Source organism: Equus asinus, chromosome 10 (assembly GCF_041296235.1).
Source record: "Equus asinus isolate D_3611 breed Donkey chromosome 10, EquAss-T2T_v2, whole genome shotgun sequence".
NCBI lineage: Eukaryota > Metazoa > Chordata > Mammalia > Perissodactyla > Equidae > Equus > Equus asinus.
The window spans coordinates 11,673,960-11,809,907 of NC_091799.1; the positions used below are offsets into that span (position 1 = coordinate 11,673,960).

General features: G+C 59.0%; 5 protein-coding genes, 2 long non-coding RNA genes and 2 other non-coding genes across 60 annotated transcripts; 2 read left to right on the top strand and 7 right to left on the bottom strand.

Moving 5' to 3' along the window:
- Positions 1-5,968: 5,968 nt before the first annotated feature.
- LOC139046316 (uncharacterized) lies at positions 5,969-7,171 on the bottom strand. The gene is made up of 2 exons (XR_011506172.1): positions 6,826-7,171; positions 5,969-6,569 (listed from the first exon to the last, which is right to left on the bottom strand). It is a non-coding gene; the product is annotated as an uncharacterized lncRNA (long non-coding RNA).
- A 5,769-nt stretch (positions 7,172-12,940) lies between these two features.
- On the top strand, positions 12,941-26,924 carry EGFL7 (EGF like domain multiple 7). 50 transcript variants are annotated; one of them, XM_070518365.1, is made up of 12 exons: positions 16,417-16,595; positions 17,289-17,431; positions 18,283-18,373; positions 18,464-18,810; positions 22,236-22,357; positions 22,589-22,705; positions 23,973-24,088; positions 24,318-24,413; positions 24,543-24,710; positions 25,466-25,530; positions 26,190-26,352; positions 26,555-26,924. In XM_070518365.1, the coding sequence occupies exons 4-12, from the start codon at positions 18,673-18,675 to the stop codon at positions 26,575-26,577; spliced, it is 1,008 nt and encodes a 335-aa protein (XP_070374466.1). In that variant the 5' UTR covers positions 16,417-16,595; positions 17,289-17,431; positions 18,283-18,373; positions 18,464-18,672; the 3' UTR covers positions 26,578-26,924. The 50 variants fall into 50 exon arrangements, 47 of the variants coding, with proteins under 47 accessions (XP_070374483.1, XP_070374479.1, XP_070374489.1 ...); XM_070518366.1 differs by having other exon boundaries at positions 16,418-16,595; positions 18,561-18,810; XM_070518367.1 differs by having other exon boundaries at positions 16,418-16,595; positions 18,660-18,810.
- Positions 26,925-27,480: 556 nt separating this feature from the next.
- On the bottom strand, positions 27,481-54,414 carry AGPAT2 (1-acylglycerol-3-phosphate O-acyltransferase 2). 2 transcript variants are annotated; one of them, XM_070518400.1, is made up of 6 exons: positions 54,152-54,414; positions 31,919-32,052; positions 31,299-31,474; positions 30,961-31,056; positions 29,083-29,155; positions 27,481-28,262 (listed from the first exon to the last, which is right to left on the bottom strand). In XM_070518400.1, exons 1-6 carry the CDS (start codon positions 54,397-54,399, stop codon positions 28,087-28,089), a joined length of 903 nt encoding a protein of 300 aa, XP_070374501.1. In that variant the 5' UTR covers positions 54,400-54,414; the 3' UTR covers positions 27,481-28,086. The 2 variants fall into 2 exon arrangements, with proteins under 2 accessions (XP_070374501.1, XP_044634359.1); XM_044778424.2 differs by lacking the exon at positions 54,152-54,414 and adding an exon at positions 48,935-49,354.
- A 19,000-nt stretch (positions 54,415-73,414) lies between these two features.
- Positions 73,415-82,520, top strand: DIPK1B (divergent protein kinase domain 1B). 2 transcript variants are annotated; one of them, XM_044778425.2, is made up of 5 exons: positions 73,415-73,612; positions 77,167-77,301; positions 79,694-79,801; positions 79,884-80,081; positions 80,662-82,520. In XM_044778425.2, exons 1-5 carry the CDS (start codon positions 73,550-73,552, stop codon positions 81,472-81,474), a joined length of 1,317 nt encoding a protein of 438 aa, XP_044634360.2. In that variant the 5' UTR covers positions 73,415-73,549; the 3' UTR covers positions 81,475-82,520. The 2 variants fall into 2 exon arrangements, with proteins under 2 accessions (XP_044634360.2, XP_044634361.2); XM_044778426.2 differs by having other exon boundaries at positions 73,417-73,612; positions 79,905-80,081.
- LOC123289241 (uncharacterized) lies at positions 82,214-88,587 on the bottom strand. Its single transcript, XR_011506173.1, has 6 exons — positions 88,447-88,587; positions 87,695-87,774; positions 86,288-86,368; positions 84,981-85,086; positions 83,403-83,565; positions 82,214-82,946 (listed from the first exon to the last, which is right to left on the bottom strand). It is a non-coding gene; the product is annotated as an uncharacterized lncRNA (long non-coding RNA).
- On the bottom strand, positions 86,073-86,206 carry LOC123289642 (small nucleolar RNA SNORA43). Its single transcript, XR_006533706.1, has one exon. It is a non-coding gene; the product is annotated as a small nucleolar RNA SNORA43 (small nucleolar RNA).
- LOC123289651 (small nucleolar RNA SNORA17) lies at positions 87,460-87,590 on the bottom strand. Its single transcript, XR_006533715.1, has one exon. It is a non-coding gene; the product is annotated as a small nucleolar RNA SNORA17 (small nucleolar RNA).
- Positions 88,588-99,364: 10,777 nt separating the features above from the next.
- On the bottom strand, positions 99,365-102,544 carry LOC106845519 (epididymal-specific lipocalin-10-like). The gene is made up of 6 exons (XM_014863749.3): positions 102,458-102,544; positions 101,724-101,863; positions 101,305-101,375; positions 100,855-100,962; positions 99,831-99,929; positions 99,365-99,393 (listed from the first exon to the last, which is right to left on the bottom strand). The coding sequence occupies exons 1-6, from the start codon at positions 102,542-102,544 to the stop codon at positions 99,365-99,367; spliced, it is 534 nt and encodes a 177-aa protein (XP_014719235.3).
- A 4,435-nt stretch (positions 102,545-106,979) lies between these two features.
- Positions 106,980-113,308, bottom strand: LCN1 (lipocalin 1). Its single transcript, XM_070519937.1, has 6 exons — positions 112,882-113,308; positions 112,386-112,516; positions 111,792-111,862; positions 111,148-111,258; positions 110,261-110,362; positions 106,980-107,128 (listed from the first exon to the last, which is right to left on the bottom strand). Exons 1-6 carry the CDS (start codon positions 112,969-112,971, stop codon positions 106,980-106,982), a joined length of 654 nt encoding a protein of 217 aa, XP_070376038.1. The 5' UTR covers positions 112,972-113,308.
- Between the last annotated feature and the right edge of the window lie 22,640 nt (positions 113,309-135,948).

The following is a 135,948-nucleotide window of genomic DNA, read 5'->3' on the forward strand; positions in this document are numbered from 1 at the left end:
GCACTTGAAAATGGTTAAGATAGTGAATTTTATGTTGTGCATATTTTACGGCAGACACTGAACTGAACCCTCGGCTCTGTGGGGACAGAGAGAGATCACACCACATCACAGCCACGGTCCAGGGATCCAGAAGTCACTGCCACAATGGCCACACTGCCCGCTGACATGTCAGCCTGGCCGCAGAGACAGCAAGGGCCTCTGTGACCTTGCCACCAGCAGCGACAGCCTCCAGATGGCCCCGCCTCCTGAATCTCGAGCAAGATTTGCTGACCCGCAGACGACAGAGCTGCAAGACCTCTCGCAAGACGCTCACAAACATCCGGTCACTGTGGATTCCACTTTTTTCTCCAACGCCTGCCTCCCGGCGCCCTTTGTCCCTGTCCCCTCTGCACTGGTCATTCTTTAGCTCAGCCATGACACTGATCCTTCTTTTGCCATCATCGTGGGAATGCCCCTGTGGGTTTTCCACCTATGAGTCCCCAAGTTTCGGGAGCCAGTGCCCCTGGGACCTCCTCTTCAGTGGCAACGCCAGGAAGGCGGGAAGCACACCACACCCTGAAGCGTCCAGCGCACACCCGCTCCCCCCGTCATCACCCGGTCAGCTCGGGGGGCCTGAGGAAACACATCACCCAGGTGCCCGGTCCAGCTTCCTGCCCCTCCTGTTCCCACTGTGTCCCCTAGGGCCAGGCCAGGCCACAGCAAGAGTCACATGTAACATGCAGCAGACGCCGAGTGCTGTCACAGAGCAAGGGGCAGCTAGCCCAGCTGGCCACTTGCAGGCGGTGCCACCTCGGGCAGAGACCCCCAGCACGGGCAGGCGTCCGGCACAAGTTTGGAGTGAAGCCTCTCAGGCGAGCTCCCTGGGAGGGCGTCCATGTGGGAAGTGCAGGTTCTCACGGATGGAAGGAGCCGCGTCATAACTGAGCCTGGTCTTGACCGCCACGTATTTTCAGCACTTCTGGGAAGAAACAACGTGCAGGGCCGCCCAGTACAGTTGCACAGGTTGTCAGAGGAGTGCACTAGGTCACATGTGTCCCACACTCACGGGCCCCAGGCCCGCCCAAAGCCCCATTCATGGTTGGGGTCAGGCTGGCTGCCCCCACCAGCCCTTGGCCATTTCAGAGGACTGGTATGAAACACTGCCGCCCGGTGAGCAGTGGGTAAACTGCAGGGGTACGGCCCCACCGGCTCATCTCCAGCTGGGCTACTGTGGGGAGGGGCATCGGGGCTGGGGGTAGCTACAGGCTGAGGCTCACCGGCCTGGGTGCCCAGGAAGGAGGTCCTCGTGTCCCCAGATCAGCAGTCCTCAGAGGCTGCACCCAGGGCCTTTCCTGCCCCATGCCCTTCCTCCGGGCTGGAGGGGACAGGCGTGGGTGGCCGATGTGCTGACCTCTCGGCAGGTGGACCTTGGTGCCTCCGTGCCTGGGCTGTGGGGCACAGAGTGACCGTGTACTGAGATCCCTGCTCCCAGGGAGCCCCCCTCGTGGAGGCGGGAGCCCTGTGTCATAGAAGCCGCTAACCCTCCCCCAGGGCCTGGGCACGTTTAGGAGGGTGAGGCACTGGGGCCAGGCCAGAGCGGTCACAGACGGCAGGGGGCCCCCCAGGTCACCCCAGCACTCCCTGAGCAGCACAGATGGGTGGGGTCAGAGGGAAAGGCGAGAGGCCCCCAGGGACTTCTCGGTCCTCCCCGGTCAGAGGCGGCAGGGCTTCCTGCCAGGCCAGGCCAGACTGGGTCCAGGCGTGCTCTGACCTGAGTGCCGGCCCCCGCACATGCCCTATCCTTTAGCTCAGCAGGGCTGCCCACGGGGCTGGGGCCAGCACTGCTCAAGCTACAAGCCTGGCCCCAATTGATGAGGGAAACTGAGGCACAGCTGGGCCCACGATGACTAGGCTCCCATGTTTCCCCATGACATGATCAGGAATGTCTGACTAGTCCCCCCTCACCCACCTAGCCAACCACCAGAAGGAGAAGCTGTGGGTATAGGGGTTCAGGTCCGCGCCTCCTCCCTGGCCCCTCCTGCCCTGTGCAGAAATGGGGGCCCTGCAGAGGACTCTGGGTGTCCCCCTGCAGCTGATGTCTCTGCCCTACACTTTGTCGGGGTCCCGTTGCCTGGCACCCCCGAGACAGGAGCTCTCTGCCCTGGCCTCACACTGGCACCCCGGGAGCTTTCAAAGTCCCCACTGCCCAGCCCTGACCCTGGGGTCGGGAGGTGCCCACGTGGGGGACTAGTAAGTGTTCCCCAGGGACCAGGACTGAGAACCCCTCACTTCTCCGTACCTCGGTCTCTTCATCCGGGGAATGGGACTATCAGCAAACGGCCATTGACAGTTAGCACCCGTAAGTGCTCAGGAGCCCTTTCGGCCCAGGTCTCAGCCAGGCAGTGGGGGACCCAGGAGAGGTCCCAGCCCCTTTTACAGAGGGGAAGCCTGCGGTCCAGAGAGACTTGTCCAAAGTCTGCAACTGACAGGGCAGAGCCTCAGACCTGGGGCCACTCCGGCCAGGCTGGTGTGTGGAGGGGAGTGGAGCAACACCAAACGTCACCTCGAACCCCAGGCTTGGCTCTGGGGGATGGTCACCCCCAACTTTGGGTTTAATATGCTGGGGGGACAGCTGTCTCCTGAGCCCTGACAAGCCCTAGAGGACTGGCTGTGTCCCCCAGTGTCCCTACCTGCTCTTGTGTCCTCCAGGCGTTGGTGGGGAGGGGGGGATCTCGTAATTTTTGTCTGAAGTGGAACGAATGCGGGCCCAGCTGGGAGACCTGCTCCAGGCAGGTGGCCAGCACAGGGCCCACCTGAGGCTGATCCACCCTTGTGGCCTGGGGCTGAAGACCCGCCCTGGCACCCTCCTCATAGCCGGGCAGTCCTCAGGCGGATTTCACGCCACCCCTGATGGGCGGAAGGTCCCAGAAGGCAAGCATGAAGGGCCGCTGACCTGGCTGGTCTGCGTCCCCTACTCCCACCTGCCCAGGGTCCTGCAAGCCTGTACAGGGGAGGGAGCCTAGGACTCCTGGAGGCCCAGCCCCATGCTCCTGCCGTAGCCTCCTCCTGACCCAGCGAGGCTCCGTGTCCACCAGGGGGCAGCTGGAGCCTGGGTTGAGGCAGGATGACAGAGGGTGGGATGCAGGGATGGCAGGGCCACTCCGGCTGTGGGACCTCGTGGTTTCCTCTCCTGTGAATGGAGCCCACAGCACCTGTGTCCCAGAGGTGGGGAAGGGTCCACGGGATGAGGCCCCAACTCCCCATCCCCACTACAGCTGACCAGTGGTGGGTCCTTGTAGGAGGCCCGCTGCCTGCGGCCACCTCCTCGGGTTTGTTCATGGAGGCACACTTTCTATAAATAAAACAGAGTGTGCAGCTGCTAAGTGCACAGTGTGGTGGGTCGTGACAGGGCCTCCGGTCCATGCTCGTGTCAGTTCCCACTCCCTGCTGCGCATTCCCGGTGGGGACCTAGTGAGCCACGGTCCCGGGTCGCTGACCCTTCTGTGGACTGGAGAGCTCTGGGCCACTACCCCGTCGGGCCTGCTCCAGGCCTCAGTTTCCTCATCTGACAGATGGGAAGCAGGCCGGCAGAGGGACCCAGGTGGCCACTTTGCTCAGATTACGGTGCAGAACCGGCGCTGCGCCCCCGTCCCCGGGCGCGGCCCCTCCCCCGCAGTGCCCTGCGGGCCCCGGCAGGAAGGCGGGCGGAGGGAGCGTTTCCGCCGCGGCCCCAGGCCCCGGAGTGCAGGCCCCGATAAGGGCGCACATGGCCGGCCGCACGTCCGCCCTTTGTCCCGGCTCCGGCCAGCCTTTCCTGCCCGGGCGGGAGGCCCGCGGCCGGCTGGCGGCCCCCCTACTGCCTCCGGCTCGCCGTCCAGGGGTCCCAGGAGCTCAAGGCGCCGCGGGTGGGAATCCGGACGGGCTGAGCGGGCCGAGGAGCTGCTGCAGACTTCCTTCCTGTGTGCCGCCCTCCAGCCCTGCTCGGCCCCCTCGGCCCTGGCCCTCGGCAAGGGAAGCGGGGCGGCCGGTCCCCATCCCACCACGGCCACTGCCAGCGCTGCTGGGGCTCCTCCCACGCGGGCTCCCTCAGGTGCCCACACTGCCCACCTCCCTGCTTGAGGTCCCGGGCATCATGGCTCAGCCCGCGTGCTGTCCCCGCGGACCTGCCTCCTGGCTGCTCCATCTGTCATCTGTCCCAAAAGGACTGTCAGCATGAGCCGTGCCCCCACTGCCCACAGTGCCCACGACTCTGGCCCACACTGCAGATCTGGTGAACCCTCCGCCCTGGAAGGGAGCTCTCCCGCCCCCCGAACTCCAGGAGTAGTCAGTGGCTGAGGAGGGGGTGCCCCCGTGCCAGGGTGGGCCATAGGCTGCAGGCAGGGCCATTCCGTGTCCCCGATGTCTGTTTCCTGAGGCCCCCGCAGGTGTGGGAGAGAGGACGTGGGTCTGGAGGCTCGCCCTCCTAGGCTGGGGCACCCCCACTGGCCCCTGGGATCCCCTAAAACATGCGACCCCTCGTGGGGTTGGTAAGAGCCATCCCTGGACGCCCTCAGGCCGTGGCAGGGCCTGGGGACAGGTGCTTGCGCAGCCCTCGTGTTGGGGTCTTTGCTCAGAGGTAATTCACATACCACACAATTCACTCATTCAAAGTGCAATTCTGGGGCCAGCCCGTGGCTGAGTGGTTAAGTCCTAGTGCTCCGCTGCCGCGGCCCAGGGTTTCGCCGGTTCTAATCCTGCGTGCGGACATGGCACTGCTCGTCAGGCCACGTTGAGGTGGCGTCCCACATGACACAACTAGAAGGACGTGCAACTAAGATATACAACTATGTACTGGGGGGATTTGGGGAGATAAAGCAGAAAAAAAAAAAGATTGGCAACAGTTTTTAGCTCAGGTGCTGATCTTTAAAAAAATAAATAAATAAAGAGTGCAATTCAATGGGGTTTGGGTATATTATGTTACTAATTCTTTTAAATTGTGGTAACATATATATATATAACACAAATTTGCCATTTTCACCATTTTTAAGTGCACAGTCCAGCGGCATTAAGCACATTCACATTGTTATGTAGCCACCACCACCATCCATCTCCAGGACTTTCGCATCCTCCCAAACTGAAACTCTGCACCCACTGAAAATAACTCCCCGTTCTCTCCTCCCCCAGCCCCTGGCAACCACTGATCCACTTTCTGTCTCTATGCATTTGGCTATTCTGGACACTTCATATGAGCAGAATCATGCAATATGTGGCCTTTTGCATCTGGCTTCTTCCGCTCAGCATCATTTCCAAGGCTCATCTGTGTCATCATGTGTGTCAGGGCTTCATTCCTTCTTATGGCTGAGTGCTGTTCCACTGTGTGGACGGGCCACATGTTGCTTCTCTGTCAGCTGAAGGCCATGGGCTGGTGCCCTTTTGCTTACTGTGATTGGACATCCACAGGCTGGGGGGCCTGCACCTCTGTCTGAGGCCCTGCCTTCAGTGCTCCGCGTGCACACCCTACGAGTGGAGTGGCATTTGGTAATCCATGTTTACTTTTTAAGAAATGGTTGGCCATTTCTTCCCAGAGGCATTTGTTATAAACTGTGGTCCACCCACACCGTGGGATCCCACTCAGCCACAGGCAGGAACGCGTCACAGACCCCCCTGCAGCGCGGGCCATCTCGAAGGCAGCGAGCTGCGCGCAGGGCTGTGGCTCCAGAAAAGTGAGTCTCCAGAGTGGCAGAGGGTGAGCGGGGGACAGAGTGACCGCCAGGGCATGTGGGGTACATCAGGGGCAATGGAAGTGGCCCATTGGTCAATTGTGGTGAGGATTACATGGGGGAATACATTTCCCAAATCATGAAACTGTCCACTTAACATGTGGGCGTGTCTGAGGATGCTTAGGGCGGTGAACTGCTCTGTATGTGGCCATGACGGTGGACACAGGTCATCACGTGTTTGTCCAAACCCACGGATTGCACGCCACCGAGAAGGACTCTAATGTACGCTATGGACTCTGCATGATGACGAGTCGATGTAGGTTCATGGGTCATAACAAACGCACCCTCTGGGGGGGCTGTCGATAGTGGGGAGGCCTGTGTGGGGGTGCAGGGGGGTCTGTGGGAAACCTCTGTACCTTCCTCTCAATATTGCTGTGAACATAAAACTGCTCTAAAAAATAAAATCTATTAAAAAACTGTGCATGTCTTATTCCAACTATGGAACATAACTTCGGCCTCAGCCAAGTTGATCTCAAGGATGTGTCTGTTCCAGTCCTGTCATGGTGGCTTGGCCAGGAGCCACACTGCACCCACCCGTGTGTCCTCACCCTGTAAATAGTGGGGTGTCATCAGCACACAGGAGCCCCCATGAGCACCAGGCAGCATTACCCAAGGCACATGGGTTCTCTTTCACACTTTTGCACGTCAGATCCAACTGGCTCTTCCAAAAGGAGCACATGGGGGCCGGCCCCATGGTTGAGAGGTTAAGTTCTCGCTCTCCGCTTCGGCAGCCCGGGTTTCGCTGGTTCGGATCCTGGGCGCAGACCTAGCGCCGCTCATCAAGCCATGCTGAGGCGGCGTCCCACACAGCACAGCCAGAAGGACCTGCAACTAGAATATGCAACTATGTACTGGGGGGCTTTGGGGAGAAGAAGAAGAAGAAGAAGAAGAAGAAGAAGAAGAAGAAGATTGGCAACAGATGTTAGCTCAGAGCCAATCTTTAAAAAAAAAAAACAAACAGAGCCCATATTACTTCACAGCCTGACAACACACCAAAAAATCAATTTTCATTTTGGAGTGGCAAAATACGACATACATAAGTGACCCCAGCCCAGAGGGACCTCCCTGTCCTGCCCCAGCCACATGCCTGCTGGCTGCTGCATCCTTGGGGAATGGCAGCGTCCTCTCTGGCTCTGGGGTGGCACCTGGTCGTCCTCCTCGCCCGTGTCCTTCCGCAGCACAGCTCCTGAGGCTGGGGCCCCACTGCCCCTGATCTCCATGGACTTAGCCCAGGAGAGGAGGTGGCTCTCTTCCTTCTGGATGTTGTCCCTTTAAAATGGTGGGGGAGCCGAATGGGTGAGGGTCAAGGTACTCTGGGCCTCTTGAGTCAGACCCAGTGCAACAGCATCATCGTCACCATCACAGATGACATTCCTGAGCCCGTTCTGCCTCGTTAATCCAGTGGAGCCTCCTGGCTGGGATGCAGCAGGGGTGGGGCGTCCCTCCCTGAGTACAGGGGGTTGGGCCCTGGGCAAGACAGCCATCTGTGGCCTGCTTCCTGAACACTTGCCAGCCCAGGCCTCCATGGGGAGGTGTCCATGTTCAGCCCAGAGGCAACAGGCTGGCAGGGCTCTCAGGGCCACGGGGAGGGCCTGGTGCTCATGCAGAGCAGCCTTCCCGCCTCTCCCAGGGCCCCACGGCCTGAGCGAGGCATTTCCGGCCATTGTCCAGAGCAGGGGTAGGCTCAGGAAGCTGCGATTCCCAGGTGGGGCCTGACGGTGCTGGGGTGGGCTCAGGGACTTCCTGGCTGAGAGTCTAGCTGGCGTCACTTGGGCCGGGATGGTGGTCTGTGGCAGCGGCACCCATACCCCAGGCTTGGGGGTGATCCCCACGCCGGGTGCCTGCTCTGAAGCTGTGGACAGAATCACTGCCGGGCCTGGGAGTGGCCTGCCTCACATCCCGTCCCTGCCCGGGAAAGGGTGCAGAGCCACCCCACATGCCACACTCGGGTACAAGTAGGAAAGGCCAAGCTTGAAGTGGCAGGGAGGCTGAGGACATGGCTGCAAAGCACCGGCTCACTAGGGGCCACTCAGATCCTAGAACGGGGGAAGGGGGCAGCAGTGAGCAAGTCCCGGCCGTGTGGAGGGCTCAGGGTGGCCTGGATTTGAATCCCAGCTCTGCCACGTGCCAAGGTGGGGGTGGGGGGTGCCTGGAGGGGGCACTTGGCCTCTCCGAGCCTCAGTCCGCGCCTGGCACAGTCCGGGTCAAGGAGGAGCCGTCAGATTTAGCAAGGGAGGCCTGATCATTATCACTAGAGACAGAGGACCCTGGGACTCAGAGAAGATGGAGGTGTGCCCAGGATCACCCTGGAGCCCTGGACCCCGAACACACAGCCCAGCCCAGACCCCAGTGCTGCCTTTCTCTCCAAGCCGATGGGGGTGTCTTCCTGGTCCTGGTCCCACTGTCCCCAGACTGTGGGCCAGGGCTGGGAGCCGGGCTGCAGACGCTTCCCAGGCACCGAGGAGGGAGTGAGATGTTCTGCAGGGCGGTCCTGAGAACACTCCGGGAGTGCTGGGGACCCCCTGCACCCTCCCGGGGGCTCCAGAGGCCAAGGCCAGCATGTCCCGGCTTGAGACAGGCTCCTGTGGGGTCTGCAGTCTTCAGAGAGGGGATGGCCACAGGCTGCATGATGTCCCGTGAGAGCCTCATGGGGTCTTGGTTCAGCTCTGAGCCTGGCCCAGAGCAGGCCACACACTCCGGCTGCCACATGTGCACTTCCTGTGCCATCACGGGGTCCTGGTGGGATGGGGAATGGCCCCCCCCAGCTTTCCTGGGCTTGGCAGGGGGAATGTGATCAGAAACCACCAGCTTGGGAGGTAAAATGGGACAGCATCATGGAAAACAGTCACTGGGTAAGCACAGAGTTCCCCCGTGACCCCGTAACCCCACTCCCAGGTACGTACCGGAGAGAACCATGACCATCTACGGCCACACAAAACCTTGTGCACATGTTCACAGCAGCACAACTCACAACAGCCAAACGGCAGAAACAACCCACAAGTCCCTTATCTGGGACCAGATAAACAAGACGTGGGGTAGCCATACAACAGAATAGCATTCAGCTAGAAAAAGGAATGAAATTCTGGCACACACTACAACATGCATGAACCTCACAGACATCTGCTAAATCAAAGAAGCCAGACACAAGAGGCCACGTGTTGCAGCCGTCCCCTTGCATGCCATCGAGAACAGGCGAATCCACAGAGACAGAAAGCAGGCTGGTGGCTGCCTAGGGCTGGGGGTTGGGGTGTGAGGGTTGTGGAGAGAGACAGCTAACAGAGACGGGTTTCTTTCGAGCTGACAACCATGTCCTAAAGTTGCTGCAATGATGGCCACTTCACGCTGTGGCTGCTCTAAAGCCCGGGGCATGGTACTCGCCACGGTGGGCCGTGGGGTGTGTGAACTGCATCTCAGGAAAGCTCTTCGATGGAAAACAGGAGACCACCAGCTGGCCCTTGGTTCTTGCTGAGCCACAGGCCCTCCCGGAGCCCTGCTTGAGGTTTGCTGCAAAGGGCCTGCTTGATGGCTCTCCTGCCTCCTGGAGCCCTGCCTTAGCGATGCTGGGAGGGAGATGAGGTGGAGCGGAGGAGCTGCCGGGCCTGGCCTCAGTGCTGCAGGCCAGGGAGCTGGGGCCAAGCAGGCAGGGGTGCGAGAGGAAGCCTTTCTCCTGGTCTCCTGGGCCTGTGGGGGGGGGGGGGGAGTCTCTTTCTCTGTCCCCCGCCTGCAGCCTTAGCCTGATGGCCTCGGGTGCCCCACTCCCAGACCCCACGTCCCTCAGGCCAGGTTCTTCCTCTCTCTGGGCCTCAGTTTACCCATAGGGGAAAGGAGGGCATGGCTAGGTGGTCCCAAGACCTGGGGACCCTGACTTGCAGGGACCAAGGTGGGCCTTGCTCCCCCTCCCCAAACAATGGGCCATTTGAGCTTTTCATCAGGAAAAGGACTGAGACTAAATTTATGCCTCGGCCTCGCAGAGCGGGGAGAGGTCAGGCTCACCCCACCCGGCCCCTGACGCAGTTCCCCTTCCCTCCGGGGGGCTTTCTATTGTTCTCGGCAGCCAGGGCTCCCAATCTCCCTGCGCACTCACTTCCTGTTTCCTGGCTGAGAGGAAACAGAGATTTCTGACCGGGCAGCAGATGCTGGCCTCTTTTTTTCCCTTTCTCTCTTTACATTTTTAAGGATATTAAAAAATAATGATAATAACAGGCAACTTCGGAGCTGAGCAGTGCAGACCGTGAGCGCTGGGAACCGCGGGGCCCCGTTGGGGCTCTGAAGGCGGCGGGTCCCAGGCCCCTTAGAGAATCAGGTGGGGCTGCCTGCCCCCCTGTGCCCCCACCTCCCTGGGAAAGGCCTGGACACCAACTCTCCACCACGATGGAGTTTAGAGACCCCTGGATCCTCCCCAGACCCCCCACTCCCTGATCTGACATGTGGGGACACTGAGGCAGAGAAGCCTTTGCCCACGCCCCTCCCAGCAGCCTTCCCACCTCCGCTGACCGCTGGACGGGGTCCTGCCTGGGGGACACCGCGCCCCTGCCCACTGCCCCTCGCAGAGGCCAAGAGCGCTATGGCTCTGTGTTCTGGGTCAGGCTCTGCCACAGACAGTCTCTGTGACCCTGAGAAGTCATTCCTCCTCCATAAACGGGGTCAGGTGGTGGCGTCACCTCGCAGGGCGGGCGCAGCAGCCCCATGAGGAGGCCCTGGCTGTCTCGTTATTTTCTTCCCACAGAGGCTTCAGCACTGGGCTCCCAGCTCTCCCTGGGTGGGCAGGTGGGGAGGGGACAGGATGGCCCAAACGGGGGCCGGTGGGGTGGGCAGCTGAATGGTCGCCCACCTCCACTGACTGCCCCCCCCACCCCCCCCATTCACGGGAACTTCCCTTTCCGTCCCGGGCGATAAAGTGTTTTTCCCCCCATGTTAACAGCTGCCCCATCCATTGGGCTTGGCAACTTGCAGCCTGACTGTGTGTGGGGCTTCCGTCCAGGGAGCCGGTGGGGAGGGCAAAGGCCCCTTCTCCAGCCCCCACGAGGGGGGAGCTCCTCGGAGCTGGAGGCCGCTTCCTTGGCCTGGAGGAGTCCGCCTTCCAGATGAAGCCCCCGCCCTGGGGCTGAGGACTCCGAGGGTGACCCTCAAGGGCCTGGCCACAGCACCCAGGGGGTCTCGGGCTCTGTGATGGGGCTCTCCCTGCTCAGCAAGGCTCCAGTATAGGTGGACCCTGACCACCAGTACCCACCCTGTGAGCTTCCACACAGGACCCAGTGTCCACCTCACGGCTGTAGTCAGCACCTTGACCCGCTGGCCGACAGCTCTGAGACAAGCATTTCATGGAGGTTCCTGGGAGCCCAGGACACACAGCACGCCCGCAGAGCAATCACACCAGGGCACCCCCGAGCTCCCTCCCCAGTGGGCGGCCTCTCTCCTCCACCCAGACATGCCTGGTGCCCTGACACATCCCCTCTGCTGCAGCCCACAGACCGCCAGTGGAGAGGAAGCCCGGAGCTGGGCCCTCGGAGCTGCCCCGCTGCCCGAGTCCCCACACCCAGCTGTCACCCCAACCCAGGCGTCTGCCCTATAAAGTGAGTCTTTCCCCAAGGAGGAAATTTGTTCTTCAAAACGAGATTTTCTTCATCTCCCTACGTTAAAGAAATAACAATAGAGTGATACTACTGCAAAACCACCAGCGGCTCAAATGAAAAAACGGACAATAGCGAGTGCTGCCGAGGATGTGGGGTGGCCGGAGCGCTCTTGTGCTGCTGGTGGGGGGACTGGAGAATGGCTGAGTGGTCACCGGCTTCGTGCCTCTCCTGGGACCAGCGATTCCCCCGGAAAGTCCCAGGTGTAGGCCCTCAACAGAAACGCGTTCACAGGTGCACCTGCCACAAGGCCCCACGGAGAAGTTCACAGCATCCTGCTGGTAAGACGCGAAGCCAGCAACGGTGTGTGTGTAAGGCGTGGTCTGTTCTCCTGCAGAACATGGGACATCGAGAGGATGGACAAGCAACAGCCACAAATCACAACAGCGCAGACCAATCCCCCAGGCGTGCCCTGGAGCAGGAGAGGCCACCCACGGCGTGGGCACCCAGAGACGCTGGGGATCTAAACCTCAAAGCAGCAAAACCACACTGCGAGAGTCAGCGGCTCGGTCCCCAGGGTGGGTGACAGCTGGGCCCTCTCTATGGCTGGGGCACTGGTTACACGGGTGTGCTGGACGTGTGAACGTTCGAAGGGCTGCGTGCTCACGGCCATGCATATCTCTACAAAGTCAGGCTGCGATGCACGTTCAAGCCACCTCTGGGTGGGGGGCTGCACAGCCCCTCAGCGCCCTTCACACCCCTGCTAGGGGCTGGCTCTGTCCCGCAGGGGGCGGGCAGCGGTGTAGAGAGATGAGGGCCCACTTCGCTCCCGGGGGCTCGTGCTCAGGGTCGGGCCGGGAGTGTGGGATTGGACTCCATCCTGAGTGCTGTGGGGAGCCTTCACAAAGCTCCCCGAGAACCGGGCTGGGGGCAGGGATGCCCATCAGGCCAAGGAGGAGGCCGCCCAGGCAGGAGGCGTGGTGGCCTGGGTCAGGTTGTGGCAGTGGCAGGAGGGACGTGTTCTGGAGGCAGAGCCCGTGGAGATTGGCTGGGAACCAAGGATGGGGGAGAGGTTGTGGGTCCTGCCTCCGGCCTGAGCAGCAGTGGACGGGCAGCAGAAAGGTTGTCACACTGGTGCAGGTGGTCCCAGGCAAGGCCAGGGGGCAGTGAGAAGAGGCCAAGGGTCCCCTGAGGGATGCTGCTCAGGCACCCCGGGCTCCACGTCCAAGGCTTCCACCGGCCAACCCGGGACGAGCATCTTCCCCCATGAGCCTCAGGTGCATCATTCGAAAATGGAAATTCTCAGCTCAAGGGTGTTACGCAAGCACTGTGCATGTGGCCCAGCAGAGGAGACTTCTAGCAGACACGCGAGGCAGGATTCTGGGGGTGGTGACAGACGGAGGAGAGCTGAAGACCCCAGGCTGCCTGGACAGACCCCATTCTCCCCATGGAACCTCTTGTACCCCTTGGGACCTGGCCCAACTCGGGTGTCAAGAGCTCACCTGGCCCAGGGCACCTGTGCCTGGCCACCTTCCTTCCTGCCCCCACTGGGGACGGGTCACTAGGCCAGGCGCATCCCTTAATGAAGGTTCAGCTGCATCTGGCACGAAGCTGGGCCCGGCTGTGGCCGACAGAGCCATCCTGTCCCTGAGGCTGGCCGGCTGGCCGGCCGCTCGGGGGGATAAACAGGAAGCCCCATCTCTCCCCTGCTCTGCGCTCCGGTCTTTCCTTCCCGCGGCCGCTCACACGCCACGCCTGGTGCCCCTCGGCCTCACGCCGCCTGAGATGCCCGAGCTGGCCTCTGCTGCGGGCTTGGTCCACTCTCTCCTGGGGCCTCAGAGGCCAAGAGCTCGGCAGTGAGGGGTCCCAGGAGGACCCAGAGGCCCTGGCTGACCTCTGCCACTCCCCACCGCCTGACCAGCATGCTCTGGGAAGGTAAGGCGAGAACCCCTTTCCAATCAACTTCAGAATGTCCACAGCAGGCCGGGAGGCAGCTGCAACCATCTCGCCCCATTCACCGTGGGGCAGATGGGGAAACTGAGGCCCACTGTGGGTACAGCCTCCAGCAATGGAAGCAAAGCTGGGACTGGCTTCCCCATCGCAGCCTGGGCCTCCGCTATGGATGCCACACCCAAAGCTGGTGAGGCTCCAGGCCCAGGTCTCTGAGCCACCCAGGTGTGGACAGGGCCAACGTGCCCTCTGGGGACACAGGCCTGGGTCAGAGGCACCACCGATTCCTTCCAAAAATGATTCTCTGTGGGAGGGTGGTGTTTGGTGGTCCTGCACAGATGCCACTGGAGTGGGTAGAAGGGGCTTCCTTTGGTGGGGGCTGGTCCTGGTCTGCCCCGTGGTGAGCCCCTCCGGCCTGGAGCACAGAGTAAAATCCACTCACCGCAGCACCCTGGGGGGCCCATGGGGTGGGAAGCACCCCTCACCCCTCTCCAGGCCCCTAGGACCCTCCTGGAGTCTGAGAGGGCATCAGACAGCAGCCGTCTCTGTCCTCCACTCGTACCCAATCCTTGCCACCTGGGCAGCCTCTCCAGGTCCCTGACAGGCCCCACGTCAGGGCAGGACCCCAGCCCACCACCCACATCTGCGCCCAAGGCTCTGGGGACCTGAGAGTGGAGGCTGCAGTGGGGTTCCAGTTGGCTGGACAGGGTGAGGCTGGCGCCCTGGGGCCCTGACCAAGGCCCCCTTTCCTTGGATTGCTCTGGTCTCTGCCCAGGGAGGGGCTGGGGGCATGGCAGAGCTTGTCGGGAGGGGTCACAGAGCAGTGGGGGAGCCCCAGAACAAGTGGGCAGCAGGCAGGGCCAGGGCCCCACCCCGGCTGGCCCCCAGGAGCCAGCGCTAGAAGACTAATGTCTGGAGGACCCAGGATTCTGCTTTTTTTCCTCTCTGTGCCTGTAATTCCACTTTCTGATTCGCCACTGTGTTCTGGGGCATCTTTCCAGAAAGTTCCCTAATGCCTGTGCTTTAGAGGGAGTGGTGACCCGTTAACCCATTCACATATTTGGCTAATCAGCTATTCCCAGTCTCAGCCCGTCCCTTGGCAGGGGTAGGTCTGACAACTGGGGGCCTGCCCGGTTGAGAGGGGCATAAGGAGGAATTGGGGGGTTCATGGAGAAAAGAAAAGGAGAACAAGCGGGGGCTGCTCCTGTCCTGATCCATCATCGCAGCTCTGAGTTGCCTCACTGCTCACCTGGGCGAGTCTTCCCTCTCTGGGCCTCAGCTTCCCCATCTGTACACAAAAGGGGCTGGATCCAGCCAGCCCTGATGTTGGCTGGTTCTTCCGCCCAGGAGCATGGAGCAGACCCTGGGCTTGGGGTCTGAGTGATGTGGGCACAGGGGGCACCTCCTGGGATTGGGGGGCAAAGCCCAACTTGGCCCCTACATTCTGGTGTGTGCACTCAGCATACATTCTGGCATGTGCACTCAGCAAGCCCTGGCCCTTCTGGACAGATGGGCTGTCAGGAGGGAAAGTGAGGGGGTCGAGCAAGGCAAGGGGGTGCTGAGGGTGTGACCACCGTGGGCTGGTGGGGAAGAGATGGGGGATGGCGCCTCGCCTGCCAGCTTCAGCCTCAGGACAGGGGGCACCCCTGGAAAGAGGTCCCCTGGGCCCCTTCTGCTCAGACCAACAGCGCCTGAGTGCCAGGAGCTTCCTCACTGTCACAACAACCCTGATGGTTGGAACCTCTCTGTCCCCATGGAACAGAGGGGGAAACTGAGGCCCAGAGAAGAAAGCCCCTGGGCCCTGACCACGGCCCCGTGCCTGCGGCAGCCCCTTCCCCAGCCATGGGGGTTGGGAGGGGAAGGTGGTCCCTGCTGACTTTTGAGACCCGCCTACGAGCACAGGCAAGACTTCCCTTCTGCTCACAGCACTCCGGCCGGCTGGGAATTTCCCAGGCAGCTGGGCCTCCCTCCGGGTCGGGAAGTCCAGCTGTGGGGGGCGGAGGGAGGTAAGGGCCATCGGAGGTGCTCAAGGCCAGAGAGATGAGGGTGTTCCAGCTATGGGCCAGTGGGGGTGACTCCAGAGCGAGGTTCGTACCTGAGGACACCTGGGGTTTGGCGTGGCCCTGCTCATTCGGGAGCCCTCGGCCGTCCAGGTTCGTCCTCAGCAGCTGCCTGGCTCCCCATGTGTGCCCACCCACCCACCATCACAGCAACTGATGCTGGGTTTGCAGATCCACAGCACCATCTAAATGAGGAAACTGAGGGTCACACCTGGCGGCTGGGGCCTGGAACACCCGGCCAATCTGAGGAAGCATCCCCTTTGGCCACCTAAAGGCTCCTGCATTCCTCCATCCCCACCGCCCACACCCCTCAGCCTGCTGGAGGCCAAGGGAGGGAAGAGCGCCAGGGAAGATGCTCTGCACCCTGCAGAGAGTGGCCCTGTGATGTAAGCTGGGGGCTTTCGCCCCTGCTGGCACACCTCCAGGAGCAGGGGCTCGCTGCCCCATGGGGCAGCCCTTTCCAGGGGAGACAGCTCGGTTCCTAACGAAGATCATCTCCAGTCTGATGTCTGCCCCTCCCTGTCACCCCCCCACCACCACTCTGGGCCCCAGGGACCCAGAGAAAATGCTGTTCTGGGATTCCCCAGCCTGCCTTGCCCATCCCTGGGTCTCTTCTGGTGGCCCCCCTCTGCAAGGGACCCTCCAGCCTGTCAGGGCACAGACATCTGGGTGTGTACGTGCCCTGGGGGAGAGGCCAGGCTCACAGAGCAAACGGTCCCTTCTGTGCAGCTGCACTAAGGCGGCCTGTGGTCCCAGCAGCCTGGTGGACCCACGGTACCGGGACCCTGGGCCCGACCACCTCCTCCATCACACAGTGGGACGAGCCAGGTCCCATGGCCACCAGCCGGGCCCGAGCCTGGTCTCTGGCTGCTTCAGGGCTAGACTCTGAAGTCCTGGGGGACAGCCCCCCCACCCTGCCCACAGCTCAGCCAGGCCCCTCCCTCGATGGCCCCCCACCCGCCCCTCAGCCTCCTGTTTGTTCCCTGACAGATCTCCGTTATCAGCAGAGAACACACACAGGAAGTCCGGCCGGGAAGGGCCCATCCCAGTCCCGATTTACACGGGAGGGAGCATAAAAAGCCGCCCTTCCTCGCCCCGGGAGGAGCCTCCTTGCCCCGAGACGCTGTCCCGCACAGCCAAGCCAGAGGCTCCAGCGGACGGGCCAGCGGGCAGCTGCGGGAGGTGCCTGGGGGCGGCCAGCGAGGGGTAGGGTCCACCCCCGGCCTGAGGAGGCAGCGGTGGTGGCCATGGCCAAGCCCAGGCCTGGGCAGCATCAGGTATGGCAAGGGTGGCCTTGGAGGGGCAGGGAGCAGGCAGAGCCGGGTGAGTGCCCCTGGGCTCCCGCTGACTGCAGCTCCAGTAGCTGAGTACGGGCCTGTGCCAGCTCTGGCCTCTGCTCTGCAGCCACCATCTCATTTTCCTCCCTATTGGTACCAACCCCACTGCATGGAGGACACTCAGGTCCCCTAACCAAGGGCAGTCATTGGCAGTTGCCCAGTCTGGATGGAGTCTGGCCTGCCTGATGCCAACACTTACCCTGGGGCGGCCGGGCAGCTGCTGTGACCCCTGGAAGCGGGGAGCCAAACGCAGCTGGCATCTTCTCTTGCACCCCTCCTTCTCAGCCCGCCCTGCTTTCCTGGAGAAGCCCCTGGGGTCAACGGCAAAGTCGCTTGGCTCACTCCTCCTCTCTGAGGCCCGGGGGCCCAAGGGCATCCCCGAAGGGTGGGCAAGCACTCCCAAGGGGGTCAGGAAGGGGCCCCAGCGGGAGGAACCCCAAAGCTAAACTGCAGCCGGGATGAGCTGTGCACATTGGGGACTCTGAACATGGGACCTGGAGAAGCCCCCACCCCACCCTGGGCTGGCTTCGGGGTTGGGGGGTCCTCAGGCAGAGGGACCACTTGGAGCAGTGCGGTGTGGGCACTTGTTCGGCCACTTGGGACCCCAGGGGAGCCCCTGTTCTCCCTCTCCAGCCCCACCCAGAGCAGCCCAAGGCCCCACCCAAGGCTCCCAAGCCAGAATGGGGCACTCACCGGCCCTGGCCCCGCTGCTGTCTCAGGCCACACCAGCAGTCTGTCCGAGGAACGCGCGCCCATTTGTCTGATGGAAGGGGCAGGTGAGGCCTCCGTCCAAGCAAGCAGCAGAGGGAGGAGCAGCTGACCCAGTCCCCCAGGCTCCCCCTTTCTGCTCAGCCAAGAGAGGCCACAGGCACAGGCGGGTCACAGGGTCAAGTGACCGCAGCTTCAGGGACAGGCTAGGGGCAGAAGACAGGGTGGGGACGCTCTCCGTTCGAGTCCCCCAGGCTCGGCTCTTAATTCTTCACTGCCTGAGGCTGGGTGAGGGCTGCCCTGCTGGGGTATGGGAGGTGGCGAGACCCAAAGTCTCCCAGGGCAGGACCCCTTCACAATTACAGGATTCCAGCGGCAGCTGCCCCAGCCACCCTCAGACCATCTGCTAGGGGCGTCCAGGGCCCTCTGGTCCAGGGCAGTGGCTACTGGATGGCAGGAAGGGAGGCCTCATTCTGGGGGCTCCTGTCCAGGCACCTGGGACCCCTCCCTTCCTTCAGGTCCCAGGCACCAAAGTAGGCCCAAGCCAGATGCCCCACAGCTGCTAGCTCTGTCAGAAGGCCCTCCCCTTCCCCACGAATCTGCAGCCCCCCCTTGGCACCCGGGCTCTGAGGAGGGACCTTCAGCTGCACGCACAGCACCCTCTCCATCCCTGTCTCTGTCTCCATCTCTGGGGAGCCCAGGGCAGGAGGCAATGGTCCCATCTGACAGACAGGAAACCATGTCTGCCCCATGGCCGATCTGGGAGGCCCACTGGGCTTGGGCCATGGTGGGGGGAGGGTCTGCAGGCCAAGTGCAGGCTGAGGTCCCACAGTGGCATCAAGCCTGGCCCCTTCCCAGCACCTGGACTTGAGGGTGACCAAGGCCATGTGCTAACCCACACCACATCTCTGACCTGCAGGCCCCAGCTCAGCGGAGGCACGGGTGGCCCCCACTGCCCAGAAGAGCAGCTGCCACCAGGGTCCAGGGGATGACGGAGCCCCCTTCTCTAGGTGAGTCCCGCAGGAAGCCTGGGTGCCCTGGGCAGGAGCAGGGGCCCTGGCCACACCTGGGCAGCTTTACACACACGCACATGCACTCAGGTGACCAGGACCCTGGCTCGGGTTTGAGGGCAGAAACTGCCAAGGCATCAGGCCCAGCCCCTCACACACGGTGATGGCTGTAATAACTGCGGCACAGAAATGATCGAGACCTCCCTGGTGGCCTGCACCTGGTTCCCGCTGTGCCCACCGCTGTCTCCTGGTGGGCACTGCTGCTCCTGGGCACTCTGCCATGCAGGGTCAGGTGACAAATGCGGAAATGGAGCCCGGAGAGGAGAGAAGTGACCAGCCCAGAAGCCCCCAGTGGTGACCATGGGTTTGGGGCGACTCCCAGAGGCCTGAGGAGCACTCAGGGTGGCCCAGACTGTCCTGAAGGAAGGGGGAGCCAGGTGAGATCCTCGCAGGCCCCCTAACCTGGCACCCTGGTTGGGAGGGAGGCTTGGCGTCACACCTAGGACCCCGCCGGCTTTTCCACAGCCCACCCTGTGATCTCGTGGGAGTACGGGGTCTCGCGGCCTCAGGGCTCCTGATGTGTGTCCGACGCACGGCTGCAAGGCAGCGTTCAGTTTAGCCAGCCCCTCGTGCCTAGTGAGCCGGCCACGCGGTTGTGATGGCCATCCTCAGGGGCTGGGGCTCAACCTGGGGGCGTTCGAGAGCTAGCCACCCATGGCCAGTGTGGGCTTCCCCAACGCAGCCTCCGGGCACCTGGCGACGGTCTCAGTCCTGCGTCCCCTGCGGCCACGCGCCCTGCGGCCTCGGGAGGGGCGGCCGTGGCGTTCAGAAGCGGGTTGTGCGTCAGGAGCCCCGGGTTCTAGCTGACTCACGGCCGTGCCCCGGGGGAGCCGTCCGCCGCGGGGCCTCAGTTTCCCCATCTGCGCAATGGGGTCGGGGGGTCGGGGGTGGCTCGCAGCCCACCCCGGGGCGGGGGCGGGGCCGGGCCAGGTGGGGCGGGGCCGGGACCGGGGCGGCGGGCGGGGCCCGGGCCCCTCGGCGCGGTGGCGGCGGCGGCGGCGCGTGCGCGCCCCGGACCGGCGGTGAGTGCAGAGGGACCGGGCGCCGGGCCGGCGGCGCGGGGAACGCCGAGGGCTGGGGGCCGCCGAGGGCGGGGGGCCGCTCGCCATTGGGCGGGGGGTGGGGAGGTCGGGGCTCGCCGCGCGCGGAGCTGGGGGGCGACGCAGAACAACCGCGGGGAGCCGAGAGGTGAGCGGGCCGGGGGCGCGGGCACTGCTGCGCGGGGCCCCGACCCCCCAGCCCGTGCCCGGGATCCGCCGGCTGGGTCCGGAGAATGGGCCCAGCGGCCTTGGGAAAGGACGCCCCCTGCTGGTGACGGATGACCTGGGCCGGGCCGCGCGGGGGTCGGGGTGGGGGGTGCCACAGCCCCTCACCCCCTCATCCGGGCTCTTCGGATCCTCCAGGGCCTGACTTAGGGCCCCGGACCCGGCAGCCCAGTCCAACCAGGCCGTCTGCTGGGGGGGTGTCATACTCCACCCTCACTCCCACCCCCCACGGAGCCTGCCGTGCAGGGGGAAGAGGAGGCGTGGGGTGGGCGGTGGGGAAGGCGCATCCCCAGTGAGTCACTTTTGTCGTCTCAATCCGCCTCCGCTCCCCGTGGGTCTTAACGTCCAGAGCACCCCTCCGGGTGGAGGGGGGACCCAGGGTCATGGCCCCGCGATGGAGTCAGGCCCCTCCCTCTGCGGTCCCAACCTCTCCGGGGGCTGGCTCCGGGGATGCAGCGCGGGGCAGGTGGGAGGGACGGTGGTGAGCAGGGTTCATGCTGACCGCCCAGGGCTCATGAGGGGACGGGACGTTATTGCTTATCAACCTGGAGGCAACATGGTCACCCCTACCCTGGCTCCCTGGCCTGGGCAGGGCTGTCACACCAAAGGGAAATGAAATTCTGCCAGACAAGCACAGGCTGGGCAGCGCCATCGGCTTCCTCCGGCCTAGGGGAAAAGCATGACTTTCAAAAATCGAGTGTCTCCTTTTTAAAGCAGATTCCCTTTCTAAATGGCTCTCAGTAAGTAGGGGAGGTGCTGGGATGGGTATTTGTGGCATGGCAGCCACGTCTGCAGGATGGTTCTATGGAACCCTGACATGCCCCTGCCAGCCCAGCCAGCCCAGCCAGCCAGCCAGCCAGCCAGCCCAGCTCTGCACTCCCCAGGGCCACCATCCCCACCATTTCAATTCGTGCCTGGACTGCCAGGTCACACCACAACAGTGTGCTCCCCCAGGGTCCAGCCCCAAAGTTCATCTTCCCAAGCTAGCTGTGACTAGCAGGGCATCCCCCTGTCCAGAAACAGCTGAGAAACACCCCTACTTTCCCCAGACTAAGTCCCAACACCTCAGCCGCCCCCTGCAGCCTCTGCCTGCTCAGCTGCCCCCCGCCCGCCCCTTTGTGCCCCCAACGGAGGACAGGAGGTGCAGGAAAGACCCTCTTCCAGCCCTTTCCCGCCCTCCCCAGGGCTGTGTGGTGCAGTGGCAGGAGCATGGACTGAAGTCCCAGCCAAGTGGCCCTGTGCACCGGGCACGGCATCACTGCCCTTGGGCTTGGGCTTGGGCTTGGCTGGCATCGGGGGCTCAGTAACTGCTTCCGGTGCTCACTGTTTATGGGACTGACTGTCAGGGCTGGAGGAGGGGCCTCCGAGGCCCTAGAGGTGTCTTTGAGGAAACTGAGTTCCTGAGAAGGGAGCGAACTTATCCTGACTCCGTCCCCTCCCCCAGTTCAGCTTCTTCCTGCGCCCTTTCCTGCTGGGGACCTTGCAGGACTGGGGGAACCCAGCCCCTTGGGGGCCTCAAGTGGGGCACCCAGAGCCTGAGGGCAAGGAGCTCCCCAGCTCCCCAGATCCTGTCTGTACATATGGACAGCAGCTCCCCCCGTAGACTGTACAGGCCCCCACCCCCCATCCCCTCGGCATGTTGCAGACCATTAATTCTGGGCTGGGGTTTCTCACATTCCTGGGAATCTTCTCTTGGCCTCCCTGGCTCCCATCACAGCCAGGAGAGGGATGGCAATTGGCTCCACTGGCATGTGGGGGGCTGCTCTGGTTCCCCTGCCAGGTGGGTGCCCAGTGGGGCTGCTGTCCTGGGAGCCCTGGAGGCTGTCTGCATGGTATTCCAGACTGGTTCGGTCCCCAGTGTTGGAGTGACCCCCTCCGAAATGCAGGCCCTGCTCTACTCTGAGCAGGACCGTAATGGCTCGTGCATGCCCAGTGCCCACATCCCTGATGGGCTCCAGTGCCGCCCCCACGGCTGGCTACCCATTTGGTATTTGAGAACACTGAAGGCAAGAAGGGCCAAGCCAGCTGGGCTGGGCTCCAGTTCTGCCCACTAACACCCCATTTGTGAACTGAGATTGGGGTACCAGCGCACCCCTGCCCTGCCGTGACAAGGAGAGCACTAAACCCAGCCAGCAGAGGGAGAATGGGTCCAGGTGCTCGCCCTGGGCCCCCACCTTCTCAAGTGAGCTTTCCTGAGCTGCAGATGCCTTCAGGGTTCACCCAGACCAAGCGCAGCAGGGCGTAGACGCCTCTCGCCCCAAGCAAGGGGGCTGGCTTTGTTCTCCCCCCCTGTGGTCCCTGGGCCGGCTGTTTGTAGCTGGCGAGGGGCCGACCTCACGTGTCGAGGCGGGCTGGAGGAGGGGAGAGCTGGCATCCGCCGTGGGGGCTCTCCAGCTGGTGGGAGGCTGTGGAGGGAGGTCCTGGCAAAGTGGTTGAGCTGGGTGGGTGTCACGGAGCCAAAGGGACCATCTCCACCAGGGTATGGGCTCAAGGGGGGATCTGTGGAGGGACTTATGGGGTCATGCCTTGTACTCCAGGGCACCCTGAGGAGAAGGCCGTCCCACCTGGAGACACAGGCCATGTGGGGCTCCCGGGAGCTGCTTCTGGTGTGGTTCCTGGTGCTGGCAGTGGGCGGCACCCAGCATATCTACCGGCCTGGGTGAGCCTGGCAGGGCGGGTGGGTGGCCAGGAGCCCTCAGCCCCTCCCCGGGGCAGCCCTCAATACTTGGGGGAGCTGTGGCTCTTTTCTTGTGGCTCTTGCTAAGGGTCCTTCCTATGGTGACACTGGCAAGCCCCCTCCCCAGGTTCTTGGCCCCCTTGGGTCCTGGGGCTGGAAGGGTCCCAGCTTGGGGAGGCCCTGCTGACTCTCTGGCCACCCTCACCTCCGCAGCCGCAGGGTGTGTGCCATCGGGGTTCCCAGGGACCCCGTGTCCGAGTCCTTCGTGCAACGCGTGTACCAGCCCTTTCTCACCACCTGCGACGGGCACCGAGCCTGCAGCACATACCGGTGAGCCCCCACCGCCGTAGGGCCTCCGTCTGCTGCACATGAACCCGGGAGGGTGGTTCACCCCGAGACGGGAAGCCGAGCGCAGGGGTGCGGGGACTCCCGGCACTGTGTCCAGGGCGTTGCAGAGAGTGACGCCCGTTTTAACTCGGGCAGTCCTGTCTCAGGATGTTAGCTAGTCCACTCAGCCCTTGGTCCCCACCCCGCTCCCTCCCAGGGCATCCAGTGTGCCTGCTCCCCACCTGCATCTGTGAGGGATCGCCCATCCTGTCTGCTCCCCTCCACTTTTGGGGCGCTCGCCCCCACCATTGCTGGCTGTGAGTTCTAGGCCACTTGAGATGAGGCCTGCCTCCCCGAAACCTGCCTCCGTCATCCCGGTCCCGCCCTCGGGGCTCCAGTGGGCACTGCTCTCCCCACGATAGCCCCTGACGGTCATAGATGGAGACACCCCCCCCACCCCCCAGGACTCAGCCGTGGGAATGTGGCTTCAAAAGATTTTATTTTCTGTACAGTTCTGGAAGCCGTCCCTGCTGGGACACCCCCCACCTGCCGCTGAGAAAGTGGGGGCAGGGGGACAGTGCAGGTGGGGCCCAGGCTGGGAAGGGCCGTTGTTCCTGTGCTCGGGCAGCTCAGCCTGGGGTGGGCACCGCATTTCACTGAGCGATGGAGGGCGGCCGAGGAGGGGCTGCTGAGGCCCCGGTCTGAGCCCTGTCCGCCTGCTCAGAGAGGGCGCACGAGGCCAGGTTTTGGACACTTCGGTGGCTCCAGGATGGTGGTCTGAGCAGCGCTGGTCCAGGGGCCACCTCGGCATCCAGGGCCCAGCACCCCGGGAGGGCACGGTGGGGTGAAGGATGGGGAGATCAGCCCGGTTCTGCAGATGACCCGCTGGGGGACCCCTTGCCCCTGGAGCGGGAGGCTCAACCAGGGTGGCAGGGCTGAGGGCCACTTCTGCTCCGTGCCGGGCACAGCCGGGGTTTCCCACCAAGCCTCGGGGTCCTGCTCAACACCGCAGCACTGGGCAGGGGGCTGGCTTGTGTGGTGACCCCGAGGTGCTGTCCCTGGGGTGACATTGTCCACTCTGGGGGTGCTGGCTCCTCGAGGTTTCTGGAGGACATGGGGACCAAGCCAGCCCTGGAGGTGGGCAGATGGGGAGGCAGGGGGTGCCTCACTTGGCGTGTCTGGGGAAAGGCTGGCCTGGGCTCAGGAAGCACCCAGTGAGGCCACCCCGTGGGGGTCGGGACTTTCTAAGCTGTCCCCCACCCACCCCCAGGACCATCTATAGGACCGCCTACCGCCGCAGTCCTGGGCCGGCCCCCGCCAGGCCTCGCTACGCCTGCTGCCCCGGCTGGAAGAGGACCAGTGGGCTCCCCGGGGCCTGCGGAGTAGGTGAGGGCTGTGGGGCCGCCCGGGGGCCCAGAGCACTGGTGTTCCTTCAGATACCGGCCCAGTTAGGCAGCAGTCCATCCCGTGCTCAGACGCCGGCAGAGCGCCTGCGGCTCTTCTCTCAAAACCTGAGTGGAGCCTCTCCTGGCTGCACGGCACTCCTTCCCAGCTGCCACCCCTGCAGGGCCCTGGGGACCCTCCTGAGTTGGTGACAGGTCTCCCCCACCCACAGCAGTATGCCAGCCTCCATGCCAGAACGGAGGGGTCTGTGTCCAGCCAGGCCGCTGCCACTGCCCTGCAGGATGGCGGGGCGACACCTGCCAGACAGGTGAGGCGGGGTCCCCCTCCCAGAGGGGGAGGGTCCTTTGGGCACCTCCCTGCATGGGCCTCTAATGGGTGGGCCTGGAGGGGGCTCGCTGTGTGCACCGCCCCCTGCCTGACACCCCTCTTCCTGCAGACGTGGATGAATGCAGTGCTGGACAGGGCGGCTGTCCCCAGCGCTGTGTCAACACCGCAGGGAGTTATTGGTGCCAGTGTTGGGAGGGGCACAGCCCCTCTGCGGATGGGGCAATCTGCCTGCCCAAGAGAGGGACCGCCAGGGTCCCCCACCCGCACCCCACAACAGGTAGACTCCTGCTTCCCCCACCTTTTGCTGCTGCGCTGGGGGGGATGGGCTGGGAGGGCTGGGCATCACCCCATGGCTCAGTGCTCTGTGTGGCAGGGGCACCAGAGGGAACCAGCCCCGGGCTGCAGGCCAGCTCTCTCACCTGGGCACAAGCGGGTTCTTTCCCAGAAGACGGGCAGGGGCTAGTTTCTCATGGGCACTGTGGGGGGATCGCTGGGGACACCTCATCTCAGCCAACAGACTGGAAGACGGTCCCCTCCGGGGTCCCATCCGGGTCCCGCCCCGGCAGCCTGGAGACGCCGCACCTCCGCTGGCGACGGGACATTATTACTTTTGGTACGCGCTGTGACACTTCAAACTCGTACCGTGAGTAATAATGCGCCGTCGGCAGCCTGGCACCAAGAGCGGCTCGGACCCTGGCTCAGACCACTCTCCATGCGGTGGGAACCCCGGCACCCAGGGGCAGGTGGAGGTGGGGCTCTGTCCGCCCAGAGCCATGTCCCAGGGTGCGCTGAGATGACAGGGCTGCCTCCCAGACCTCTGGGCCGGCCTTGGTGGACAGCTGGGGCCCAGAATGGGGGGAGGGGGCTCGCCATGACAGTCCAGTCCACAACAGCTGGGGTTTGAACCCCAGTTGCCAGGTTGTGCCCCACATCTGGAGCAGAGGCTGGGAGGCCCCCATGTCGGGAGAAGAGGCTAGCCTAGATGTGGGGTGAGGAGCGGGCCTCCCTGATGTGGCACCTGGATGTCCCCAGGAGTGGACAGTGAGGTGAAGGAGGAGGTGCAGAGGCTTCGGTCAAGGGTGGACGTGCTGGAGCAGGTGAGGCTTTCAGCTGGGCACCCGGGGCCTGGGCTAGCCCTTCCCCACAGTGGAGGCCCATACCCTCCCTTGTCTCCTGCGGCATGGGTTGACCCTTAGGTGGTTGTAGGGTGCAGTGGCGGTACCCTGGGCAGAAGCTTCCTTAATACTGACAGCCCAGGGATCCTGGGCCTGAGCTCCATGCCAGGCGGGGGCAGTGAGATGATGACTGGGACCCCCAGGACAGGAGGGGCTGAACTTGGCCCCACCCCCTCAGGCTGCACAGAGAGCCTAAACCCATACCCAGCCCAGCCCCGACCTTTGTCCTTGTGGGGACAGAGTGCTCCTGTGGCTTTTCCATGGGGCCGCTGGCCTGGCGAGCCCTCGGAAGCTCCAGTTCACCCCTCCTAGCTCCTCTCACCCGGGACCCCAGGCCTCGCCGACCGTCGGCCAGGTTGGCCTGCGTGACGTCCATCTGTGCCCACCCACCTCTGGCTCTCCTGGTGCGGCAGCTCCCTCTGGTGGTCGTCCTGGGCTGCGCAGCTAGAGCCGGGTCTGGGGGTCAGCAGAGCCCTCACTGGCCACGGTGGTTTTCCTTAAAGCCTTGGGGAGCCAAGGGTGAGGGGCTGGCCCGGGGCCGCACAGGCCCTTCCCACCCAGGCCCTCTGCCTGCCCCGCAGAAGCTGCAGCTGGTGCTGGCCCCACTGCACAGCCTGGCCTCGCGGGCCCTGGAGCATGGGCTCCCGGACCCCGGCAGCCTCCTGGCCCACTCCTTCCAGCAGCTGGACCGCATCGACTCCCTGAGCGAGCAGATCTCCTTCCTGGAAGAGCAGCTGGGGTCTTGTGAGTGCTGCGGACCCCATGCCCGCCTCCCCACCCACAGAGCTGCCCCAGTTGCCTGAGACGCCTGGGGCAGGGGCCAGTGGGTGCCCAGAGAGGGCGGAGGGTGGGCGGGGCAGCCACAGGCTGAGGGGGCAGATCTGGCTGGGCCGAAAGGGAGTGGGGGAGCAGTGACCTCTGACCTCAGCACCCCATTCACCCATAGGTTCCTGCAAGAAGGAGCTGTGACAGGCCGGACCAAGGCCCTGGAGCCCATGGATTGTCTCCTCACCCCACCCTCCCCACTGTACTGGGCATGGCCGGTGGGGCACTGCAAGCCAAGACAGGAGAGGGGCCCCACCCTCTTTAACCAGGAGGCACCCAGGGCCGGGTGGGGCGAGGGGTCCTCCTCTGTGTGAATCCAGCCCCAGCCCGGCCAGCACCCCGGTCTGTGAGCACAGCCCAGCCCAGCCAGACCCCTGCACCCCCGCTGGCTCTCGGAGCCTGGTGGGCCCATGGCTGAGGGAAGGTACGCTCACTGGGCAGTCGGGGGGGACCACCCCGGATCTTTATCAGAATAAAATGAGACTTGAGGAGGTGCTGTGTCCATGGGTGGATCGTGGTGGGTATTGCGAAGCTCACAGGGGCCTCCCACAGGCCCACCGCCACGTGCTGGCTGGTGGGAGGGCAGGGAGGGGGCCTCTAGCCACACTGGGCCCTCCTAGGTGGGGTCTTCGTCCCCCCTTTCCAGAAGAGCCAGGAGCAGGTGGATTCTGTGAAGGTGACCCAGGCCTCAGAGACAGCTTCCTCCTGATGACAAGTTGGCGCCACCCCCGGCCAGTAGCCAAAGAACAAATCCCCCGCCTCCTTCCCCAGTGCCCGCCAGACCCCGGGCATGGCTGCCACCCTCAATTAGGTGGACATCTTCATCAACTGACAAAAGTATTATAGGATGACGGTGGGCTGAGCCCCTGGGAGGGAACACTGCGGGGAGGGGGCTGGGGGCCTCCACACTGTGCCCCTGCACAGGAGGAGGCGAGGGCAGTCTCAAAGACCTCCACGCTGCCCAGGCTGTGCCACCCTCACCGCCCTGTGACCCAGGAAGGAAGCCCGAGGCAGCGCTGCCCACCCTGAGTGACCACAACTCACCAGGTGCTTCCAAGAGCTTATTTATAAAGAACGACAACCGAGCGGTCCCGATTCAGCAGACCTGCTCCCCAAGGCTGGCAGGAGCGGCAGACCCTGCTTTCCGGCTCCCTGAGGCCCAGGTTGCATGGAGCCTGGCATCCTGGCCCCCCGAGAGCCCCGCCTCTCCCAGAGACCCTGATGCAGGCCATGGCTGGGCCCCCGGAAGCTGCTCTGCGCCCCACAGGCCCAGGCAGGAGGGTGGCAGGCCTCAGCTCCAGTCACTGTCCCGAGGCCACACCGCTCAGCCCTGCCAGCCCAGCCGGGGCCCCAGGCCTGCTCCTACACCTGGACCCTAGAGGCACAGGGTGGCCGAGGCCCTGCCCTCAAAGCCTGGGGAGGTGCCAACTGACTCTCTTGTGAGGATGTCAGGGGCCCCGGATGCGGGGTCGAGGACAGGAAGAGGCTCCTGTTTCTGGGGTCCGAATGAAAGCCAGGGGAGCGGTAGGAACCAGACACAGTGCTATTTGGCAGCCAGAACGGCGCAGTGGAGGGGGTCCCTCTGTCCCTTCTCTAACCAGGTCCTGCCCCTGCCCACCCCACCTTCAGGTCCTGTCCTACTCTAGGCCTTGGCTACTGGGCTGGCTGGGCGCCAGGCCCCACGGCATCCCCATTCTCCTGGGGCATCTTGGATATGCGGAAGAACGTGGTCCTCATGGCCTGGTGGCAGGTGTCCATGAGCTTGGGGACGTCAGTGACAGTGAGGCCTCTGGTGGGGATGGCATCCAGCACCTCTACCTTGACCGTTCCTGTTGGGGGGTCGAGCGGCATCAACAGTCTGGGGGGCTGGAGGCCCACCTGTGCCTGCTGCCCTGGCCCCTATGCACGACCTCCCCTCTCCCTGGGCCCCTCCCCTCTCCCTAGGGCCCCTCCCCTGGGCCCAGGTTGGGCTGGGTTCTTCCCTGGGAACCTGGTCTCAGAGGGTTTGCTTTTAATTGAGAATAATTGACACAATTACTCACACAGCTCCTAAGCCTGTACTTGGTGAGCCTGAACGACTGTGTATGCCCTATAAGCACCACCCAAGGCACAGAACGCCTCCTCCCCCAGAAAATGTCCCTCCAGGCAGCCCTCACCCGCCATTCCACTTCCATCCTCCAGGGGGGTCTCGGATGTGGGGGAGACAGCTTGGCTCCTCCCCTGCTGTCCTTCAACCTTGGACCCCACCTTCCCACCTGGGCACCAAGTGCCACGTGCAGGGTCTGGGGGGAAGGGGAGAGGCCCCGAGCTGCATGGCTGGTGGGCCTGGGGGTACCTGGGAGGCTGCTCCCCTGGGACTCAGGCCTGGATGCACTGGCTCAGAAGCCCACCCTCGGCACAGGAAGCGCCAGCCTCAAGTCCCCCAGGCCTCTGGGACCCTCAGTTTCTTCATCTGGGAAATGGGCTCACTAGCACCCACCTCACAGGCCCTGGCTGGGACTGGATTCCTTCCTTCCTCCTTTCCTTCCTCCCATGGTCGCTGAGTGGCAGCAACCTCCCAGAAATGGGAACCATTCTATGGGGGGCCTGGTGTTGCAGTGACCAAGGACCGCCAGTCCCGTGTGTGCGCGCAGGTGGTGGGGGCGCTACCTGAGGTGAAGAGCTTCGTCCTGGAGTTGTAGAAGGAGGAGAAGCTGGAGTACACCACGGGGATGATGGGCACCTACAGACAGGAGGACGCGGGCAGCCTGAGGACCCAGAGCCCGCCCCAGCCCGCCCTCATCCCCAAGGGCAAGCTCGTGGAGGGAGCCCTGCCTGGCCACCCGCCTGCCCCCACCTTGGGGCTGCCCACGGCACCCGGAGAGGTCCCAGGATGGGCACACTGTCCTGCCTCAGGGCCCTTCCCTATGCTGATCCCTGGGCCTGGAACACCGTTCATGCCCTGAGGGGCCCAGAGTTCCAGAAACTCATCCTGCACATCTTCACTCAAGCATCCCCTCCTCCAGGAAGCCTTCCTGGGCTGGCACATGTCCATCTGATTCATGTCTGTGCCCCCCGCTGGGTCCTCAGGACTGCCCAGGGGGGAGGGCCCTGTCCAGTTCAGCTGGAGGAGGTGACTGAGGTTTTGCCGCCCACCCCTCCCTTCCCAAGCTTTCCTCCATTGGGAGGAGGCCGGGGCAGAGCCAGGGGAGGGGCAGGGCCTGCTGGGATTCCTGGAAGACAGTCCAGCGGTGACTCCAGCGTTGTAAAGGGCACCTGAGGGCAATCATGAACCCCGGGACCAGCAGAGGACTGGGGGCAGGGGCTCAGAGCCCAGGCAGGCTACAGTCTGGCAGGTGCTGGTGGGAGATGGAGAGGAGGGGGCAGGGAGAGGACAGGAAATGATGTCGTCTGCTGGCTGAGGCTGCCACTGCCCCAGCCCCCCAAGAGGCACCTGTATCTCCCCTCTCCTCTCCCATGACCCCTTCCCCATGCGAGCGGCAGGGGAAAGTGGCATTAGCCCCAGGCGCTTGGCAGGAGTGCCCTCCACCTCCTGGCCAGAGTGGCCGCAGGCCCAGAGCATGGGAGAGCCTTGTGTGGGCTGGGCAGGCCTGGGATCAGAGCCCAGGCTCCCGCCCCCAGCTCCAGGCTCCTCCACGCAGCTTGCCAGCGCCCATACCCCATGGCATCAACTGGGAGCCTCTGGAAGGAGGGCTCCCCAGGTCTTGCTCAGGGCCAGGCACCAGGGGGCGCCAGAGGCCACATGTCACAGGTGGAGGACAGGCGCAAAGCAGATCCCTGCCCAGCTGCCACCCAAGCTCCATCTGCAGGATGCAAGTCCCGTCCCCTGACCCCGACGATGGCTTTCCCCTACACCAACTTCCCAGCACAGTACCAGGGGCGGGACAGGGTGCCCTTCACCCACCAGGAGACCCTGCCCCTGGACGGGTGTGCCCCCTGCCTCTCCTGGTATCACCCCCAGACCCCAGGACATCTCTAGGACAACTGCACCCCTGGAGGCCGAGGACCAGAAATGTACAATGTCCCTCGGTGGAGCTCACAGTCCACTCTCCCCAGGCCCGTCTCCGCCCCCACCCCCCCAGCCGTGGGCACTGCTGGTTCAGCCCACTGCCCACTCCCGCCCAGCCAGGGGTGCTGGGGGACTGAACAGGCCCTGAGCATAGCCTTCCCGAGAGGGCTCAGCCAACAGCCTGCTGCCTCCGCCTTATAACCCAGCCCTGGGCTCCCTCGGGGGGGCCTCTCCCCTGGCCACTTGGAAAGGGGGTGCTGGAGCTGCACGTGCTGCGTTGAGCTGAGTTTGCCCGCTGGCCACTGGGCCTCATCAGGCGCCAGCCTTAACGCTTAGGGCGGGAAGGGGCCCAAAGGACTGCCCTCCGAGCAGGTCAGGGACCAGGGACCCTGCCCCATGGCAGGTGGGCCGTGAGCGCCAGCAGCCCCTGCCTGGCCAGGCGGGTCACCTTCAGCCTCAGGCCGACGTGGACCTGCTTCCCCACCCCCTGCTGCCCCAGGAGGGTGAGGCCTGCGCACCTGGGCCTGGATTGCCAGGTGGAAGGCGCCTTTCTTGAAAGGTAGCAGGTCTCCATTGTCATTCCGCGTGCCCTCAGGGTAGATCCACACTTTGAGCTGGAGGAGAGAGGAGGCAGCTGCCACAGGGATACACCCCACAGCCCTGAGGCCACCCGCGGGGCGCCCTCCTCACCCCTGCCCCAACTTCTCAGCCGAGACCCCGCTAACAGCTGAGGCCTGACTCTCCTGCATGCGGTTTGCAGACGTGCGGGGGTGACGCCAAAAGCAAGGTGCGCGTCAGGTCTGCTCTGACACCTGCTGTCCCACCCTCCCTGGAGGCCCACGCCCCGGGCACTTACATTCTCCCGGACCAAGCGCTCGCCCACATCAGCCATCACGGTCATGGCGGTACTGGAGCGCTGCCGGTTGATGAAGACGACGCCCCCGAGGTACATGATCAGGCCCAGGGGCCCCAGGAAGAGCAGCTCCCGCTTGGCGATCTGCATGCAGCGCGGGGGCAGGATCTCCATGAGGCCTGTGGGCAGCCACCGGACACCAGACGGAGTGAGAGAGAGAGCGAGCAGGTGGCTCAGAGCCGGGTGGCCACCTCCCCAAGGAGGGAGCCAGCCCTGCACCTTGACCACCAACAGGCCTGGCCAAGTCACGCCTTCCCGCTGGCCACCTGGGCAAGTCACTTGGCCTCCAAGCCTCGGTTTCCCACCCGTAAAGGGAGGGTGCTCTAAGAGAGCTCCCGGCTGTCGGGGAGCCGCAGAGCCCTATGCCCAGCGCCAGGCACATGTGACCTTGTCCCTCATTACCTGTGGCTGGAGGGGGGCACAGGGCCCCCTGGCCTGGCCCAGCCTCTACCTCCCTGAAGCAGCCCCCATGCCCCCTCCCCGGGGACCAGGCCGGTGTCCCGGGCCCAGCCCGTGGCTGGGAAGGGCCAGCCCTCCCACCAGACCCTCTTGGCCCAGCCTACCCATCATGTCCAGGATGCTCTGGTGGTTAGAAATGATGACACAGGGGTGGTCGACTTCCAGCTTCCCGCGGCCCTTTATCTCAAAGCGAAGGCCGTATGCGTACTTGAAGGACCGAACAAACCAACTGATGATGCTAAGAGGGAAGATGGCACCAGTGAGCAGAGGTCCCACTGCCCTGCGGCCCCGGCCTGAAGGCCTGGGGAGGAACCAGAGACAGCAACACAACAGAGAGCCCCGCAGCAGATGGAGCCCACACCCACCCTCTCGTGGGCTGGCTGTGTGACCCAGAGCTTTCTTCCCCTCCAGGAGCCTTCAGCTCCTGTCCCTCAAGGAGATGGGGACTGCTGCCCTGCTTCCTGCCACCCAAGCCTGCGGCCGGCGGGAAAATCAGGAACAGAAGGAGCAAAGCCTCCGGGGCCCGGACGCCTGGCAAGGGGGAGGGCGCCTTCCACATCCACATTCCAGGGGCCTGTCCTTATCCTGGGCCCTCCCTCACACCCCTGCTAGCTCAGCCAAGTGGGGGGCCCAGCCGGGTCTGCTGCTCAGTTGTGACGGCAACTGACGGACCCGACACAGAGAGAGAGAGGTCGGTGCGCCCCTGCAGAGGAGGCTGGGCGCCCACCCACACAGCTTGGGGAGGAGACCCGGTCAGAAGTGACCATCCCCTAAGGCAGCGCCACACTGGGAAGAAAGGGTTGGTACCAAAAGGAGACTTTTGCAAGGAGCCAAAGGTTGCTTCCAGAATGATGGGAGAGCCCCGCCGACGAGACCAGCATGGCCAGGCAGCATGGCGACGAGGCTGCTGTCACTCCTCGCCTGATCCCACAGAGCAGTGAGTGTACCCTGGTCCCAGATCGAGACGCGGCCTGCAGAGGCTCATGGCTTGCCCAGGGTCTCACGGAGGGAAGGGAGTGGAGCCAGGATGTGTGAGGGCCCGGGACTCCTGACTTGGAAGCCCACGGCCTCCGAGCCCCTGTTCCTGGCAGGTGGCTGCCCCGGAGCACCTGTGCCCTTGAGGGGCCTCGTCCAAGCAGCACGCGATGGGCACAACGAGCTGTGTCCAGGGGCACTGTGGCTTCGCGCTCTAACTGTCCGTAGGGACTGTAGGCACTGCCTGGGCACGGAGAGCAGAGGGAGGAAGCGTGGCCTCCACCCCCTGCTCTGCAGGGATGCTCTGCCCACATCTGGGCCAGAACAGGTGCCAGGAGGGGTCAGCCCACGAGGTGACGGATCTGAGGTGTGCGCTCAGTGCTCCGCAGCTCCCTGCAGGACCCCTGGGTCCTCCCATCCCCAGTGGGTGGGTGCAGATGTGCCGCCCGAGGGCCAAGGGTCCCTGACTCAGAACTGCCCCCCTTCTCCCAGAGGATTTGTGCACCCGCCCTCCCGACACCCCCAGGCCATTGGATCCCAGAGCTGGCTCTCAAGAGAGCAGACTCAGGGCCAGAGCCTTGACTCAAAGCCAGACTCGGGTTCTTTGAATTGCAGTTAAATACACATAATATAAAGTTTACCATCTTAACCATTTTCAAGCGCACACTTCTGTGCACTGAAGCAGGAAGTGCTTTCGAGTTGTTGCGCAATCACCCCCACCATCCATCCACAGAACGCTTTCATTTTCCCAGCCCGAAACCCTGTCCCCATTAAAGACTCACCACCACCCCCCCCACCATCCCACAGCCTGTCCCGATGGATGTAATCCCTCGAGGGCCCTCACATGAGTGGAGGCCTAGAGGATTTGTCTGTTTGTGTCAGAAAATCAGATTCCTATCCAGCCGCACCTCTCACAGAACCTGCGTCCTGGGAAGTATCATTATCCCATGTTGCAGACGGGGAAACTGAGGCTCGGGGAGGCGCAGTGGCTAACTCTGGGCTGCTGTCACGGTTAGACCAGCGATCTGTCCCCAGATCTGGAAGCTGCTCCCTCCTCAGATCTGCCAGCTGGGGCCAGCCCTGGCCACGTGTCCCCTCCCACTCAGGGGCCGGCCAGGCTGGCAGGCCCCGGACCCTCGCTGGGAGAACCGACTGGCTGTTTCACCTCTGGGAATCTCAGTTTTCTCATCAGCAAAAGACAGCTTCCTGGGTCACTGTGAGGACTGAAGCAGACACGGAGAGGCCATAAGCAGGCACTTCACAAAAAGGAAACGTAATTGTCCAATTGACATCAAAAAATTCAATCTCACTAGCCATCAAAGAAATGCAAATTGAAACAAGAAACCATTTTCATCTTCAGCTTGGCACAAATTAAAAAGAGTGACAACAGGAGGTGTTGGCCCAGAGAATGGAACAGCTCCAAGGACTGCAGGCCAAAATGAGAGCACAGACACAGATGCTTCTGGAAGGCAGGTTGGCAGCACCTGGCAAAAACGACTAAGAGGGGCTGGCCCGGTGGTGCAGCGGTTAAGCGAGCACGTTCCGCTTCAGCGGCCTGGGGTTCGCCGGTTCAGATCCCGGGGGCGGACATGGCACTGCTTGGCACACCATGCTGTGGTAGGCATCCCACGTATAAAGTAGAGGAAGATGGGCATGGATGTTAGCTCAGGGCCAGTCTTCCTCAGCAAAAAGAGGAGGATTGGCAGCAGATGTTTGCTCAGGGCTAATCTTCCTTAAAATTAATTAATTAAAAAACACAAACACTTAAGAAACCCAGTCCCTTTGTCTCGCAGTCCTCTTTGAGGAATGTATCCTAAGGCAGTTCCAAGGATGGTGGCAGTACTCACGTGTTGTCTGAATTACAAAAATCTGAGAACGCCTAAATACCCTCCAGTTAGTAGAAGAGAAGTATATTCGGGTTCATTTCACACCCTGCTGCAGCAGAGGAAAATGACAACCAAGATCTGCGTCACTGACTGCGAGGGACACTCCTGTGACTTCTAGCAGTGACCACCTATGGCTCGTGTTTCTGTATCTGGCTGCAGAGCAAAAAGCCTCAGCTGCATCTGGAAAGGGACAGTGATTCTCTCTGGTGGTGGCATTTTCTGGCTCTGGTTTTTCTTTCTTTCTTTTTTTAAATTCTGGTGAAATATATGCAACATAAAATTTATCATTCTATCATTTTCAAGTGTTCAGTGGCATTAGGTACATTCACATTTTGTTGTGCAGCCATCCCCAGCATCTGTCCCCAGGACTTTCCTCTGTTTTCTTTCTGTATCTAATGTAAGGGTTGATTGCATCCTGTTGTTGTTTTTAAACTACGAAAGATACTGTGTACACACCTCAGCCAGTAGGCAGAGCTGAGCAGGGGTCCTCTCCACACTTCTTCTCTGGCCTCTCCTGCCCCAGAGTCCAGGTGGCCTGGCAGAGACAGTGCTACCAGGACCAAAGGCTCTGGGAGGGACAGAGAGGCAGCCCCGGCTGCCCCAGGAGCTGCAGGGATCAGAGGCCCCCATGGCAGCACACTCTCTGCATTTTTGCAAATAATTGCGCTCATACAAACTAAGAAATACAGCAGCCGGTGTGATTACAATGAGCTGTGAGAGAGAGGTGCACCCCGGGAGTGGAAAAAGGCAACAGCTATGTCCTCAAGGGGACGGATCATTCTCTGCAGGTGGCGTACACGCGGGTACCCACTTTTCCTTCTCCTAATGTCCCGTGTTTTCAAGGTTTTCTGTAAAAGTGGTGAGAAAATATTGTGAAAGATGACACAAGTGGACCCATATTAAAATAGAGCCAGCGCTGCCATTTCAGAGGGACTGCTTTCATGTCTCGTTTTCTTTATCTTCCAAATTGGACCAAACTGCCAACATTCCAAGAAGTCAACAGAACAAGAATAATATCTTGTCTATAAGAATGGATGGCCCTGGACTTTGCTGATGACCAGATTGATAATCAATCAATAAACTACAAGTCTAGCCTTTTTGCCTGATGATCAAACCTCAGGCCATTCTAAGAAGTACAAAGCCAGCCTCACTCATCGAGCACCAATGAACTCTTCTTTAACACAACTCACCTCCTCCTCCCTTTTTCCCATAAATGCCCTGGGCCCCTCTCCTGTAATCAGGACACTGTTTGGGTTTCTACCTGAACCTGTGCTCTCCAAATTCTAATTCTTTGACCCCAAATAAACGCTTTGCCTCTTGAACTGGTTTCTGTTTTTGTAGGGTGACATACGGTGTCAGAAGTGGGATCTGAAATGCTCTCGCCTTTGCACACTGGCGTCCTCTGGAAACGGACTCGGTACCAACACGAGCCCGCTTGTGTGCTCCCCACTTCCATGGTCGGCTGACTCCTCTGCTCATGTGACCTCTCGGGCTCAGACCTCCCTCCTTTTGGTTGAGGTCAGTGCCTTTTTTGGTCGAATCAACCGCCCATGACACCACTGTCTCAGTGCCAGCATGACGGCCATTGCTGCAGGAGGGGCCTTCCTCAGCAGTTTTCCTTGGTTAGTGAGTCCTAACCAAAGTAAGAGATTTTCCTAATGTCATTTTTATTTGCACGCTTTTCTTAACCTGAGAGTTTTCCAAGAAGCTCCTCCCCTGGGAACTCCAGCTGGTTTTATATTTAAGGACTGTGGTCCTTCCTCTTGTAAACTTTTGTTTACAAAAGCGGACCGATAATACTAAAGATGATTTCAAATTACAGCAGCCACTTTGGGGCTCCTTTGAGCTTCCAAAACTTGTCTTGTTGCACGCTAGATTTGAGAACCATGGACCAAGTTAAATGCAATCTTCAATCTCTAAAGAGTCGAGTGCACCACCTTCCAGAACACCTGCTTAAAAGCCATGGTCTGGGAAGCTGTAAATATTTACAAGTAACAGCAAAATCTTACTAAGCTTGTCTGGTGTCCTGAGAGCTTGGCTTGGGAACCACTGGTTTGGGTACTGCAAAATACGGTCAGACAGAAACGTGGCTGCACCCCACTTGCAGTCAGAGATGGCTGGACAGAAACACGGGCTGAACTCCATCTGCAGGTGTGGCCCCATCAAACTGCAGCCAGCCTCAGGGGAATCACACTGGCCATCAGAAGGCACATTTCAACGAGATGAGATCATTTAAGAAGTTCACCTTAAAGTAAAGCCTTCAAAATCCCAAAATAGCCTGACTGAAAGTTTTGTTGTAAAAAACTAACGAAAAATTAAGATATAAGAGATACTTAAAAGTCTGTTAATGGCTTTACAGACACCCCCATATCTACATTTGAAGGAGAGCCCCCACATGGGCTCCTCCCAGAGTTAATGAGACTCTGAGAGATTTCCAGAGAAATTGCTATGTGATTCCCTTAAACAGTCAAAGGTAAACTAAAATTAAAAATTATTTAAATTGCTTCATACTGCCAGGCATATTTACTATTTGTCCCGGCTAAAACCTGACAAGATATCTGAAAGAATTTAGTAACTTATGATTAGAAATTTGGCCAAATGGGAAGCCGATATTCAGAGCCTGACGGGGATTGTTTTTTATAGGTCTTTTTCCCTAAGGTAAAGTAAAACTATTGCCCAGAGGGAAAGAAGCAAATTAGGGACGATGCGGTTGGACAGGCAGATGAACTATGACGTCATTTAAGTTACAACTTAATCTGTAACTGACTGACTTTCTGAGGAATTGAGAGCGACTATCCTTATCTTCCAAATCTTTGCAAAACTGGAACTGCAGCTTTCACCAATCCCCAAAACCTCCCCTATCTATCTCAAAAAGCCTGTAACCTCTCCGGGAACTATTATCCAGACCTTCACCAATTCCTAAGACTGAAGGAAAAAAGAGAAAAACAGCTATAGAAGTTCCCTTATCCAAAATCTAGCATCTGAAGTGTCTTCTCCACAAATATCAGTAGAAAAAAGCTTTAGACATCTAAGCAGATAAGCTTAATTTATTCAATCTGTCAGAAACAAAATCTGGATTCAACCAGTCTTTCATGACGAGTGAACTCTGTATTACTGTACCTGATGCATCACAGTAATTTTTTTTAAAGATTTTATTTTTTTCCTTTTTCTCCCCAAAGCCCCCCGGTACACAGTTGTATATTCTTCGTTGTGGGTCCTTCTAGTTGTGGCATGTGGGACGCTGCCTCAGCGTGGTTTGATGAGCAGTGCCATGTCCGCGCCCAGGATTCGAACCAACGAAACACTGGGCCGCCTGCAGCAGAGCGCACGAACTTAACCACTTGGCCACGGGGCCAGCCCCCATCACAGTAATTTTAAAACAATAGCTATGGGGTCTCTAGGTGTGTGTCTCTACATATGAATATTATATATATGTGATATTTTGCTACCTCTGGATGGTATAATTTCTAAAAGAACTCTATTAATTGGCTTAAAGAAAGTACTTAAATAAATTATTTCTAAATATAATAAAAATTAGGGGCCGGCCTTGTGGGTGAGTGGTTAAGTGCACACACTCCACTTTGGAGGCCCGGGGTTTGCTGGGTGTGGACCTACGCACTGGTCATCAGGCCGTGCTGAGGCGCGTCCCACACAGAAGGACCAGAAGGAGCTAGGACACACAACTACGTGCTGGGGCTTTGGGAGGAAAAAACTGATGGCTAACTTTGCCTAATATCTCATGAAGCTTTTGGAGGCAATCTAAGCAGCCTTACTGAGAACAAGTAAAGTAAATAGAGCCAAGAAAGATAAAAGTTTTGGGGTGAACTTTTTAATAATACTTTTGTGTTATGGTATATATACTTAAAGGTAACTTCAAAACCTTTTGATAACTTGAAACCTTAGAATTTTGTTAAATTAAATGATGGAAATTTATTGAGTATCTAGGTCATTTCCACATAAGATAAAATATTAGACATTAATTACTAAACATAGATTTACCTACCTTTGGCTTCTTTTGTTTTAGGAAGATTAGCCCTGAGCTAACATCTGCTGCTGATCCTCCTCTTTTTTTTTGCTGAGGAAGACTGGCCCTGAGCTAACATCCGTGACCATCTTCCTCCACTTTATATGTGGGACGCCTACCACTGCATGGCTTGCCAAGTGGTGCCATGCCTGCCCCCGGGATCTGAACAGGTGAACGCCAGGCTGCTGAAGCGGAACGTTCTCACTTAATCGCTGTGCCACCAGGCCGGCCCCTACCTTTGGCTTCTTATTACAAACAAACTAGAATAATACTGGATTTATTAATAAACATGTTTTGTGCCGTGCTGAGAAATTTCCTATGAGAAAGCACGTTTCTAGACAGTACTTATAAGTCTGCCAATCCACAGGATGCTAAGGTAGAAGAATAAGGGACCCATCTCGTATACAAGGAAAGTAAGACGTGTGTCTTCATCAAAGGAGGGATAAGAAGTGGAGATATTTTTGTTTGTTTGTTTTGTTAAAAAAGTAAATTGTCCTGGGGCCAGCCCCATAGCTGAGTGATTTAAGTTTGTGCGCTCCGCTTCGGCAGCCCAGGGTTTCGCTGGTTTGGATCCTGGGCGCGGACATGGCACCGCTCATTAGGCCACACTGGGGCAGCACCCCACAGAGCAGAACCAGAAGGACCCACAACTAGAATATACAGCTGTGTACCGGCGGCTTTGGGGAGAAGAAGGAAAAAAAAGAAAGTAAATTGTCCTAAAATACTAGGAAGGAGGGAAGGCATCAGACAAATTCTGAAAGTTAAAGAGAAAGTTATAGAAGGTCTGTGGAAGAGGAAAGAGGAAAACTGAAGAAAGAGGCCTGTGCCTGGTCAAGTTGGCCAAGACTGAAATGAACTTAATTAAGTAAATGGGCTTTAATATCGAAAGGAAGCTAGTGCAAAAATTAGAATTTGGTTTTCTCTTTTTTTTTTTTGGAGGAAGATTAGCCCTGAGCTAACATCTGCGGCCAATCCTCGTCTTTTTGCTGAGGAAGACTGGCCCTGAGCTAACATCCGTGACCATCTTCCTCTACTTTATATGTGAGACGCCTACCACAGCATGGCCTGCCAAGCGGTGCCATGTCCGCACCCGGGATTCGAACCAGTGAACCCCGGGCTGACGAAGTGAAACGTGCAAACTTAACCGCTGCGCCACCGGGCCAGCCCTGGTTTTCCCTCTCTTAAAAGGATAATTTTTTGGGCTTTTAGTCTGCTCTTGATAAGGAGATTATGAAAGATTTCCTTCTTTACTTGAGTAAGTCTAGCTAAAAGGCAGAAATCTTATGTTTTGTAAAAATAATTTTCTAGGTTCAAAAAGCTGAGGTCTCTATTAAAAGAGCTAGGGTTTTTTTCTTAATTGTTTGACTTTCCATGATTGCCTCTCTTTCCCATCTTCTGCTGCCACTTTGGATAAATGGAAGTGAAGCCTTGTTTCACGCGACCTATGACCCTATCTGGCTAAGCGTTTTAAAACATTCTGATATTTTTGACAAACTTCCCCAAGATTCAAATCCTAAATAAAATCTTTCTTTTGACCTGAAAGTAACTTTGAGAATTTCCAGTGGGACCCAGGGACTTCTCAAAGAATTCTCTCTTCCCATAAAGAGGGAAATACTAAACGAATTAGGCATTTCGTATGTTAAGTTGCATGCGCAGCATAGTCAAATAAATGATGGTAAACCTTCTTAGGTTATACTGCATGGGTAAACATTAATATAAGTGTTCTAAAAATTATATGAAATTCCTAAAAATCTCATATATCCTGGTATAATTCTACTCATTATCTTAAAATATGTGTTACAGAAATAACCAAATTTCCTTGTCAATTGCATTATTATCAGATGTTTAACCATGCCACTTTACGTCTTTTGTCATCTATAGATAGTTTTTGTTTTACTGTGATGCTTTTGCAAAAATGTTTCATCTTCTGAGAGATTCATGGAAAGGACTCTGACACCTACTCCACAATAGTTTTCTGATGAAATTTCAGATCACAAAACTGACCGGGATTTTAAGAAAATCTTTCCTCTTAAGCTATCATCAATTTGTTAAGATATACCTTTGTGAACAAAAACGAATCATTTCCTTTTTCTCCCTACCTGATCCCTCCAGAATTCAGAAACTCTCAGTGAGTATTCTTATTTTCACTTATATAAAGAATCAGACCATGTTTTTAACATAAACAAATTAGTATTACTGTGATCATCTTTGGCAAACAATGAGGGTCATTGTGGAGAGAAACATTACGTTGCACCTTTGTAGACGCTGGATTCTAGTCCTGTGCACTGTCTTTGAGGTTTTGTTATACACCTGTGGACTGGGCTCCCCTGGCCTCGGGTATTGCCTTTAGTCATGCTGACTGCTTGCGACGTCCTCTTTGGAAAACATGAACTGAGCTCACGTGGGACGGTTACCGGCAGATCAGCGTCTGTTGGTGCACACCCTTCTGCTGGTCCCTTCTTGTCTTATCTGAGTACCACCAGCCACTGTGAGTCTCTAATATTCAGGCCCCTCATCAACAGGTTGAAGCACCCCTGTCAGATTCCACTCTAAAGGGTGCTGTTGGTCACAGTCAAGAGCCTGGTGACCGGTATTCTGGAAGCATCATCCAGGAAAGACAGCCCTCGAGCCCCACTGCAAAGGACCTGACCAGGCGCTCCTGACCACTGACACAGCTGCAGGACTAGCAGGCACTGACCCTCGGAGATACATCTCCCAGCTAAAGTAGGCCGCACCTGCCATCCTGTCCTGTGCAAACGCCGGAGGCCTCCACGTCCAACTGCCTGGGAAGAGAAGCAGCCGACGTCCGAGGCAGGCAGCGCTCCCAAGATGACAGGCCCAGGCCTGAACACCTTTCTCTCGCTGTTGCTTCTTACCTTATTTCTTCCTCTTTCTTGGAAAGACAATACTCTCATCCATGTCTCCCAATCTATTACAAAAGGGGGAACTCGTCCTGACTTTTGGGTCTGTCATCAGATGCCCCCTTCCGTGCAGGAACATAGAGAAGACCTTATACATTTAACCACCATCTCTCCACCATTTCTTCCCTCATTCCTCATGCTAAGTGTCCAGAAGATCTTGCCTAGTCACCCACACCGCCAGAGCTTTAAGAGGGAACATGGGCCACTGTTGTAAATACCTCTTGTTGAACTCGGGGGAACACCTCCGGCAAGGCAGAGACGGAACTAGACGGCATCTGAGCACAAGCCGAACCGTCAGCTGCAGGGATCTCTTCAGCCGGCTGCCCTCAGGCATCGCCTCCTGGTGCAGGTCTATCTCCACTTGGGACTTAGCGCTTTGTCTGTACAGGAATTCTCATTGTTGTAAACCTTTGTCCCCACTGCACAGCTCGATGTCCTAACCACACCTCTTACATAACGAGCGCTTGGCACTTTGAAATGACTCCTAAGGCTGGTGAGACTTCACGGAACGGCAGAAGATACTGGCCCTTGAAAGAACTGGACGCAGAGCCTTTCTCTGCCCTGGTGCCCTTGTTGCTCAAATGGGGCCTGAAGGCTCCTGAGGAAGGCACGTTCCCTCCGACACGGGACACGACATACAGGAATGGGCCTTCCTGGCCACAAGGGACCAACGGGGCTTTGATGGCTGAACAGCAATGCCTTCCAATAGTCGGTCAGCAATGCTCTCCAGAGTTTGATGAGTGATGCTTTCAGAGAAAGACCTTGATCAACAGGGGAAAATGCAGAAGATGACCTGAGTGGATCCATATCAAAACAGAGCGGGAGGAGCCATCTCAGAGCAAGTGCCTTATGTCTTGTTTTCTTTATCTTCCAAACTGTACCAAACCACCAACATTCTAAGAAGTCAGTAAGGACGAGAGTACTGTCTGCAAGGACAGACGGAAGTGGACTCTGCTGACGACCACACTGCTACCCAATCAACGAAGGACAGGGCTGGCCTTCTGCCTGATGATCGATCCTCAGGCCAATCTAAGAAGTGCAAACCCAGCCTTGCCTCATCCAGCACCAATGAATTCTTCTTTAATACAACCCACCTCCTCCCCCTCCTCTCTCCCCATAAAAACCCTGAGCCCTTCTTCTGCAATCGGGACCCTATTTGGGTTCCCACTTGAATCTGTGCTCCCTGAGTTGCAACTCTTTGATCCCAAATAAACGCTTTGCCTCTTAACCTGGTTTCTGTTTTACGGGTCACATGCCACGTAACACTTCAGTCAACGACGGACTGCGTCTACAGTGGAGGCCCCGTAAGATTAGGACCATGGAGCCGAGGTGTGCAGCAGACTGTCCCATCCGGGTCTGTGTGAGCAGACCCTATGATGTCCGCACGCCCACGGAATTGCCTAACCACACACTTCTCAGAACATCTCCTCGTCACTAACAGACACATGACTACTATCATTCTGACAGTGTTTTCTCAAAGAGGAAGGAAGTAAACCCAGCTTTGCAGGGGTTCCTGCAGCCAGCAGACATATCCGGGCACCCAGCATGCACCACCAGGCACCCGGTGCCCGGGCAGAGAAAGCCGGTCGGTCCTTGCCCTGGCAGAGCAGAGCGCGCTTCTAACAGCAGAGGCAGGAGGGAATCCCCCGCCCCTGCCCCCACCCCTGACATCTGCTGAATGCTTACCATGCATCAAGGGATGCACATGAACCACTGCCTTCTGTTCCGACAACAACCACGCTGGTCCACTCACGCATTATACCCACCCTACAGATGAGGAAGTGAGGCTCAGCAGAGTTAAGTGACTTGCCCAAGGTCACACAGCAGGGAAGCCAGGATGGGCTGGAGCCAACCTCTCACCTGGCTTTTGAAAAACGTGTGAAAAATGCCAGGCAGAGGGCATGGTGGAGGCCGAGAGAGGGCTCGGGGGGTATAGGGGTTCAGAACCGCAAGACGCCAGGAGCTCATTCTGAGGCCTCCTCCCCTCCCCCGGGGACTCCAGAAGCCCCAGCCGAGCCCCAGCAGGGCTGGAAGCCGCTCTGTCCTCCTCCCCCAGCTGGAAGCTCAAAGCAGCCCTCATGCCTGGCTGCCCGCTACCCAGCCCAGGCCTGGGCCTGAGTGCCAGCCCTCCCGCGCCCCAACCCCACACCTGACCGAAGTGCCCTCGCCCCAGTCACAGGGGGCAAGGGCTGCCCCTCCTTTCCCCCATAGCAGCCAGGGCCCCAAAGCTGGGGGCAGGTGTCACCAGCGCTGATCCTGGGACAAGGTCACACAGCTCTGGCCACTATCTTACATCCTGCAGCCCCCACTGCATGACCCCACCACCTGGGGGAAGCCAGGAGGGGTGGAGCCAAGGTCACCTGAAGCCCCAGTGGCCCACGGCCGGGTTGGGTGCCCCGCCTGGCGCTCTGGAAGCACTGCTGCCAGCTGCCAGGTGGGTGACTGGTGCCAGCTTTCCATGGCAAGGCAGGCGGCCTGGGAGCAGACCCCTTCCACGTGCCTCCTCCAGCAGAGCAGGTGTACCGGCCCTTCCTGGGCCGTTCTCAGGAGCCCTCCACTTAACTCCAGGCGGGGACCCCCGGCCTAGAAGTGAGCACCATAAACGTCACAGATGCTCCTGGCAGCTGGCTGAGGACGTCTGGGCTCCTCCCTTGCTCTAGGTCACACTGCCTGGATTGAATCCCGGCTCTCTTCTCATGCTGCGACCTTGGGCAACACACTTGACCTCCCTGAGCTTCCGTTTCTGCCTGTGAAATGGGAGGCTGTAGAGGGACTAAGTGTGACGAGGCTGGGACGCCCCATGAAACCTGCGGGACCCCAGCGCCCTCCATAAACAGCAGACGTGATGACGATGACACAAGCAGCAGAGAAGAATCCAGAGTAAATGAAACCAAGAGGCCCCTAGACCCGCCCACCCCTCCCCCAGCCACACCTGCTCCAGGCAGCAGGGAGGCAGCTCAAAGCCCAGCCTGGGCCACCTGCTGACCTTTGCCCTTAGCCCCTGGACTCCCGCTAGGTGGCTCCTAGGAGACTGGGACAGCTGTTTCGGCCGAGGCATGCCAGTCCTCAGACAGATCCCACAGGATTCGTCCCGGGAGCGAGGGGCTTGGTAGGGCTCCCTTAGGGCAGTCCTGCCAGGAAGGCAGCACAAGAGCCATCGATCTGCTCAGGCCCAGCGAGGCCACCTGTCAGGGCACGGGCGTTGTCCAACAAGTTTCCAACGAGTGTCATATGAGTGGGAGCACAGGAGGGGGCGGGGCGGGGGCGAGGGGAGGGAGGGCCTCCAGCCTGTAAAGGTGGCCAGAGGGGTTAGGAAGGGACTGCAGGAGTTGGGTGAACATGAGGACACTAATGAGCTTTACTCCCGGGCTCGCTGGAGCTCTGGTTTCCGGGCCTCCGGGAGTGCAAAACACACCCAGGGGAGCGCGTCTACCCCTCACCATTCCACCCCAAGCAAAGCAAGGAAGACTTTCTTTCAAGACCAGGGCCCCAGGCCAGCCCCTCTGGGCTGTGGGGGGCCCCAGCGGCAGTGTGTCTGCATCCACGCATCCCCCAGGGCCACGAGTGGAGGCAGCTCTGGCTAAGAGGCTGGGCCGTTCCAGATTCAAACCCTGAGCAGCATCAAATCCCCCGTCTCTGTGGCCGAAATAACGCCCAGTCTTCCCTCCTCGATGTTTCACATGGGCACGGGCTACACAGATGGGGTGCCTCTCTGCCCCGCCTCCCCTGCGGCTAAGAGCTTGGCCGTCTGGGTCCCGGCCTTTAGGACGGATGCGGAAGCACGCAGTCCAACCCTCAGAGGCCCTGCCACAACGGTGGCACGCTGGACCCTGAGAATGATGGGGCCACAGGACAAGGAGCAAAAAGCTTTCTGTGGCCCTGGGCCCCCCAGCTCTGGTCTCCTTCGGTGCATGAAAAAGTTAACTCTGTTGGTTAAGCCGCTATTATTACGGTTTCCTAACCCTGCAGCCAAACCGAATTCTAATACACATGGCTTCCCTGGGCTTCACCTTCCTCTATCAAACGGGGTAATAAGGGCATCTGCCTCCTGGGATGAGGAAACGTGGCCTGCCACCCTACCCTAGCCCTGCGCACAGGGCACTGACAGCCTGGGAGGGTCCTTGGTATCAGGCCCCCAGCCTGGGTAGAACAGAGTCGGCCTCAGCTCTTCTGTTCCTGTCACCGTTTCCTACATACTCAGAAGCCGGGTCTAAACGGCAAAAGCCTCCTTGGGTGCTAGCCCAGAGCCCCAAGGGGAGGGGCCACTGCTCAGGGGAAGATGGGAAAGCAGGGGAGGGGGAGAGCAGGGCTGCTCCTCCCAGGGCTCAAGGCTTGCCCAAGGCCTGCTCTGCCGCCTGAGGTGACCACGGTGCTGCTGCAGCCCCCGGTGCCGGTGGGCACAGAGGAAAAAGGAAAAGCATGCGCTCTGCACTCGCTCTCAGTAGGTCTGCATCCGAGCTGTGCCAGGTCCCAGCTCTAGGACCCTCCTCCCGCCCTTGGAAGCCTTAGTTTCAAGTTGCTTCTCTGAACCTCAGCCTCTTCATCTGCAAAACAGGACACATAATAATTCCTGTTCCCAAGGTTGAGGCATCTGCAGCGCACAGTAGGTGCACAGGAGACGGAAGTGGAGACAACAGCATCATAGGCAAAGGATGGCAAGCAGAGTCCTTCCGGAAGTCAGGGTGGGACTGGAGAGGGGAGCAGGTGGGCAGCCAGGGTGCTCAGTCATCCCAGGACACACTGGTCCAACTTGGCATATCCTGGCCCAGGGTGGGCCTCAAACAAGGGGCCAGGGAGCCTGTCCGCTCAGCCCCCTCCCACACAGTCACCTCGGTCCCGCTGGGTCCTGTCCCTGCACCTCGGGACTGGAGTGATGCAGTGCCTCTGCATTCTCTGCATTTCTGAGCGTCCCCCACGGCCACGCCCTTCAGGGAACTCACATGTTCACAGTGCGCCCCACCTCGACTCTGCCGTCCCTAACCCCATTCTTAGCCATGGCTGGGAGGCATCGCTGTGACCCACCCCTGTGGGATCTGGCAGTGCAGGGGAAGGAAGCTGTGGGCCCCTGGACCCCCAGGCCCACCTTCTCCCTGGGGAGAACAGAGCTCCTGCTGTTACATCCAGAGCAGTCCCTTCTCAGAGCCTGAGTCTGGGGGCTGCCCCGGGGAGGGGAGGGGAGCAGGCAGCTGCCCCCTGAGCACCCTCAGGGCCTCCAGGGTTCAGAAGACAGCTTTGTTGGCCAGAATCTGGGGTGAGGCTGGCAGCTGAGTCCGGCTCTGGGCTGAGAAGAGCAAGCCCAGGCCGGCAGAGGCCAGAGGACCAAGGCCGGCAGGAGCCAGTGTGACCAGCCTGCCAGGTCCAGCCACCTGTCCGAAAGGCAGAAGGGCAGCTGGGACCTTCTGAGTTGACCTCTGGGAAACAGCTTTGAAGTCCAGGAGGCAACACTTGAAGAACAAGTTGGGCCTTTTAAAAGACAAGGAAGCAACTTGTAAGGAGGCCACCTGGGGAGGGGCAGGGTGGCCTCCTTTCACGCCCGCTGAAACTCGCCTGCAGCTCAAGACAGCCAGGCCCAGGGCTGCCTACTGCCGTAGAACTAGACATGCCACCCTCCTGCTTGGCTCTGGGAGGACAGCAGCCCCTCCAAGGAGCCTCCTGGCCTGCTGCTCCCTGAACCCACCACCACCTCCCCCTGCTTGGCTGAGGAAGGCTCCTGCCTGCAGGGAGTCCCTGGGCCTTCATCTCAGGCCAGGCCTTCCGAGATGTACCTAGACTCAGGCATCCCTATCCTGGGGTGGCCGGGACCCAGCCCTGAAGACTCCCTATTTCTGGAAACAGGCCTTCTCCTCCCCAGGGGGCACTCCATTAACAAGACTGCCAGAAGGACACCACCTAGCTGCCCCTGGGTCTTTGCTCCCCGGGGAGCTGGCCTGGGCCATTGGGGGGATGGGGGGGCACCATAGACCTATCCAGTGCCCACCAGGCCCTCCAATCTGAGTCCTCACTCACACCGACTCCTGGTGCCACAGGAAGCCATGAACCCCAAAGGCAGGGCCTGGAGGACCCATGAAGTGTGGGCCAGTCCGAGCAGCATCAGCCAGCTGGGCCGGGCAAGGACAGAGATGGTGGAAAACCAGGAACCCTCACCCGCTGCCCTGAACCACATGCATGGTGGGGCCTCAGGGACTACAACATCCCCACACCAGGCCACAGCGAAGAGGCCATTGCAAAACCCACAGAGAGAAATGTTAGCAACAGCCCCCAGGAGGTCCAAAACTAGGAGAAAGGGTAAGAAGGAGCCCCCTCTCAGGCAGCCACGCCCCCCAGCCTCTGACTCGGAGAGGTCCCCAACCCTCTGGTCAGGCCAGCCTGACCCCCCTTTACCACCCCCGCCCGGCCTAAGAACGCAGAGCTCTGCCACGCCGGGAGGCACCCCGAGGAACATTCCAGCCACCACCCACTTCTTTCCCCCATCGGGCAACCCCCCAACCTTCCGGAGCACGGAGTCTCCCCACCCTCCCGAGAAGACGGCGGAAAGGGAAGGGGGAACCTGCCCGCGCGCCTGAACACAGGTGCATCCATCACCTGGCGCGTGGGCGGGAGGGGGGCTGGAGAGAAGAGAGGGACGCCCCACGCCCCAGCGCGCCCGGCCCGGGGGGGTGGTGCTCCGGCAGGGCCGGCCCTGGGGCAAGCCCCACCCTCCCGGCCTCGGTTTCCCCAGAGTGAAGCAGGACTGAGCCTCTCCCAGCTCGGCCGAGTCCCCTTCCTCTCGGAAAGCCGCTAGGCCATCCGCCACCCGGCACGCCCTCCGCTGGGCGCAGGGACGCGGCGGCGCCAGAGGCCGAGACCAGCTTAAATCCCTGAGGGTCTGTCCCTGGGCCGGGGCCTCCTGGCAAGGGCGCAGGGACATTGTGACGCCGGCTCCCGGGGACCTCTGCCCAACCCAGCCGCGCACTCAGTTCCGCTCCCCCCTCGCGCGCCCGCCCGAGCCGGGAGAGGCAGGAAAGAGGGAGAGGAGAAACAAAAGTTAGGGAAGCGGAAGCGGGCGGCGGCCGGGCGCTCCCCACCCCGCGCGCACCCCCGAACCGGGGCGCTGCCCGAACCCCAGCCAGGCGCTTCTCCGCCCCCCCCCCGCCACGGCCCGGCGCCTGGTGCCCCCGCCCCCCGCCAGGCCCCTTCCCTCCGCGCGCCCCCCCACCCCGACCCGGGCGCTCCCCGCGACCCCTGCCAGGCGCTTTCCCCGCGGGCGCTCTCCCCAAGCCTGGGCGCCCACCCGACCCCCGCCAGGCGCTCCCCCACCCTGCCCCGCTGCCTTGCCTCATGTTCTCCACCGTCCGGCCACCGTGGCGCAGCAGGCAGACGACCGAGGCCACCGGGGAGACCACGAAGCAGAGCACGCAGTACAGGGTGATCTTCGTGTAGAACCTGGCCGCGCGGTTGAGCTGCACGAGCAGCAGCAGCAGCAGCAGCGCCGCGGTGAGCCACGGCCAGAGCTCCATGGCCCGGACGCGCCCCGACGGCGCGGGCCTGGGGCTCCCCGCCGAACTCCGACTGGCGGCAGCTCCCCCTCCTCCCCGCCCGGCCCCGCCCGCGCCCCTTATTGCGAGGGCGGAGGGGCGGGGCGGGGCGGCCGGGGTGGAGCGAGGAGCTCGCGCCAAGGAAGAGGCTAGGTGCGGCGCGCCCCGCCCCGCGTCTGGCCCACCGCGGCCGCCGGTCTCCCCGCGCCGGCGCCGCCCCGCCCCGCCCCGTGTCACCCGCCCCGCCCCGCGACACTCCTCCCCCCGCCGCCAGGTCCCTTAGCCTCTGGCGCCGCGCCCCTCTCCAGCCCGTGCATCTTCACTGGCAGGTCGCCTGGGCTCTGGCACCGCCCCCCATAATCTGGGCCTCCTCGCCCCGACCCATGTCCCCCACCTCCTGCCGTCCCCCCGCCGTGGCCGCCACCCTTTCAGCCCAGACCACAGCTCCGACGGCAGCCCGAGGACGCGGCCGCCCGTGCCAGCCCAGTCACCACAGAAAGGGGCCATGGAACCGCGCCCGAGCGAGCTGGACCGGCAGCCTGTCCCTTCGGGTCCCCTCGGGCAATTGCGGGGAGACCCAACTGGCCCTCGAGCCACCTTGCTCTGCGGGGCCTAGTGGGTGCACTGGACTCCTGGGGTGGGGACGGAAGGAATGGGGCGTGTTTCTGGGCGTGGCTGGGGGGTGCCAGGAGCAGCATGTCCCTGGTCTTGGAGTGGGGCCAGCGGTAGATATCAGGCGACTGTGTTCACATCAGCTCAGCGGGTGGGCCAGCAGCCTATCAGGGCAGGGGTGCGCTTGGCCTGGGGGGGAGGAGGGGCCCACTGGTGTTCCAGATCATCCCCTGGGGGGGCAGCTCTCAGGTCTCAAAGCAGAGCCAGGGTGTAAAACCAAGTTTTCTCTCTGAGCAAGTCCTCCACCTGGTGGGCAGGGGTCCTGTGCTTGCTGCAATTTACAAATGCCCACCTGTGTCTGGAGCTCCTAAGGGCGTTAAGAGTGACATTACTGGCCTCTCCGTTTTTACAGATGCAGAAGTGACCTGTTACTGAAATACTTCACTGACGCCACCCAAAACTGCTCTGTTTTTGCTGATAAATACAAAAACTTCGTTCCCAAGACGAATGGGGCCCTCTGGCCCTGAGGGAGGTGAGGTTTCTCTGCATGGCTTAGTAGCCCAATCACAGGTGTTGTCCGGTTTTCCGGAAAGTGGAGCATCATTCATTGCATTACACCAGCGGGCGTTTTACAATGAAAACTATCAGAGCATTCCCCAGTCCAGTCTTTTCCAAGTCCGTCTGGCCATCTTCTTGCATCAGTTTAAATAGACCAGCTCTTTCTACTCCTTGAACAGGATGTTGCCACCGCTCTGCAGGGGTCTCCCCAGAGTCCCCAGGAGACTGGGCGCTTGTGCTGCTGTGGGCGGAGACAGCAAGGTTCTGGGAGAGAACGTTGGTGGGGGCAGGTGGATGCCCTACAGCCAGTGCTGCTGGAGGGAGCCAGGCAGAGAGGCGGGTGCAGGCAGGTCACCGGGCTGGCGGGCTTCTCAGAGCCGGGTCGGCGATGTTTTCAGCCCGAGGTCCTGAGAGGGTCCTTATGGGATGAGTGGAGACCGGTCCTCACAACCTGAGTGCTGGGCAGAAAGGGCTGCTTTGCCTTTGGGCTCTGGTCCTTTCGCTCCCGGCTGCCCTCCCTTTCCAAGGAGCCTCACCCATCACTCACATCCTTTCGCCTGCCTCACATTCTTCCTCGCTCTTCCTCCCACGTTGTCACACCTTTGCAGGCTGTGTGTCCGCTGTCCTCTCCCCCAGCCTGGAATGGCCACTCAACTGGGACTGGCCTGTTCCATTCACTGTGTGACCAGCTCTGGGAACAACGACTGGCACCTCTCAAGAGCAAATGCCTCCCCATTTTGCAGATGGGGAAGTGGGACTCCCAGAGGTGAGAGTCACCAGTCAGCAAGGGACAGGGGAGGAGGCTGACCTCGGTCACTGGATCCCCCACCTGCTGCCGTGGGAAGGTTGCCTGGTGCTGGGTGGGCTGCCCTGCCCTCCTGCTCCCAGGGACCGTGGTTCATGACGACACTGTTGTGTCCTCAGACAGATGGGGAGGCTGTGACCTCATTCCACCTCTTTCCCAGTTCCGGCCTCCTCTTGGGGAAGCGTTGGAAGAAAATGTGTGCTTTTCCTCCTCCAAGAGGGAGGAGGGGGGCGGCTGGGGGCTGGCGAGCAGCTCGTGGAGGGGCGTCAGTCTCCATGGGTGTGAAAACAAATATTTACTATTTTATGGTAATATCCTGTTTGGAAAGCTAAGGAAGACTCTCTGTTTCTGGAACGTGAAACCTCAGAAAGTCTTCTGGGTTGGAGATACTGAGAGAAGAGATTTTTCTCTAAAATCAGTGATTCTTAACTAAGTAGGGACTGGGACGGGTCCTACGCGGCTCCTCCCAAGGGCCTGGGGGAAGAAGGGAGGTGCTGGTTTGCTGGGCGGGGAGGTGCCGGGGTCCTGGCTGACCTCTCAGGGCCCCGAGTCCCCACAGCTACCCAGGGAAGGTGCCGGGTGGGGTTGATGCTGAGTCAGTCCCATCCCTGCTGGACAATAGCTGAGGGCCCTCCTGCGCATTTGCCAGGACCCAGCCAGACAGCATGTGACACCAGGTGACACAACCAAAGCTGAGCTGGCACCACCTCCTGAGGCCCGCAGGAGCCCACAGCCAAGGGGAGGGAAATGTCACTGGGCGCTGGGAGCTGGTGGCACAGGGCACACTGGCTCTGGCGGCAGAGCAGGCAGAGGCTGACCAGCCCACCTGCCTGTCCACCCGTGGCCTCCCGCGGCCGGGGTCGGAGCGGGGCACTGTGGTCTTCATGTTTCTTGGGCTAGATTGGGTGTCTGGAGGGAAGGGCCAAGACTCCCCGTTTCTGGAAGCTGAGACAAAGCAGAACTGTGTGACTCCTCCCTGGCACGTGGCATTAGGGGCAGAGGCGGGCAACCAGCCTTTGAAGTCCAGTGATCTGGCTTCAGACTCCAAGTTGCCCGAGGCACCTGAGCCTCGGTTTTCTCATCTGTCAAAGGGGATGCTTATCTCACCAAGTGTGGCTGAGATGAAAGAGTGCCAGCCCCAGGCCTGCTCCTGACTTTGTCTCTCGCATCAGGAGAAGGAGGATTCCTCTCCCTTCGAACCGGCCCTGGAGAGACAAATACCAGGACGAAAGCCTGGGAGGGGAGAATGTCTCAGCAATGCTGAAGGATCATGGCTGGTGTGGACGGGGAGCAGCTGATTGCAAAGCTGGTCAGGGAGTGTGGGGGAGGAGCCCCCCATGAGGCCTCTGCCCCCTCTGGGGCATCTCCAGGAGGCTGACGTGGAGGCTGCACAGGAGGAAGGGAAGCAGCGAGGAGAGTCAGGCCCTGCATGGAGGGGCGGCGCCTGCGTGCGGGCTAGGCTGCCCTGGGGCCCTCAGGCAGAGCTGGCCTGGCCTACATGTTTTTGGACCTCGTGGTGGGTGTGCCACAAGGCACAGAGGCCATCCCGCCACCTGTAAATAAAGCGGCCTGTGAATCTTTCATGGGCTTGTGCTTAAAAATAGATGAGGTGTGGTGTCTGGGCCCGATTCCCAGGTCTCCGCAGTGGGCAATGCCAGGACCACAAACTCCCCAGGGAGACAGGGAAGGAAGGCAAAGGCCTGCTGGCTGGCCAGGGCTCTGGGGGCTGCTGGCCAGGGCATGTGGAGCTGGTGACATGTGGCCCAGGCTCAGGGGCCAATAGGAAATCACCATCTGGATGTACTGCCCAGAGCTCCTGGGTCACAAGGCTTGGGGGAGGGTCTGGGAGGGGCAGAATGAGGCCCTGCGTGATCCTTCTCTTCCCCAGAGGGAGTCTGGCCTGGGACACAGAAGGACAGAGCGAATGACAGAGGGTCAGGGCGGTGCCGTCGGACAGAGCAGGGAGACAAAGCCCCAGGAGGAGCTGGAGCTGGAGGCCCCTGGGGGTGAGGCCCGTTCTCTATGGGCCCCTCACCTTCCCAGAGGAGCTGGGCCCCTGAGCCAGCAGTCCCCATGGACGGCCTCTCGTGCCCATGGCTCATGCGTCTAAGCTCCAGCCACAGAGCCTGGCCCCCTAACAGGCCTGCCAGCCTTCCTATAACATCAGCTGGTACCCCGGGTCTCCGATGGGTCCCCGGAGATGGCCTCACCCAGCCACTGGACAGACAGGAACACAGGGCCCAAAAGAGCGAGGGGACACCCCCAGTCCCTGGCCCACATTACGAGCGAGAGCCAGAGTTTGGCACAGGTGCTGGAGCCCAGGGTCAGACGTGGGCAGGCCGGGCCTGTCAGTGCTCTTCCTCAGGCCACCTCTCCTTTGGCCCAGCTGGCATCCGGTCTCAGTCAGCTGCCCCAGGGCTCCCCAGGCCAGCCAGCGGGACGGGACGGGGCTGGAGGCCAGCAGACCGCCCCCGGCCTGCCTCTCACTGCTGGGGATGGAAGAGGCACCAAGCCCTAAAGCGGGGGGCCAGGGCTGGGGTGTCGTCTCCATGCGAAGGCCAACGACCTGCCTCTGACGGTGAGGGGGACAGGCCGGGGGGCGGGAGCTGGGGAAGGATGGAGGGGGCAGGTGGGGAGGGCTCTGCCCTTCCCCTGAATATGGTGCTGTCCCCACCTGACCGTGGGCCCTGAGTCCAGCCCTGTCCCTCTGGTTGGGATGTCCGTCAGCTCTGACGGCGAGCCCCGCCCGTTATGTGGTCCGGAAGGGCCTTTGGCGTCACCCTGGCAAACCCAACCTGAGGACTCAGTGCCCTGGTTTAGGGAGCGATTTTTCCCTTTTCCTCAGGGTGGTCCCTCGGCCAGATGAGGCGGAAGGTGGGAGGCCGGGAGCTCTGCTCTGCAGAGACCCGGCCTGAATTCCGCCCGCCGTCGCTGGCCGGTGACTCTCCCCTCTGCGGCCACCGTGTCTCCTGGTCAGTGGGGATGATAAGGGACTCGGGGACATGAGGCTCTCAGGGGGACTGTGGGACTGGGGAACCTCACCTGGCATGGGTCCCTTCTGCTGCGCTGCCTGTCCGTCCCAGGGCCACACTCCTGGGTGACCCAGGGTGGCCCACACAGGGCTTCCAGGGTGTCCTCCATCCTCTCCAAGTCCGGCCCAGCCTGGGCCGCAGGAACCTGTGCTGCCTGTGAGGGTGGGGGAGGAGCCGGCGTCCCAGGGTCCTGCCAGGCCCTCGCCTCTGCGGGCAGAGGCGGGTGGCTTCCGGTCCCACCACCGAGCTTCCTCCCATTGGTTCACTCTTGCTGTTCTTTGTTTCTGTGCCTGGCCCCCTGAGGCCTGTCCGTGGGGCTCCCTGCTGCATCCCCAGGGCCTAGAGGGGTGCCCGGCCCACAGCAGGTGCCCCACAAGTCTTTGGGAGCCAATAAATAAGAGAATGAACAAGTAAGGGGATAAGGGAATCCCCCTTACGAGTCCAGAGGAGCAGCCTGTGGGCCGTATGAAGCCTGCCAGCTGGCGGGAAGTCGGGGGACCATCGGAGGGCCTGGCCTGCTGAGCTGGGTCCACTGCCCACAGGAAGGGACCGAGGGGCTCTGGAGGTCATTGGGAAAAAGTCCCCAGCAGGAATGGTTGACATGGTTCTGTGCAAGCACAGCGGCTGGGGCTGGGGTGGCTCTCCGCATGGACAGCCAGACATAATGCCACAGTCATCGAAACGGGCCAGGCGCAGCCCACCTGCCTGTGGGCCTCAGGGGCCTCTGCGGGTCTGTCTGCCCTCCCTCTCCATTTCTTCTTTTTCCCCTGGAGACCCCCTTCCCGGGCCTGGGTGTCTGAGCTCTTGCCTGTGCCCCCTGTGTGCATGCACACACACACTCACTCAAACGAGAGGGTGGCGCTGGGGCGAGGAGCAGCTCCCCAGGATGGGGGGTGAGTCAGAGTCCCACCTCCATTCATAAACCGCAGTTAAACTCCAGGTGAATTCATGACCTAAATAGAACCAAGGAGCACAGGGGCCGTGGTGGGAGCGGAAGCCAGGCATCGGAGATGAGGGAGAGCACCTGGGTGAAGAAGGAAGCAGAGACACTGCCCAGGACCGCTGGGCACAGTTATGCAGGCTGTGCACTGCACAAGTCTAGGGAGCGCCAACAGCACTGACCACGACTAGAGCCATCCCTTCTAGAGTGAGCAGAACCCATTCTCTGACCTTTGACCCTCACCACCCCCTCCACCACCCAGAGGCCTGGACAAATATATGAGTCTTGAATCAAGATGAGGGCCCTGGGGGCCGGCCGGTGGCGCAGCAGTTAAATTCGTACGTTCCGCTTCTCAGCGGCCCAGGGTTCGCCGGTTTGGATCCTGGGTGCAGACATGGCACCGCTTGGCACGCCATGCTGTGGTAGGCATCCCACATATAAAGTAGAGGAAGATGGGCATGGATGTTAGCTCAGGGCCAGTCTTCCTCAGCAAAGAGAGGAGGACTGGCAGTAGTTAGCTCAGGGCTAATCTTCCTCAAAAAAAAAAAAAAAAAGATGAGGGCCCTGCTGCCTCCAGATGAGAGGTCAGAAGCAAAGTCCCCGAGCTCAGTGCAAGTTGCTCGGCCTCTCCCCGCCTCTGCCTGGATGTCAGCCAGGTCACTGCCAACATCCACCTGAGTCACAGCTCAGGGCAGGTGTGGCTGCCTGGTGACCCATCCGGACACCAGTTGCCGAGCTAATGAGCTTGGAACGTGAGCTGCAGCCCCACTCACTCCTCCTGCTACCCTGCAGTTGTCCCGCCCCGTGCTGTCCCCTGGGAGGGCCGCCAGGCCCAGCAAATAAAAATACAGGACGCTGGGCACAATTTGAACTTCAGATCAGCAAGGAATAATTTCTTTAGCATAAGTATGTCCCGTGCAACATTTGGGATATACTTATACTAAAAAGATGTTATTCATCATTGATCTGAAATTGAAATCTAAGAGGGTGTCCTGTGTTTTATTTGGAGACTCCTTCCCCAGAGTAGGCCAAGTCCCCTATGCCTACCCCGGATTCTCGGCATTCTCCGTGCCACCTGCCAAGCTCGCCTGGCCTCGGCAAATGGCTGGGCAGCACTGCCCTCTGGTGGATGGATCCCAGGAGGGTGGAAGCAGCTCGCTTCTGTGGCCCGGTTGATGGGCACAAAGCTGCCCCTTGAACTGTGAGCAGGGAGTGGGCTCTGCTTGGTGCCCACTCTAGTGGTCGGCCTGGAGCATCCCTGAGATGGTGCCCAGCGGCTCAGCGGCTCAGCCTGGACCAGGCTGCGAAGTTGCCTCCAGGTGTCCTGTGTTTAGGGGGTGGGGGCTGCGGCAGGAGCATCTCTCCCCCCAACTTCCGCCCCCATGAGCTTCATTCCCTTCCTCCCACTGCCCACCCCAGTGGATGAGTCCACCGGACGGGGTGAGAGCTGCTGCTCCCAGGGCCTCGGCCGGTCCCCCGGGGGCATAGGCTGTCTTCTCCTGTCCCCTCAGTGCACACAGTGGCTGCCAGTGTCGTGTGCCTGTGGCACACGGTCGGCTCCTTGGAGGCTGGGGGCAGCAGAGCCCCGCAACCAGCCACCACGGCTGTGGGCACACAGTGCTCTGTCGGCTCCTTGTGTCTAACACGTGGGAGGTAATCGTCCTCCCACCCCGCTTCCTTCTGTCTCGCTCTCTCTTCCCTCCTCCCTCCTTTGTTCTGCACTGATGCATCTGTGCCGTCCTCTGCCGGTCAGTGCTGGTCCCCCCAGCGCGGGCCTGCAGTGGAGCCTGTGGGGTTTCTCAGCACGTGGCCCCACGGCTCCTTCCTCCATAAAAACATAAGGAAGATGACGTTCTGTGACGGCGTTGGCATAAAGATGGATGTAACGTTCAACCCTAAAAGTTCACTTTTTCCCTTCTGATTTGAAAGAAAGCGAAAACACTTCCGAAGGCCCCTAAAAGTCTGTGTGCCCTGGGTCCTGAGCTACGGGCCTGGTGGACCATGGGCCTTTCACAGGCACGTGGGAGGGTCCTGGGGCGTCACACCAGCCGTGGCTGCACCCTTTCAGGTATGTGTGTGGTCAGACCGGTTGGGCAGCCTCTCTGTGCCCAGAGGCATCCTAGCCAGCAGAAGGGCTCTTCCCAGTTACCCTGGGGGTCCTGACCCACCGCACCCCTGGGCCCTGGGTTTTGTAAGACCAGCTCGGTGTCCAGGTAGACCCAGCAGGGCAGCAGCCGTGACGCTGTCCAGAGACAGGTGTCACTGGAAACTAGGGGCAGAGTGTGCCTGCAGGCCAAGGGGGTGAGGGCTCTGTGGCGAACCTGTTCCCCTCTGCCTGAGCCCCTGGGGGAGGGGGAGGGGGGTCCCCTGCCTGCCTCAGCCACAGAAACCCCTCTAGGGGCCAGCGTCCGGGAGAGGGCCCCACCTGCTTTGCTGGGGATGATGACCCTGCCATCTGAATAGAATAACCACCAAGGACAGTGGCTGTTTGTTGAGTCCCAGCCGCCCTGGTGCTCACTCTCAACACACCAGCTCCCTAGGGTTAGCCGGGCACACCCCAGAAAAGCGAGGAGCTGGAGTCATAGACGGGAGGGGGCGTGCGTGAGGGCCTGCAGGTGCCCAGCCCAGGGGTCCGTCCTGGTCGGGGCCTCCCAAGGGCACCCAGAGAGTCTGAACGCCATGCTGCACTGCCCAGACCCAGGTGAAGCCAGCCCGGGGCGCAGATCCTGGGCCCTGCGTCATCCCCACGTGTCCAGGAGAGCTCCGTCCCCGCCCTGTGGCAGGCCCAGGAGGAACAGAGGGTGGGTCTGTTTTCCTACCTTCTTCGTGTGTGGCACAAGCCCAGGCCGGCCCAGGGAAATGTGGCCTGGCTGGCAGACAAAACATAAAGAGGCTTGGCAGGCACCCAGCCTCCAGCCCATGGAGATGGCACTGTCCCAGGAGCCCGTCCTGCAGGCTGCAGGGCTCCGTCGGGGGCCCGGCCCGCATGCTGCGCCCTTGGGGGAGAGCCCGCCTTCAGAGAGCAGAGCCCTCACAGAGCAGCCTTGTGGGCGAGGCCTCAGCCACCAGGGGAGGATTTGTGGGTTCTGATCCATCCGTGGTTGTCCCGCGGAGGAAACTCAGGCCACCACCTTTAGGGAAAATCTCCCCTTCCCGCACCCGCCCAGCCCCAGCCCACGGGGCCCGCGGATGACGGGGCAAGCTCTGCCCTCTGAGTTTCTCTCGGTGGGATGTTCACCACGAGGCCAGGATGCCCACACCAGGGAGTTCACCCCATCACTCTGCCCGTTGGAAATTGGAGCGAGCTGGTCTCCCCCGGCAGGGGCTGGGCGACACCTTGTCCCGCAGTCCACGCGCACTTATAGTCCCTGTGTGTTTGCACGTGCACCTGCACACGTGCTCACCTCCCCTTTCATAGAACAGGACCACGGTGTCTGTTCTCCACCTTGCTCTGTCGCCGCCACAAAGTGCCTGGGGGTCTCCGGGGGTCAGGCCAGCCGGCACCAGCTGCATAGTGTGCCACCGTGCGGGGATCCAGCCAGCCCTCCCAGGGGGTGCCCCCATTTTCAATGGGGCAAATGATGGTGCCGTGGGCCCCCCGCTGGGGCAACTTCGCTGTGCTGAGAGCCCCCTTCCAAGGCCAGTTCCCCGGAGTGGCTCTGCTGGCTGTCCTCGAGTGCCGACGGCTCATGCGGAATGGTGCTGAGAGAGCCGTCCCAGATCAAAAGCCAGGACTCGAACCTGCACACCCACAACAGCCGAGGGGTGGACACAACCCAAGCGTCCATTGGCAGAGGAACGGGTGGACGAAAGGTGGCCCATCCACACAGTGGGTTATTACTCTGTTCTGACGCACGCTACAACGCAGGCGAGCCTGCAGGACATGGTGCTGAGTGCGACAGGCCAGACACAAAAGATCTAATCCTATAGGACTCCACCTACATGGGGGTCAAACCTGTAGAGACAGGAGGTGGGGTGCTGGCACCGGGGCTGGGGGAGGGGAGGGGGTGCGTGTTCAGTGGGGACACAGCTTCAGTCTGGGAAGATGAAAGTCCTGGAGATGATGGTGGGGACAGCTGCACGACAATGGGAACGAGCTTACTGCCACTGAACTGTGCAGTTAAAAGTGGCTAAGAAGACGGGGCCGGCCCCGTGGCCGAGTGGTTAAGTTCGCTTGCTCCACTGCAGGCGGCCCAGTGTTTCATCAGTTTGAATCCTGGGCGCGGACATCGCACTGCTCATCAAGCCACGCTGAGGCAGTGTCCCACGTGCCACAACTAGAAGGACCCACAACCAAGAATATACAACTATGTACTGGAGGGCTTTGGGGAGGAAAAGGGAAAAAAATAAAATCTAAAAGTGGCTAAGATGGTAAAATTTCTGTTACGTGTATTTTACTGCAATAAAAATAATAATTAGGTGCCGGCCCCGTGGCCTAGCGGTTAAGTTTGGCGCGCTCCACTTCAGCGGCCTGGGTTTGGTTCCCAGCTGTGGACCCATACCACTCGTTGGTGGCCAGCTGTGGAGGGGACCCACATATGAAATAGAGGAGGATTGGTGTGGATGTTAGCTCAGGGCGAATCTTCCTCAACAACAACAATAATAACAATTTAAAAGTGTGGTCAGGTGTTATCCCCAGCAGTGGGGCCGCCTTCCCCACCCCACCCCAGCCCAGTGAGCTCAGAACAGTCTGGGGCGGCTGTCCCCACCTGCAAGTCGGCTGGTTTGGGAGGTGGTCTTGCGAGGTCGTCTCACCTGCAGGCGTGTGGCGGTGCCCTGCCTGGCGCATCTGCATCTCCACGTTCCTCGTGGTTCTCTGACTCCTGTGAACGGGCTGTACCCCCTGCCTGGCTTCCTCGTCTAACACCGAGTCAGAGAGCGTCCAGCATGTCTTCACCTGTATCTGCACAGCCACGGTTTTTCATCCTTCAAGGATGTTGTCATTTAACAGAGGAAGCCCCACCCAGCAGCCAAGGACTGCTGGCCCCTGTGGGGCAGCCAGGAGCGGTGGGGAGGCCAGGCCGGGGGAGCAGGGCCCGGGCGTCACCAGCAGCCGCTCCTCCTCCCTCTCCTCCAGCAAGGCCCAGGGTTGCATCAGGAGAGAGAGACAGAGAGAAAGAGAGACAGAGAGAAGGAGAGACAGAGACAGGGAGAGACAGAGACAGGGAGAGACACAGAGAGAGACATACACACACAGAAAGAGACAGAGACAGACTGGGGGTCCTGCCCCGGCTCAGGCCTCTCCGCCAACCCCATTCCTGACTGATGCCTCCTCACTTTGGTTCCCCTGGACCTCCTTTAGGACTCAGCTCTGGAGCCCCCTCCTCCAGGAAGCCCTCCTGGGTTTCCCAGCTCAGGTGCCCCTCTTCTCTGTGCACATGTCTCTCTGCCTTCGCACCGGGCGTGTAATCCCCGGTTGTGTGTGTTTGGTAAGTCTGGGGCCGGGTAGTAAGCATGCTTCCATCCTGAGCGCCCACCAGTGGCTTCTTGATAACTGACTGACTGAATTCCAAGAGCAACAAGAAATTCCTGTCTGTTGCTCTGGGCAGACTACCTCCCTCCTGCCCTTGTTCAAGCTGATTCATCTCTCTACTGGTCCCTGGATCTGGGGGTCCTCGGCTCTCCAGGACACCCCCTCTTTGGGAAAGGTGAGCATGCTCGCCAGGGCCTTGGAGCCGCGAGGTGAGGTAGGAGCAGCTCGTCTTAACTGACCCCGTGCTGAGGGCAGCCCTGGACGGCGGGGCGGTGGGTGCTGGGACTCAGCGGCCTGGAGCCATCTGTCTCGAGATCGTGGCAGGCCAGCAAGCAGCAGCTGCACATTCTCCATGTCCCAGGAGCCCTGGGAGGGCCAGGGGAGACCCAGGCTGGCCACGTCCCTCAGGGGCACCCCCTTCCTCCCCCTCGTCCCCACGGCCATCTCCTCCCTCCTCCACGTCCACCTCCCCCAGGGGCGTGCTCCCTCCCTCTCCCCCACCCCCAATCCTCCCCTAGAGGGTGAAACCCAGACCTCTCAGCTTCCATCCCCTTTACAGTCTGGGCTCTGCTCACCCACCAAGTCACCTTGTCACCTGCCCCAAGCCCCCAACTCCCCATGTCACTGGACGCTCCCTCCCCATCTTCACACAGGCTGCTCCCCAGGCCTGTGGGCCCTTCCTGGCCTAGAAGACCCCTACCCATCCCTGAGGCCCAGCGTGATGTGCCTCCCTGGATGAGACCTTCCCCCACCTGCCTCGCCCCCAGGACTCCACCCATGGCACCCCCTCATTGCTTGACACCACAGCTGGACTAACGTGAGCTGTCTCTGCCGCATCGTGAGGGGTGGGCTTTGATTTTGGTTTTTAGGGCAGAGGTTTGGCTTCCTCATCTTTCCATCTCTAGCTCCTGAGTCAGGGTGAAGTCCTCAGTGAATACTGAATGAATGAATGAATGAATGAACATCTAACTTCTGATCCTTACCAGGGAACAAAGCGTCCCAGAGCTGCAGGGTGTGTGGAGTTCACAGAGCACGTGTCTGGCACACACACCTCCACCTGCCTTCTGGAGCCCAAGGCAGACATCACTAATGGCTCACACCACTTGGCTCTGGCCTCAAAACCCCTGTGAGCACAGCCCACCATGCAGACATCACCAGTCGATCAGCCAGCGCACGTGTTGAACCGGATTTCCCCCCACCCTCTAGCAAAACACGTGGGGGCCGAGGGAGGACCCGAGCTCCCAGAGAAGCAGCAACAGAGCTGCTCACCCCTCTCCACGGTCCCGTCCTTCCTCCCTTCGCACGTCCACTTGGCTGCTCTGTCCCCACGAGTCCAGCCTAGGGTTCCTGGGGTCCACAGCTGCCGTCTTCTCGCTGCCCATAAGCAGGTCAGTCTTTGAGTTGAATTCCTGTTTGCTTGACCTTAATCTGTGGGAATCCTGGCGATGGAAGTCAGGGTGAGGGGAGGGGTGGTCCCCGTGCTGCCGGGGAGCCAGGAGCCCCATGGAGCTGGAGTCACCGTGATCCCGACTGCCTGCAGTGGGCTGGATGATGGCCCCCAAAAGACGCGTCCACATCCGCACACCCAGAACCTGTGAGTGGAAACCTCATTTGGAAAAAGGGTCTTTGCAGATGTAATTAAGTTAAAGCTCTTGAGAGAAGGAGACCATCCTGGATTATCTGGGTGGGCTCTACGTCTAATGACCAGTGTCCTCATGAAAGACACACAAGGACAGACAGACAGACACAGGGAGCAGGCCATGGGTAGACAGAGGCAGAGAATGGAGTGACACTACCCCTAGCCCAGGGGCACCTGGAGACAGCAGAAACTGGGAGAGGCAGGAAGGACAGCCCCCCGCCCTCGAGCCGCCAGAGGGAGCACAGCTCTGCCGATACCGTCAGTTTGGACTTCTGGCCTCCAGAACTGGGGGAACAAATTCCTGTTGTGGTCAGCCACCTTTGGCGCTAATTTGTTGCGGTGGCCGCAGGACACTCACTCATGCCAATCTCTGTGCTGGTTCCAGAACACGGAAGATAAGACAAGCCAGCTGCCAGTCCCGGGGAGCTCAGAGTTCATGGGTATAAGAGGGAAGCAGACAGTGTGCACCAGCGTGGGGACAGGAGCGGATGGGCTGGGGACGCAGAAGCAGCAGCTGGCTCAGCCTGGGGTGTGCTGTAACCAGGGCTGGCTTCCTGTAGGAGGTGAGGTCTCACCTAAGACCCAAAGGCTGAATACCAGGGCGAGAAGTGGGAGAGGAGTATTTTAAGCAGAGGCACGGCACGTGTGTGGCCAGAAAAGAGAGGAGGCTGCTTTTGAGAAGCGACGAGTTCTCTGTGGCTGGAGTGTGGGGTCCAGCAGGGCCCCTGGAGAGACAGGGCAAGGGGCTAGTCCCGGGAACCTTCCAGCTCCTGCCAAGGAGTGTGGACTGGTCGTACTTTCCAGAAGCTGAGGGATTTTTTAGATGCCTTTTGGACTCCTCGTCACTTGCTCATCTTCCTCCCGGAACGTTCTCCTCATGGGAGAGTCTGCTCCATGCGCCAGTTCCAGGAGCACCCGTGACGGTGACCTCTTGCTGCAGAACAGAGCACCCAAAATTCGCAGCCAGAGACAACAGACAGCTGGGCGGTCTGGGATCCAGGCCGGCTCAGCTCTGCGGTCCTGGCTCGGGGTCTCTGCTGCCAAGACGTCCGCCGGGCCCCAGGTCCTTCGAAGCCCTCGTGGGGCTGGAGGATTCGCGTGCTGGCGAGGCGGTGCTGGCTGTTGGCGGGAGGCCTCGGTTCCAGGCCTTGCTGGCCTCTCCGCAGGGCTGCTTGAGCGGCCTCACCACGCGGTGGCCGGCTTCCGCCCGAGCCGGGGACCTGAGGGACAGCGAGGCGGGGCAGCCCGACCCGATAGCCCCACAGCGCCAGGCGGTGGGAGTCCCTGGGGGCCACCCGGAGGCCTGGCCAGCACACGTCCTCAAGGACGACTCGGGTCTACACAGAGAGGCTGCATGGGGATTAAACCACAGCAGGAGGCACTGAGGCTGGACCCAGCGCAGCACACTCTTAGAGTGGCACGAAACCTCGGAATGCTTCTCCCTAACAGATCCTCCCAGGGGCCCTAAAGCGCGGGACTATCCCTTCACGCCTTCCAGACGGCCAACCTGGGCCCCAGAGAGGATGAGCACCCCCAAAGTGACACAGGCCAGCATGGGAACCCATCCCTTTGGTTCCAGTGCTCAGCCTTTAGCCACTTGGCCGTTGGTCCTGTTACTGCCCGCAGTCACACGCCCCCAGCCTGACGGACGGGGGAGGCCCCGCTGATGGTCTTTATCCAGGTGGCGCGGTCACCTCCCTGTCTCCGTCTCCACCTCTCTCTCCAGCCCCATCTGGACCCCCTTGCCGCTCTTGCAGGAGCTTCTCAAGGGAGGAAGAGGTCTCTGTCCTGCAACAGCTTGGTCCAGGCCACAGTCCAGCCCACCTCGGGGGACCCTAGCCTCAGCAGCATCAACAGCTGCGGGGTCAGCGGCCCGGACTTTTAGCTGTCCTTGCGCCTTGGGCCATGGTGACCAAGATTTTCGGGGTCACGTGTTCCATCGGCCAGGACTGGGCTGGGTCCTGCTGTGCGTGTGTGTGAGTGTGTGTGCGTGTGTGTGTTTGCATGTGTGCATACACCCGGCCCTATGCTGAGGTGAGGAATCCAGCAGCGATCGGGGACTCGGACACAGGCTGACTTGGCCCTGGATGTAGGGAGCTCAGGATCTAGTAGGAAGCCCAGCACGGATGGGGGACATCTGTGGGGTCGGGGTCCCATGGGGAAGCCCGGCACGGATGGGGGACGTCGTGGGGTCGGGGTCCCATGGGGAAGCCCGGCACGGATGGGGGACGTCGTGGGGTCGGGGTCCCATGGGGAAGCCCCGCACGGATGGGGGATGTCGTGGGGTCGGGGTCCCATGCGGAAGCCCTGCATCGATGGGGGACGTCATGGGGGTCGGGGTCCAATGCAGAAGGCCAACATTGAGGGGGCCTGAGTGACCCATCCGATCAGGCGGACCTCTGTGAGAGGGTCATTGGAACTGGGACCCAACCAAATGGGTTGCTGTGGAGGGGAGGTGGAGCGGGTGGAATTCCTGGCAGAGGGAACAGCACTGGCAAAGGCCCTGAGGCAGGAAAGAGCAGATGCACTCTGGGGACTGAAAGCAGGATGGAATGAGGCGTGAGGGTAGGGTCGCCGAGGACTGTCTGCCACCGGGAGGGAGGGAAATAGGCAGGAGGCTAAACACCCCAGGACGGCCGCCCCCAGGTTCCCACAGTTAGTGCTGCTGCAGGCCGGCCCCACCCCATCAGTGGGCCCACGGGCTGGCTGCATTTCTCCTTCCACTGCCCCAGGGTGGGGGCTCTGCCTGGTACTGAACTCAAACACAGGTTCATTTACCTGCCGCAGAGTAGGGCCAATAAAGAAAAACCCCTGAACCACCAGGCCTGCGGCGAGGAAAGAGGTTCACTATTGTGGAAAGGCAGGCAGACAAGGAGAGGGGGCCAGAACTCAGACTCACGTCCTCGAAGGGAAAAAGGCTGGGGTTTTATCTGGGGTTTTGTGGGGGAGGCATGTGGCCATGCTGGTTGGCGCCTTCCCACCAGCCTGTGTTTGGCCTTGAAGACTGAATTTTTTCCTTTTTTTTTTTTGTGAGGAAGACTGGTCCTGAGCTAACATCTGTTGCCAATCCTCCTCTTGTTGCTTGAAGATTGTCGCTGAGCTAACATCTGTGCCCATCTTCCTCTGTTTTTTGTATGTGGGACGCCTCCAAAGCAAGCTTAACAAGCAGTGTGTAGGTCCACACCCAGGATCCGAACCCATGCACCCTGGGCCACCGAAGGGGAGCACGCAAACGTAACCACTGCGCCACCAGGCCAGCCCCTGAATCTTTTTTTCTGTTGACTGTCTGGATGTTTCTGGTTAGTTTTCATCTTCAGCCTGCGTTTGGCCTTGTGAGGCTGTCTCGACGTCTGGACCTTGGCTTCCTGGGAGCGACGGCTCCCTCATACACTCAGGAGGGACGGACAGAGCCAGTTAGTTCTAAGCAGCGGGTGAAGATGCTGAGTACGCACAGCAGCGGTCGGCAAAGCCTACCTCAGAGTTTTTGTTCCCTTCTTCCAGCCCAAGGAAGACTTTTTAACTTCTTTGTGCTTGTTTTCATGGGGAGTGTGTCGTCACCGAGAGGAGCCAGTTCAAAGCCTTTGGCCCAGAAACGTCACCTGCAGCGACCTGTCCTAAGTTAACAAGTAGGGAGCGGGCCCAGGGTTAGCAGCAGGTCACTCACCCAGCTTTGCTTAGGAGAGAGCGCTCACGGCCTCCTAACCGCCCATCAGGAGGTGACCAGCCACATGGAGTAGGGCCATCCCGGCAGCAGAATATTGTGTGACCCTTAAAACGGGGCTGCGGCCGGGGCTCACGAACTTTAATGTGGGCCCTTCCGAAGGAGAAGCACGTTCTCCAGGGCCCTGGAGGGCTGCCCAAGACCCCAGGGGATGCCCGGCCCTGCATCGACACCCCTCAAGAAGTCCAAGATGTTGAGGAAAAACAAAACTTTCCGATGCTAAAGCGAAGTTTGTTTTTATCATGATGGTTAGACAGTTTCTTCAACACATCAGAATGAAAACACGACCCATAAAATTTCCCTGAGAACTTGCAGATCCCCGAGAACAGGACTGAGGATCCCAGGTCTACCGAGAAAAGCAGATCAGAAAGCAGGGGCGTGACCTCATTGATGGAACTACGCACCTGGATGGGCACCTGCATACAGGTGCCTGTCGATGGGGCGCGAGTGACTGTGTGTGTTCACCAACAGTCATGCGCCGCTTAACGATGGGGACACGTTCTGTGAAATGTGCTGTTAGGCGATTTTGTCGTGTGCAAACACCAGAGTGCACTTACACAGACCTAGACGGTAGAGCCTGCCACACACCCAAGCTCCACGGTACTAATCTTATGGGACCCCTGTCCTACATGTGGTCTGTCGTTGACCGAAACGTCGTTATAGAGCTCACGTCTGTAATAAAAATTCTAAAATCTGGAAAGATACACACTTAGTTGCTATAGTGATAACATCTGTTGGGTACCGAAGTTACAGGTGACATTATTTATTTATTCTTGCTTACCTGAATGTTTTTAATTGAGATGAAAGTCATATAACATACAATTAACCATTTTAAACTGTATGATGCAGTGGCATCTAGTACATTCACAATGTTGTGCAACCAGCCCCTCTACCTAGTTCCAGAACATTTTCATCACCCAAAGGAAACTCCACACCCCGTAAGCAGGTGCTCCCCGTTCCCCCTCCCCCAGGCCCTGGCAACCACCCATCTCACTCCTGTCTCTACGGATTTGCCTGTTCTGGACATTTCATATCAGTGGAATCAGATGACGTGCGGCCTGTCGTGTCTGGCTTCCCTCACTCGGCCTCATGTCCTCGAGGCTCATCTGTGTTGTGGTAGGTGTCGGAACGCCACTCCTTTTCATGACTGAGTAATATTCCATTGTGTGGCCAGACAAACACCACAGACTGCAGGGCTCAGAGAACAGACATTTATTTCTTACAGGTCTGGAGGCTGGAAGTCCGAGACCAGGGTTGGCTCCTGGTGAGAGCTCTGTCTGGCTTTCCGACGGCCGCCTTCTTGCTGTGTTCTCACGTAGTGGGGAGAGGGGGAGGCACAGACAGACAGACAGACAGCGACAGAGAAACAAAAGAGACAGAGGGAGAGAGAACTCTGGTCTCTTCTCGTAAGGGCCCTACGCCCATCAGGGCCCCACCCTCACGACCTCATCTAACCCTGGACACCTCCCAAGGCCTCGCCCCCAACACCGTCACATGGGGCTTAGGGTCTCAGCATGGGAACTGGGGGCACCATGCAGCCCACAGTGAGGTTGCTGCCCACTTTTTACTTAGCAAATAGCAAGAGCGGGTACCATCAGCTAAAAAGGAAATGAACACAAGAGGATCTACACACCCCCCCCTTAAAAAATCCTGCAACGTGACCAAAATTTCGAAAAGACATGTGGAAGCTTGCCAGGCTGTCCCCATGTGACACCAAAATTATCACTGTGAAAACAGTTGCGGGCATTTATTCTTTGACCCATCCTTCTCACCACACTGCTTTCTTCCAAGTTACTGAGCATCCTCTCAGCAAGGAGGCCGCCCCTCCTGCCCCCCGCCCCGCCCCGCCCTCATCGGCGGCCAGCTCGCCCAGTGGTCAGGGAGGGGCTTCCCGAGAAATTCCAGGGAGCGGGCGCTGAGCCTGCTTCCTCCCTCGTGCCCCCCTTCTTAATTATAAAAGCAAGTTTTGATCATTTAGAAATGCAGAAATACACATGCCTGTTATTGTAAACTGAACACGAGCCCCTCTCCTTCCCCCAAGCCCGGCCCCCAAAGTACCCACTGTCACCAGCCTCTTTCTGAACATAAACATGCACACACGTATGCTAGTGTGTGTGCACACTCACATGCACACATGCTTTGTAATAATAAAAATGGTACCAGACCGGCCCCATGGCTGAGTAGTTAAGGCTCCATGTGCTCTGCTTCGGCAGCCCGGGTTCGTGGGTTTGGATCCCGGGCACAGACCTTCACCACGCGTCAGCCGTACTGTGGTGGCGTCCCACGTACAAAGTAGAGGAAGACTGGCACAGATGTTAGCTCGAGGATAATCTTCCTCAAGCAAAAAAACAAAAAAAGGAAGATTGGCAACGGATGTTAGCTCAGGGCAAATCTTCCTCACTAAAAAAAAAAAAGAAAAAAGGTACCATACTACATACTGCTGTGTAACTTGTTTTTGTCATTTCCTGGGTTGCATGGTGCTCCCTCATCCACCTGGAACCTATGAGTGTGACCTTAAGTGGAAATAGGGCTTTGCAGACATAATTAGGTAAGGATCTCGAGAGGAGGTCACTCTGGATGACCTGCTGGGCCCTAGGGCCAGTGACCGGCGCCCTTAGAAGAAGAGGGGAGACATGCAGGGGAGAGGCTGCACTGCTGTCCAGGGATCAGCAACGCTCACCCCTGCAGAGACACTGTCCCGTGCCTGGGGAGGTGGTCCCGGGCCCTGACACCCTAGGTGCCCCTCTCACCTCACCTGCACCTGGGGAGGTGGTCCCAGGGCTCTGAGAGCCTCTAGGCTTCCTTCCCCTGAGAAGCCCCCACCCGTGCTGAGAAAGTGGTCCTGGGCCCCTGAGAGCCCTGGATGCCCTTCTCCCCTGCACCCCTGGCCCCACCCCTGCTGGGGATGTGCCCTGGGTCCCCAGAAGCCCACGCAGGCCCCCTTGCTTGGACTCTCTCTCCTGGCCGGAGTGGCCTCTGAACTGCACATCCACCAGGCGGGCTGGCCGTGCACCTGTCTATGGCGGTTCTGGCGGCTCGGAGCTGAAGTTCAAAGTCCAAACCCCTCACTGGGTCCCCCCTCAGGACCCTGCTCCCTACCTCAGGCCTCCATCCCGACACTGCACACACCACAGCAATGCATGCTGTTCCACGTCTGCCTACTCTGTTCCTCTGCCTGGAACACCAGTCCTCCCCCGGCCCCACTCCCATCCTCTGGGCCTCAGTGCTGACACTGCCTTCCCAAGGCCTGGCCTGGGCCTGATGGCGTCCCCACGATGCACTGGGCTCCCCATTCTCCACACATTCCAGAACTGTCTGAATGGAACTGTGTGACCCCTGACCTCAGCCCAAAGGTCATCAGGGCCTGGGCAGTGGGATGGGCCACATCTGGAAGGGCAATCTGCCCGGGGGCCTAAGTCTCCATTTCTCCACTTTCCTGCAACATACTTGTGCCTGAGACTGAGGGACATCAGAACCCTGGAGTTTGAGGGGTGACACGTGGCTACTCAGAGAAAGACTACGTTTCCCAGCCTTCTTTGCAGCAAGTAAGGTCATATGACTAAGCTGTGGCCAATGGGATGTGAGCAGAAGCAGTGTGTATTTCCAGGTCCTGTCCTTAAGTGGAAAGGCATGCTCTTCACTTCCCCTTTGCCTTTCCTCCTTTGCCTTTCTGGAGTGTGGAGGTGATGGCCGGAGCTGGAGCAGCCACTTTGGACTGCAAGACAAAAGCCATGTCTTGAGGATGCCACACAACAAAGCAGAAGGAATTTTATCCCTGACAACGTGGGGTCTCAGTCCTTGGATGCTTATATTCAGAGTGTTACATGAAAGACAAATACACTGCTCTCCTGATTAAGCCAATTTTATTGGGGTCCCTTGGTGAAACATGTTTTATTTTCCCTGACTCCTGGGCTGTTTCCAACGTGGCCACTTGGTCTGTGTAATGTGTTGAAAAGTGTCCCCCAGATTCATATTCCCCGGAACTTCAGAATGTGGCCTATCTGGAAGTAGGGTCTTTGAAGGCCATGTGAAGACACGAAGACAAAGAGGAGACACACGGGTGGACAGCCATCAGATGACAACGGAGGCAGAGACTGGAGCCACGTGGCCACAAGTCAAGGAACACCAACGACTGCTGGCACCCCCGGAAGCTGGGAGAAGCAAGGAAGGCTTCTCCCTCCAGCTTTCGGAGTGATGGTGGCCCTGCAGACACCTTGATTTCGGACTTTTAGCCTCCAGAACTGTGGGAGAACAAATTCCCTGTGTTCTAGGGCACTTGGTCTGCGATATTTTGTTACGCAGCCCTAGGAAACCAACAGAGTTCACCGCATGGAAAATTACAGGTTAAAGATTCCTCTCTTTGGGCCACGGCCCCGGGAAATGAATAACAGCTGCTGGCTGAACTGTCTGGGTCACGTGTAGATGCTCACGGCGGGACCTGCTCAATGGGACCGACTAGAATGAAGCTGCTGCTGCGGCCTGCACCTCCCAGCCCGCCATCACTGCCCCCTGCACCCATCATGGCTCTGCGCGTGGTGACACCCAACATCACAGATGGGGCGCAATGTAATGGACTTGGTAATCCTGCTGCAGAGGCAACCGCCGCCTCCCAGACAGGACTCTTCATTTGTCTCGCAGTGTGGGGGAGGGGGGGGCGGTCACTGCATGGGGCGTGGACCCCTGGCTCCAGGCTAACTGACTCCATCAGACCTCGACCCCCCTCAGGGCTACGGGTTGTGCCTCCGCACCTCCCCACCCACTCGTCACGGTGCTGCCGCTGCAGCCAAGCAGACCGGCCGCACCATCGCGGCCCGAGACCAAGGGGGGTCATGTTCTCGGCTTCCTCTGCAGTCTGACAATGGTGCTTTTTTCATTGCCAAAATCACCCAACAGGGGCTGGTGCTCAAGGTGTCGCGGCCCGCAGAACCTGGCGTTGCTGAGCTTTGCAATGGCCTTCTCCCAAGTTCGCTCAAGAAAATTTCTGACTTCACCTCTGTCCCCTCCTCCTGGCCCACACTGCTTAGTCAGGCAGCTCGGTCACTGCACGTGGCTCTCCCCGGCGAGGAGCACCTCCGCTTGGCCACCTCCTTGGTAATGACCAGGATGAGAGGGGGGAGGGGGGCTGTCGAGGTCCTTTGTGGATATTCAGGACTCTACCCTGACCCTCGTGAGCAAGACGCCGTTTCTTTCTCCTAAGGGTGCCCTTTGGCCAGCCAGTGTGGTCCAAGAGGGGGCCAGGAGATGCAAACTGAACTCTGGTCAGCTACCTGGACTCTCCCGTGGGACCGACATGGCCTAGCTCCCAGGATGACAAACACTGGGTTGAGGACATTGGGCACCCAAGGGTGGGCCATGTGGTTCAAAGTGTGGGGTGTAGTGGGTCTCGGCAAGTTTTATAAAAATGCCCATGTCCCTTTTGCACTTGACCTGTACCAGTTGGGGTCCCATCAGGAGACAGAAGCCACACAGCGATCTGAATGGGGACGTTCACTACAAGAATTATGGATGACAACAGAGTAGCCGAATTATACAAGAATTATGGCCGTGCGGAGCAGACACAGGAGTCCCCTCCAGGGCGGAGCTGGAGTCCCCTGCCCCCGGATGAGAACTTGCTGGGAGGGTGCCACTGTGGCTCATGGGACAGCAGAGAAGTCCCTGTGGTGCCAGCAGAACTGGGGAAGTCTGACCTCTGGAACTTGCTGGAAAACCCCCTTCCAGGAGGCTGGGGAAGTGGCTCACAGGGCAGAGCCTCCCTGGAGACTCAGCCGCAAAACCACAGATGTGCTGGAACCACTGGGATCTGTGTGCAAAACACTCGACAAACAAAACCCCAAAACGAAACCACTACTTTGACCCATAGCCTTGTGCCAAAATTTTAATTTCACTCAAATTGAATCGTTGACCTAAATGTAAAAAGCTAATACTATAAAACTTCCAGAAGAAAACACGCAAGAAGATCTTTGTGACCCTGGTTAGGAAAAGGTTCCTTAGAAATGATACATATGAACTGCACAAACCATGAAAGAAAAGAACGGACACACCGGACCTCATCAACATGAAGACCTTGCGCCCTGTGGAAGACACTTAAGAAAACGAAAAGACAAGCCACAGCCTGGGAGGACATATTTGCAAATCACATATTTCTGAATGTACTGGTTTCCATAAGACATAAAGGACTTCCAAAACTCAGTAACAGGGAAACAATACAATACAAAAAAAAAATGGGCAAAAAATTTGAATAGACACTTTGCCAAGGATGATAATACGGGTGGCAACTAAGCACATGAAGAAAGTGTTCACCATCATTAGTCGTGGGGGATATGCGATGACAACCACAGAGAGACACCACTGCACACCCCGTAGAACGGCTAGAATGTAAAAACTGACAATACCGAGTGCTGGAAAGGATGTGGAGCAACCGGAAGTCCCAGCCCCCGCGGTGGACAGCGTCTTCGCAGTGACACCTCCCCGGCCACGCATCCGAGCAGTCCCCCCTCCTTCTGCACCGAGTAAACGGAAAACTCACCTTCACACAGAAACCTGGACGCAAAAGTTTGTGGCACTCTGTTCCCAGTCACCCCAAGCCTGAAACAGCACAACTGTCCTCCAGCGGGGGGCCGGCTGAGCACGCGGGGCATCTGCGCGGGAGTAGCGCTCGCGGCGGGAAGCGGGCACCGAGTTTCCACGTGCTCTGCCGGGGCGCAGGCCACCCCCGAAGGCTGTCCCCTTTTTATTCCATTTCTGCGACCCTCAGACGAGCCAGAGCTTGTCAGAGCCCGGGCTGGGGGACGCTGGAGGAGGGGGCCCGACGTCTTCGGGGTGGGTGCTGTTCTGTGGCCTGGAAGCGGAGGGGCCCGCCGCTGCGTCTGCAAACGCGCCAGAGTCACGGGTCAGGAAGGCGCAAGGTGCTGGGCTCCCGAGAGAGACGCCGCCGCTCCAGGCCAGGTGGTCGGCGCGGGACTCCCGCTCGCGGCCTCGCCCCGATAGGGCCCCATCCCTGGGCTCGTTGCCCCTCCCGTCTCCCCCCGCGCGGGGCCTCTGCAGGCTGCCCGGCTCGCCCGCCGCCTCCCTGCGCGGGGGCGCCCGCGACAGCCCCGCGCGTGGCAGCCCCGGGCCCTCAAGGGTGCGGGCAGGGGCGCAAGTGGCCCGGGCCTCGGCGCCCTCCCTCTTCGCATCGGCGCGGGGGCGCGCAGGGGGAGAGCGGAGAGGGGACGGGGCCACGGGCGCCCCCCAGCCCCGCGGCCCTCCCTCCGCGCCCCCGGCCCCCACCTCCCTCTCTCCCTCCCTCCCTCCCGCGCGCCCCGCCGCGTCCCCTCCCCGTGCAGCCGCGCACCGCCCTCTCCCCGGCCGGCCCGCCCCTCCCTCCCCCGCGCGCCCCGCGGCGTCCCCTCCCGGTGCAGCCGCGTGCCCCCGCCCCGGCCGGCCCGCCCCTCCGTCCCCCGCGCCCCGCAGCGCGCCTCCTCTCCCGGTGCCCGCGCGTCCCCGCCCCGGCCGGCCGTCAGAGGCGCGCGCTCTCGCGCGGACGCGGGCGGGCGGGGGCGCGGAGGGGGGGAGGAGGAGCGGCGGCCGTTGCGGGCCGGCCCGCGGGGCTGAGGCCGAGCAGAGCGGGGCCCTCGCACCGGCCGGGCGCCCACCATGCGGCGGCTGCGGCGCCTGGCGCACCTGGTGCTCTTCTGCCCCTTCTCCAAGGGCCTGCAGGTAGGCGCGCCCCCGGGCCGGCCCGGCCAGGCGCCCACTCCCGCGCGCGGGGCCCGGGCTGCGGCGGGGGCGTGCGCGGCCAGCCGGCGTGGGGTGGGGGGCCGTGGCCGGATTCGGGACCGGAGGGGAAGGAGTGGTGGGGTGCGCGGACCTCGGCGTGGCTGGGGGCTGGGAGGGGGCTGTGGGGGCCGGGGTGGCGGGTGCTGATGGGGCGAGCGGAGGCTGCGCAGTGGCGGTCCCTGCCCCCGGGGCCGAGGAAGGCCTCCCCCCGCCCCTGCGGGCGGGACCCTGCTCCCAGAGGCCCAGAAACCACACCAAGTCCGTTCCTTTTTCCTCTACTTAAAAGATAATGTTTGTTTTTTTGGTGTGGAAAACTTGGGACACATCAAAAGCCCTAAGAGGGACATAGCCTCCCACGCGTCCTTCTCCAGCCACTGAGCTTAGGGGTGTGTCTTGACCCCACCATGACCTTGGCCAAGTCCCCTTCTGCAGGGGAGGCCCTGGCTGCCTTGGGTGCCAGCTGTCGGAAGCCCTGTCACCTCTGCTTTCCGTGGTCCAAGCCAGGCCCGCATCGGAGTCTCAAATCTTCGGGCCCACCCGATGACCCGGATGCCCTCCAGGATGGCCTTGTCAGAGCAGCCCGCACTTCCCTGGCCTTCCCAGGGCTGTCCTGGGGCCACAGCAGGCGGGTCCCTGCCAGGGTCGTGCCCTTGGCCCTGGGCCTGGTTGGCCTCAGCTGCCCTCCTGGGAGAAGGGTGGGAGCTGGGAAACACGCGGGTTGCGTGTCTGTGGCAGACGCCCTCCCTGCCCGCCGGGGGCCTTGGGCTGCATGGTGGTCTCAGCTCAGCTCTGGGCAAGGTGGGAGCTGGGGGTCCACCACCAGGGCAGGAGGCTGGGTGTGCACTGGCCCCCACCTTGTCCTGAGGGAGGGGCCTGGACCAGGCTGCTGTGGGGAGGCCCAGAGCAGGGGGCTCCAGACCCTGGGCACCGGCCTCCGAGTTCCGCCCAGATGGGCGGGAGAGGGGTTCCAGCAGGTTCCCAGTGGTCTGAGCCCCAACCCACCCCAGTCTTAGTGTTGGGACACTTTGAGCCTCAGTTTCCCCGCCTGTGAAATATCCCCCTGGGTTGGTGGTTCTTGTAGGGCACTGGCCCGTGGGCCATTGACTGTTGGGCTGTTACTGCCCCAAGTGACCTTCCCATCCTCCAAGTGGCTCCACCGGGAGGCGGGGGGCCGGGGGAGGAGCAGCTGCAGGGGACCCGCCAATGAGTAAGATCTGCCCTGTCCCAGAGGCCACCCCGCAGTGTGGAGACAGGCCTCCCGGGGTCGGGGCAGGGGAGCGGCGTAGGGGTCAAGGACTGCTCCATGAGGAGGTGCCCGCCCAGTGAGGACCTGGGGGTCAGTCAGAGCTGGCTAGGGGGGGACGGTGTGCTGGGACAGGGGCCACCATGCAGAGGCCTGCAGCCTGGAGGCAGTCTGGTGGGGGAGCGGGCAGTGTCTGGGGTGGGCCCTGCAGGCAGGCTCCTGATCCTGCAGTGACTTTGTGAGGCCGGGTCCGCCCCTGCGTCCAGCGCTGGCTGCAGCCTGCCCTCCTCCCACTGTGCCCCAGGACCCCCAGCGCCAGCCTTCAGGGCTCTCTGGGAACTGAAAGCCCATGCAGAGGGAGCTCACCACGGCCTGGGGCATTGTTCCCCACTGGCCGGAAGAAGCCCGACCTTGTCCTGCCACAACAACCCCCAGCTCCCAGCGCCCCCCCCCCCCCCCAATGCTGCACTTTCCTGTTGTTCCGTTTGAAGAAATCAGACGGAAACAGGCGCAGTGGCAGGGACGTGGGCCTGAGGCCCAGCCCCTCACCGTGCCCTGGGCCAGTCCCGCTCTTAGTGGCCACTGAGGCTCCGAGCCCGTCCCCAACTCTAGGAGTGCTCCTGCTGCAGCCCCTCCCAGGAGGCCAGCCTGTGGGTGGGTGCAGGGAAGCGGGAGGGGAGGCCCGTGCCCTGTCCTCAGTGCAGAGCCAGTGGCTCCATTTCTTGGGGCCAGTCTCCAGCTAACCGGGACCCGGGACTAACCAGGACGGAGTGCTGCCCGGCCCACAGGTGGCGGGGCATGTGCCAGCAGTGGCACTGGTGCCTCCTCTTGGAGCAGGCTGGTCTGAAGCCCTGGCCATCCTGCTCTTCTGGTCCCTGGGGCCTGGCCCTTGGCTCTGGGGCTCAGCTGCCTGGTCAGGGACACTGCATGGTAACCCGCCCCCTCAGCTGGCTGCTTGTGGACAGTAGCCTGCGAGGCCTGTGCTTTGCCAGGGCAGGGAGTGGGGAGGGGAGGCAGTGCCCCTGGAATCCGGGCTTGGGGGCTGGGTGGGAGACAGCACCCCAGGCCACCTGCTGCAGGGCTCCGAGACCCTCCCACCCTGCGGTTCCACCTGTCAGCTGGGGAAACCTGGCAGAGGGGCAGCCTCCGTGGAGGCAGTTCCCCGCCTGCCCCAGACGCCTGGGCCAGAGCCTCAGGCAGCGGGGCCCGGGGGGCGGGGCTGATTTATTCTTTATTGTGGTAAATTAGACATAACATAAAACTCACCATCTTAGCCACTTGAAGTGCACAGTTCAGTGGCATTAAGCACATTCTCATTGCTGTGCAGCCATCCCCGGCATCCATCTCCAGGACTTTCTCATCTTCCCAGACTGAAGCTCTGTCCCCACTGAACACTCACCCCCTCCCCTCCCCAGCCCCGGCACCTCCACCCCACCTCCTGTCTCTGTGGAGTGGACTCCTCTCGGCCCTCATATGCATGGAGTGCCACAGGACCTGTCCTTTGGTGCCGGGCTTGTTTCACTCCATGTGGCGTCCTCCAGGCTCATCCAGGTGGCAGCCTATGTCGGGACGTCCTTCCTTCCTTCCTCAGGCCGTGTGATCCTCCATGGTTTGCATAGGCCTTGTTGTGTTTATCCGTTCCCCCACCGATGGACACTTGGGTTGTGTCCCCACTTTGGCTGTTGGGAACGTGCTGCCGTGGGTGCGCGGGGCTGCATGTCCTAAAGGCTCGCAGGGCAGCTGTGCTGCCCGTGTCCTGCCCTCTGCACGAGCGGCCTCCTGGCTCCGTCCACTAGCCCTGGTCTAGCCGGAACTTTCCACCAGTCAGAGGACAACACACATAGGTGGGGATTCTCCAACCTGACCTTGTGTGGAGGTTAAAGGTCATGAAATGAGGGCAAGACAGGAGGGAAATCTGTAAAAAATGCCTTTATTCAGCAAAATAAAGAGCTGCTTACCCTGAACCCCCCCCGTTATTTTGAAATTTATTTTCACCTGCCTGTGAGATTTAAAAGTCCGGGAGCCGCCAGTTGTCTGCCCCCACTCTGGAGTGGGCGTGCCGAGGGAGCCTGGAGATGTGCGGGGGGTGACCCAAGGACACCCCTGGGCATCAGCGGCGGGCAGCTGTGGACGCTGGGGCAGGGTAGGGTGCTGGCTGCTGGAGGGGCCGGCTGGGAAGGCTGGGGTCTGTGAAATGGGGTCCACACACCCCGAATGTGGCGCTTCCTCACGTTCCTCCCTTCCCCCGCAGGGCCGGCTCCCGGGCCTCAGGGTCAAGTGCGTCTTCCTGGTCTGGCTGGGGGTCTTTGCGGGCAGCTGGTTGGCGTACATGCACTACTCGTCCTATGCGGAGCTCTGCCGCGGGCACGTCTGCCAGGTGGTCATCGTAAGTGTCGCCTCGGCTGGGCTCGTGGGCAGGTGTGGGCGGCAGTCCTTGTGCTCCTCCCTGCCTGGTGCCTGCTCCTGGGCTGTGGGCCCCTGGAGGATGTGGCTCTCCATCCTCAGAGGCACCCGCGTAGTGGGTTTTAAGGTGGATCCCATTGCACCGTGCAGAGTTGCCTCTGGCTGGATGTGGAGGAGACTGGGGGTGGCGGGGAGGAAAGGGGGAGGCTGAGGACAGGCCACTGCAGCTGCCCAGGAGGGCATGGGTGGGCAGCCGGGGACAGAAAGACAGGGCGCACTCCAGAGATATTTGGGACGGACAAAAGTGTTAGCAGGGAGACTCCGCCGTGGGCGGAGGGCTTGTCGGGGCAGCAAGACCTGGGAGGCAGGAGCTGGGGACTGGCCAGGGGGGTGCAGTGAGCAGACAATCCGAGCGTCCATAGGAGTTTCTGAGCCCCTCACGTGTGTTGGCAGCAGACCCCCAACGTGCAGAGGACTGAGGGGGCCGCTGGGGAGCAGGGGAAGAATAGGCCCCTCCCCAAAAGAAGAAACTGCAGCTTCCATTTTCCCAGGGTGCCCTGGCCTTCCAGCCAGCGGGGGTGTCTCCGGGCTGCTGGGAGCCTTCCTGGAGGTCATTGCCATGGCCAGCTCTCCTGAGGCCTGTCCGCGGGGCTGTGGGGACACTCCCTCCTTTCCAGCCTCGTGGGGGTGTCAGCCATCTCAGGTTCCACAGCTTGTCCAAGGCCACACAACAGGAGGTAGGGGGCAGGACCAGGGGTCACAGATCAGCCGCTCGCAGGCCTGGGGGGCTCGGCCGGGGGCTGCCCATTGAGTTCCCAACACCACCCCATCTGCAGATGGAAACAGGCTGTGATGTGAGGTGACTTGCTCATGATGGTCACAGGACACCTCAGGCCGCGGGACCCACTGCCCGCCTCAGCTTCTCCAGAAACCCCTTCCCCAGCCCTGGTGGGCAGCGTGGCGGGCAGCGGCTGGGGGCTGGCTGGGTGACAGCGTGCGCCAGAGCAGAGCAGCCTGCTGGCCCTGGGTCGCCCCTGCCCGCCCACGTTCCCTGGCAGACCAACCCCCGGAGGCCCTGCAGTTCCGCGGGGTTTCGGGGGGTCAGAGAGACGACCCTTTGTGGTGGCGCCTCCCTGCGAGGTGGGGGACGGAAGCGTGTGGTTTTTCTTTGTTTTCCTTGCTCTCCTGATGAGCCGCTGTCATTCTCATGACACCACAGCACCGATGCCTCCTTCCTGGGTCACACTGCTGAGTCCAGGGCCTCTCGGCTCAGTGTTGTTTCTGTCCTGGCCCTGTGTCCCGGAGGCCCCACCTCGCTGCCCTCCCTCCTCCCCATGCTTGAGTGGCGCCATGTTCTGCACACTCCTTCCCCTCTCCTGCCTCCAGCCCTGGCTCCACCAAGGGCCTGGGCTCCATGGCAACGCATCTATGGCACCAGGAACTCACTCACACTCGCTCCAGACGGCCACAACCCCCCACCGGAGGGCAGAGCCTGGCTCCATCCCCTCCAGCTTCCCTCGCCTTCTGCTTGGGTCAGCCCAGCCCCCTGGGGTGCCGGGGGCTGCAAGGCCCTGTCCAGAGCTGGGGAGAGGGCTGGGCGGGGCAGGGGGAGGCGGCAGCTATGCCGAGGCTGACCTAATTCCTGCTGAAAGCTTCTCCCTGTGCATCTGGCTAATGAGGGGGCCCCGCAGGCGGGCAGGATGAGCCTGAGGTGACAGACAGCTGTGGTGACACCCCCGTCACACCCCGCAACAGAGGGGCTGGGAGGAGCCTCCCCATCTTCGACCTCCTCACCCGGCTGGCAAGCTCCCTCACAGCAGTGGAAGTGGGTGGCGCCCTGTGGACCCAGCCGTGGCCCTGGGCCTCTGCAAGGCGCACTTGGGGCGGGGGCGGGCCCGCCTCATGTCACGGGCCCTGCTGCTCCTGCTTCAGTCCCCAGGGAAGGGCCAGGCTGGATGAAGACAGAGGTCGAGCCGGGGAGAGCTGGACACCCGCTCAGGAGCAGTTGTGCCGATGAGAAGCTTGGCATCTTTCAGGACGATGGGGACGTGTCGGTGGGGGAGCTGCTGGCTCTGGGAGGAGCTGGTGGCTTTCAGGCCGCAGTGAGCATGAGGCCCCCAGGGTGGCTCAGTGTGGCTGGAGGCTGCCTGCTTACCAGCTGCAGCCGGCTGGGGCCCCTCTGAGAAGTGGCGTGGCCTAAGAACCAGGGGGCAACTGGCAGATGAGATGAGGACCTCAGCCTGCCCACCCAGAAGTGCAACATGCAAGGGTGGGGGAGGGAGGCCCCTCCAGGGGAGGGCTTGGAGCAGGCCAGGGGAGGAACTCCGAGCCCCTGCCTCCCTGTGCCACTTCCTGGCACTTTGTCCTCTCCTCAGTGTGACCAGTACCACAAGGGCATCATCTCGGGCTCCATCTGCCAGGACCTGTGCAACCTGCACAAGGTGGAGTGGAGGACCTGCCTCTCTTCCGTCCCAGGCCAGCAGGTAAGGCCGGCGGGATCGGGCTGGGGTTAGGCCCCGGGGCTCAGATGCTGAGGTGCAAGGCGAGGAGCATATCTGCCCGGAGGATCCCTGTGGCCCTGTCCAGGTGTACAGCGGGCTCTGGCAGGGCAAGGAGGTGACCATCAAGTGTGGCATTGAGGAGAGCCTGAACTCCAAGGCTGGGTCGGACTCGGCCCCCCGGCGGGAGCTGGTGCTGTTTGACAAGCCCACGAGGGGCACCTCGATTAAGGAGTTCCGGGAAATGACCCTCGGCTTTCTGAAGGTCAGTCGGCTCTGCAGGGGGCCATGTCGAGCTCACACCCAGGGACGTGCGCAGAGGGCAGGAGGCAGGCTGGGTGGGGGCTGTACGGCAGCCAGGTGCCTGGCTAGCCTCCCCAGCTCCAAGCAGACCCTCACTTGGGGAGCACCCACTAGGCATGGAGGTCCCTGTCCCCAGGGGGGCATCTGCTGGGGAGAGCAGGGAGCTGCGTGTGCATGGGGGAGCTGGGTGCTGCAGGAGTGAGATGTGAGAAGATGAGGAGTGACCCATCCCACCCAGACTGCCCTCACCTCTGTGCTGAGGTGCCCACCCCCAGGCTCCCAAGCACTAGTGGAGACACAGGGACACAAAGCCCCCTGAGAGGGAGCAGCTCTGGGAGAGATGCGAGTGGGTGGGTGGGCTTCGAGGAGGTGGCTGGGGGCCTCCCATGTCCCAGGTTCTCCCTCCATCTGTGTGGTCGGAGGCTGGGTCTCAGGAGCACAAGGCTGGCATCCTGCCCACTTAGAAGCACCTGAGGTCGAGGTCGAGCTCTTGCCGGCTCTGAAACGACCCGGTCTCCTTTTCTTCTGGTCCCAAATGTCAGGCGAACCTGGGAGACCTGCCCTCGCTGCCTGCGCTGGTGGGACAGGTCCTGCTCATGGCTGACTTCAACCAGGACAGCAGGGTGTCGCTGGCCGAGGCCAAGTCAATGTGGGCCCTGCTGCAGAGAAACGAGTTTCTACTGCTGCTGTCGCTGCAGGAGAAGGAGCACGCCTCCAGGCTGCTGGGCTACTGCGGGGACCTCTACGTCACTGAGGGCGCCCCACACGGCTCCTGGCATGGGGCCGCGCTCCCGCCCCTGCTGCGCCCGCTGCTGCCCCCCGCCCTGCACAGTGCCCTCCAGCAGTGGCTGGGGCCCGCGTGGCCGTGGCGGGCCAAGATCGCCATCGGCCTGCTGGAGTTCGTGGAGGAGCTCTTCCACGGCTCCTACGGGACCTTCTACATGTGCGAGACCACGCTGGCCAACGTGGGCTACACGGCCAAGTATGACTTCAAGATGGCCGACCTGCAGCAGGTGGCACCCGAGGCCGCTGTGCGCCGCTTCCTGCAGGGCCGCCACTGTGAGCACAGCTCGGACTGCACGTACGGGCGCGACTGCAGGGCCCCCTGCGACAAGCTCATGCGGCAGTGCAAGGGTGACCTCATCCAGCCCAACCTGGCCAAGGTGTGCGAACTGCTGCGGGACTACCTGCTGCCTGGCGCCCCCGCCGACCTGCACGCGGAGCTGGGCAGGCAGCTGCGCACCTGCACCACGCTGAGCGGGCTGGCCAGCCAGGTGGAGGCGCACCACTCGCTCGTGCTGAGCCATCTCAAGACGCTGCTCTGGAAGAAGATCTCCAACACCAAGTACTCCTGATGGGCAGCCCCAAGGCTCCCACACCAAGTGCGCCACTGCTCTGGCCTGGCCGTCCTGCCCTGCTCCCCCCCACTCACAAGGAGCCACTCTTGCCCTTGGGTCCCCTTCCCTCTTCCCCCTGCCACCCCATAAAGGACAGCACCACAGGAGGTGGGGGCCCTCCCTTGCAACCAGATCTGGGGCAGTCGCATAGGTTCCTTCACCCGCTCCACCCCTTCCCTCCCCATGTTTTCCAGGGCAGGAAGGAGGACCTGGAGCCTGACCAAGGGCTAGCTGAGGATCAGGCCAAGTTGGCTTTTGTTACTTTGAAGAATATATGATTTAAACACACACCTTTCCTCTGAGTACTTGAGTACCCCTCCATCAGCCACTCAGGCTCAGAAGTGGTGTCTTCTCACCTCCAGTCTGGACAGAAGATGCAGCATGCAGACCCCAGGGGCAGGGGGCCGTTCCTGACTCCCAGAGCCACATTCTGGGGGCCGGGGTGACTGACTGGGACAAGGTGGGCAGGGATAGGATGCTGGAAGCTGATCTTCCTGGCTCCTGAAGTCTCTGATGGCCAGCCCCCAAAGCTGGATTATGGCACGGTTCATGGTGAAGGTTGTGGACCACAAGAAAGAGGGGTTCTGGTAACAAGTGGTGAAGCACGGATTCACCCATTCATGAGAATTTCACCTTCTGCATTAAAAACTTTCTCCTATAACGCTTGGTACACAACAACACAGCCCCAGTCTAGGAATTACTTTTTTAAACGGATTTTAATGAACCACTAGAGGTAAAATGCATGATCTGAGGAAGAGCCCAGCATCTCATTTTCTTTGTCCGGCCCCTCCCCAGCAGAAGCCCAGGAGCCTGAGCCCCTGCCCCACGGGGGGGGGGGTGAGGCGCCACCCAGAACACACAGCTTTCTCATGTCCAGGCCCAGCTAATCGGACTGTGAAGAAAATGCAAGCCGAGATACAGTTTATCCAAGACCAATTTACTCTCAAGTTTTGCCTACACACTTTCCTTGAAAATGCATTAAACCACTCCTTCAATCTGTTTCACACCTTTTGTGTAAAACATTTTCCAAAATTTCGACTGTAATACCCGTGTTCTTAGAACTAACTCTTAAACTTCACCCTAAATGCATTAACTTTTTTCCATCTAGATTTCCCCCTTGTGGGGGGAAGAGAATCCACGCACAGTGAAGAACAGTTCAGGGTGCCAGGCTCGGGGCAGTGCAAAGGCCCTGCCTGCGAGATTATTCATCCCCGCACGCCCAAGGGCTGGAGGAGGAGGAGGGCGCCGAGATGTGGGGGCTGGGTAACACAGTGGCTGAGTCTGCTCGCCCGTTGCCCACAACAGATGGCACAGGCTGTCCCTCGTCCCCTGAAGCCGCTCTGCAGGGACACCCTGTCAGCTCGCTCATCTTCCTCCAAAAGCAGAGCTGAGTCCACAGTGGCCTCCCAGGTGCCTTTCTGGAAACACTCCTGTTCAAGGAAAGCACAGCCACCGGGCCCCCAGGGCACCTTGTCCTCTCCACCGCACTTCCTGTCACCTTTAGTTCCCTTGTCTTCTGGAACTGCCTTGGCCAACGCTACTCTAACAGTGCCAGGCGCCTCAGCCCTGCAGACCCCTCCCAACATGCCTACTTTCCGCCCAAAATCCCTTCCTAAGCCTACCGAGTCCTTCCCATCAGAGGACGCTTCACGGCTGTGATTTCCCCAGCTCTCTTAAACGCGCCCTGGCAGCAAAGTGCTGAGACAGCAAAGTGACAAGTCACATCTTCTCTGCTGTGTCGTGAGCCGGGGGAACCTCCCTCCCCTCCTGGCTCTCTGCCCTCGATGTGCTCTCCTGGAGGACCGAGGACGCCCACCTGCACAGAGACAGAAAATCTCTGAAATGACCCACTGGCCGCGCCTCTGGGGCTAGATAACACCCCCCACCTGGTCAACGGTCAAGGCTTTTCCTCAGCTTGGAGACCTCAGGACAGCAAAGCACGGAGGTTTCTGGAATGCGATGACACGGCTGCTGGAGCCACCTCCGTCTTCTCCCCACACGTGCCAAACCCAGCTCCCCTTCTGAACATTCTACTGGCCACCCAGTTTCCTGTCAAAAACAAACAGACACGGCCTCGTGCAGGTTCAAAGACTGAAAACAAATCCTCAATGCTATGAAAACATAACCCCTTGTAGCAACCTTGTGTCTGAAACAAGCTCCTAGCTACCAACCTGGAGGGCTGACAGCCCCAGCCCGAGCCCAGCCTGCATCCCCGACTCTAGCCCTCCCAACACCGAGCCAGATGCTGGGCTCAAAGCGGGTGGGATGTGTCCACCAGCCCCTCGTCGTCCTCCCTAGTGATCAAGCCCACTTATTCCCGCAATTCCATCGTCACCCCAGGCCACGCGTCACCTTGTGCATAAGCCACAGGGGACTCAAGTGCACAACAGAGGGGAGGGGGAACTCGAGCGGCTGCTCAGTCTTGTGCAGCCAGAGCAGCCGCCAGTTCAAGGGGATCATCCTCGTAAGAGCTGCACCCCTGCAGGAGGTGGATTAGGGACCAAGCATAAAGACAGCACACCCCACTCTGCTAGTGCTGCCACAAGCACCGCCGCCTGGGCAGCTCCTGCCCCTCCCGCGTCCACCTCTCACACCATGCGCACCAGGGCTGGTCAGTGTGACCCTAGAACCAAGCAGGACTGATCACACTCCTGCCCCGGCTGCCTTTCACTCACTGGGGGAAGCCAGCTGCCACCCTGGAGGACCCTCGGCCTCCTGCCAGCAGCCAGAGTGCACCATCTCGGAAGCAGCTCTTCCTGCCCTGGTCAAGCCTTCAGATGCCCCAGCCCCACGAGAACGCCAGCCTGAACGTCCGAGTCAGGCCAGCCCTAGCCACAGCCACAGCGAGGCAACCAATGTTTGCTGTCATAGTTTCTGGGCAGTTCATGAGGCAGCACTAACTATCCCACCACCTAACCTACGGGTGAGGGGATCCAGGGCCGCTGACAGCTACCCGGCCTCACGAGAGGACAGCAGGCTTGCTGCCACCCAGCTCCGCCCACGGAGATCAGGGCGGTTTCCCTCTCAGTGACACCACCAGATATGTGGCAATGTATCATACAATGCACTTGACAAACGTGTGCTCAATTCTCAGTCTCCTCTCGAAGGCACAGGCGCCACACCTGGACGCTGAGGAGACGTGCCCGCTGGGGGCCACCTGCTGTACCCGACGCCAGCACAAGCCTGAGCATGGCAGAGGCCTCAGAACCACCCACTGCTCACTTGGGAAAAGCTGCAGACGAGCGCCCCCCCCCCCCGGGCAATGCAACGCCAGCCCCCTCATGTGGGTGGCAGGGCCATGGCGCAGACCCTCGGCAGCCTATCCATGCGCCTTTGCCAGGCAGTGCCTTTCCCGGGTCAAGGGCTCATTGTCATTTCCAGGCGGCTGATTGGCCACCCCCCACTATGAGGATAAGGGTCCAGAAATGTTGTCAGAGCCCTCACCCCCCCCCCCCACAACGTACCTGTCCTGAAGCGAGTCCTGACGGGACAGCGCACACACCTGCAGATCTATTCCACTGAGCAGCTGCACAGCACCCGGCCGGCCCACAGCTTCCCGGGCCTTGGGATCTGAAAAGGAGAGAACAGTGCGCTGGACCAGGCATCTTACCTTTAACATGGATCCCCCGAACAGGCTTCAGGGAACCCAACCTGGAGATCCCGAAACTAATGGGATTTCCCAGCGGGGTTTGTCACCCTCAGCAGTGCCAACACTCGGGGCCCTGCAGTCCTACGGTGGGGCTGCCCCGTGCACTGAGGAGGTGCAACAGCCCTCATGCCCACCTGTTTTCCATCTGCAGGCATTGCTGCACAGCCCCCGGGGAGGAAGGGAGGCCGCACAAACTGCCCCTGGTTGAGAACCACTGATCTACAGCTTTTCGTCGATCCTCAAACGTAAATGTTTCAGGAAATAAAAGCAAAGTGTCTCACTATGTTTTGAATTTAAAATCAGTGAGTTCTCTGGCCGAGCAGATGGCTCTAGATCTGGTCTGGTGGTGATGGTGTCGAGCTCTCGGGCAGCCATAGTTACACCTGCTACCCCATGCCCCAGCATGCAGGTCTGGACGATCGTTTCCAGAACAACCGTCGGCCCACAGAGGGGCCCCGACTCATCTCAACAGGACAAACGCAGGAGCAAACCTCTGGCCTTACTTCCAGTTCCCACACTGGCCACACCACCTCCTGCTCCTGCTAGCGCCATGCCTGTCTCAAAAGCAATGATGCCAGAGGACACAGGCCGTTCACACCAGCTCCACGTTCTAGCCAGGGAGGCACGTCACATCTGCCCACAGACTTCTAAGAAGTCCCTTCCAGACAGACCTACAGGATTATCACTTCCTGGAAAGAGACCCTCCTGGTCAATCCCATTGTGTCAAAAGCTTGCCACATGCTTACATACACACATCTCAACCAATCCTCTGAACAAGCCTCATTTCATAGAGGAAGAAATACAAACTCAGTGGTTCGTGTCTTGCCCGGGTTCCCAGCTGCAAGCCTGGACGAAGGTCTGACCGTAGGCTACTCGGGAACAAACGCCGCCTGGCGGCAGATCTAGGAAATGTCAGGCTACAAACCATTCTTAGTGCTCACTGTTCTGAGCACTGAGCGTAGAAATAGCCACTTGCTCTTTGCCCCGACGTCACAGGTGCAGCAGAGCAGCTGCGTCTGTGGTGCTGGCAGGTCCAGCATCTGCAGGGCAGTCATCCCTACCCTCCACAGGCAGCCAGGCTCCGCCTCACGTGATGGAGCTGGCCTTTGCCTCTCCTCTTACCTTCGTCTGGATCGTGAAGGTCATTCATTCTGGCCAACGTTCACCCCTGGAGCTGATGTTCCCAGGCTGTCACCTTTTTCCCTGTAATGAGAAATAATAAAAACACTTGGCCCAGAATCAAGTAGTTAGGCGGTGCACAATGACATGTTGGTCAATGGACAACAGTGGTCGCAGACTGTTGGTACCGTACAGCCCAGGTGGGCAGCAGGCTATACCATCTAGGTTAAGTATACTCGACGACGTTCACAAAAACGCCTGACCACCTAACAACACATTTCTCAGAGCATGTCCCCCTTGCATTAAGCAACGTATGACTGTGTAATAGATGCTGACTGCCCTTGTTACTATTAACCAGATACCAACAAATCTTCCCTACTCCTCCTAGATAATTCTGAAACACCTGCCCGCCCTCGGCAAGGCGTGTAGCACAAATTAGCCACCAAGCATCCTACTTTATTCTCCCACCGGCAGTACTCAGAACTCACGATGCCACCATCACTTTTCAGACCCTCCATGGCCAGCCCGAAGTGAGGATCGAAGGACTGAGGCTGCCTCGGGCCAGCACCTGGCAGGTTGGTGTCTGGTGAACGTGGCGGCACAGCGCAGCCAGGAGGGTCCTCCTGAGAAGCTACTGACCAAGGGACCCGAAGTCCACCAAACAAGATGGGACAAGGTGACACAGGAAACAATGCTCTGGAGTTTTGAAAACTCTTGCGTGCTGGAGGAAGCTGGCACGGCTGGCCTGCAGAACTGTCTGTCAAGTTTAAATCCTGCAACTTTATTTCTAGAGTTTCCAGCTGCACCGCCCAGAAAACTTGTTTTTAAGCCGCAGAGTAGCTACCTGTGAGTGCTTTGTATAATTCTAACCCACCTAAGATAACGTGAATTATTTCAGACCGTCAGGTGGCATTATTCAGCTCAGCCCCTCAGAGGAAAATTCTGGTGCCACCATTTTTTCTCACTCAATGTGAAGCTCTCCAGCAAGTTGGCCTCAGTGAACCCCAACCGCATTTCCCACTCGTCGTGTGCCAGTGGCCCACCCCTCCCTCCCGCTGTCAAGCGCATGATAACCTCGTGATCTGAGGCCACGTGAGACCCAGGGAGAATCAGAGCTTCTACACCACAGGCTTCAGGTTGCCAGTGAACGACACCAACAACCCAGCACACTGTCAAGTGTCAGACTATTCATCATCCAGGCGTCCACAGGCCAGAACACTGAGCGTAGACAAGCCTCTCTTCTCTCTGCCACCCAATGACACAAACGTGACACCGCAGCCACATCTGTAACGCCTCTAGGGGCAGTGTATACGGGAGCTCAAATAAATAGTTCAATTTCTTATTCCCCGACCGTAGGATGTCATGGCAAACGGGTTGAATTTGCAAAAAAGTTATGCTTCAGGGGCGAACCTGTTGCAGCACCAACGTGTCTACTCGTCCGGGACCCCAGCATGTCCTTCCAGGCCCTTCGTTTCCAGCAGGCAAGCTCCCTAGAGGAAAAAAAACCCACGACAAGACTCTGACGCGACCACATGGAGGCACTTCACCCGGACTGTGTCTTGCCCATTTGGTCTCCTGGGAGACCCTGCACCAGGCCTACATGTTTCTAGGAAACTCCAAACTCCAAACCCAGTTACTCTCCCCCTGTACTGCCTGCTTAACCGGGGGTGCGTGGGAAAAGCAGGTGACAACATAGCGGCAGCGTATGAAATACAATAAAGTACCAGCCGCTGTAGCCCACCGCAGACATCAGGTGACCAAGGGACCCGGACTGTGAGCAGTCACCCGTCCCAGCAGGAGGCCACCTCGCCAAGCGGGAGCATTCCCGCTCCCTGTCGTTCAGAAACGGCCTAACTGTAGACAACGGGCAATAAGCAGTGGCAATCAGCCCGTTTCTTAGAATAAAAAGGAAAGCAGAGGAGCAGGAGCATGAGTAACTCTCGTAGCCTCAGTTAGAGGAGGCAGCCGGCGCTACAGGGTCGCCACCGCGCCCCGCCGCATCCGCCACGGCCTGCGGCCACCCCGCCACCCCGCCTGCAGCCGCGGGGCTGGGACAGCGCAGGGAGCGCGGGCGGAGAGGGTCCTCGGCCCGGCCCACGAGCCCGCTCCCCGCCCCGGCCCCCCGAGGGCCCCGCTCGGCCGCCCCGCCCGTGGGGACTCACCAGGCAGCCCCGGCGCGCCCCGAGCGTCCAGGTGCGGAGAGGCTGGCGGAGGGCGCCCGGGCGGTCAGCACCTGAGGGTCCGGCCCCGAGACAGCGCGACTCCACCACGCCTGCCACCTCCGCGGCCATCGCCGGAAAGAATGCGAGCAAGCGCGCCGCGCCTTTTATAGGGCGTACGGCGGCCCGCGAGGGCCAACCGCGCCCGCCCCGCAGCGCCCTCTGGCGGACCCGCCTGGCCGCGCCGCGCCGCGCCGCGTGGTGCTTCCCGGCGTGCGCTGGTGCCCGGGCTCCCCTGTCGCGCCCCTGGGCTCCCCTGTGGCGCCCCCGGGGCCCTTCCCAGAGCCAGCCAGGCCCAGCCGGCGGGAACTCTCACCCTCCTGCCCCGGCCTCCGGCTCGGTCCGATGGGGGCGATCCCTGCGCAGCCGTGGGTCCTCCTCCTACGTAGGGTGGGCCCCATCTCCCATGGCTGGCAGGACTGCAGGGGTCAACCTATGCAAAGCCCTACGACAGTGCCAGGCACACAAGACTCGACAGTGTCTTCCGCAGTCCCGTTCTCCCACCCCACGAGCGTCCCTGAAGCTGGGGCCACCTCTCTGTTCCCTGCAGCAGGACCTCCTGCTCTCTGGGGAGCCCTAGTTGAGCTGCTCCTCCGGCCCCAGTCCCTTGGAAATCTCTGCCCCGAGGCTCGGCAGAGGCCCTGCCAGAGGCTGCACGGAGGACGCTTTCCTGTAGGGAACTCTGCCTTCACCCCTTCCAGAGCCCTCCCAGATGCGGCTTCTGACTGGCACTGTGGGCGGCAACATTGTGCTTCCTCTTTTATGCAGAAGCTTTTGAGGTGGGTCAGGGAAGGCCCACCATGGATTCATTAGCTCCTGATGCTTCTCACAAGCGAACAAGTTATTGCTAACCTGGGCAGCTGTGGGGCTGCTGCAGGGTTGGTGAGACGAGGAGTCGAAAGAAAGATTTCTTGGACTCTCAAGATCTGGCAGTAGTGTTCTTTTTATTTAGAGAATAGTGTGGAATAGCATGGGGACAGGACCCATGGGCAGGCAGAGCTTCTGCTGCATGGGGACAAGACCCATGCGCAGTGAAGAGCTGTAGGCATGGGGACAGGGCCCACGGGCAGTCAGAGCTGCTGCTGCTGCTGCTACATGGGGACAGGACCCATGGGCAGGCAGAGCTCCTGCTGCTGCATGGGGACAGGACCCATGGGCAGTCAGAGCTCCTGCTGCTGCCGCGTGGGGACAGGACCCATGGGCAGTCAGAGCTCCTGCTGCTGCCCCGAGTTGAGGGTTAGGGCTAATTTTATAAGGCATAGGTACGTGACTTATTTTTACTGGAAAAAGAAAAGATGATGTAAAAAGTCATTAAATGATTTCAGTGCAGATGGGGTCTGGTTATTGTGCGGTCATATAACTTTAGATACGAATCTGGCCATATAGATCGGCATGTAGGGGGGGATGCCCTGGGCTTCTCTCCCTGGGGCAACCCTAATTCATACCATAAAAAAAGTCCACTGGGTCATATAGTTTGGCATGTAGGCCCGGTCACCTTGGGCTTCTCTAGCTGGGGCAGCCTTAATCCACATCAGGGCGACCTATGGAGCTGGCTGCACCTCAGTGTAAGTTCTCGCCAACGTGGCGCCCAGGTGAGAACCCTACAGGATTCTCTGTGATTGCCACTGTCTGCCCTAGGAGGGCAGAGGAGCTCCCGGCACCCACACCTGCCTCCTGCGTCTGGCCATTGGGGCTAGAGGCCGGGCGTCCCCTTTGGCCACCTGCCATGAGCATCCCCTGCAGTACCCCAGCCCTGAGCAGGCGGGGTGCCCTCCCCTTGGAAGTGCAGTACAGACAGAAGGAGCAACAGGGACCTGGCTTCCTGGGGACCTGGGGACAGGCTGGGCTGGTTTGAGAAAGGAATGAGCTCTCCCCTTCCATCCACCCCAAAGCCTGGAGGAAGCTAAGTCCCAGTGAATGGACCAGCTGGGAAGCTAGAGACCTGATTCTCTGAGACAGAAAAGTTTCCAGAACTCTGGAGAGGGACTTCCCAGGCCTGCCGCAGAATACCTTGTCTACCTGGACCCAGTGCTCCCCAACCCTGGCCCTGGCCCCGGCTGACTGACGTGCTTCTGTCCTCGAAGCAGTTGGCCACCCTGTTGAACTGGGTGACGGCGGTGCAGATGGTGGATCCCAGTGCTCCTTACCCTTCTTGTCCCGCTGGGACCAGATGGAGCCCAGGCAGTGGTCGGGCACCCCCTTCTTGAACAGCTCCTGGGGAGCAGAGGGAGTGTCACCTGGCCCTACCATACCCCAGAGCTCAGCATCCACGGTGCCCCCAGTCCTGGGCAGGGTCATTGGTCAGAGCTGGAGCTCAGGAAGCTGAGGACGTGGCTCGAGCCTGTAGGAGTCCCTGGGTTTGTTCTTGCCCACTGTGGGCTCCCAGCACGGGATGGCCCAGGACTCAACACTGTGGGAGGGGAGGGGCCCTGTCACCAGCCCAGACTCCCTGACTCCAAGCCCAGAAGGCGGCTCTCGCCTGCCCATCCGGAGTGGACGTCTTCTACTCCAACCAGCCCTGCACTCTGACCTGCTCTGTCGGGGACTCAGTGCTGTTTCTGCTGTTGGCAGCCCGGTCTCTCAGCAGCGGCCCTGGCCGGGTCAGCCTTGGAGAGTGGAGGTCCGCGCTGCTGAGCCCGTGCAGCACCTCCCTCCCTGCCACCACGGCCGCTCGGCTCATGAGCCCGTTGGGTGAAGACAGGGCGGCTGGGGAAGAGCTGACCGCGCTCACAGACGGGCCGTCCTGTGCTCGTGCTTATTAAAATCCTCCTCTGCTCAGGTCCCCCTTTGATAGCCATTGACGTGGGACTCAAATAGCCTCACATTTTCGGCCCATTCAGAGAGGCCCATTCACAGGCCTCTTCCCCAGATGTCCTTGTCACCAGTCTGGTTCCCTCCAAGTCCCTGGTCATCCGGATAAACCATTGGCCCCACACTCAGCACAGAATCTCTCATCTAGATGCTTCCCCTTCCAGGCAAAATGAACAGCCAGTGGCTCTGCGTGCAGTTCTCCCACTGGGAGGATGTCCCCTCACCGCTGCCCGTCAGGAGCACCCCAACGGGCTGGAGTGCGGCAGCTGTCCCCTCTGGTGGTGTCTGTGTTCCGAGCAGAACCATCTGGAATCCAGGCCTAGGCTTTCTCTTCCTTGTCAACTGGTCCGGGGAAGTCCTGAGGCCCGAGGTGCAGGCCGGGAGAGAGAAGGTGGTGTGGCAGGAGGGGGGACCGGGGACATCCTCCTGAGCCTGAGGGACAGGCCGGGAGAGAGAAGGTGGTGTGGCAGGAGGGGGGACCGGGGAAGTCCTCCTGAGCCCGAGGTGCAGGCTGGGAGAGAGAATGTGGGTCAGATAATGCCCAGTTCATGATGGCAGCTCAGATCACGTGGTCCCCTGGTGGCCCATGGTCAAGCATTCCTCCTCTGCCAAGGCCCAGCAGCAGGCCAAGAGCCATTTTGCCAAAGACAATATTCTGCAGAGGATGGCAGGGCTCTGCTCCAGAATCCCAAGGGCCCGCGCTGTGACTCCCCTGGAGGGGCTGCCAGAGGCCGCCAACAGCACTCCCAGCTGCCGCTGACCCGCACCACCGTTGGACCTGCCAGCTCGTGCGGCCCCAGTGGAGAGCAGCTTGCACAGTGGCCTGGACCTGCTGAGGAGCCTTCTCTCGTCTGGGCCCCATTCGACACTGGCAGCTTCTTGAGTCACTTGGTAAATGAGCCAGAGCAGTGTGCTCACATGAGGAACGTGTTTATTCCTAACTGAGAGCGGCCCACACTGGCCTTGGGTCCTTTTTTGGTTGTGGGAGAGGCCAGTGTCAACAATGTGTCCCTCACCTTGGAAGGGCTGTTTTGCCATGCCCACACCACGGGACCCCTAGAAATTTCACTGAGGAAGGAGGCCCCGGAGCTCTCATTGGGGCCATCTCCCACCCTCTGACATGCAAACGTCTTACCAGTAAGTCTAGACTAGTTGCTGCTTCTTGCTTCTTAGACCCCATCAGCATACTGTCCTCAATGAAATGGACCAGTGTCATGTCTTGTGGAAGGAAAGGTGCCTGGGATCCCTGAGAACTAAACTGTGACATCAGGCTGCGGAGGTAATGTACCCCTCAGGCGGGACAGTGCCAGTGTGTCGCTGACTGGCCTCATAGCTGACAGCAGGCTGCTTCTGGGGTCTTTGCTGAAAGGGATGGGAAAGGTGGCGGCTGGATCAGGGGTTGCATGCCGGGTGGCAGGGGACGTGCTGATCGGCTCAGGCAGTGAAGCCACACATGGTGCAAGCAGCTGCCAGGGCGGGTCATGCCCCAGGGAAGCTGCTGTAACCGCGGCCACCCTCCAGGGCCCACAGTCTGCGGCACAGGCTCCATCGGTGAGAAGAGTCAGTCTAGCCCTTGCTGGCGGCACTCACCTCTGTTCCTCCGGGAACGCGGTGTGGCTTCTGGTTGGCTGTTTCCTCGGCTGAGGCAGTGCAGGAGGGCGGTGATGCTGGGTCCCGAGGAGAATCAGGAGCGCCTTGCAAGGCCCCTGCTGCAGGGGCTTCATTCCAGTGTGCCCAGGCCAGGCAGGGTTCGTGTCCTCCGGTGGGAAGGAGCGGCCTCCTCTCCTGGAAGGAGCACTCCATGGAGGTGAAGGGTCCGTAACCCCGGCTTCATCAGCATCCTCCCAGATGCCCCGTTCTCAGCATCTGGTCCCACTGCTTCCCGGTCAACACCTTCACTTTGGCAGGAGGGAGACCTCCCCTTGAGGCTGGGATTCCTGAGGTTGTTGTTCAGCCCCTCGAAGGGTGAGGCTCTGTATGGGATGTGCCTATACGGGCAGAGATTTACCTTAAGGAAGTAGGTCATGTGACTGTGGAGGTGCGAGTCCAAAATCTGCAGGGCAGGCCACAGGCTGCAGACCCAGGGAGGCTGATGTTGAAGCTTGAGTCTGAAGGCACTCTGGAAGCAGAATTCTCTCGTTCCAGGGGGACCGCAGTTGTTTTCTCTGAAGACCTTCAACTGATTAGATGCAGCCCACCCATGTGATGGAGGGTTGTGCTCACTGATGAAGCTTGACACGTGGCAGGGGTGAATTAATGTGTGCTGAGTGAAGGATGGAATGAGTGGATGAAACCACAGAACAGGAGTCCTTAGAGGATGAGCCTTTATTCATAGTGGGGTCAGAGGACATCACAGCACAGGCCTCAGGTAGTCGCACGGAGCGTGTCCAGCTGTCCTTCCGGCACTGAGCCTCCTTCTCCTGCGACGTGCTGTCGTCCTGGATCTTCTTCAGCTCCTCAGATAGCAGTGAATATTCCTGGGAGCAGGGCAGCAGGAGGGTGCCTGAGTGCCAGGACCCTGTGGCCTGGAGGACCGCCGTGACAGCTCGGCAGGTGACTCAACACGCTCCAGGCACTGGACAGAGATCCACAAGTCATTCCTCAGGGAATTCTCCCAACAACCCATCAGGAGGCCCATTATTTCCCCATTTCACAGATGGGGAAACTGAGGCTCAGAGCCTCGCCTGGGGTCACCAGCCAGAGAGGGGCTGAGCAGGGACTGGAACCCCCGCCTCCCTGACTTTGGGTCGTTCTAACTGCTGTCCTGCACTGTGGCCTCCTGAGGCTCAGGGGTCCTGCCTGCCTGCCTGGGGACCACACCCTCCAGGGTTCCAGACCCCACTGGCCTCGGGGGACAGAGCCGCCCCCTCTGCCTGGGGCTGGGCGTGGTGGCCCGGGAAGGGCTGGCCCTGGGCACCCTGGGCACCCCCAGTACCAGGGCCAGGCTATACCCCACAGGATGGGGTCTCCCTGGGCACCAGGACCGAGGCTTCTTGGACTCTGGAGCCCAGAGGTCCCTCCCACTGCTCGAGCGGCAGCCTCCTTGTCAGGCAGGCCCCGTGGGGTCTAACGGGCCCTGGGCTCAAATCCTGGCTCTGCTGCTCCGTAGGGCACAGAGGGGCAGGTCTCTAAGCCTTGGGGTCCTCTTGGTGAGATGAGGACAGCACCCCCCGCCGTGGGCTGTGGGAGGAGTCAGCGATAACTCGCTTGGGGAACAGAGGCCCGGTAAGGACCAGTCACCGTGCGCTGTTCCTGCGATGTGACCCCACTGAGAGCCCCCCGCTGCCCTCGGCCAGGGCCTCCCACCCCACAGGAACCCCTTCTTCCACACACACACATGGAGAGGGGACATAGGCTGCCAGGTGGGATCAGAGTGGTGGCCTGCTCTGGACTGGCCTGCCTTGGGCCTCCGTGTGTTACTTTGGGTCCCTCTGGGTAAAGGGCCAGAGGCGTCTGGGGTGAGACGGGACCCAAGTTCTGCACCGTCGGAAGATGCTCTCATCGCGGGCTTCCCTGAGGCTGCGGTCTCGGGACGTGGGGATGCAGCACAGAAAAATGCTGGTCACTCCACCGTCTCCAGCTAAGTGAGCTGTGGGGAGCTGTCTCTCGGATGTGGGTGCCTGGTCCCCAGGGTGTCATGTTCTGTTGGGCTCTGTGAGGTCACTGCCTGGGGTCCCCTGACCGATGCTTCCTCCTCACACAAGACCTCCCATGGTCCCCTGGGCTGCTGACTGCTCGCCCTCCACCCCACGCCTGTCCACACACAGTCACCCCAACACGGCCCACCCCACAGCCTCCGGGGAGGCCTGGGTGCAACCAGGGCCCCAGCTTTGAGGACGCAGAGCCAGGTTCAGACCTGGGTCCTCCTCCTCACCAGTGACGTCACCCTGGACAAGCTGTGGGCCTCTCAGTCCTCCCCAGTCTCCCCAGCTGCACAGTGGGGGTCGTTCTGGCATCTGCTTCCTAAGGACGTCATCAGGTGTACAGACCTGTCAGTGCGTGCAGTGCCTGTCAACCCGTGGGCTGGTGTCACATGTGGCTCGTGCACAGACCTAGCAGTGGAAGGATGACACAAGGGCTGGGTGTACAGAGAACGGAGCTCACACAGGCCTGGGTCTGCTCTGGGGTCTGGGGAGTCACTTCCCCTCCCGCCTGTTCCTGGTCCCCCCGGGGAGGGTTGAAATGAAGTGATACTCAGACATCGTCCCCCCAGCATACAACCTCCCAGCTCCTCCTATTCTGTTTAGACTCAGGTCCAGGTGCTCATCTCAGCCTAGGTGGGAGGCAGCCCCCACAGTGGCTCCCAGCACTCTGTGACTCTCTCTTTCTGACTCTCTCTGCATCTCCTCTCTGTCTCTGTCTCTGTCTCTGCCTCTGTCTCTGGGATCCACTGTTCTGGAGAAGCAAGATCAGATATTATGAGCTGCCCTATGAGGCCCCAGCTCAAAGAACTGACAGAAGGTCACTACCCACAGACAGTAAAGATCTGAGACTCCCCCCCCCCATCCAAATGGAATCCTGCCAATGCCCCGTGAATGATCTCAGAGGCAGACCCCACCCCAGTTGAGCCTCAGTTGAGACCACAGCCTCAGGCTCCTGGGAGACCTTGAGGCAGAGGCTCCTAGCTGAGGAGCCTGGATCCTGGTACAGAAGCTGTGAGATGGTCAATGTTCTTGTAAGCGTTAAGTTAGGGCAGTGCTGTCACACAGCGTAGGCAGCCAGTTCCTCCCTCCAGGCCCGGGCCTGGCCCTGCCCTCCTCCTTCCTTCCCAGACCTTGTCCTCTGCAGCCTGCTCTGGGGATGGCCTGGCCCAGGCAGCCCCCTGGGCACCTTGGGGACCCCCTGCCCATCAGCCTGGCATCTCTCCCCCTCCCCATGCTATGGGCCCTGCGTGCGGCTAGGGGACTGGATGTCCCTGCCCCATGGCAGAGCCTCCTCCACCCCTTTCTTCTTTCCCCCATCACTTCCCCAGGGTAGGCTCCCCTTCTGACCCCCGGCCGGGCAGTCAGAGTGTGTGTGTGTGTGTGTGTGTGTGTGTGTGAGTGTGTGAGTGTGCCCATGTGGCGACATGGCCATTAAAACACAGATGGAACAAAACCAAATGCAGATGCTGCAGGCAGACCCAGCCTTGGGGACAAACTGAATCAGGATGTCGTGTGACGTGTTTCATCATGTGGAAATTAATAAAGAAACCTTAACTAAACTGGGTGGGGAGGGCCTGCAGGGGGAGCTCTCATACCCCATTACACACATCAATTGCACAGAACAGGAAGAGACACACACTTGCATCTTGGACAGGAAGTAAAACTACTTTACTACAGAAGGAAGATTTCTCTGCCCACCTAGCAACAGCCCAGCCAATCAGAAACCCAGCAGCCCAGCCAATCAGAAACACTGCAGCCCAGCCGATCAGAAATGCCACAACCTAGCCAATCAGAAACACTGCAGCCCAGCCAATTAGAAACCCTGCAGCCCAGCCAACGAGAAGCTGTTGCTGCCCTGGTCTGATCCTCTCCCCAGCAGACTTTCCTTTAGAGCAGCCCCGCCCTCTGCCCCTTTTCTCTATAAAAGCAGCTCCTTCCTGTGTTCTCAGATTTGCTTATGGCGCACGGTAGTTTGTGTATCTGAATTGCAATTCTTTTGGCTGTTCCCAAATGAATTCATTTTGAGGCTCTGCAAGTCAACGGTCAGGACCTCTGAAAGATTTAAGGTGTGCCAAGTAGATTTTCGGGCTGTCCCAGAGGGTTCTAGGCTGCTTGAGACACAGTCCCTCAGCGGGCTGGTGACCCCAAAACTCTCATAATCAAATCTGGAGAAAGAGGCAGTTTCCTAAGGAACTGTGGATGTGGTTTTTAGCACCTGGAGTAAATCAGAACCAGGTACATAGAAAACCCACAAAGCACTTGAAAGAGCTGTGTTGGCAAAAGCGGTGACTGGGTGGTGCAAAGAGTTCAAAGGCTCTGATTTCCACAAGGGATCAGGTGCAGGTCCCAGCACCTCCTTCAGTGATGGCCAGAGCGAGTGAGGGGCACGTGGAAAAGGAAGGGGGTCTCAGAGGACAGAGCCAAGAGGTCAATGGACCAGGACCCCAACATAAACTTCCGGGAACACCCCACCCCCAGAGTAACGAGACCCGGCAGTGTTGTCCCAGCGGGACTGCAGAACTGCCATGGGCCGCGGCTGCTGTGTCCCCCATTCTTCTTTCTCATGCAGGGCGTGTCGAAGTCATTTGCCCTCTGTCCCACCATGGGGGGTGAGCATGTGGGAGTCCGATGACTTCTCATTTAGTTCAAAGGCGTGCGCTCTAGAGGCGCCGCTGAAGGATGTAGACCCCAAGACCCCAGATTCAAGCCCGCTGCCCTGATCTGAGGAGGCTTGGGGGAGCGGAGACGGAAGGTGGGGTGAAGACACGACCCGCAGAGGTGGCTTGAAGGATTGTGGCCGAGAGTGAGAGCTGGTGCAGACTGTGCGTGGGGGCTGGCCCGTCACCCCTTCCTGCACCCGCGCCCTTAGCCGAGGGCTTCCCACTGGAGAAGCGAAGTGCATCTCCCGGCCTCCTGCCTTTGGGTTTGGCACTGTGACTTGACTCAGAGATGAGGCGAAAATGACAGTGCGCCTGTTCTGAGCCTTTAAAGGACTCGAGTTTCTTCCTGACCTGCTGTGCCTTCGTCTGTGCTGTGAGATGAACATGTCTTGGTTAGCCCACCGGGTAAAGGATGAGGGACGTGTGGAGCAGAGCCACCTCTGATGAGCCAGCCCCAACCAACCCACCTCCTGGTTGCACCTCCAACCCAAACTGCAAGAGCAAACCCAGCGGAGATCAGCAGAGCCGCCCAACAGAGACCCACCAACATCAGCCGGTCCCAAGCTGACGCCCAGATGGGAGAGCTAAGTGACCTTGTGTTGCTTTATGGCTCAGAGGCTTTGGGGTTGTCTGTTACACGGTAGTGGCTGACTGATTCCATCCTGTTATTTTCTCCTTAGATGATCTCATCCGTGCTGTGACGTCCATTACCAAATACAGATCAGGGACTCCAGAGTGTCTCTCTGCCACCTAGATCCCCGCTCTGAACTCCAGCTTCTACAAGACACTCCAACAGGGGGCCCTGGAGCTCCTCCAACCTCAGCCCCAGCCCTGCTCTTCTGGGGTTCCCTCTCCTGGGACTGAACCACCTCTCTTGCCTGCCTTTCCCACCATGATGTCGCCCTTCCGAATGGCCCCTGAGTCCACGTGCTTCCCTCCGTCTCCAGCATGGCCCCCAAGTCCACGCACCTCCCTCCGTCTACAGCACTCTGGGGTTCAAAGGTAGTTTCCTCTTCCGGGGATGCCCTGCTCCCCCAGCCCCACCATAACTTACTTAACTCCCCCCGCTCTCCCTTTCTTAGCTCAAATGCCGCTTCCTCCAAGAAGCTCTCCCTGACCCCTCATCCCTCACCTGGAGAGAGTCAGCCCTGCCCTTGTTCTGCACTTGTCGCCTCCAGATCTGTTTCTCTGAGTCTGTCCTCGTGTGCCTGGGTGTCTGCACGGCGTCCGCCTCTCCTGATAAGGCATCGGTTCTGCGGGAACTGTGCAGATTTGCTCCCTGCTCTCCCCCAGCAGCCAGCACCATGCCTGGCACGTGATAGGTGCTTGGAAATGTTTGGTCAAGAAGTGAACGGCTTCCTGAGGAAGTGTAGGATGTCAAGGACACAGAGAACAGTGGCATAGACTCTACAGAGAAGGCACATGGCAAGGATGACACTGGACCAGACCGTGGGCTATTTCACAGCAGATGGGGGACAGCAGCATCTTTCTGCCATGTGGTCTGGAGGACACAGGAAGAAGGGGTCTGGCTTGGCATCTCCTTGCCCAGTCAGCTCGATGATCATGAAAGATTCCCTTTTGGGCTAGAGCCGTGGCCCTGAGTTCCACACCTTCAATGTCCTGGGATCACCAAATGCTTCTCAACAAGCAGCTGGGTATGAGACCTGCAACCTGGAACAACACTCCAGGGGTCTAGGGGGACCGCAAGTCAAACCCCGAAGGAAAGAGTAGGCGGGCGGCTCCCTCTCACGGCAGGATGGTGTGCGCACAGGAGGCTGTGGGAGAGGAAAGAGGCGATGAGCGGGCTGGGGCCGCTCTCAGGGAGCCCACCTCTGCCCGTGACACGTGCTGGCTCGCCCTCGTTTCATAAATGCTAGTCTTGGGCACCGCAGAGGGCAGAGCCACGCAGCCCCTGGTCCTCTAGCCACAGCCTCAGAGACCCGATCAGACAGAGCATCTGTGCCCCGGGCACCGCCTCTCGCTCCCTGTGCAGGGCCTGCAGGGGTGACAAGCTGATGCTGGTAGAGGACCAGGAGGCAGGCATGGGGACGCACATGCAGGCGTGCCTTCACAGTTGGCTTCAGATCTTTAAAAATGTGGCACTGTCGTCCTCTCATCTCTCCTTCCCCATGTGAGTCAGCTCTCTAGTGGGATGGGCAGGTGGGGCCAGGACGCTGTTGTCCTGGACCCAGAGCCTTGCAACTGTATTTACCGTCTTTCGGGAGAATGGTCGCACTCTTTGAGAGCTCCAACATCTCACACGTGTCTACGAATTTTTTCATACTTGGGAAGCTGGATGTGGTCTGTCTGCCTGCGGTTGGAAAGCAGAGTCACGTCAGAGTTTCCAGGTCCGGCCATTTGGGGCTGCACCGGACCCCCACAGCCCACAGCCTCAGGGGGCATTTCCCACTTTCTCCAACTGGGCTGCTCATCCCACCCACTGGGGTGCCTGGAAGTGGGGTCATGCCCCTCCCCGACCCCGGTCACTTCCACACCACCCAGCCCGCCCCCAGGCAAAACATCCTCAGGGCTCCACATCCAGCCTTTGCTGTCACCACTGCCTCTCCTCCCCTCCTCCCACTGTCAGCCTGTGGGGGGCGGCTACTTTTGCTTTCTGACCACCCCCTTTGCAGTGGCCAGTGGCCTCCCCAACTCACCATGCTGTGGCCACCTCCAAGACTTGCCTGTGTGGTCTCGATGTCCAGGGCCCCAAGCTCTGTCCACCCACCTCAACCCAGCCCCACGTTACCCCTGCTGCAGCCTGGGCTGTGACTGACCCTTGTGGACTGCATGTTGAAGCCCTGTGTGATGGGGTCAGGAGGGGGGGGCCTTGGGAGGTGATTAGGGTCAGACGGGGTCGTCGGGGTCGTGAGTGTGGCATCCTTGTGATGAGACTGGTGCCCCTGGGGGAAGAAGGAGACCAGAACTCTCTCCCCTCACGCGAGCACAGCGAGAAGGCGGCCGTCTGCAAAGCAGAAGGAGGGTCCCCACCAGGCCCGCAGCGTGCTGGACCCTGAGCTGCTAGACCACGTGTCTGTGTGGAAGCACCCGGTCTGTGCTGGTCTGTGGTGGCACCGAGCTGCCTGGGCAGAGGCCTCCCTCTTGCCAATGTCCTCACCTCTGAGCTCCACCCTCCTCGGTCCCCCTCTGTCCCCCTCGGTGCCCCTCCCTGCCCGCACCCTCCGCACTTGCTGCCCAGGAGGCCCAGGCCGGGGGCTGGGGGCGGCCGGACTCACTGAAGAGCAGCAGGGTCTTGGAGGAGCGGCCGGCCCGGCCCAGGCGCAGGTGCACGAGGCCGGAGCTGTAGTCGGTGCACAGCACGCGGAAGCCCTCCACACCCTTCACTGCAGGGGCACAGGGCACAGAGCCGCTGCTTGCGCCTGGACCACCCGCCCACGCACTGGCCGCCAAGTTGGGGTCTGGAAGGGGTCCCAGAGCCACCTGATCCCTCTCTCCAGGCCCAGCCTGGGCGCACGCGCGCCATGTGGCTCTGGGAAGGCGAGGCCTGGGGACCACGGCCAGCCTGGCCACCCTGTGCTTGGGTGTCTGTCCTTCCTACCCACGTTCTCGGGGGCAGAGGGGCAGCTGGGGGCAGTCGGTCAGGGGCATCACGTCCAGTATCTCGGTGGCCTTAGCCAGGACTCTCCCACCCCAGGTCTTCCTTCGGGCCTGGCCATCAGACGTACGGGTGTTCCTGAACACGGCCTTCTTCCTGTCTTTCCGCAGAAGTAACGTGTGCGACTGGCACCCCTGCGACCTGCGGGGCAGGGGGTGCTGTGAGCTCGCGGCCAGCGAGCCCCTTCTTGGCTCAGTTGTTCTGGAATTTTCCAATTTGGACCAGGGTTGGCGGGGTCCCACGGCATCTGGGAAACGCTCCAAACAACCCCGCCTGCCGAGTGCCCGTGGTTGCAGAGGCCTCTCCCAGGCAGCCTTCTCGACTTTAGGGGCAGGAAGTGATGGGGGTCTGGCTGTGGGGATCCCTGTGGGATTTCCAGACCCACCACGGGTCTGGCTGACCCTCACCTGGGGAAGGGGAGACGCCCTGGGCTCTTTGCAGCCGGGGGTCTGCGAAGGGCGTGCCAGGACCCCGCCCTCGCGCACTCACCAGTTGAAGGCGAGGACCATCTTCAGCTGGCCCGTTTTGTGAACCCTCACCATGCACGCCCCCAGCTTCCTCTTGTCTCTGCTCGGCAAGAATCCTGGGGCATTAGAGGCGATGGCAAGAATGTACCAGAACCCTGCAAACTGCAGAGAGGGAGGGGGAAGCACAGAGGTTAGTTCCCAGCCAGGACCCCAGAACTCACGGGACAAGTGACACTTGCCTGAGGCCCAGCCCGCCTCCAGAGTCCACGGCTGCCCACCCCAGGCCGTGGAGGGCAGGTGCCCAGCTGGTCCGGCCCGAGGCAGCACAGGGCTGGGCTGTGGGCATCGCGTGGGAGCTGGCTTCTCGCGTGGTCCTCCTGGGGGCCCGCCCTTCCAGCTCGCCCCTGCACCCTGCCCACTGACTGTTCCTGCCGCAAACCCACGCTCCCACAGTCTTCTCAGCCTGCGCCCACAGCCGACCCCACCGGAACCTTCCACCCAGCCAGTGGTCTCGTTATTCCAGAACATGCTCTGCTGGTTCCACCTCCCCTCTGCCCACCTGGTATCTCCAGGCGACCTCAGGCCACACCTGTCTGGGGCCCTCCACTCTGCCCACTCGTTGGGGCTCTTGGGCCATGGAGCCCATGAACCTCCTATTAGCCTCAGGGTGCTGCCCGCTCTGTCCGGATGGCCCTTTGAAGATTTCTTCTGGGTGCCCGGGCGCCTGGCCCCGGGGACTGGGATCCCGTGACTTACCTTGTTCCAGTTGAGGTTGTGGACCTCCCTGGGGATCTGCTCCTGCGGCTGGGACCCCACAGCCAGCACCAGTGCCAGGGCCAGCATGGGCAGCAACCGCCCCGGCCCCATCCTCACCCTCCTCCCTCAGCTGCCCTGATGCTGCCTTTAAATCTCCCTGCCCACCTGGCCCAGCCGTGGCATCGGGCCAACCCGGAGTCTCGGGCCAGCCTGGGGTGGGCCGACAGGGAGGGAGGGGGCTTTGGGCCCTCCCCTCCCCAGACACAGAGGGCCGGCCCGGGCACTCAGCCCTCGGGGCAGCACAGCCGCCAGTGGGCACTGCCTGTCTGGGAGGCCCCTGAAGACAGAGCCTCTGTGCCCATTAAACGCTCACCCCTTCCCCTCCCCCAGTCCCTGGCACCATCATGCTCCCGAGGTCACTCCCTTGGGCTTGGGGTCACCAAATGTCTCTTGGAGCTGTCACACCCCTGGGCCTCCTGTTCTAACCCCCCCCCCCCCCAGGAGAGAGGCACATAGCGCAAGTTGACAAGAGAAAAAAACAGAAGTGTAAAAACAGCAAAGATGAAAGTCAACGACCATGCAGGCAGAGGACGTGATTGGATATGTAGAAAGCCTGAGAAAATAGACTAAAAACCAACTGTGAACAATAGAAATCCAATCAGTTATAAGGATATCAACAAATTATTAAGAGAAACATTATCTTTCATACATATGAGACCAACAAACAGTTACAAGTTATAATGAAAGTCAAGGCCTTGTTTGAAATGGCAAGAAAGATCGAGAGAAAGAAACCAGCTCCGGAGAGACCAGTGGAGACACACACACGGGAGCAGGAAGAAATGACAGCGAGGATGGAAATGGAAGGGAAGCAAAGTCAGAGGGAGAGTGGAGGGAAGAAGGGGGTTTGGAGACATCCCGGGGCTTCCTCTCCAAGCTGGGAATCGGCTCTCGGGCGGGCGGCAGCTGGGCCCTCAACAGGTAAGGCCTGGAGCCCAGAGCAGGGCAGGAGTCGGGCAGGAGCCAGGCAGGAGGGGTCCACTGCAGCTTCTTGGAGGGAGAAGGGCTCCCAGGGGCCCCCAGGCCCTGCATGGAAGGGCAGTGCCACACCCTGTGAGATGCCGCAAGATGCTGCTGGTCGGCCAGCGCTGGACCAGCTCCAGACGGGGGCACACAGTCGGGAACCTTCTAGCCTGAGGCCAGGAGGACTGTAGCCTTTGCCCCATGGAGGTTGGGGACAGACAGGTTTCCTCCAGGAATCTTGGCAGGAGACTAGCAAAACGTCCCCAGAGCCAGGGGCTGCCCGACCTACAACACTCACGGGTTGCCTGCAGGTGGACGAGCCTGGACTGGGCCCCAGGACGGGGTGCAGGGCCCAGACAGCAAGGATCCACAGAGCTCTGACAGCGGGCGGCTCTCCAGGATGAACAAGGTGCAGGAGGCGACAGAGGATGCCATGGACTCAAGACGACAAAATGTCCCTTGAAGAGACGGTCACAGGACAAAATGAGACTGTGGAGTGACAGCACACGGTTTACACATGGAGAAACTAGGGAGACAAGGTCGAGGAGAGAGAGAGAGCCCCCAGAGGAAAGAAGAAGGCGGAGAGAAGAGATCTCAGGGCCCAGAGCTGAGCAGGAGGCCGCGGGTGACAAGAAAGGGCCTGGGGGACGCTGAGGGGTCCTTGCGTGTGGCTGTTAGACATCCCAGAGGAGACGGGAGACTGTACAATCTCCCCAGGCTGCAGAAATCTCACAGGCGTTGGGGAGCGCAGGTTGAAAACGCTCAACATGCTGTAAGGCATGAGAGAAGACCCGGGCTGGGCACGTCCTGGGAAGCTTTTGGGCTCCAAGAACAGAGGATGTTTAGAAACTACTGGAAAGGAAGAATAGAGCATCTGTAGACTTTCCAGAGAAGAGGAGCGGCCCCCAGGAGCCCTGCAGCGCCCAGGATGCAGGAGGGGCATCCCGGGACACGCGGACACCGTGGAGGAGGAGAGCCGGCAGCTCTCACTGCCCCAGCGCGTCGTGGCGGAGGCCGGTGGCCGGGAGGCCTGCGACACATGGGGCTCAACCTTAGGGAGAGTCACAAAGCAAAGGGGCAATTAGGCAGCAAAAGACACCTCCTCCAGGGGCATTGAGGCAGGTAAACGCACCCACCCCACGCCCCCGCGTCTCTCTGTGTCACTCCCTAGTGGTTTTCTATTAAGGACTCATGGCTCCCCGGGTCATCCACTTCATTTACCCACAACCCAGTATACTGTGTGTCAATTTCTCCATGTGGTGGGCTGAATGGCAGTGCCCAAGACGTCCACACCCCAATCCCCAGAGCCATGTGCTACCTCACATGGGACAAGGAACTTTGCTGATGTGAGGAAGGTAAGGATCTGGAGATGGGAGGTCATCCTGGATTATCCGGGTGGACCCCATGCCACCACAGGATCCTTAAAAGAGGGAGGCGGGAGAAATAGAGAAAGACAGAAGAGACAGACAGAGAGAAGAGGAGGGGGCGGAGAAAGTACAAGAAGAAGGAGAAGGGGGTTCTAAGGACATGGGTGGAGGTCCAGGGAGGAGAGAAGATGCTACAAGGCCAGCTGTGAAGGTGGAGGAAGGGGCCACGAGTCAAGGAGTGCAGAGGCTTCTAGAAGCTGGAAAAGCCCAGGAAATGGACTCTCCCGGAGCCTCCAAATGGAACCCCCTGTGGACACTTTCGCTTTAGCCCCATGAGACTGATTTTGGACTTCCGACCTCCAGATCTACAAGGTAAGAAGTGTGCGCTGCTTCGAGCCCAGAGTTTGCAGTCATGGGAACTCACCCACCGTAGCGCTGACGCTCCCTGGGCGCAGGGACTGGTCACCTGGGCTCACGGCCGGAACTCCAGTGCGCGGTCAAGTCCTTCGGTGTGCTACGCTGTCCTTCAACAATTCTGGGATGCACGGAGTCGTTGAGTCTCTTCAGCTCTCAGATTATGGATCTTCCAGGAGGATGGACACTCTGCCTCAAACAGGATCACTCTGAGGGCTCCGGGCGGTGTGAGGCCTCAGGGTCCAGGGCTCAAGAGGCTTGGTCCACCTTGGTTGGGTCCCTCCCTCCGGCCTGGCCGGGGTTTGGGACCCAGGCCCCACTTCCCTCTCTGACGCGCTGCCCCACAGCTCTCTTCCTCTCGCCTGTCCCTGGGCCTCAAACAGCTTCAATCCCCTTGGCAGCTTCAGCCCGAGCCCCTCTGAGGCCCCTCTGAGGTCATTCTCCTCTCACACGGGCAGGGTCAGGCACAGATGTGAGCCCTGCCAACATCCAGACGGTTCACGGCTGTGCGTCCCTGGGCGTCTGGCTCTGCTGGGTGCGGACCCTACACAGAGAATGGGGACATTTATGTGATCTCAGGTGAAGAGGTCACCTCGACCACCCCTGCCCAAGCCGCCAAACCTCCCCAAACAGAGTCACCCCCTCTTCCCTCCTCCCTTGCCCGAGGGCACCTGACTTGCCGTCTTGGAGATCCTCCATGAGGAGCTACGTGGGACTCGATTCTGAAGATGCTACCCCAGGAGAGCTGCGTGCTCACTCTGGGTGGAGCTGAATTTGTCAGTGCGTGTGTGCGTACCAGAAATTCTGGATTTCACAGGCGGCCTGGGCAGCCGGCAGCAGCTCCCGCAGGCTGAGAGCTGCCTCATGGTCACACTCAGAGGTCGAGTTGCCAGAACTGCTTTTAGCATAAAATGGAGAAAGTATCCTGCATTGACCAGAGAGTCAGGAGGGAGGAAGCATGCAGCCATCTGAACACAGTTTAATACAAAGAATTGATAATTGGTTACATGGGGGTGGGTACGAAAGGTGAAGAGAGCTGCCCAGGGTACAGAAGCAGCAGGTGTCGGAGTGCCCTCCCCCAGGCAGAGGCCGAGCACCCCGTGTAGGAACAAAGGCAGACGGGATTCAGACCTTGCAAGAGGGGGTGACCATGGCCCCTGGAAGGCAGAGAGGTTACCATGGTTGGGTGGTGGGTAAGGGAGCCCATGGAACTCACTGGAAAGCCGCCAATGGGGATGCTGCTGAACTCACTGGGTGAACGCCCCTAGGTGTCCTGTTTGCCAGCCCAGCATCACAGGAGAAAGAAGAAGGAAGAAGAAGAAGAAGAAGGAAGAAGACGAAGGCGGACACCCTGGAACCTGGAAGGGGCCCCTCCTGCGCAGTGCTCTCCTGCCCCCTCCACTGATGAGCCTGACACAGGCGGCTGTGGAGGAGAAGCATCCGCAGGCTGCGGCCGCGGCATCACCTGCAGAACCAGGAATGTGCATTGGGACCGACGGGCATCATCCACACGTGGGCAGAATCAGACGGCGAGTGACAGCACGTGGGGGCGCAGGCATCGTGTGCAACCTGCATGCTCACGCGGCTTCCCCGATTGTCGACTTCTCATCCTTATTATTTCCCTTCTCCTACGTTGGGCGTAAGTTGCTTTTTTTCTCTTAGGGTTAAGGCTTTGCCCGTTGACTTAAGCACGTCTTTTTTTCTAACAGAACCATTTAAAGCTATGAGATTTCCATCCCTGTGGCTTTGGGTTCCGTGAGATTCGAGCTCTGGGTCCCCGCGAGGGGAGGCACTTCCACCAGCAGCCACGGCACGCGCTCCACCAGACCTGCCACGGTGGCCTCCACCAGGTCGTTGTTGGCTCCTCGTGCTGGTGGACCAGCAGGTACAGAAAGGAGTTGCTTCCTATCAGCCAGCTGATTGGCCCTGATTATTGTGAGCTTCTCGAGTTGCTGCCACTTCATAGAGGCAGAGGGGAGCAAGCCTGGAAATCGGGGGCTCACTGGAGCGCCTGCGGTGCTCCCACGCCCAGGGACCACGACGAAGCAACTGGAGGGGCCCTAGTCCAGGAAGAGCTCAGAACCAGGGCCTTGGACCCCCAGAGGTGAGTGTACGGATCAACCCCACCCCCCTGGCAAGCAACCTCAAGAGTGAAGGGGACCCAGACATGGGACAGATGCCAACGACATCTCAGAAGCCATCGCAGAGCAGGGGCTGCCGCTTCTCCTGCTCATCTTCACACCAAAGACCTTTTCCCCTCTGAAAGAGCTGTGATGGCCACATCTGTGATGCTTCATGATAGGGGCTTGGGGCTGAGTGTGTCTGAGCAGTGTAAAGGTCGGGGGAGGCAGTAATGTGAGGGCCCCACCCTGTCCCCCAGGCTCATCCTTGCTGTGCACAGGCAGCTCCCTACTGCGAGGCCCTGTGACTCCTCGCTTGGTGGCCTTCTCTGGGTGCAGGTGCACGCTCAGGCCAGCACAGTGCAGACCAGATTGCTGGCTGGTCACGTCCCTGGGTCAGCCCTCAGCCAACCACAGCCCAGACTGACAAGTAGAACGATCTGAGTGCTCCGCGCGGGGTCGGACTCTGGGGAGCCCCACCTAGGACCCCACGTTCTGTTTCCTCTTCATCGTGACTCTGCACAAAGCTGGGTGAGATTCCCCAGATCAGCAGTGACACGCAACTCCACGAGCAGATGGAAGAATTTGGTGACTTGGGCCATTTCTTATCTGAAGCAAGCCCTCTTCTTGGGATTGTAAAGTGCAGGTCCTTTACTAAACGGCAGCAAGTTCCACTTCCCTTCATGGCCAGGCAGCTAGCACCTGTCCGAGCCTCCCCCAGGTAGCACTGTTACCTCTGCCCAGACCACGAAAACAGCCCTCTGAAGGGGACCAGCGGCAAACATGCTGTCGGTCAGTCAACACCCCGAGGAAGGTAATGGCACTTGGTGGGCTTCTCACGCTCATAGCTTTTGTCTTGAAGGCAGGCCCCTGTCTCCACCAGGAGGAGCAGATAAGCCTCTGGTAGAAACCCTGTGATCTTGCTGCCTTCAAGAACCAGAGGACAGAGTCCTGGGTAAGTAGAGCTGCAGGAAAGTGAAGGAGGAAATCCTGGAAAGCAGAGAGCCGGAGAGGGAGAGCCCCAAGTTCTGTGCATAAGCTGCCCCCATCTCAGGCTAACCCCTCAATCACGGGCGCACAGGGCAGGCCCCAGGGAGCCCAGCTAAGGCTGGAAGAGCCGAACCGAGATGTGAGCTGAACTGCCACCAGTGCAGGGGAAGCAGAGCTGGCAGTTTGAGCTCAAGTGTCACAGGTCCTTGACCCTGACCACACGACCACCAGAACCTGGCTTCGTGGGCGTCAGGCCTGCAGAAAGCCCCCAGAGGACCCTCGGCAGAGTGGCAGCACCCAACCCTCCGCCTGGACCCTCATGCCCATTGGACTGCACCACCCACCACAGAGAACGAGGATGCTGCTGGGTCCTCCCGCCCTGCCCGCCCCAGCTTGCCTACATCCTCCTCGTTCCCAGCCCACCCGACGGACCCACAGACAGGCAGAGGCACCGGGAACTGCTGAAGCTCTTTATGCGTAACCAGGACGGGGATGCAGGGCTGGGGAGGAGGGGGTGGGGTGCAGGAGGGGTGGCAGGAGGTGACCCAGGCCCCCTGGTCAGGGGCTCCTTCTGTGTCTTGCAGGACGGAGGGTCCTGGTGGTGCCGCCTCAGGGCTGCTGTGGAGCCACGGTGCCCCCCGTCCTGGAGAGGGGGGAGGGTCAGTGAGACCAGGACGGGGGAGGCCTGGAGGGGCTGCCGTGTGGGAGCAGGTGCCGAGGTCTGGGGGTGCCGTGTGGGGGCAGGTGCTGGGTTCTGGGGCTGCCGTGGGGGCAGGAGCCAGGGTCTGGCGGCTGCCGTGTGGGAGCAGGTGCCGAGGTCTCGGGGTGCCATGTGGGGGCAAATGCTGGGCTCTGGGGGCTGCCGTGTGTGGGCAGGTGCCGAGGTTTCGGGGTGCCATGTGTGGGCAGGTGCTGAGTTCTGGGGCCACCATGTCGGGGGAGGTGCTGGGTTCTGGGGCCGCCGTGGGGGCAGGCGCCGGGTTCTGGGGGCTGCAGTGTGGGGGTGGGTGCTGAGTTCTGGGGCCACCATGTTGGGGGAGGTGCTGGGTTCTGGGGCTGCCGTGGGGGCAGGCGCCGGGTTCTGGGGGCTGCAGTGTGGGGGTAGGTGCTGTGTCCTCAGGCTCTGGCCGCTGGATCTGAGGACCTCGAGGGGACCATCCTGTAGGTTGCCCACAGCATCCATGTTCTCGTATGAAAGTGTGTCGGGGCCACTTCCAGCCAACAGGAGGGCAAAGAGGGAACGGGGTTGCTCTCTGGGCTCTGGCTCTGCCCACCCCTGGGCAGTGACCTTGGGTAAGTCACTGAAACTCCAGTTTCCAAAAGGACATGCAGTTGGTGAGGACCCCAGGAGGTCTGAAGTACCCCGCTCATGGGTGCCGTATTTCTGAATCTTTTAAGCAGCTCATTGGGTAAACAAAGTCACGATGACTACTCAGGGGTGAGGAGGGATGTCACCCCTGCAGGCAGGCACACCGCGGTGTCAGGAGCTAGACAGTCTCCCCCAGCACCCCAGCCCCTGGAGCGCTCACTCCAGAGGGATTTCCTGACTGCCGGGCACTGCTTTGCGAGACCGAATCTGCAGGCGAGGCTCAGGGGCCCAGGTGACTCCAGGAGCAGGCTCTCCACCCGCCTGGCCGAGAGGGTCTCCTGTCCCCGTGAGAGCAGGGGTGGGAGATAGACCACACGTCCCTAATCGCTTACCCTAATCGCTTCCTGGAGAGCAGGTTTCTGCAGAAAAAAGGAGACACACACGGCTCAGGAGACCCCAGAGAATCAGTCGGGGCCGACACGTCACGTGACCCCAGGAAGGACATTTAGCGTTCTCTAAACTCGCTCTGCTGCCCGTCCCAGCGTGGGGCCCGGGCAGGATCAGGCGAGGGTGTCCTCCCTACCATGGCGCGTGAGCGTGAAGATCTTCTCCGGGTCGAACCCTTTGTCTCTCGCGAACATCTTAAAATCCTCCAGGGCCCCCTGGTTGTTCTCCGCGTCTCTTCCTGTCGGTGAAATCGGGAGACGCGAGGGTGAGGGGCAGAACGGGGGCAGGCTGGCATCTCCAGCCCAGCCTGGGGCAGAGATGGACCGGCCGCCGCGAAGCTGGGGCAGGAGACCATGCGCCCACGTCGGGGCTGGACCCCGAGGTCCCTCCGGCCGGGAGGAGGGCTCGGCTGGAAAGGGAGGACTGCGAGGTGTGAGCGCCCAGTGGGCACCGTGCGGCAGGCCTGGGAGGAACAGGGTGCTCTTCATGAGCACACCTGGGGGTCTCCTGGAGTGAGGACGACCGGCAGGACCTGCCCAGCCACAGAGGAGAGCACTTCCCCTTGGGGGCCCCTGGACCCCGTGCCGTCCCCGCTGGACTGACTTCTGCTGCGCTCCTGGCGGTGGGGAGCATGCAGGAGAGCCTCTGGGGGCCCCTTGTCTTCAGGCCGAGACAGTCCTGATGCCCCAATACCTCCTTGAGCTCCCCCCATCCAGGAATTAAACCCCAGGAGCTGGAATTTCCTTCCTGAGGTGGATGCTGCAAGGGGTGGTCCCTGTGAACGAGTGGCCCACCCAGTGACATTTGGATCCCTGTCCCCACAGTGGTCCTCTGCCCTCCTGTGTTCCCACTGCAGACACCGAGACTGGGAAACCCAGATCCTGAGCTCCAGGGATGGGAATGAGTGCTCCCTTCAGGAAAAGCAGTTGGAAGGAGCTGCCGGTGGCTTCTCCTAAGAGGAGGAGGCACGGGGAGGAGGGGGAGGGAGGAGGGTTTGCAGGCACTGGGATGCGGGACCCTCACCCACGAGCTTCGCCATCCGGATCTGCTTCCCCCGGAGCTCGCCTTCACAGTAAAGAACGTAGTGGTCCATCACGTTCGACGGCGAGATGTACACCACGCGCCTGCCCTCATCTGCGGAAGGACAGTGGCACGAGCTGAATAAGCCATGTGACCCTCCAGGAAGACCTGGAGCTCGCCCAGCGCCCAGCCTGGAGGACCCTCCAGTTTCCACATGCTCCCAGCTGCTCAGGCCGTGAGGTCTCCACCTCTTGAGGACCCAACACACCGGGAGAGCCAGAAAGAGGGTCACATCCCCAACCAACGGACCACAGAGAGGTTTCAGGGCATGGTGTTGGAGCATGGGGTGCTCAGTCCCCAACAACCAGGTGCGACTCTGCTCCTCGCCCCTGACGTGGGCAGAGCCATAACCCAGCGGGGCCCCTGGGCAGTCCAGTCCCTCCTGGGATAATGTGTCCCTCCTGGCTCTTAGTGTCAAGTGATCATATCTTCAGGGCAAACTGACCAGAGGGAGGAGAGGGTGTGCATTTAATGGGGTCAGAATGGAGCGGGGCTTCTCAGGCTAAAAGGCCTCCCCAGAAATGCGCAGGCTGCCCCCGGCTCCCCCAGTGTGTGGGGCGCCACCCGGCTGGGCCTCCAGGACTCACCGGCCGTGTATTTGCCGGGCTCATTGGTTTTCTCCAGCACCAGTTTCGTCTCCTGGCACTGACCGCTCACCCTGGAACACAGAAGCCGCGTAGTGATGCTGCCCTGGGTGTGCCCACTTTGGAAACACAGCCAGCCCCGGTAGGGCCCCCGCCTTGGAGCAGCCGCAGGGCAAAGCCCATACCGGTGGCCTGGGATCCAAAGTGGGCCTGGCGGGGGAGCACGTTTCTCCCACCTCAAGTCCAGGCACTGACTGGGCCTTCAGTCATGCGTGACAGCTCCCTGGGGCTCCCTCCAGGTGGGGGGTGGGGTGCAGCCCCCTCAATCAGCCAGCACTGCCCCTCACAGCCCACGAGGCCCATCCGCGGCCCCTCCCCTCCTCAGTGCCCTAAGTCTGGGGGTCTCTCCCCTGCACGGTGCCCCCGCATGAGGCACCCTCCATGGCGGTGCCCCCTCAAAGCTGCCAGGGCTGAGTGTTGTAGGAGGACCTGAGAAGGACACCGGCGTGGTCTGCCTGCCCCACAGATGCTGGTTCTCCTGGTGTGGGGAGGGAAGGCCGAGGGTCGTCGCCAGCTACCCAGCCGGCTGACACTCACTTCACGGTTGCTTTGGCCTCCAGGTTGCCCCCCTTCAGGACCGTGAGGATCATGGGAGTCACCAACTCAGGCTTCTCCCCGGGAATCTCCTGGTCAGCGGTCACGGCCTTCAGATACCATTTCCCTGAGACCTGGGGATGTTCCCTCCATCAGAGCTCTGGCCGACCCCACGGCCTCCCCCTCCCGCTCTGCAGCCCCAGACTCTACCTTATCCCCAGGGCTGGGGGCTTGGAGCGCTTCCCAGCCCACCACTCCACCCAGCACAAGCCCGGCACCCTCGCCAGACCCACCCAGATGCGGGCTCCCGGCCCCTGCAGGTCAGCAGGACCACCAGTGCCCTCGCTCCAAGGGGCCCTCTTGTGTCCTGGGGCCATCGGGCATAGACCCCTCTGTCTGACCGTTCCCTCAGGGCCAGGGGTTAATGCCTGATCCTAAAATGAGTGTCTCTGCCCCTCCCCACGCCGCCTCCAGCCAGCCTGCCCCATCTGAGCCTCACGTCCGGAGTCTCCTCGCCCAAGGCCAGGGGGTCCTGGGCCTGCAGGGCAGCAATGAGGCTGAGGCCGATGGTCAGGAGCAGGGTCTTCATCTCCAGGGGTCTGTGCTCACGGCCACCTGACAGGTCTCTTGCTGGGGTCGGAGAGGCTGTGCCGGCCTCTCACACAGCCACCCTTTATACCCGCTGGCCCAGGGTCCCACGGGAACTTGGCACAGACAATTGACAATCCCTTCCTGGCCATAAACCGTGGCCAATTCCGCAGTGGAGCAGATGAAATGTCATTATTGTTGGACGTTGCTGAACGGCTCTGGTTAACCACGAAGGGTCATCGAGGCAGCGCCACCATCTAGAGGGACGTATCTGCAGGCAGCATCCGGGAGGGGCAGTCGGAGTGCAGGAGTGGAGGCTTCCGTGAGCAGAGCCACCGAGGGACGTGAGCGGTGCCGGTGGCCCCCCTCCCGCCCGTCACCGCAGGCTGGGCTGACCTGCTCGCTGCCAGAGAGGATGTGGGCTGGACTTTAGAGCCATGGGCTTGGTCTCAGCTGGCCCTCCTGGGTCAGGCTACTTAACCTCAGATTCAGCATCAAGAAAGAGGGACCTACTATGTGAGCGTGACGACGGGTGTGTTTAAAGAGCATGTCTACACTCCTGACAAGATGTGCAATAAGTAGTCACTTTGACACACCCTCTCTGCTCCACGTACAGAGGAGCAGCAGATGAGAGATAAAGAATGCAAACCAGGACAGGTAGATGGAAATATGAACATATGTATACACACACACGTGCACACATATGCACACACATTCACACATGCCTACACGCAGACACATATGCACACAGACCCACGTGCACACACACACAGACACACACGTGCACACATATGCACACACATTCACACATGCCTACACGCAGACACATATGCACACAGACCCACGTGCACACACAGACACACACGTGCACACATATGCACACACATTCACACACGCCTACACGCAGACACATATGCACACAGACCCACGTGCACACACACACACACACGTGCACACATATGCACACGCATTCACACACGCCTACACGCAGACACATATGCACACAGACCCACGTGCACACACAGACACACACGTGCACACATATGCACACACATTCACACATGCCTACACGCAGACACATACGCACACAGACCCACGTGCACACACAGACACACACGTGCACACATATGCACACACATTCACACACGCCTACACGCAGACACATACGCACACAAACCCACGTGCACACACACAGACACACACGTGCACACATATGCACACATATTCACACATGCCTACACGCAGACACATACGCACACAGACCCACGTGCACACACACAGACACACACGTGCACACATATGCACACACATTCACACACGCCTACACGCAGACACATATGCACACAGACCCACGTGCACACACACACAGACACACACGTGCACACATATGCACACAGACCCACGTGCACACACAGACACACACGTGCACACATATGCACACACATTCACACATGCCTACACGCAGACACATATGCACACAGACACACGTGCACACACAGACACACACGTGCACACATATGCACACACATTCACACACGCCTACACGCAGACACATATGCACACAGACCCACGTGCATACACAGACACACACGTGCACACATATGCACACACATTCACACACGCCTACACGCAGACACATACGCACACAAACCCACGTGCACACACACAGACACACACGTGCACACATATGCACACACATTCACACATGCCTACACGCAGACACATATGCACACAGACACACGTGCACACACAGACACACACGTGCACACATATGCACACACATTCACACATGCCTACACGCAGACACATATGCACACAGACCCACGTGCACACACAGACACACACGTGCACACATATGCACGCACATTCACACACGCCTACACGCAGACACATATGCACACAGACCCACGTGCACACACACACAGACACACACGTGCACACATATGCACACACATTCACACATGCCTACACGCAGACACATATGCACACAGACACACGTGCACACACACAGACACACGTGCACACATATGCACACACATTCACACATGCCTACACGCAGACACATATGCACACAGACCCACGTGCACACACAGACACACACGTGCACACATATGCACACACATTCACACACGCCTACACGCAGACACATATGCACACAGACCCACGTGCACACACACACAGACACACACGTGCACACATATGCACACACATTCACACACGTGCACACATATGCACACACATTCACACACGCCTACACGCAGACACATATGCACACAGACCCACGTGCACACACACACAGACACACACGTGCACACATATGCACACACATTCACACACGCCTACACGCAGACACATACGCACACAGACCCACGTGCATACACACAGACACACACGTGCACACATATGCACACGCATTCACACACGCCTACACGCAGACACATATGCACACAGACCCACGTGCACACACACACAGACACACACGTGCACACATATGCACACACATTCACACACGCCTACACGCAGACACATACGCACACAGACCCACGTGCATACACACAGACACACACGTGCACACATATGCACACACATTCACACACGCCTACACGCAGACACATATGCACACAGACACACGTGCACACACAGACACACACATGCACACATATGCACACACATTCACACACGCCTACACGCAGACACATATGCACACAGACCCACGTGCACACACAGACACACACGTGCACACATATGCACACACATTCACACACGCCTACACGCAGACACATATGCACACAGACACACGTGCACACACAGACACACACATGCACACATATGCACACACATTCACACACGCCTACACGCAGACACATACGCACACAGACCCACGTGCACACACAGACACACACGTGCACACATATGCACACACATTCACACACGCCTACACGCAGACACATACGCACACAGACCCACGTGCACACACACACACACACGTGCACACATATGCACACACATTCACACACGCCTACACGCAGACACATATGCACACAGACCCACGTGCATACACAGACACACACGTGCACACATATGCACACACATTCACACATGCCTACACGCAGACACATATGCACACAGACCCACGTGCACACACAGACACACACGTGCACACATATGCACACACATTCACACACGCCTACACGCAGACACATATGCACACAGACCCACGTGCACACACAGACACAGACGTGCACACATATGCACACACATTCACACACGCCTACACGCAGACACATATGCACACAGACACACGTGCACACACACAGACACACACGTGCACACATATGCACACACATTCACACACGCCTACACGCAGACACATATGCACACAGACCCACGTGCACACACACAGACACACACGTGCACACATATGCACACACATTCACACACGCCTACACGCAGACACATATGCACACAGACCCACGTGCATACACACACACAGACACACGTGCACACATATGCACACACATTCACACACGCCTACACGCAGACACATACGCACACAGACCCACGTGCACACACAGACACACACGTGCACACATATGCACACACATTCACACACGCCTACACGCAGACACATATGCACACAGACACACGTGCACACACACAGACACACACGTGCACACATATGCACACACATTCACACACGCCTACACGCAGACACATATGCACACAGACACACGTGCACACATAGACACACACGTGCACACATATGCACACACATTCACACATGCCTACACGCAGACACATATGCACACAGACCCACGTGCATACACACATTCACACAGGCATACACACTCACACTCATTCACTCAGGCATGCACACACATACATGCTCACACACACACATCAAATCAGGACGGTGGAGCAGCACAGCCTGGTGAGTGGGGCTGCAGCCCTGGCCCAGGCAGCTGAGAGGACGTGATGTCACCTCCAAAGCAGACAGGGGACCAGCCGTCCTCCGAGCGGCGACTTTCTCTGTGAGTCCCCACACCCCATCAGGCAGCAGAACAGACGCCTGGGCCGGGGGTGGGAGGCAGAGGCTACGACAAAACTGGCAGACGGAGCACGATGACAACAAGGTGACAAAGGGGCAAGCGTGCGTGGGTTCCGCTTCCCACCCGAAAGGGAGCTGGTGCCCCACACATCACCCACAGCAAGACCAGGTGAAGAGAGACAGGCTCAAGGTGAGCGGTCTGGACCGGAACTCACTCCGGGGAGCGGGACGAGTGAAGACGCTTTAGAAGAGGAGCGTGATGAGGGCGCCTGGAGACGAGACAGGACGAGAAACCGTGAAATGAGAGCGGCCAGAGCGTGGACAACGAGGAGACAGGAAATAGGAACAATGATAAACATCGAAGGTGGACACTGTAGTAAATAGAAAACTCAAAAGCCAGTGAAAGCAATCTGCACACGTGAAACTGGCTCTTTGGGGAAAATGCATTAACTAGATCAATTTCTAGGGAGACTGCTGGAAACATCGGGAAAGAACAACTGAATGGCATCGGGAGTGACGCGGGACGTGAGCTGAGGCAGACGAGAGCGGCTGAGCGGCTGTGCAGGTGTGCGGATGGCAGGCAGGCCGCAGGGGTCAGCCTCGGAGACCCGGGGGGGGGAAAGGTGCGGTCACAGGGCGACACCGACAGCTCAGGAGGGTGGAAGAGACGCCCAGAAACAGCCCTGGGCGGAGCCGGGAAAGCAGGTGCACAGCACAGCGGGCAAGAACACTTGTGGGGAAAACACTACAGGAGTGGAACTGGGTGTCCACGTGGGAAAGACACACAAGCTCACCTCCCCACCTCACATCGCTCACAATTATTCCAGCCGGATTAAAAGGCTTACGTACGAAAAGCAAACCTTTCAAACCCTGTAAAGGAAACAAGGGCTGACACCTTTGCGGCCCAGAGACAGACCCCCCCCAGCTGTGAGGGAAGCGCTGAAGGGACCACAGAGGTCAAAGGTCAGCCTGGAGGGAATGTCTGCAATGGGCGCGACTGCTGTGGGGCTTCGAGATGGAGAGCACACGGACGGACAGACGGACGAGAGTTAGGAAACGACAAACAGCGGGAGAGCAAACGGGACAGGCAATCACCAGGAGGGGCCGGGGCCGCCAGGCTCCTGAGGGTGCTCAGCGTCACTGCCGACTGGAACCAAGCGGGGACGCCGTCTCGGAGCCCCTCTGACAACGGGCGTCGCTGGGATGTGGCTCTCGGCAGCTCTCACCAGCTGTGGGTGGGCGTGAACTGTGCCCCACGTGAGAGCAATGGCAACCACCAGCAACATCGCAGGCTCTCATGCCTGGGGTCCCGCAGTTCTGCGGCCTCACACAGACACTAGACGTCCCCCTTGAGCCTCCTCCACGCTGCAGCCAGGTGCTCCCGTGATCACGAGATTCTGTCAATTTGTGGAGCCGTGTCTCTCTCCACGTGTTCAGGGGCCGAGGGCAGTTTTCGGTTCAGTGGGACGTGTTGAGGGTAATGGTCACTTTAGTGCCGAGCTGGCTTCCCAGGTTGTCTTGGTTTTCGGGAATATTCCTGCCGCTGCTCTGGACTGACGCACATGGCGTCCTGACCCACCTGTGTCGGCTACAGGTCACAACTCGGAAGGCACGTGAGCGGTGGGGGGAGACGCCAGCTTCATTCTGCGCGAAGCCCGAGGCGAGTCTGCGGTCAGTTCCCTCACGCCCCCGGGGTGGACAACTGTGAGCCGGGTTCAGTTCTCAGTGAAGTCCGGTCAAACGCGAGCCCGCTCTGTCCCAACTGCTTGACGGTGCAACGTGTGTCAATGCACCACACGCTTTTATGCTGTTTAGATGGAAACCACACAAAACAGAACTGATCAGAATTCTATTTATGGACCAAAGACCCACAGCAGAACCACAGTGAGCACATACATCCGTGTCGGAAGTTACGTGTCTTCCGCATCCCAACATCAGTGATAAAAAAGGAATTTCGATCCCCCGTGCCGGGCAGAGTGTGAGTTATCTTTACGGGAATAGTGGAACAGTAGTTTCAGAGGAATCAGGAGCAGCGGCTGAAAGACCAGGAAAAGGAGGTTTCTAGAGGTGGGCCGGGCGGCAAGGAGTCGGAGTGGCTGGTGGTTCCTGGATCTGGTGATGTTTATGGTACTTATCAGCTTTGTGTGTGTGTGTGTGTGTGCTCTGAGCTAACACCTGTGCCCATCTTCCTCCGTTTTGTATGTGGGACGCCGCCACAGCATGGGTTGATGGGCAGTGCTGGGTCTGCACTCGGGATCCGGAACCTGCAAACCCCAGACTGCCGAAGCAGAGCATGTGAACTTAACCACTCTGCCACAGGACCAGCCCCCTTATCAGCTTTTTAAATATGTGAGTTTTGTGAGTTTTTTTCTCACTCCAAATAAATATTTCTCATATCTAATTTGGATTCATAATTTTTATTATTTTTGCTCTAAACCAGTCTGCGCCAGTTTGTCCGTGTGGAGCCTCCTTGTCTCCTGACTGGCCCCCAGAGGCTCCACGAGTTGACCCCGCGACCCCCGCCTGCCTGAGTTGGGGCATGTTCGTCCACCTCCCTGTCCTGCGTCCGTCCAGCCTCTGCTGTCGTCCTGCCAAGCCCAGAACAGCTGCCACCTCCTGGGAAGAAGGGCCTGACCGCCCTGCCTACAGCTGCACCGCCCTGCGTGTCCCGTGTCACAGTGGATGGTGTGTGTCGTGAAGGACCCTCGTCACTCGATGGTTCAGATCCTGGCCTCTCCCCACCTCCTGGGCTCACTCGCTCCCTCAGGGCTGGGCTCCCAATGGCCTTGAACTTAACCCAGCCGAGCCGAATCGACTTAGCGTGAGCTGATCTGCACTTGACCGCAGAGCCCAGGGTGCGGCCGGGAAGCCAAGGGCACCCTGTTTGCCGAGGGGTCTGCTTTCAGGAGAGGTTGTGCTTGTTTGCGTTCCGGCTCTTTCTTCTCCTTGAGCTCCTGCAAGGCCCTTGGCTTATCAGAACACAGGAGCCCTTTGTACCGCCAGTTTGTTCCGTGTCACAGTGAATGTCACACAAACAGGAACGTGCCTGGAGGCCACCTGCACCCGTGTCCTCCCGCCTCGGCTGCCAGGTTGATGGCAGTAGACGTGGCCTCCTGCAGAGGCTTTGCCAGCCTTCCGCTCCTGCTCCGCCAGCACAGAGCTCCTCGCAGCCTCATCGCAGAAGGCGGATCCCAGGGAACGGGGATTCTGAAGGCAGCCCTCGCCCAGGGTTGGCGTCTGGGAGCCATGTCGGGGGCCCTGGTGCGGTCAACACAGGGTCCTGGCAGGACGGCCTTGGCCAGCCTGGGCGCCTTCAGCCCACAGGGGTGGAGGGGCCTCACCGTGAACATGCTAGGCTGGTAGCCAGGCTTTTTCCTGGGGGACTGGACCCCTTGCTCTGCAGCTGGGAGCTTGAGGGTCAGCCTGGGAACCACCCCCGAACTATACTGCAGGGTGACAGCCTGTGCGCTTTCCCTGATGACCCTGGGAGTCAGGACACAGAGCAGCAGCGGAGAGGGAGGAGTCACAGCAGGGGTCTGAAGGGCGCAGCCTGAAACTGCCCTGCTCGCCTCCTGGACGCTCAGCCCAGCCGGCCCCCCAGGCCTCGGGACCCCCGCCCCTGGAGCAGCCTCCCACCCCCCACACAGCTGCTGGCGGGAGGCTGAGGTGTGCAGGTGGGGCCCTGAGACCCGCCTGAGAGGAGGCCCCACCCTCCGCCTGTCTACATGAGTGCCAGCCCTCTCCTAGGTGAGCACCAGGAAGCCCCTCCCTGGGCTGGCGCTGCACAAATGTCCTGTGGTTGGAAAATGCTTTCTGGGGAAAGGGTCGGAGACGCAGACAAAGATTTATGGATAAAACCACTTATGCCAGTCTCATAATCGTGAAATTTAAAAACGACCTAAATGTCTGAGATATGGGAATGCATGAGTAAATAATGAGGTAGCCACAGGGTCGAAGTTTTATAGTGTCTTTGATCTTTTGCCATAACCTCGATTTTCAAAAAAACAATTATTTTCAATATTGAAGACACATGCAGACACATTTAACATTTTAATTGTACTCTGATCTGCTCTCATCTGCCGACAGAAGCACATTCAGAAGCACGTGGAGGAAGACGTGATGCTCCCGTCACCGTCACCCACCACCCAGTGCACACAGGCCCCTCCCTGTGGCTCACCACGGCTCACACCTTCCAGAACTTTCCACCTCCCATGTGCACGACATTCTAAAAGCGGGCCTCTGTTTTACCACTAACGTGACTTTGATGTGTTCCACATGAAAAACACACCATCCTTGGAACACATTTTGAGCAGAAGCAGGATGAGTCCCATAAACTGCCGTAAGTGGAATTTCTGGACCAAGTGGTGCCCACATGGTGAATGTCAACAGGCGTCCGAAGCTCTACAAAACGTCTGCCCCTGCGTCCTCCCACTGCCACCGATGGGACCACCAGCATTCATCCAGGGCTGACGGGTGCCCCTTGGCTTTGCCCCGACGAGGAGCTGGAGGAGGGCGGGGGGCGGTGGGTAAGGGGCAGCTCGCTCAGAGGCAGTGCAGACGCAGACGGGGCTCACACCCAGCGGCCATGGCACCCTCCGTCTCCCCCGGTCCTGCAGAGCCTTCTGCAAAAGGACCCCTTGCACCGCCCACAGCCGGGCTGGGCCGGCACTTTGAAGAGGTGCCTGGAGCCAAGAAGGACTGAGGGACCGCCCCCATCTCAGGCTCACCCCAGTGCACGCCAGGCACGGCTGAATTGCCACATCCTTGAAAATTCTCTCTAGTTTCTTTCCTTTTTGGTTTGCGAGCCCCTGGTGGTACCTGCCCATGGGATGACTCCACGAAAGACCAAATACCAATAGAAAGGCGGCCCTCTGGGTGCAGGGCTCACCCAGACAGGATTTTTAACTCCTACTTTTGAATTTTCAGCCTTTTCTGATTTTTGTATAATCAGGATCAAAAAGGGTTATTTGCATTGAATAGAAGGCAATATATTTGCATTGTAAATTTACGTTTTTAAGAAAAAAATGTCAATTGCCTATAATCTCACTTCCCCCCCCATAAAAGGTCCTCCCCGGGAGTTTGTCTGGGCTGCTGTTCCCTGCTGGTCTCAGCCTGTCAGCAGCCAGTGTTGGCTGGACCGGCCCCTGTGGGTCTCGTGATGACAGCAGGACGCCCTTCAGCAACAACTGTGAGAAGTAAACGTTTCCTACCGACAGGACCTGGCAATTACACAGCACGCCTGGCCACCCAGCGAAGCCGCGGGTAGAGGGAGAGAGCGCGTGCGAGGGCCTGGGGTTCGGCCTTTGTTGGGGTCGAGGGTGCGACCTGGAGTTTCGTGGGTTCTCTCTTTGTGCATTTAAAACACAAGTGCGAGAATTTAAAGCGCGGGAAGAGAAATTGGAATTAACCAGGATTTCTGGAACGCGGGAGCCTCGGCGGGGGCGCCGGTCCTTCACCTGGTCTGCGGCTGGCAGCACGCGTGTTGGAGAACACCCCCTTCACCTGGTCTGCGGCTGGCAGCGCGCGTGTTGGAGAACGCCCCCTTCACCTGGTCTGCGGCTGGCAGCACGAGTGTTGGAGAACGCCCTCGGAAGGGATGCCTTTCTGAGACAGACGCCTTGGCAATCGAGGCTTCAGTCAGGCGCTTCCGTTACAAAAAGGGGAAACAACAATCATCAGGGCTTAGGCTGCAGTTGCCATTAGGTACCTGATTAATCTGGGGATGATCAAATCTTTGCCGTGGTTTCTCCCTTTCATGCTCACTCTCCATTTAATCTGTGCCTGTCGCATCCCTCAGGCAGTCGTTGTTTCCTTGTAGGCATCGAACACGTTCTTTTGGGTTTTCCCGGGCGTCTTAGAGTCCAGTAAGTGAGCCGGCTGACAGTGTCCTTGGGCCGCAGTGCACGTTGGGACCACGTCCCTGCAGGAAGCCAGGGGTCTGATAACGCTGTTGGTGGCATTGTTGGTGGCATTGTTGGTGGCTGCCCGGCGTCCAGTCCTCCTCCGTCCTTCCTCCCACACAGACCAGTGTCCTCGTGGACGCTGATGGCTCTCCCAGCTCCAGGGTGAGTCTGCTTCATTAACGGTGACCCCATCCCTCTGGTGGTGATTGTTCCGGAATGAGCCGGGGAGACGTGAGAGGAGACACGGAGAGGGCACCTGAGAACCACAACAGGAACCCCCGTCAGGACAAGCCAACTCTGTGGAGCTTCAAGTAGAGGCATGGAAGCTCCTGGGTCCTCAGTGACATCATGGGAGGCTGCCCAAAGCTTAGACTCCAACCACACGAGCCGACACGTGGCCGGGTTGATTCAGCATCGTGAGGCAAAGCACAAGGGCTCTGGGTGCGTGACCTGGCGCGGATGCCGTGAGGGTTGGGACGGCTGGGCTGTGGACAGTGGACAGCGAAGGTGGTGTGGGTGTGAGGGTGGTGTGGGTGTGAGGGTGGTGTGGTCACAATGGTGTGCGCATCAAGGGAGAGGTGGGTGCTGGGCAGCAAGAGGTCAGGAGCCGTGAGCTGGGGGGCTCTGCACCGGCCACGGTCAAAGGCAGCCTCCCTGCTGATTTCCAGCCACAAGGAGAGAGGCACCTGGACAAAGCAACAGGATGTGTCTTGAAAACTGTAGCAACTGACCTTTAAAACTCCAGAGGCGAACCGTGCCTATCTCGAAATGTTGAGGTCCTCATGCTCAAACGATTGTTTCCGGCCCCGTGGAAAGCCAACATCAGCATCCGTGTGCACGCTGGCTTCACCGGCTTGGCTGTTCCATGGGGAAATGCACATCACAATTACGCAGTTCACCGGCCCCGTGGAAAGACAACATCAACATCTGTGTGCCCGCTGGCTTTCCCTGGCTCGGCCATTCTGTGGGGCAGTGAAGCTGGTCGCTGGCTCGAAGCCCCCAGCGTTGACCACCAGACAGCAGGGCCAGGCACTCCCAAGGGTCAGCTCACCCACCACCAGCTTTCCGGAGGCTGGAGACAGCAGGAGCTTTCTCTTCAGCAATCCGCAGGCTTCCGTCTGCTCTCTGTCTGGTTTTGGGGAAGGGGAGGTGGTAGGTACCGTAGACACAGTCAGAGAACTGGACGGTGACCGAGCTGTAACCCTCAGTGACGCCTCACCTTGAGCTCCGCTCCAGCCCCCGCAGGGGAGCAGCCTTCTAGACACTGCTGTTCAGTTCCGGGAGGATTTTTAGGTCCTCTCTTCCTCCTCTGCCTCAGTCAAGGCAGAGACTTGCTTCTAGATCTCCTGACTACTGTCTTCTAACGACTTCGCTGACATGTGCTTTACATTCCAGAAGACTCGTCCATGCTAAGTGTACGATTCAATGATTTTCAGTACATTTGCAAGGTTGTGCAGCCCTCTAGTTCTAGAACATTCCCGCCATCCTAAAACGGTCCCTCCCTTCCACCAACAATCAATTCCCAATCCTGCCTCAGCCCCCGGAAACCACAAATCTGCTTTCCAGCACCGTAGGTTTTTCTGTTTAGGACATTTCATGTAGGGGAATCACACAGCATGTGGCCTCGAATCTGGCTCCTTCCCTTCAGCATCATGCTTTCAGGTCTCACCCGTGTTGTAGCGGGTGTCTGTGCTTCGTTCCTTTTCATGGCTGAATGACGTTCCATTCTATGGATGGACCCCATTTTGTTTGTCCGTTCTTCAGGTGATGAGCATATGAGTTGTTTCCACCTTTGGCTGCGATGAATAATCCTGCTATGTATGTTCATGTACAAGTTGTTGTGTGGACATGTGCCTTCGATTCTCTCGAGTCTATGCCTAGGAATGGAATTGCTGGGTCACACAGTGACTCTGTTTACCCATTTGGAAAACTGCAGGGTTGTTTTCATGGTGGGGGCACCATTTCACATTCCCACCAGCAGTGCATGGTGGTCTCAATTTCTCCACATCCTCGACAACACTTGTCACTGTCCCTTTTCTTGACTGATGCCATTCTAGTGGGTGTGAGCTGGTATCACATTTGGATTTTGATTTGCATTTTCCTAGTGGTTGATGATGCTGAGTCACTATTCATGTGCTTTTGGCCATTCATATATCTTCTTGGGTGACATGCATATTCAAGTCTTTTACCCATTTTTTAGTTGAGTTGTTCATTTTTATGACCTATTATTGTTATTGGTTATTACTGAGTTTTAAGAGCTCTTCATATATCGTGGATACAGGTTCTTTATCAGATATATGATTTACACATATTTTCACCAATCTATGGCTTCTCTTTCCACTTTCATAATGCTATTTTTTGAATCACAAAAGTTTTTCATTTTGATGAAGTCCAGTTTATTTATTTTTTTAAATGAGTCATGCTTTTGGTGACATATCTAAGAATTCTGGCTAACCCAAGGTCATGAAGATTTTCTCCTACATTTTCTTCTAGAAGTTCTATAGTTCTAACTCTTCTATTTAGGTTTATAATCTATCTTGACTCATGTTTTAGCATGTTGCAAGGTGCAGGCCTAAATTAATCTTTTTGTGAGTGGGTATACAATTATCCCAGCAGAATTAGTAGAAAACAGTACTCTTTCACTGTTGAACTGTCTTGGCACCTTGTCAGAACCAGTGAACCATAAAGAGAAGGGATTATCACTGGAGTCTAATTTTACTCCATTGACCTGTGTGTCTCTCCTCATGGCAGCATCACACCGTCTTGATTGCTGGAGCTTCATAGGAAGTTTTGAAAAGAGAAATATAAGTCCCCCAACTTCGCTCTTCTTTTTCAAGATAATTTTGGCTATTTGAGTCCCTTGCAATCCTGGATGAATTTTAAGATCAGCTTGTAAATTTCTGCAACCCATTCCCCCCCGCCCCCAGTCCTACTGGGATTTAGACAGTGATTGAACTGAATCTATATATCGATTTGGGGAGATTTGCCATCTTGACCATATCGAGTCTTCCAATCCATGAACATGGAATATCTCCATTTATTCACAACATCTGAATTTCCCTCAGCAACGTTTCGTAGTTCAGTGCACAAATCTTCCACTTCTTTTGTTAAATTTTTTCCTAAGTCTGTTATTCTTTGGGGGCTATTGTGATTGGAATTTTTTCTTGCTTTCATTTACAGTTTGTTGCTAGTGTGTAGAAATACAACTGATTTGTGTATTTTGATCTTGTATCCTGAGACTGTGTGAACTCATTTACTAGTTTTCATAGTTTCTTGTTGTTGATTCCCTAGGATTTTCTACATACAGAAGTATGTTGAATGCGAATAAAGACCATTTCATTTCTTCCTTTCCAAGTGGGAGCTTTAATCTCTGTCTTTCCTCTCTCGTTTCTGGCCTTGGCTTTGGTGCTTGTTTGTTTTTTGGCCGTAGTGTACTAGCTGGAACCTTCACGCACTGGGGGGACCTTGTTGTCAAATGCATAGGCCTCTATAATGATTTTATCTTCCTGAAGAACTGAGCCTTCATTCATCATGAAATGTCCCTCTTTGTCTCTAGTAATATTTCCTTTGTCCTAAAGTCTATTTGTCTGATATGAACGGAACTCCTCCAGCTCTCATGGCTACGTTTGCATGTGTCTCTTTTTCCATCATTTCATTTCAACCTACCTGTGTCTCGAATCTGAAGCATTTCTCCTGCAGATAGCACGGAGTTGGGTGGCGGTTTTCCATCCAGTCTGAGAGTGTCTACCTCTCGATTGAAGTGTTTGATCCATTTACATTTAATGGAATTACTGCTATGGTTGGATTCACGTCTGCCCTTTTGCTGTTTGTTTTCTGCATGTTCCTCTGTTCCTCCTCTATTGTCTTCTTCTTTGCTAAGTAGACACTTAGTTAATATTTTCTGCACCCTCTCCTCCTCCTCTCGTCTCAGACTCCCGTGTGAGGACTGAAAGGCCCGCTTGTGTCCCACAGCTGTGAGGCTCTGCTCCTTCGTCCTCATTTTGTTCTGTCCTTCAGGTTGGATTATTTCTGTTGATCTGCCTTCAGAGCTTGCGGATTCTTTCCTCTGCCACCGCAGATGTACTGCTGAGCCCTTCTAGGGAATTTTTCATCCCAGTTATGGTACTTTTCAACTCCAGAATTTCCATTACGTTCTTTTTTATATTTCTATTTCTTTATTTTCTCTACTTCATGAGTCCCCCAGGGATACGTGGGAGCCATCAAGGCCCCCGTGTCTGTCTTGTTGCCTGGTTCTCCCTCTTACGCTTCTGGCTAGTGGGCGGCTCTGTTGCTCAGTCCAGCCTCAGGCAGCTGCACACTTGACCTTCCACGACAGCTTGCCACTGAGATGACTGCTATTTCCAGAGATTCTTAGGGGCTGGGGTTTCCCTTTCAGATAACAAAAATGCTATTTTAAACTAAAAAACCCCAAATTAATCAGTCCTCTCTTAAATGTGGGCAGACACAAGAAGCACTACCAATTGCATGATTCCATCTATAGGAAACATCCAAAACGGGTAAAGGACAGAGACAGGGAGCAGGTCAGGGGTTGCAGGGCCGGGGGAGTGAGGAATGGGGAGTGAGCGCTTTGGGGCAGGACTTCCTTCTGGGGAGGGAAAAGTTGTGGTGACGGTTGCACAGCATCGTGAATGGACTCAATGTTCATGAATTGTACAGTTTAAAAGGATAAAGAATTACATTTTATTTTATTTATTTATTTATTTATTTATTTATTTTAAAGACTGGCACCTGAGCTAACAACTGTTGCCAATCTTTTTTTTTTCTTTCTGCTTTATCTTCCCCAAATCCCCCCTGGTACACAGCTGTATATCTTAGTTGCAGGTCCTTCTAGCTGTGGCTCTTATATTTAATTTAAAACATAAAATGAAGGAAACCACAAAAAAAAGGAAAAGAAAAAAATAAAATAAAAAAGATAAACAGAAACAATAACGGGGGAGGGGAAGGAAAAATTTCGTGGGGGCGGGGGTGGAAGGTGTGGCTCGGGGGAGGGTGACAAGGGAGGTTCCAGAGCCGGCTCCGCCTGCAGGGGTGGCGGGTCCTGACCTGCTCCAGGACTCCTTCAGGAGCGGCCCCAGGTGCCCGCCCTCCCTTCAGAGCTGCTGATGCAGCCGTGGGTTGCACCTGCCCCTCCCTCGGGGAGACGGAGCGGATGAGCCCGTCCACCAGCTCCTCACCCATCTCCTTGGTGGAGCGCTGCAAAGACAGTGACCGGCAGCCGGCCCCAAGCCATCAGAGCCCTGCCTGCCCTCGCCCCTGCTTCCTCTGCCCACTGACCTTCTCGTCCCAGCACAAATGTCCCCACAGAGGCCTTTTGGATCCACCTAGGGGCTGCCGGCCCTCCCTCCAGCACCTGCTTCATTTCCCTGGAGTCCCTGCTCTTCTCTTTCATGTGGATTTGCTTTCACACTTTGTCCCTTCCTCCTCCAGGCTGTGAGCTCCTGGAGAGCAGGGACCATGTGGGTGCCGTCCACCCCCAGGCCCAACACGGCCCTGCTCAGGGTGAGTGCTGGGGGCAAAGTAGCTGCAAGAATAAGGAGAGGATCTCAGAGCCTCCTCCCGCCTCTGAGCAGCTCACAATGTGGACAAGGATGCCCACGATAGAAGGTGCCTGTGGGGTTGAGGAGGGGGGAGCCCAGATTGACCCGTGGGTGTCCCTTCCCTGATCAGGTTGCTCCATGAGCACAGCGGGCAGAGCCCGCCCCCTGGTGGTCAGCCCCAGCACTGCAGACCCGGACCGGAAACCAGAAAACAGAAGACACACCTTTGGGTGTAGTCTAGGCACTGGATCCACCAGGGCCCAGGGGCAAAGGGGCAGGACCTACAGGCTCCAGGGGCCACGTGCGGGACCTCGGAAGCCTCCCTTGTCCCCTCTTTCCCTCCACTGAGCCTGGCGTGTCCAGTTCACTCATGAGGCCTCCTCAGCCCAGCCAGGGCAATGACTCCGCCCCACTTCCAAATGAGGACCCCGAGGCTCCAAGGACGGCCTTGTCCCTGGTCCCTGGACAAGTGGCCCAGTGCTCTGCCACGTTCTGCACTACCCAGGTCCCAAGCCCCCAAGCCTCTAGGCTGGCTGCCCTCTGCTCAGAAGGACCTCCAGGGAGCAGAAAGCATTTTCCAAGGACTCGGAGCACATGGGTCATGGGTGGAGCACTAAGGTCACCAGAGCCTTCTAGGAGCCTGTGGGACCCTTGGGGTCAACCCTTCTATGCACCTCAGTTTACAGAGGAGTGAGCGGAGGGCTTCTCTCCTGAAGTCCCCCCCCCCCCACACACACACAGTAGGGGCTCACATCCCACTGCCAGGTGCCCAGAGTGGTGGACACAAGACCTGGGATCTTGTCCTCTGCAGGCTGCTCTGGGGGTGGCCTGGCCCAGGCAGCCCCCTGGGCACATTGGGGACCCCCTGCCCACCAGCCTGGCATCTCTCCCCCTCCCCATGCTATGGGCGCTGCGTGTGGCTAGGGGACTGGATGTCCCTGCCCCACGGCAGAGCCGCCTCCAACCTTTCTTCTTTCCCCCGTCACTTCCCTAGGGTAGGCTCCCCTTCTGACCCCCAGCCGGGCAGTCAGAGTGTGTGTGTGTGTGTGTGTGAGTGTGTGAGTGTGCCCACGTGGGGATGCCAGAAGAAAGGGCCCCACGTGGGATGGTGTGGGCAGGGCTCCTCCAGGATCTTAGGGGCTGTGATTCCCAAAGCAAACCCCATGGGAGGGTTGAGGCTGGCCCAGGAGGCCGGAACACTCTCTTCTCCTCTGGACTCTGCCCCCCTCGTGGGTCCCAGACCAGACCCTGTCTCTCCTGGTCTCAGTTTCCCAACCGCCCCCTGAGGGGCTGGTAGTGAAACTGCCTCCGCCTGGCTCCGCGGAAGCAGCGGGGACTCTGTCCCCGCGTGGGTGTGGCGGGGCCGCGTTTGGGGGCGCTCGCGCCTCCCTCGGCAGCGGCAGGACCCCCAGGGGAGCGGGCCGCCGGCGCGCACGTGACCTCGCCCCGCCGCGCGCACACGCCGGACCAACGGCTCCGGGCGGGGCTGGGACCCAGTTCCAGTCGTCGTCTAACTGCTCCGTGACTGTACGTTGGTTGGGGCGTTGGAAGAGTTCCTGGATCCCTGTTGGGGCTGGTCGAGCGGGCTCTGGGGTGGAGAACTGAGCTGGGGGCTCCTGTCTCGGAGCAGCCTGCGCCCAGAGGCGGTTTCAGAAGTTTCCAACGCCGCAAGGACTGGCCTCCGAGCCCAGGAGAGGCCTTCACCCAGAGCTCACCCTCTAAGCCGGACTCAGGGGACACTGTGACCTCTTTGCTCTGCATCCTGGTCCCTAGTCTGGAGGTCTGCTCGTTCGTGTATGGAGGGACCATCTGGAGACCTCCGTCGCCTTGGTGAAGGAGAGGGGACCCCGCCCCGCCGCAGGCCTGCAGGTAGGAGAGTTGATCCCTGTCCCCAAGGCGGCACCACCCTACCGCCACGGTGCCAGCCCCCGTCCGGCACCCGAGGGAGGGACGAGCCCCTGGTGGCAGGAGCGCTCCTGCCTGGACTAAGGGTGCTGCTGCCTGGCTGAGGGGACGCGTGCATTTCGGCTCCTTTGTCATGAGTTGCTGCATTTATCATGGGTTACCTTAGGGCCGCAGGGTCAGGACTCAGGTCATTTTGTTCAAATCGATTTGGGGATGAACTGAAAATGGCAGCTTGCCCTGGAGTCTTCTCTTGTCTGGTAGCCTATTTTGTTTCAGTGTGGGGGAAAGAACTAAAATGATCTTATATTTTACCCTTTGGGAAAAAATAAAACACTCAACCTTGGCTTTTCTTTAAAATATATGGGAAGTTATTGATATCCTTCAGATTTTGCTTGAGGGTCACTTCATGGTAAAAAGGCAGCTTTCTTTGAAAATGTCATATTCTAATGATCAGCCCGTTTCTGGCAGAGGGAGGAGGGTTTTTCGTGGTGCCCCAATGAGAAAGGGCCCTGGACCAGATGTCAGAGACACTCCCACTGTATCCTTGGACCAGTCGGGCTCCTTCTCTGGGCCTCATTTCCTCATCTGTCAAATGGAGCTAGGACGGTGGGGCTAAGTTGTTTCCAGAAGTTCTTTCAGCTCCGCCAGTGGATGCCTTATGTTACCAGATGTTCCTGAAGCCATGAAACAGGGAATGCAAATAGTTTTTTTCCCCTTAAGGATCAAAAGCTAGCAAATATAAAAATCAGAGGGGCCCGGCTCTCAGATGAATGATTCGCACTCTCTCACGCCTGTGTGTCAGGAAAGTTCCCCGCTCCTGCCGTCTCCCCGGAGTTCGTGTGGAGCTTGGGCACTTTCACTGGTCTTTCCGGAGGAACTGTGTCCTACCTGACAGGTCCCTGAATATCACCCCCATGAGTCCTACTCGCTGATTCCGAGTCCGATGTTTGACCATCCTGTCTCCAGCGCTGCTCTGGGCAGGTTTCTAAGGCAGCCTCAGTGCCTCGGTCCAATCGAATCAGCGCGAACACATCACCATATCCACCCATGTTTGCTCCCTTTGATTTATTTCTCACATGGAATAGCTTCTTTGAAAATCAAAAGATAAAATTTCCACTCTGCGCTCTGCCGGTTACCTTCTTGCCAAGACAGACACTTGAAGCTGCACCTGCTTTACCCTGGGGAGGTCGAGGCATTGCATCCAAGGTGAAGTTTAATTAGCGAGAAGGTTGGGGGGAGGGCTGCCTCGCCCATGCTGCTGGTGGAGCCAGTCTGCACCCCGCTGGCTGCGGCCGCACCGCCCGCCTTCCTTTGCCAGAAGGTCTTCCCCCATTTCTCTGGGGGTGGGTTGGTGGGGCTGTGAGCCCTGTCCTTTGGGTCGGTTGGGGTTGGGACAAGTGCCTGGTCCTGCTTCTCCGGAGACAGAGACACATCTCAAGGTTGAAAGGAAAGAAAATTACCTTTCTTTTTATTTTTAAAAACAGCTTTCTTGGGATACAGCTCACATGCCATGTAATCCACCCATTTAATGTGGACAGTTCAGTGGCTGATAGTGTATTCACAGAGCTGTGCAACTGTCACAATAGAACATTTTCGTCACCTCGGAAGCAAACCCTGCACCCGTCAGCAGTCACTCCCGTCTCTCCTCATCCCCAGAGGCCCCAATCACCACGCATCTACTTCTTCTCTCTATTCGTCCATTGTGGACCTTTTGTACACACAGACTAAGACAACGTGTGGTCTTCTGTGATGGCCCCTTTGTACAGCGTGTCTTCAAGGTCCGGCCATGGTTGTAGCACGTATCAGTAATTCATTCTGTTTTATGCCAAATAATTTTCCGTCATACAGGTGTACCGTATTTTGTTTATCCATTCATCAGTTGACAGACATTTGGGTTGTTTCCATCTTTCGGCTATTATGAATAATGATGCTGTGAACATTTGTGTACAAGCTTTTCATGTATTTTCCTTTCTCTGGGGTGCATACCTAGGAGTGGAATTGCTGGATCAAATGGAAACTCTTTGTTCAAATTTTGAAGAATTGCCAGATTGTTTTCCAAAGGGCTGCAGCGTTTTTTATTTCTGCCAGCAATGTAAGAGGATTCTAATTCCCACCTCTCCTTGCCAACACTTCTTAGTGTCTGTCTTTTTAATTACAGCCTTCCTAGTGGAGGGGAAGTGGTACCCCATTGACTGTGGTTTTAGTTTGCATTTCCCTCCCTAATAATGATGCTGAACATTTTTCACGGGCCTCTTGGTCGCTTCTACATCTTTGGAGAAATGTCTGCTCAGCTCCTTTCTGCATTTGTTGATTGGGTTATTAGTTTCCTTGTTATTGAATAGTAGGTCTTCAATATATATTCTACATGCACGTGTCTTATGACATGTATGATTAGCTGGCGTTTTGTCCTGCTCGGTGGGTTGTTTTCTCATTTTCTGGATACTGTCTTTTGATACATACATGTTTGTAATTTTGATGAAGTCTAGTTTATTTATTTTATCTTTTATACTTGTGCTTTTGGTGTCCTATCTAAGAAACCATTGCTTAACTCAAGGTCAAACAGTTTTATTCCCACACGTTTTCCTTTAAGAGTTTATGGTTTTCTCTCCTATTTAGCTGTTGGATCTATTTGAGGTCATTTCTGCAAGTGCTGTGAGGAAGGAGTGCGGCTTCTTTCTTCGTCTGTGAATATCCAGTTGTCCCAATACCATTTGCTGAAAAAACTGTTGAATTGTCTCATCATTCATCAAAAACCAATTGACTGTAAATACGAAGGTTTATTTCTGGACTCTCGATTCTGTTTCCTTGATCTGTATGTCTGTTTTTACGCCAGTACGGCACTGTCCTCACCAACGTAGCTTTGTAATGAGTTTTGAAATTGGGAAGTGTGAGTCCTCCGTCTTTGTTCTTTTGTTCAAGATGGTTCTGGGTGTTCTGGCTCCCTTGCATTTCCATATACATTTTAGCATTGGCTTGTCTGCAGAAAAAGGCAGCAGGACTCTTGCTCGGGGCCGCACTGCGTCTGTAGTCCTGTTTGTGGAGCGTCGCCACCTTGACGGCATGAAGTCTTCTGATCCGTGAAGAAGAGATGTCTTGCCACTTATTTTGGTCTTAATACTTTCAATAATGTTTGTAGCTTTCACCGTGCAAGTCTTGTGCCTCTGATGCTCAGTTTATTTCTAGGTATTTCGTTGTTTTGGATGCTGCTGTGAGTTAGCTGGTTTTCTTACTTTCATCGTCAGCGTTTTCATCGCTGTGTATAGAAATCCAATTGAGTTTTTAAAATTGACATGTAATATTATATTAGTTTCAGGGGTATAACATAATGATTCGACACATGTATAGATTGCCAGATGATCACACAATAAGTGTAGTTAACATCAATCTCCTCACATAGTTACACGTTTTTTTTCTTGCGATGAGAACTTTTTTTTTTTAAAGATTGGCCCCTGGGCTAACAACTGTTGCCAATCTTTTTCTTTTTTTATTCTTCTCTGCTTTATCTCCCCAACGCCCCCCCACCCCGTACACAGTTGTATATCTTAGTTGCAGGTCCTGCTAGTTGTGGGATGTGGGATGCCGCCTCAACGTGGCCTGATGAGTGGTGCCATGTCTGCACCCAGGATTCGAACCCTGGGCCGCCGCAGCGGAACGCACGAACTTAACCACTCGGCCACGGAGCTGGCCCCGCGATGAGAACTTTTAAGATCTGCTCTCTTAGCAACTTTCAAATATGCAATACAGTCTTGCTAAGTGTAGCCACTGTGTTGTCCATTACATCCTCGGGACTTGTTTATATTATAAGTGGAAGTTTATACTTTTTGAGCCCCTTTGGGAACCATTTTGCCCACCTGCCACCCCCTGCCTCTGGCAGCCACCAATCTGTTCTCTGTAGCTATGAGCTTGTTTTTTTTTTTTTTTTCCCCCAGATTCCACATATAAGTGAGAACGTACAGTATTTGTGTTTCTCTAACTTATTTCACTTAGCATAATGCCCTCAAGGTCCATCCATGTTGCTGCAAATGGCAGGATTTTCTTCTCTTTTTGGCTGAATAATATTCCATTGTGTATATACCCCATTTCCTTCCTCCGTTCATCCATCGAGGGACACTTGGGTTGCTCCCATGTCTTAGCATCGTAAATAATGCTGCAATGAACATGGGGGCACAGATGTCTTTTTGAGTTAGTGTTTTCATTTCCTTTGGATAAGTACCTAGAAGTGGGATTGCTGGGTCATACGGTAGTTCTATTTTTAATTTATCGAGGAACCTCCATACTGTTTTTCACAGTGGCTGCACCAATTTATTTTCCTGTATGATTGATTCTTTTTGTGTTGATCTTGTATCCTGCAACCTTGCTGGCCTGGTTTATTGGCTCCAGCAGTTTTCCTGTGCACGCTCTATGATTTCCCGTGTGCGTGGTCATGTCGTTTGCAAGCAGGGGTAGTGTTACTTCCTCCCCTCCAATCCAGATGCCTTTCATTTCGTTTTCTTGCCTAATTGACATGGCTAGAACTTCCAGGAAAGTGTAGAACAGAGTTGGTGAGAGTGGCCATTGCTCAGCTGGTTCCTGACCTCAGGGGCAGGGCCTCCAGTCTTCCCCACTAGGTGCGGCGGACGCGAGCTGTCGCTTGTCCATGGACGCCCTTTACCAGGTGCAGGAGTTCCCTTCTGTTTCTAGTTTCTTCGGTGTTTTTATCATGAAAGGGTGTGGATTTTGTTGAATGGTTTTTCTGCACTTAGTGGGCATCAGCTTTTATAGCAGCTTTTAAACCATGAAATCGTCTTTCTTTCCCTCTTCCTCTGTCTTTCTCCCTCACACACACACACAGAACCTCGCTGGGAGCAAATCAGACGATTGAATGTGTCAACCTAAGCAAATTTGCTTGTTACTTTACCTCAAAATGAGTTTGTTTGGGAATAGCCGAAAGAATTACAATTCGGGACACGCATGCTATGGCGAACCACAGGCAAATCCAGCAAACAAACGAGGCAGCTGCTTTTATAGAGAAAAGGGGCAGAGGGCCAGGCTGCTCTAAAGGAAAGTCCGCTGGGGAGAGGATCACATCAGGGCAGGAAAGGCTTCCCATTGGCTGGGCTGTGGCATTTCTGATTGGCTAAATTGTGATGTTTCTGATTGGCTTGGCTGTGGCATTTCTGATTGGCTAAATTGTGATGTTTCTGATTGGCTGGGCTGTGCCATTTCTGATTGGCTGGGCTGTGGTGTTTCCGATTGTCTGGGCTGTTGCTGGGTGGGAGAGAAATCTCCCTTCAGTCGTAAGTAGTTGTACTTCCTGTGTGAGTTGTAAGTGTGCATCTTTTCCTGTTTGGTGTAATTGATGACATGTGATGAGGCCTGAGAACTCCCCCTTCAAACCTTCCCGACTCCAATTTAGTCAAAGTTTCTTTTATTAATTTACACAAATGAATAGTCTAGCCCTCTTGGTCACAGCTCTCCTTGCCCTGGCGGCTGTGTCACTGGGCACAGGGGGCCCGCTCCAGACAAGTGAGGACTAGAAGTTCACGTTAATGATGACTTCCAAGGGTGGTGGCTCCCTCTGGCAT

Excerpts from the sequence above, each read along its gene's own strand:
- EGFL7 (XM_044778419.2), top strand. The coding sequence starts at position 18,673 with ATGCGGAAATGGAGCCCGGAGAGGAGAGAAGTGACCAGCCCAGAAGCC. Across the intron at positions 22,706-23,972 it reads CGAGCCTGCAGCACATACCG|GACCATCTATAGGACCGCCT; the intron begins GTGAGCCCCCAC and ends ACCCACCCCCAG. Across the intron at positions 24,711-26,189 it reads CCACCCGCACCCCACAACAG|AAGCTGCAGCTGGTGCTGGC; the intron begins GTAGACTCCTGC and ends CCTGCCCCGCAG.
- AGPAT2 (XM_070518400.1), bottom strand. The coding sequence starts at position 54,399 with ATGGGAGGAAGCTCGGTGGTGGGACCGGAAGCCACCCGCCTCTGCCCG. Across the intron at positions 31,475-31,918 it reads GAGCATCCTGGACATGATGG|GCCTCATGGAGATCCTGCCC; the intron begins GTAGGCTGGGCC and ends GGCTGCCCACAG. Across the intron at positions 31,057-31,298 it reads AGCGCTTGGTCCGGGAGAAT|CTCAAAGTGTGGATCTACCC; the intron begins GTAAGTGCCCGG and ends TCTCTCCTCCAG.
- DIPK1B (XM_044778425.2), top strand. The coding sequence starts at position 73,550 with ATGCGGCGGCTGCGGCGCCTGGCGCACCTGGTGCTCTTCTGCCCCTTC. Across the intron at positions 77,302-79,693 it reads ACGTCTGCCAGGTGGTCATC|TGTGACCAGTACCACAAGGG; the intron begins GTAAGTGTCGCC and ends TCCTCTCCTCAG. Across the intron at positions 80,082-80,661 it reads TGACCCTCGGCTTTCTGAAG|GCGAACCTGGGAGACCTGCC; the intron begins GTCAGTCGGCTC and ends CCCAAATGTCAG.
- LOC106845519 (XM_014863749.3), bottom strand. The coding sequence starts at position 102,544 with ATGCTGGCCCTGGCACTGGTGCTGGCTGTGGGGTCCCAGCCGCAGGAG. Across the intron at positions 101,864-102,457 it reads ACAACCTCAACTGGAACAAG|TTTGCAGGGTTCTGGTACAT; the intron begins GTAAGTCACGGG and ends CCCTCTCTGCAG. Across the intron at positions 99,394-99,830 it reads GACCATTCTCCCGAAAGACG|CCTCCTGTGCGCACACCATC; the intron begins GTAAATACAGTT and ends CCTCTCCCACAG.
- LCN1 (XM_070519937.1), bottom strand. The coding sequence starts at position 112,971 with ATGAAGACCCTGCTCCTGACCATCGGCCTCAGCCTCATTGCTGCCCTG. Across the intron at positions 112,517-112,881 it reads TGGGCGAGGAGACTCCGGAC|GTCTCAGGGAAATGGTATCT; the intron begins GTGAGGCTCAGA and ends GAACATCCCCAG. Across the intron at positions 111,259-111,791 it reads GCCCGGCAAATACACGGCCG|ATGAGGGCAGGCGCGTGGTG; the intron begins GTGAGTCCTGGA and ends GTCCTTCCGCAG.